A 123,950-nucleotide genomic window follows, 5' to 3' on the forward strand; every position below is an offset into this window, starting at 1 on the left:
ACATATCTATCAGCATGCTTTAAGTTGTCTGTTCTCAAGAGTCAAAACTACCAGTATTCGTCACACAGAAATGAAAAGAAATGGTTTGAGTGGAGAATATGGAGAGTCCACAGCGGTATTACATCAGAGACAGAAACTCAGAGATGGGTCTGAGATTTGAGAGCTTTATTCCACAGGGGAATTAACGGCACTCACAAGCATATCTGATTAACAGTGACAGCAAGCAGATGAATAAGACTGGGGCAATTTCTCATGCATCACTGGAGAGAGCTCTTCTGTTACTGAAGCACATTGACTTGCATGCATATATTTTGTCAAAGATGGCTGATAAAAATAAAAAAAACAGTTCAAAAGAATGTGCTCTCATATGCAAAGCATTTCACATACAGCAAAATGTCTCATGGCTCAAAGACTTTGTTGTGTTGTTTTCTTCTTGAGCTTTCTTCTTGAGTCCCGTTGACAAGGACACTCAGAATTGGTCAAGCTGATCAACCATTACCCCAAAATATGTTGGATCATCGGGCTTGAATTGCAGAGGTAAAGTAGACCCAGCAAAGGGAAGGAAGGATGTTGGTCTTTCTGGGACCCCTCTCCCCTAATTAGTACCTTCTACCAGGCTGGGAGAGGTTGCAATAGTTGTTTGCATCAATAGTGTCCCAAGATTCAGAAATGGAGCTGGACTGTATCTGTGAGGCCATAAAATTTATATATATCCTTACCTTTCAAATAGGCTCCTCTTGAAGAATGATTTGCTTTCACCAAAATAAAAACAACTGCTTTTTGAGTCTGGCCTACTTCATACCTCAAGTCAGCAGAAACCTGCTTTTTGGGTCTAGCACACTTCGTAGTTCCTCAAGCCTGCAGAAGCTGGCTGCCCTGCAGGGAGGAAGGGGGCTGTGGTCGAAGGGGATGTTCCTCACTCTCTGGGTGCTTGCAGACATGTGCTTGACTTTGCGTTGCCAGGTTCTGGCGCCAGGTTTTGGCAGAAGGTTTTAGCTTATACCAACGTACAATTAAAAACAAGTTCCCAGTGAACTTGACGTCCCCCACCCATGATGCATGTGCTCCAAATACAGGTGTTGAATGTGTAAGTGGAGTGGTCTTTTCTAAGCATTTATTTGAAAATAAGTAGTGAATTAAAATAGTTAATATGAAAACAACAATCAATGTAAAAAAACAAACATTGAAAACAGGCATGCAACAAAATGGTATGATTATCTACTGTTCATTTGGTCTGCCTCCCTCTGCTGTCCGTATAGTGTTACTGCGCCATCGTGGATCTACTCAAAGGATTCTACAAGGTCTAAGCCATGATACATGGGCAACTTTTCGGGGCAATATTGCCAGCAATATTGCTGACAACTATTTTCTACTATTTTCTATTGAAAAGTGGCAACTTTTCATTATCTGAGAAATTAGATCAGTGGGGCAATGCAGTCAGCAACTTTTTGGGATCCTCCAATCATAATACAGATTTTTTTAGTCATGTGACTACTTCTCTCTGAGAAATAAAATTGACAAAGATGGCTGCCAATCCTGCCCGTAGTGAAGAAATGGAGAGGCAACTGTTTTCATTCTTTTAAGCCAGGGGTCATCAACTACATTTGTCCAAGGGTCAGATTTTTTCTCAGCAGACACTGTGGGGGGCAGACTTAAAATCATATTTTTAAAAACATACTACTGTTTAATATTTTCCCTTTCTTGTTAAAGTAACTGTAACTACAAATGTTCAGTAACTTGGGGGACGGGGGGGGGGGGGGGGGGGGGCGGTGAGAGAGGGGGGGGGTGTAATGTCTCCCATTAACCAAATGTGAGTAGGCTATTTCAGCCTCAGATTTTTATTCATGAGGTTAATTGTTAAATGGCATGGTCTGATTAGAAGCCGCTGTGAACCCGTTCCATTCTATGGACTCTTAAAAGTAATATTCAGCCTCCAATGTCAAATAATAAAAGCATATAAATAAAACAAAATGTTAAATAAGAGTTATGAGTGTCCATATTCTTGCATGAAGATGGCTACTGGACAAGTCATTCTACTGCTATTCACAACCAGCGAAGCAAGCAGAGCTTTGCGAGTGAGCCTGGCTTAATTTTCTGCATCGGGTTGCGTAGTCTAGGCTACTGGCTAATAAAAAGATGACAGATTCTTTAGAACCCACTGTCAAAAGCATATATTTGGGGTCGGTAATTCATTCCTAATACAATTTCCATCTCAACTGTTTTGGTGTTGCTTCAATATTGGAAGATTATATATATATATATATATATATATATATATATATATATATATATATATATATATTTAAAATACTGCTGAGGGCCAGACAGATGGGAAACTTTGGGGGGCCGGATTTGGCCCACTGGCCACCAGTTGATGATCGAAGTTCTAAGCTAAATTGCTACCTAAAAACGTGTAGTTCTCATATATTATGAATATACCTATATAATGTTATATGTATAATATACATGTATTGTTAATAGTTTATTGTTTTTCAACAACTGTCATTAACGGTATTCTCAGCTATCTTTATTTATTGGCTTAAGTTACTGCGAAAGGTTTAGTATGTTTCCATGGTTACCATGGGCTCCGTCAGTCAGAAATGCATCATTTAGATTAAATTTAATATTTGATGTGTTAACCTAAAAAAAAAAAAAAAAAAATAGAAGCTTGTCAAGATGCCTGCTAACTAGGGACCCAGCACTTTTTTATAGATTCTGTTATGCAAATGCTTCATAATTCATGGGTGTGTCATATGTGCATTAAAATGAGATTGCCTTATGGTACAGTAGCCTACGCTGTCCGTGGACTGGAGGCACACAGACTGGTCTTTGTGATCTCAACCCCCCCCCCCCCTCCTTTAGCTGTGGGTTCTTAGAACGAGGGTCTTATAAACACCACTAGGGGCGATCAAGTCAATCAATGTACTGGTCTATGTTTGACAGCTGAATTGACAACTGATGGTTGCACTGACAACCGCGTTTGCTCTTGGCATATGACGTTATATTTTTCTACTCCATTTCATTTATATTTATCCTTTTTTCTTTATTTTATTGCAAGAAAGTAGGACTGGCGCCTGAATATTATTCAACCCATCAGTTAAACCTTTGTTTATTCACTCCCGCTTTATTGAGAGTGAGCTGGCCTCTGGCAACATTCAGTTCAACATGAACACTGAACAAAATTGTACAAATGTCTCTTAATGAATGTCACTTAATAAAAATGTCAATATCAGTCTGTTAGGACATATTATGTTTATTCATTTAATAAAAAGGGGTAAACTGACTCCTGACTGATTTTGAATTCATCAAGTTTCACAAGAGTTGCTCAAAGCCTAGAGCTGTATATACGGTACAGAAAGCTCAGCTCTCCCACTGATCAAACTTTACAGGTGAGGTAGCCAATGTCAACCTAAGCCACATCCACTCATTGCTACTTTTTGCTAAATGATGAATGGAGACTAGTAGCCAGTGCAGCCGTGCTGCTTCGCTAATCGGGCTAGCTACAAGCTGGAGGACCAGGACCGGTAATGACACTTCTGATGACCAGATTTCATTTATCATTGGTGGAGTCCAGCAGGGAAGCTTGACCTTCTCTCTCCTCAATGACTGAGGAAACGACAGGGATACAGCAAGTCAGGGTCTTCCAGACCTTTGAGAGAAAAGCAGCGACTCCTTTCTTCTTCTTTTTCTTTTTGCCCTCTAGCTTGGAAGAAGTTGCTGTTACGAGATCAACACAAGGTAGAGTTAGACCTGTAGTAACCTTACAATAGCCTATAGTAACTTTTAACATTGATATTTTGAGGTACAAGGTATGCCATTAAAATGAAGTATTATAATGGTTCTCACTAACTTTAACAACTTGAAAGCAATACTTTGGCCTCTCCTACTATGTTAGTTATAGCAGAACAGGCTAGAACACTCACCCTTGTCTTCCTCCTTCTTGTGGTTGCTGACAGAGCTGCTCCCCAAATGTCTGGAGGGGTCACTGCTGCCTCTAGCTGAAAACTCATGGGAGCGTTGGTGGTCCTGCAGCTTGTCCATCTGCAGTTCCATCTTGCCTGAGGTAAGGCTGAAGGCGGTCTTCAGGATGTTCTGACGAGCTGGAGCCACACCCTGCGCGACCGCCAGCTCCCGAGAGAGACTGGTCCGATCCCCGGTTCCTGACCGTAGTGGCGTGGCTGGAGGCGGAGGGGTCTGGGTGCTCTGGAGGCCAGCGCCCTCGGAGGTCGGACGCTGCCTCTCTGTGGGGTTCATAGGTGCAGCGGGAGCACCAGGCTCCAGGTGGCAGCAGAGCGCAGCTCCGGCGGGGACTACGCCGGCATAGCCGCCTCCCTCCGTGACCCAGTGTGGCGGGGTCGGGGTGCGGGGTACGGGGCGCTGGATCGTAACGCGTCGCGCTCGAGGCCTCTGTCGCTGGCTCCTCCCACTCCCGCTCTTTCTCGCCTTCGGGACGACCGAGCCCACAGCCGTGAAGGTCACCATGAGATGCTGACCCGAGTAGCAGCAGCACAGGCTCACGCGCCCGCCGTCCGGGATCGGCTGGCCCGATGCCAGAGCCCTGACAACAGCTATGGCGCTGCTGATAGGGCCGTCCCCAGCCCCAGTGGCGGCGTCCCTCAATGCCCTGTTGGAGCACCTGAAGTCCTTCATGAGCTTCTTGAGGAAGCCCAGAGCGGCCCGGTAGTGGGCAGAGAAATAGAGAGGGACCAGCAGCTGGGTCACCTCCCATCCCTCCAGGACTCTGACACCCCCAACGATGGCCCGTAGCCCAGCTCGGAACAGCAGCTGTCCCACTGCGCTCAGAGGCAGCCTGGAGACACGCAGCAGGGAGACGTGGGTAAGGCTCAGATATTCATATTAGACATGATTAGAGCTTTACTGTAGGTATTTAAATAAAAAAACGTACGCATCAGGGAGATGTTGCTGGATCAGGCTATCCCCACAGCTTCTCCAGGGGAGGACGGACCGTACCACCAGGGTCTGTCTGACGGGGGTGTCCAGCAGATGAAGGGACGTAACTCCCAGTGTGTTGGACCTCAGAGAACTCACAAAGAGTACACTCACAAGTGAGTTCACATCAAGAGCCTGTGGGGGGGCATTCAGAAAATGTGTCACACTTCAGAATCCATCAATGATCAGTCATTTTCAGTACTCATATGCATGTACTGTAGATATTCTCCACCATTGATAGATAGAGTTGCTAACAGTCTTGTCTAAAGCCGCTGTCCTATACGTCTCTCTTACCATCTTGGCTGCATATCGATCCCTGAACTCAGATGTATTCCTCTGAAATCTCCACACACAGAACAACACTAATCACTCTCTGCGTCTCTATCAATCTCTGGCTAGATCAGCTGAAGTGAAATGTCAGTCCTCTTACCTGCCAGAGGGAGTCACCAGATGGGAGACAGGCCACGCCTCCACGGCATGTCTTCTCTTCCTGGTCACTTGGTCCAGGAAGTCCTCCTGTACCACAGGACCCAGGACAAGACTGGTCCGATCCCCGGTTCCTGACCGTAGTGGCGTGGCTGGAGGCGGAGGGGTCTGGGTGCTCTGAAGGCCGGCGCCCTCGGAGGTCGGACGCTGCCGCTCTGTGGGGTTCCTAGGTGCAGCGGGAGCACCGGGCTTCAGGTGGCAGCAGAGCGGAGCTCCGGCGGGGACTACGCCGGCGTAGTCGCCTCCCTCCGTGACCCAGTGTGGCGGGGTCGGGGTGCGGGGTACGGGGCGCTGGATCGTAACGCGTCGCGCTCGAGGCCTCTGTCGCTGGCTCCTCCCACTCCCGCTCTTTCTCGCCTTCGGGATGACCGAGCCCACAGCCGTGAAGGTCACCATGAGATGCTGACCCGAGTAGCAGCAGCACAGGCTCACGCGCCCGCCGTCCGGGATCGGCCGGCCCGATGCCAGAGCCCTGACAACAGCTATGGCGCTGCTGATAGGGCCGTCCCCAGCCCCGGTGGCGGCGTCCCTCAACGCCCTGTTGGAGCACCTGAAGTCCTTCATGAGCTTCTTGAGGAAGCCCAGAGCGGCCCGGTAGTGGGCAGAGAAATAGAGAGGGACCAGCAGCTGGGTCACCTCCCATCCCTCCAGGACTCTGACACCCCCAACGATGGCCCGTAGCCCAGCTCGGAACAGCAGCTGTCCCACTGCGCTCAGAGGCAGCCTGGAGACACGCAGCAGGGAGACGTGGGTAAGGCTCAGATATTCATATTAGACATGATTAGAGCTTTACTGTAGGTATTTAAATAAAAAAACGTACGCATCAGGGAGATGTTGCTGGATCAGGCTATCCCCACAGCTTCTCCAGGGGAGGACGGACCGTACCACCAGGGTCTGTCTGACGGGGGTGTCCAGCAGATGAAGGGACGTCACTCCCAGTGTGTTGGACCTCAGAGAACTCACAAAGAGTACACTCACAAGTGAGTTCACATCAAGAGCCTGTGGGGGGGCATTCAGAAAATGTGTCACACTTCAGAATCCATCAATGATCAGTCATTTCATCATCATCAGAATCCATCAATGATCAGTCACAGCTGAATTGACAACTGATGGTTGCACTGACAACCGCGTTTGCTCTTGGCATATGACGTTATATTTTTCTGCTCCATTTCATTTATATTTATCCTTTTTTCTTTATTTTATTGCAAGATAGTAGGACTGGCGCCTAAATATTTTTCAACCCATCAGTTAAACCTTTGTTTATTCACTCCCGCTTTATTGAGAGTGAGCTGGCCTCTGGCAACATTCAGTTCAACATGAACACTGAACAAAATTGTACAAATGTCTCTTAATGAATGTCACTTAATAAAAATGTCAATATCAGTCTGTTAGGCTATATTATGTTTATTAATTTAATAAAAAGGGGTAAACTGACTCCTGACTGATTTTGAATTCATCAAGTTTCACAAGAGTTGCTCAAAGCCTAGAGCTGTATATACGGTACAGAAAGCTCAGCTCTCCCACTGATCAAACTTTACAGGTGAGGTAGCCAATGTCAACCTAAGCCACATCCACTCATTGCTACTTTTTGCTAAATGATGAATGGAGACTAGTAGCCAGTGCAGCCGTGCTGCTTCGCTAATCGGGCTAGCTACAAGCTGGAGGACCAGGACCGGTAAGGACACTTCTGATGACCAGATTTCATTTTACCTTGGTGGAGTCCAGCAGGGAAGCTTGACCTTCTCTCTCCTCAATGACTGAGGAAACGACAGGGATACAGCAAGTCAGGGTCTTCCAGTCCTTTGAGAGAAAAGCAGCGACTCCTTTCTTCTTCTTTTTCTTTTTGCCCTCTAGCTTGGAAGAAGTTGCTGTTACGAGATCAACACAAGGTAGAGTTAGACCTGTAGTAACCTTACAATAGCCTATACTAACTTTTAACTTTGATATTTTGAGGTACAAGGTATGCCACTAAAATGAAGTATTATAATGGTTCTCACTAACTTTAACAACTTGAAAGCAATACTTTGGCCTCTCCTACTATGTTAGTTATAGCAGAACAGGCTAGAACACTCACCCTTGTCTTCCTCCTTCTTGTGGTTGCTGACAGAGCTGCTCCCCAAATGTCTGGAGGGGTCACTGCTGCCTCTAGCTGAAAACTCATGGGAGCGTTGGTGGTCCTGCAGCTTGTCCATCTGCAGTTCCATCTTGCCTGAGGTCAGGCTGAAGGCGGTCTTCAGGATGTTCTGACGAGCTGGAGCCACACCCTGCGCGACCGCCAGCTCCCGAGAGAGATTGGTCCGATCCCCGGTTCCTGACCGTAGTGGCGTGGCTGGAGGCGGAGGGGTCTGGGTGCTCTGGAGGCCGGCGCCCTCGGAGGTCGGACGCTGCCGCTCTGTGGGGTTACTAGGTGCAGCGGGAGCACCGGGCTTCAGGTGGCAGCAGAGCGGAGCTCCGGCGGGGACTACGCCGGCGTAGTCGCCTCCCTCCGTGACCCAGTGTGGCGGGGTCGGGGTGCGGGGTACGGGGCGCTGGATCGTAACGCGTCGCGCTCGAGGCCTCTGTCGCTGGCTCCTCCCACTCCTGCTCTTTCTCGCCTTCGGGATGACCGAGCCCACAGCCGTGAAGGTCACCATGAGATGCTGACCCGAGTAGCAGCAGCACAGGCTCACGCGCCCGCCGTCCGGGATCGGCCGGCCCGATGCCAGAGCCCTGACAACAGCTATGGCGCTGCTGATAGGGCCGTCCCCAGCCCCGGTGGCGGCGTCCCTCAACGCCCTGTTGGAGCACCTGAAGTCCTTCATGAGCTTCTTGAGGAAGCCCAGAGCGGCCCGGTAGTGGGCAGAGAAATAGAGAGGGACCAGCAGTTGGGTCACCTCCCATCCCTCCAGGACTCTGACACCCCCAACGATGGCCCGTAGCCCAGCTCGGAACAGCAGCTGTCCCACTGTGCTCAGAGGCAGCCTGGAGACACGCAGCAGGGAGACGTGGGTAAGGCTCAGATATTCAAATTAGACATGATTAGAGCTTTACTGTAGGTATTTAAATAAAAAAACGTACGCATCAGGGAGATGTTGCTGGATCAGGCTATCCCCACAGCTTCTCCAGGGGAGGACGGACCGTACCACCAGGGTCTGTCTGACGGGGGTGTCCAGCAGATGAAGGGACGTCACTCCCAGTGTGTTGGACCTCAGAGAACTCACAAAGAGTACACTCACAAGTGAGTTCACATCAAGAGCCTGTGGGGGGGCATTCAGAAAATGTGTCACACTTCAGAATCCATCAATGATCAGTCATTTTCAGTACTCATATGCATGTACTGTAGATATTCTCCACCATTGATAGATAGAGTTGCTAACAGTCTTGTCTAAAGCCGCTGTCCTATACGTCTCTCTTACCATCTTGGCTGCATATCGATCCCTGAACTCAGATGTATTCCTCTGAAATCTCCACACACAGAACAACACTAATCACTCTCTGCGTCTCTATCAATCTCTGGCTAGATCAGCTGAAGTGAAATGTCAGTCCTCTTACCTGCCAGAGGGAGTCACCAGATGGGAGACAGGCCACGCCTCCACGGCATGTCTTCTCTTCCTGGTCACTTGGTCCAGGAAGTCCTCCTGTACCACAGGACCCAGGACAAGACTGGTCCGATCCCCGGTTCCTGACCGTAGTGGCGTGGCTGGAGGCGGAGGGGTCTGGGTGCTCTGGAGGCCGGCGCCCTCGGAGGTCGGACGCTGCCGCTCTGTGGGGTTCCTAGGTGCAGCGGGAGCACCGGGCTTCAGGTGGCAGCAGAGCGGAGCTCCGGCGGGGACTACGCCGGCGTAGTCGCCTCCCTCCGTGACCCAGTGTGGCGGGGTCGGGGTGCGGGGTACGGGGCGCTGGATCGTAACGCGTCGCGCTCGAGGCCTCTGTCGCTGGCTCCTCCCACTCCCGCTCTTTCTCGCCTTCGGGATGACCGAGCCCACAGCCGTGAAGGTCACCATGAGATGCTGACCCGAGTAGCAGCAGCACAGGCTCACGCGCCCGCCGTCCGGGATCGGCCGGCCCGATGCCAGAGCCCTGACAACAGCTATGGCGCTGCTGATAGGGCCGTCCCCAGCCCCGGTGGCGGCGTCCCTCAACGCCCTGTTGGAGCACCTGAAGTCCTTCATGAGCTTCTTGAGGAAGCCCAGAGCGGCCCGGTAGTGGGCAGAGAAATAGAGAGGGACCAGCAGCTGGGTCACCTCCCATCCCTCCAGGACTCTGACACCCCCAACGATGGCCCGTAGCCCAGCTCGGAACAGCAGCTGTCCCACTGCGCTCAGAGGCAGCCTGGAGACACGCAGCAGGGAGACGTGGGTAAGGCTCAGATATTCATATTAGACATGATTAGAGCTTTACTGTAGGTATTTAAATAAAAAAACGTACGCATCAGGGAGATGTTGCTGGATCAGGCTATCCCCACAGCTTCTCCAGGGGAGGACGGACCGTACCACCAGGGTCTGTCTGACGGGGGTGTCCAGCAGATGAAGGGACGTCACTCCCAGTGTGTTGGACCTCAGAGAACTCACAAAGAGTACACTCACAAGTGAGTTCACATCAAGAGCCTGTGGGGGGGCATTCAGAAAATGTGTCACACTTCAGAATCCATCAATGATCAGTCATTTTCAGTACTCATATGCATGTACTGTAGATATTCTCCACCATTGATAGATAGAGTTGCTAACAGTCTTGTCTAAAGCCGCTGTCCTATACGTCTCTCTTACCATCTTGGCTGCATATCGATCCCTGAACTCAGATGTATTCCTCTGAAATCTCCACACACAGAACAACACTAATCACTCTCTGCGTCTCTATCAATCTCTGGCTAGATCAGCTGAAGTGAAATGTCAGTCCTCTTACCTGCCAGAGGGCGTCACCAGATGGGAGACAGGCCACGCCTCCACGGCATGTCTTCTCTTCCTGGTCACTTGGTCCAGGAAGTCGTCCTGTACCACAGGACCGAGGACAAACACCAGGGGCCTTCGCTAGAAAGGATCAAACTCAACATGAACTCAATGTCCAGTGATTAGAGGAGTCAATCTATATAATCAAATTGACCATTACGATTTACCATTCACCATCTATGTGACAGGTTTTGCTGGAACATTCTGACAGTCTTACCTGGTGTTTCCATGAGAGAACTAGACTTTTAATGAGTTCATCAGTAGTGGGTCCATTAGAGCAGATCATCTGAAATGATAGATGCATGAAAAACAATACATGTGTTATCAATAAGACATAATTTGAAGTTTGGAGTATAATTGAATACAGGCCTACACATAGATTGCTTTCAAATATAATTTTACCATAATGTTATCAGTCTGGAGATTCATTTCTTCATAGATTAATCCAATACAAATCAGAGAGTGTAGACGGGTGTGAAATATGCACAGAATGAAACTGATCTTTATTCTGAACTTTTACTGTAGTAGTGTGTTTATTACCTCACTTCATTGTGACATATGCACAAATATTTAGAATTGGAATGGAAAGTTATTGTTCTTCAATGTCCTTTGTCTACACTAGTAGAAATGCTGTAATATGAAAATGATTTTCTTACCGTATACTGGTCCATGCTCTTAATTTGATCCACAATGGCCATGTTGACTTCAACACAGGGTACTCCAATATTGGAGAGCACATTAGATAAAAAGAAAGTTTACACTGGTGTTGGCTTTTGGCGTTTTTCTTCTTTGTTGCTCTGCGTTGTGTAATTTTGTATAAGCCTTAATAAAGTTGCAGCACCATCTAATTATGAACCACGATGTTGATAGCCTTCTTTGTTGTGATAGTATTGATAAAATCACCCAACACGGGATTGGAAGCGGCGACAGATGATAGATTTATTGTACAAAGATACAATCACATGGAACACTGGGATGTTTCCCTAGTCTCTCTCTCTCCCTGCTTCTCTGCTGGCTGCGGCTGTGGCGCGAAGTCAAGGCCTTAGACTTCCCTCCCCGCATGGTGTTATCAGCGGGCCTGCCTGCTGGGAGTAGCGAATCTGTCCATCCGAGTTGCCTACCGTTTCCAAATCAAAGTCTCAAGGTTTGGTTGAGACGTTAAATAGTGCTCTCTCGGCCCACCCCCCACGCCTAAGCCTGCCCGTTTAGGTGAAGCTAGATTGGTGGAGGAGTGACCATACAGATGTGTCGCCTGTCACCCTAACATGATATCTTAATCACCATTGGTTGTCAGTCTAGGTTGTGTCTGTTTATAGTGTCCCATAGAGATGTGTCATCAATACCCCAGAGGAGAGGCCCCCCCTGTGGCCTAAGTGTGACCTCTTGACACCCACTACCCTGAACGGCCACAGCAGCATCCACTGTCTCCTTCTATCCCTTCCACTGCACATTCCAGACTGTTTACATGAGCACAAAAACACACAAACAAGCATTACATTGACTTTAAGACTCTGTGGACTTTTACCTATATTCTTCACTGGTAAGAGAGGGCCCTCGTCCTCTTACCAGTATACAGTATGTGGCTAACATGCCAGAGTTCTCAAGAGCATCTTCCAAATCTTAGAAACACAATTATTTACTAAACTGCATCCAACTGCATTGGTCTCCTTTTAATCATAATCTGAATTTGCAGGAAATATAGGTCATTTGGGACATTTTAGAAGGCCTTCATTTTGAAAAAACACATTGGAACGTCCTGAAAGTCTCTGGGTGACACTCTGAGCTGGTGTGCTACCACGGTGAAGTGGAATTGATGTGCCATTATGGGCGGTTTCCTTTTAATCATAATCTGAATTTTCAGGAAATATAGGTAATTTGGGACATTTTAGAAGTCCTTTATCAGAATCAGAATTAATTTATTGCCATTGTACTTTACAGTACATACATATGATTTTTTCCTGACACCGTGATGCTTACAACAATACAACAATAGACAAGTGCAAGGACAGGACAGGACAGTGCATGACAAGACTCGTAAAGTGCAGTGACACAAACAGAGTGCAATAATAGCAGTGTAATTGGACTACACAAGAGTCAGTGCAGTAGTCAGTTTAGCGCAAAAATTGCAGGGGGTGGGGTAAAGAGTCAGAGGGGAGCCATGTTGATTAGGCTGGTGGCCGTGTTCCTGTGTCTAACAGTTTTAGTCTTTAACGAGCGCAGCCTCCTGCCAGAGGGGAGCGGTGTGAAGAGGCCATGATCTTTCTGGCCCACTTCAGTGCCCTGGAGTCGTGCAGGTCCTGGAGGGAGGGCAGGGGGCAGCCGATCACCCTCTCCGCCGAGCGTATCACCCGCCGCAAATTAGTCTGGTCCTTGACTGAAGCGACGGGGAACCAGGTGGTGATGGAGAAGGTGAGGATGGACTCAGTGCTGGAGGTGTAGGATTGTACCATCATGGGCCGTGGCAGGTTGAATTTCTTCAGCTGCCGCAGACAGTACATCCCCTGCTGAGTCTTCTTGATCAGGGTGCTGACGTTTAATTCCCATTTGAGGTCCCGGGACATGACAGTACTCAGGAAGAGGAAGGAGGCCACAGTGGTGACCAGGGAGTCATGCAGGGTGATGGGGGCGGGGGGGGGGTTGGCGGGGGGGGGCTGAGTTCTTCCTAAAGTCAACCACCATTTCCATTGTCTTTAGAGCATAAGCTCCATGTTGTTCGGGCCGCACCAGGTCAGCAGCTGTTCAATCTCCCACCTGTAGGCGAACTCTTCCCCCTTGGAGATGAGTCCTATGAGGGTGGTGTCTTCCCCAAGAGCTTTATTTTGAAATGCCACATCAGAATGTCCTGAACGTCTCTTGGTGACACTCTGGCATTGTATGCTTTCACTTTGAAATGGAATTGGTGTGGCATTATGGGCGGTCTCCTTTTAATCCTTATATGAAATTGGAAGAAAATAGCTTGTTTAGGACATTTAAGGGCCTTTATTTTGAAATGCCACATCAGAATGTCCTGCATGTCTCTGGGTGACACTCTGAGGTGGTGTGCTTTCACTCTGAAGTGGAATTGGTCTGGCTATATGGGCGGTCTCCTTTTAATTATAATCTGAAAATTGAAGAAATATAGTTTATATGACATTTTAAAGGGCCTTTATTTTGGAATGTCACATCCGAATGTCCTTTCACTTCCTGAATCAAACCATAGTTAGGTGTGACAAGGAGATCAGCCCTGACCCAGTAACAGCAATTTTTGGTGTGGACCCTGAGCAGGTAGTGGTGTCTAATGCCCAATCATATGTTATAGCTTATTCCTCTTTATTGGCTCGACGCCTTATCTTATTTGAATGGAAGTCAGCCACCCCTCCTACACACAGACATTGGGTTGGGGATGTGTTGGCACATTTGAAGCTTGAGAAATTGAAATACTCAACCAGAGGATCCGTCCAAAGATTCTACAAGGTCTGGCAGCCATTTTTAGACTAGGCCTAGATACTTCACCACAAAATTCCCTACTAGAGATACTGAATTGTAAATATGACATTCCTTTGAATCTGTAAGTAATGCTATTTCTTTTTGTCATTGGAGATTTTGGATGTATAATGTTTTTCAGTTGTGCGTTTTTTTGTTGTTTATTTTTATTTTTTTGTGTTTGTACGTATGGATATTTGTGGATGTATTTGTCTTTACATTTGAAAATTCAATAAAAATATTAGAATAATAACAAACCATAGTTCCAAGGGGAGAAACGCTTCACTGTAATAACGCTAGTGTTTGCGCAAAAGGCCCACTTGACTTGCATTTCTGAATTGGCAGCTGGCTTGACAAGAACCTTAATTTACATGTGCATTACATGCCTCTCTTTATTCCAAAGATGGTCACAACCACTGGTCAGTCCTGAGAGCATGTGCAAAATTACAACATATTTCTACTTTCACTATGTGTGTCTGTATCTTTAATAAAGAATATAGAAAAAGTTTGATCCATGATGTTGTTTAAGAACAAAATGCTCTGAAGTAGCCCCATATGTAACTCAAGATATACAGTAGTTATTTTTCTTCATGCAATTTTGTCAGTTTATCAGTGGGCCTATAAACTGTGCATGCAGTTATGGTTTTCCACCAATAGAGGGCACCAGACTCTGATAGCTCAGTTCCTCCTTTTCTAATAGTAATTCCATCTGCAAGGAATGAAGCTTGGTAGCCGGGAAGCCAGACTTCTTGGCAAAAAGGTTTTTTATTTATTTATTTTACTTTTTTTGCGAAGAGGTCTGGCTTCCAGACTAGAAGCTTGGGTTCAACTTGATTGTGGACAGGTTTAAATGGGGACAGACATGAGCATGAGGCAAATTCACCTCATATCTCTCATGTTTTTACAGCTCTATGTATTTCCTCCTGCTCTCTGTCTTTTACAGCTCTATCTCCTTCGACCATTACTATCTCTGATCTTCTGACAGACTCCAAGAGAGTTCAAGTTCATGTAAAAATATGACCTTTGTTTTGTTTGTTTTTTTACAAAAAGCACAATAGCCTACTGTGTGACTGAGAATGCATAATGACAGAAGTATAAGAATTTTTCAAAGTTGGGTGTCAATTTGTTTCGCCTCCCCTTCACTCTCCCATCCTCTGAGACTGTATTGAATGAATGAGTTGTCTCTACGGAGGTCCCCGTGGACGCAAGGTCTTGTATTTGTCGTCCTTCTACATCCCTGTGGTTGTGTCTGTCTAGAGCAGAGCAGCACAGCCACGGTGACTGATGAGGCTGACAGGCCAGTCTGTCACTAATGAGGAACCCCAGGAGCGGGAAGCCATTTGAGTCCCGTGTACCACAGCAACACTGTAAACAGGGGCAGGAACCTCTAGTGCCAGTGTTATGTATGTATGTATGTTACAGTATGTATGTAAGTATGACTACTGTCCTCTCCTCATGGAACCTCTTTCTTTCTTTTTTTCTTTCTTTCTTTCTTTTTTTCTTTCTTTCTTTCTTTCTTTCTTTCTTTCTTTCTTTCTTTCTTTCTTTCTTTCTTTCTTTCTTTCCAGCGGCCATCAGACTCTATAACAGTGCCTGTACACAGTCAGCAGCACTCCTGAGTGTTGTGGTATGTATGTATGTATGTATGTATGTATGTATGTATGTATGTATGTATGTATGTATGTATGTATGTACACTATGAGTATTATTAGACATATCTATACAGTCTGGATGTATGTATGTACATATTCTATAATTAACACATGCTGTATGTATGGATGTATATAGCCTAGTCTTTGTTCTTTTTATGCTTATTGCTGCTATGTATATTCTGTATCTGCATTTCAAACCTTTTGCTATAATGTACATATACACTCTCATTGTAGATAGTAGGTAGAATTGCCTGCGATTTTGGTAATCTCGCGATAACACTCGTCACTTCACGCGACTTGTTTCACCGATGTAAGAAATCTTCGAACTGCTGAGCGTGGACTTTACTAAACATCGAAGCAAGGTTTGCGCTGGTCTGATCTTTTTAGATAGCCTATATAATTAGATTAGCGGCTTTTGGCTTTTGCACCAAATAAATGCAGTATCTTTGGACGTCTCAGTAGCTCTACGGCAGCTCACTTGCCGTTAAACTCCCTGCAGACAATGATTGTCAGATTAGGCCACCTTCGTTCACAAACGTCAGTCCGTTTTATGCACTAAAGCTGCCTTGAAGAAATTGTGGTTTGACACTTTGTAGTAAAGCGCTTAATTATAATTTAATTACACTGCTATTGTCGATGTATTCAACGTTATTTAGAAAGCTAGAAAACTGGAGTAAAATAATCACACCATTCGTCAATTGACGCGTCAGGTTGGTCATGTGACTTGATGATGTCCAGTACAAAGTTCTCTCTCTTAGTTAAACCTTCAAAGTTGTCACCACCCCTCCAATAAATGTGAAAGATAAACTCACTCTGCGAAAACGTGCTGTGTTTGTTCTTTATCAGTTAGCTTCAGCGCTGAACCACCCCTGTTAAAAATTCTACTGCCTGTCTTTAGGCTATCCCCAGGACCTCAACCCAATTAAGGAACCTAGAACATGTCAGCACTGAGTGGGAAGGTCCAGACGGTTCTGGGTCCAGTGGATCCAGACCAACTGGGCCGCACCATGACCCACGAGCATCTGACCATGACCTTCGAGTGCTGCTATTTTCCGCCGGCGCCGGGCGATGAGGCGGTGTCTCAGGCTCCCCTGGAGATGAAGAACCTGTTCTGGCTGAAGCAGAACCCGTACAGCAGTCACGAGAACCTGCTGCTGCAGCAGGAAACCAGCGCCGTGCAGGAAGAGCTGCTCAGCTACCGGCTGGCGGGAGGGGGCACCATCGTGGAGAACACCACCACGGGCATCGACCGAGACCTGCCCACCCTCCGGCAGCTGGCCAAGGACACGGGCGTCAACATTATCGGAGGGGCGGGATACTACGTCGACTGCACCCACTCTGAGGCCACCAGGAAGATGTCGGTGGAGAAGGTGGAGGGTCCTCTAACCCCTTACCCTTAACTAATCAAATCAAATCAAACTTTATTTATATAGCGCATTTCATACACAGAGGCATCACAATGCGCTTTACAGAGAGCAATGGGGTGTGGTCATAGGTCCCACCCCTACATAATCCAGTGGGAAGCAAACCCTAACCCTTAACTATAGGACTACTATTCCCATACAAATGTTTCCGGTGACAAAATCAAGGATGAATATTGAGTGTGCGATCTGCTGGATATACAGTTGTCTCCATGTGAGGCTCCATTGAGCACTCTTCCCCCCTGACTCAACCTTGCTGCCCCCCCCCCCAGCTCACTGAGATCATCATCGGCGAGGTGCTGAACGGCGCCGACGGGACGGACATCCGCTGCGGCGTGATCGGTGAGATCGGCACCAGCTGGCCTATCACGGAGAGCGAGCGGAAGGTGCTGCAGGCCACGGCTCACGCCCAGACCCAGCTGGGCTGCCCCGTCATCATCCACCCGGGGCGCGACCCCGCCGCCCCCGCCGCGGCGCTCCGTATCCTCCGGGAGGCCGGGGGTGACATCAGCAAAACGGTCATGTCCCACCTGGACAGGTGAGAGCTCCCTGTGTCTGAGTCTGGGAGTGCAGGGGTGGCAGCGGCTCTGGGGCCCGAATTATAATGATGCTAATTTAACCGTCTTTATCTTTCAGAGCTATGTTTTATTAATATACAGTGAAGAGGGTTTTTTTCTTCTTCAGAATTCATGGATATTGATGGGTAGCCCCTGAGGCTCAGGTCGAGGCCAAAAGTTCAGAAAATAATTTCAAGATTTGAGATATTTATCTCCTGTGCCTACTTTTTTGAAATTGCTGAATTTACTGTATCGATAGACAGTTTAGACATTTACAGTTTATGATTTGTACTTCCATGCCCATACAGTAGTGTATGTTCTTTCATGGCTCCGTTTTTTTTTTGCCTTTTGCTTGCGCAGGACCATATTTGATGAAGGAGAGCTTCTGGAGTTTGCCAAGATGGGCAGTTACTTGGAGTATGACCTGTTTGGAACAGAGATACTCAATTACCCCTACAACCTAGAGGTGGACATGCCGAGTGACAGCCAGAGAGTCAAAACGTACGTGTGTTCCATCACAGCTCAGGGGGTTGGCTAATCTTACTGTAGATTATACTCCACAATACATTATGAGCTCCATAAAACTTGTTGTTGTTCCTGTTCTGTGTGGATGTATATGTGGCTGCTTGTGTGTGCGTGTGCGCTTGTGTGTTTGTAGCTTGGCATTCTTGGTGGCGGAGGGCTACGAGGACAGGATCGTGGTTGCACATGACATCCACACCAAGAACCGTTTGACCAAGTATGGCGGCCATGGCTACTCCCACATCCTGAAAAACATTGTGCCCAAGATGCTGACCAGAGGGATCAGCCAGAACCAGGTGGACAAGATCCTGATTGAGAACCCCAAACACTGTCTGACCTTCAAATGAAGGATGGCTCCATGGATAGCTCTTCAGTAGAAGGTTCTACCAGCAAAATGTAACGCAAATACACTGTGACTTTGTAAACTTTTAATTAATCACAATTAAAATGTTTATGCAGGGCCATGGGCTGTAAATTTCTATCTTCTGCTTATTGTCAGAAATTGCGCCCTTGAGAAATCCATCAGATACAGTATTGTTGAATCAACTCTGTCAACTGAATGGAGACTAATTTGAAGAAGTTAATCACTGATGTTTATTCCTGATAATTGGAGCCACAAAATTATAGAAAGTTTTAATTTGTGTGATTCATTCTGTTACAATATCAACAAAACAGTCCTGGGAGCATGACTGTGTTTGTCAATCGCAGCCTTGGTTTTGATGTCTGATGAATGGGAATGTTTCCACCTCAAAAGCTCAGTTTCAAAAGAGAACAGATGGATGATGAATGTAAATGCGAATTTGGCTCATTCAGAAATGTATTCTAGGGAAACAACATTTTTGTCTGCGATAATGGCAGTAATAACAGTCAACTCTGTGGGAAAAGTGCATACCTAGCACACCTTCATCAGCGTGCTTTGCACTGTCACCCGATCTAGCTATGGTAGATGGTTTGTCCTGATTCCACTCAGCAGGTGTTAGTTAAAGAGGCTGGCTGGCTGGCGGGTTGTACTGAAGGACATGGTCTCCTCGCCTGGGAACAGGTGGCATCACAGAGTGGCTTCACCACATGATCAATGGCATCATCACAGCAGAATATGCATATCCATTATGTAACTTTGAGAGTTTGTGAAAGGATTAAAAGTTCTGAGGTAGGAAGATCTTTCAGTTTCTGATGAGTTTAGTCTGTTTTTGAGGAAAGAATGTGATGTAAAAATGGGATATTCATTGTGTGTTTTCTGATAAGAGACCTAATAGTTGGTGATATATTGTTGATAGAAATGAATACTGCTCCGAAATGATGTGATTTCTAGAGCTCGGTGAAAATACTGTTTAAAATATAAGTTGGCCTGGAATGTTAGGTGGGTGGGGCTTGCATTTTTTGGAACAGCCCATTGGTTCCATTGTGTCAGACAAGAACCATAGATAATAGACCATATTTCAAAAAGTAATTTGACCCATGTTTGGTGATTATTGTGTGTATTTTCACATTTCAATTAAATAAAAGCACAAAACAAATGTAGATGAGAGCTTGTTTAATTTGAACTATAATGTCACCTACTACAGGATTATTCTTACTAGTTCTGATAGCCGTTGGAGCACACAATCACTAATTGGCCGTTTAGTCAGCCCTGATTACCTAATTAAACAATCTGTCCCTGTCGCCATCTGCTCGACCCCTGCCGGTACCCGTGTCAAATATGAATGCTGTCAGGCCGACAGTGTCCAAGGAAAATGGAAACACAGATATACTGTACTTTGTTCATTTATGTGTTCGATAGATGTACCTATTCTGAATAGTTAGACAAGCACGTCATTAACCCTTTACCCACATGGTAACATTACAACGTCATCACGCTGTTGATTGAAACATCAAACAGATAATTGTCTTAAAACGTTTCAGTAATGTGTCATCTAGCTTATGTGTGTCATATAGCATAAAATTTCCATCACAAATATGTTACAAAGCCAAATTGTCTAATGACAAATGCAACGATGAATATAGACATGAACATTATAAACCCATCCTGTCCCTTTTTAAAATAGGCATGCTCACAATTCCTAAACTGTTCCACTGTTTCATCCAGTCGCTCTATCTTGTCTTCAATGGATCTCAACTGTACCAAAATCATCAGAGAGAACGGGAAACGAAAGGAAACGTACAGCGTTCAGAGACTTGGTGTTGTCGCCGGTGCCGGGCGTTTAATCTGCGTACACTATGAAGCCAGAGAAGGTGCTGTATTTGTTGTTGTTACCGCCGTGCGCTTTACCGCCGTCCAACTTGATGTAGATCTCGTCGCCGGGCTCGAGGTGCAGGACCGCGCTGTTGCTGGCATAGTCGTAGTTCTGGTCGGCATCCTGGGCGATGGCACTGGCACGGACCTGCATGGCAAAGTTAAATACCTTAAACATTAAACATAATAATAACTAATTAAAACATAATTCAACATAATATCTCGTTGCTGTCCAGTCGACATATTTCAAAACCAAAATGTGTATTTTAGATTCACATTTTGACGGGTTTTGTGGAACGAAGTAGGGTTTTAGCACCACGGACAGCTCCGCGCCCTGAGGACTCATTCTACAACCCTTCTCCAAACACATTCATTCGTTCATATGATGTTATTTACTATGTATGTGTTTTTACTCCTTTTGATGTTTCTGACCTACTTCGTTTTTTGTAATTAAACCAGCTTGTTGTTTTTTGTTTATTTGTTTGTTATACCAACCTGTGCCTATACTCATGCGTAAAGTCGAGGCTCTGTGCGTAAAAGTTCTGTCGACTAGGTATGAAACATTTACTACGACATAGGGGGTGTTACAGTTTCAGCCTCATTTAGCTTAATGAATTGATACGTCTCTCACCTGGTTGTTTTTACAAAGATCAGCCCACATACTGGTGCCGTCACCTCCCCGCATTAGCACATGGTAAACGAAGAAGTATATCCCCGGTATTGAGCAGGTGAATTTCCCCGTTGTAGGGTCATAGTGATTGCCAAGATTGGTGACCACGTCGTCAAATTTAAGAACTTCATAACCCTCGTGTTGTTTTTTCAGCCCGGCGTAGAAAGCTATCTTTGGAACGGTGTTGTATGTTGCTGCGCTTATAGCACCGGTCGGCCCATTTGGTCCAGGCGGTCCGGGTAGTCCTGGGGGGCCGGGCTCTCCAGGTGGACCGACAGGTCCAGGCGGTCCTGGCTGGCCCAAAGGGCCCCTAGGACCCACTCTACCTGTGCGCCCGGAATCCCCTTTTGTACCTTGGATAAATGTGGGTAGAGATTGGACTAAACGGTTTTCCCGTATTGTGTTTCCCTTGTCCGTTGCCGTGGATTTAGTTCCATGGGGATCACACACCATCTGACAAGATCCGACCATCTCGTAGCGCGATGATGTCCCGGCGGAGTTGACAACGACCGGGATCAGTATCACCAACACCAGCACCATGATGACTCCACAGGCACCGGCCGCGATCATCCGCACTCTGCCGATCGGTCTTCTCCGAGGTGAACGGTTTTCCAGTCTGCTTTTGGACGGGATTTCGCTGAGGGATAAAACAGATCCTAGTCTTTGCTTCACTCGTTAAAGAAAAAAGTCAATTTGTGTCCATTAATATGTTGTAGCCTATCAAACACTTTCCTAGCCTTGCAAGAGTAAAATTTACGCACCTTAACTGTCGTGTCCTTTTGTCATGTCGACATGTGCACGCGTCCTTAAATTCGTATAGCTTTAATTTATCTTTGGATAAATCATAAAAGTTCTCTCCTTGATACTGGATGCATGGGTGCAGTGCTTCTGGATCAAAGCAAGAGCAAGTTTACCCGCCACGGTGCCACTGCGCGCGAGAGAATGAGCTGGATTTGAATACCTGAACTTGAATGTTTAGAGCGAGAAAGAGAGAGAGGGCGGTGCGTGTCTATACCCACACTTATTTGCCACGCTTCAGAGGCTTCGACATAATTGAATTCACATTGGCTCTACGCTGCAATATCTGAAATCTCTGAGCTATAACTATTGATATCACTCTACCAAGGGAATGTCATCCAATACCCCATTCAATCCCATGTGTGGAGACGTGTAAGAATTCCTTAGGGAGTTATGGGACTCATGGAAAGAAGGTGCAACCTAGAACTATTAGGCTCTCTGCTTACAGGGTAATTGAGGAATGTCCACAAACAACCACCATAGTGCCCCCTCCGTCATCATGACCACATAGTGAGGGGTGCCTGTCTGGGTGGTGTGATGGGAGATGGCCGTTCCAAAATCTCACCAAGGGCATAAAAATGGCCAGAATCTGAACTGTCCGAGGGCTGCACTCCCTTGGCAGGCTACCTGGTCCAATTAATCATTCTGGAGGGAAATCTATAGAGCTAGAGAGGGGAGAGGAGGAGAGTGGAAGGTGTTGAGGGAACCTTCACACACAAACTGAATGAATAACGGAATATCTCTGTAGAGTTTATTACTTCATGAGATATTCTTATTACAGATGTTATTACTTTATGAGATGTTCTCATTACAGATGTTATTACTTCATGAGATGTTCTCATTACAGATGTTATTACTTTATGAGATGTTCTTATTCCAGGTGTTATTACTTCATGAGATGTTCTCATTACAGATGTTATTACTTCATGATATGTTATCATTACAGATGTTATTACTTCATGGGATGTTATAATTACAGATGTTATTACTTCATGAGATATTCTTATTACAGATGTTATTACTTCACAAGATGTTCTTAGTACAGATGTCATTACTTCATTGGATGTTCTCATTACAGATGTTATTACTTCATGGGATGTTCTAACTACAGATGTTATTACTTCATGAGATGATCTCATTACAGATGCTATTATGATGTTCTCATTACAGATGTTATTACTTCATGGGATGTTCTTATTACAGATGTTATTACTTCATGGGATGTTCTCATTACAGATGTTATTACTTTATGAGATGTTCTCATTACAGATGTTATTACTTCATGGGATGTTCTAACTACAGATGTTATTACTTCATGAGATGTTCTCATTACAGATGTTATTACTTCATGAGATGATCTCATTACAGATGCTATTATGATGTTCTCATTACAGATGTCATTACTTCATGAGATGTTCTCATTACAGATGTTATTACTTCATGGGATGTTCTAACTACAGATGTTATTACTTCAGGGGATGTTATCACTACAGATGTTATTACTTCATGGGATGCTGTCATCACTGATGTTATTACTTCATTGGGTTCTCACACTACATAATGTATGTTATTACTATGTTTTTACTTACTTCATGTGATGTTCTTCTCACTACAAGTTATACTTACTTCATGGGATGTTCTCATTACATATGTTATTACTTCATGGGATGTTCTCATTACATATGTTATTACTTCATGGGATGTTCTCATTACATATGTTATTACTTAATGGGATGTTCTCACTACATATGTTATTACTTCATAGAATGTTCTCACTATGTTATTACTTCATGGGATGTTCTCACTACATACAGTATGTTATGTTATTACTTCATGGGATGTTCTCATTACATATGTTATTACTTCATGGGATGTTCTCATTACATATGTTATTACTTCATGGGATGTTCTTACTTTATTACTTCATGGGATGTTCTCACTGCAGATCATTCACAATGGCCCTCTGCTTGTCACACTACAAGTATGTGAACATGCAGCACCTTGTGTGATATTGTTCATTTCAGTTTGTCAAGAGAAGACCCGGAATGTGAATGGAACCCAAAGCTCCAGAGGGTTCTGTTATGCGGGACCAGAGGAGGCGAAACCCCACCCGCCACTCGTCAAACAGCAGGACGCGAGAAAAAGTCGTACCCTGATACAGAGATTGATGCAGGGGACCTCTGGAGCCACAGAGGATGCAGGGAGGTTTGAGTGATGAGGGGGTAATTGTCGCAGTCAAGGACAGATGATGATAGGCCCGTGCATGCAGAGCATGCCCCCAGTGGTCGATGGTGCTCTGCTGCCAGGGAGGATCTGATGAGAGAGACGCAGACCCAGTAGTAGCCTGGCTGATTGTTTGGGGAAACAGAAGGAACATCGTTCCATGGATATTTTTCAAGAAAGGCACTCCAGTACAAAATTGAAGTGAAGACTTCGAAGGCATTTTATTTCTGCATTGTGTATCAACACCATTTTTGTTCATATGTCACATGTTTGTATGTCTTTTATGTCCATTTTTTTTATCAAAGCAAAGAAAGTGGATGAAGCCCAAACAGACACATACAAACAGACACATACACACACTCACACCCCATGCTTGACCTCCTCCATGTCTCCTGTCTGATCAGCTACAAAATCCTGGTCCTCACCTACAAAGCCACCCATACCTCACAAACCTCCTCTCCCCCTACTAACCCTCCAGGTCCCTCAGATCTACCTCCGCCTTCCTCCTCTCCATCCCCAGGACTAAGTGTCGCAGTTTGGGGGACAGGGCCTTCCCCAGGGTAGCGCCCGAGCCCTGGAGCTCCCTCCCCCAGGTCACCAGAGACTCATAGTCCGGCTCAATTTTCCAATACCGCCAAGACCCTTATCTTCTCCACTGTCTTCTCCTAGAACTCCGCCATCCATGCTTGTGTGTTTGCGTCGTGTTATGCTGTGTTTGTGCTAAGATTGTCTGTTGTTCATCTCACTGCGCCCCCTGCACACACACACACACACACACACACACACATGCTCACACTCCATGCTTGCACATGCACGTGGCATTCAGACACTGCTGCACACTGGCTATGAGTCAGGGAACACTTGTTCCTTTTGGCCTCTTCCCCACCAGCTGGCGTTGGCCATCAGTGAATTAGTGATGCGAAGACTGGGTGTCAAAGTTAAGACGACTGTACACAATAGCACTTCAGCGCTGAAAACATTACATTCATTGATTAAAGAGAGAGAGAGAGACAACTTTGATTCAGCGCCATAAGACTTAACAGAGTTACTGTTAAAATGTTAGCTTTGTTGTCCAAATTGGCTCTCTCAAAGTATCCGTTGTCGTGATTCAGATGTGATATCGAACCACATCTTGGGTCAGAGAGAAAACAAGCCTTGATGGTAGGCTTTGACAGTTTGTTTTGAGTTTTGACTTGTGGAGTTAATTTACAATCAGACAGAGATAGAACATATGGCCAATTGGCCACAGTCTAGGTGTCTCTCAATATACTGATGAGATATGAGGTGCTATGTCAATTCTCCTTCTCAGTTCTACTTATTATTTGAAATGTATAGCAGAGAAGTCCAACTGGGATAGTCAAATGGATTCAGTGCTGACTGTCAATCAAAACAATCACAAGTCTCTCAAAACATTAGCTACACTATGGCATGGCAACTGCAGAAACTTGTCAGTGACGGTGCACAAATGTTCAATTACACTCTGTTAAGAGCCCATTATTACTGATATCCAGGGCCGGACTGGGTGAATATTTCATGATGGGAAATGTAGCCCCAGTCAGGCCACGAGCCGAGCCGACGCGGTGAGATGAGGGGGGGGCGCGATTTGTTGATGGGGGGGGGGGCGCGATTTGTTGATGGGGGGGGGGGCAGGCCATTCACCGCGGGCCAGGCCAGTTGGCGTGCCAGGCCACCGGGAAAATTCCCGGTGCTCCCGATGGCCAGTCCACCCCTGCTGATATCTTATATATATTTAGTGTCTATTGAACACACATCTATGTTTTAAAAACATGAGACGTTTTATCAATTGATGATCTGCCATGTGTCACAGAAACTGGCCATGCGCTGCGTTCTTTTTCTCACATTCACTTATTTCTGCAGACTTGATATGACTTGTTTTTGTCCTTTGTTTTCCTCATCCTTAAGCTGATGACTGCCACAGAGAAGACGCAGCTCACAGCTGAACTCAGCAGTGAGCTTCACCACGCCACCGCCACCCCCTCAACGTGTGTCCTGTATTAAGATAACACGGATTGCATCACCTCTAGAATCTGGTTTGAGTATATCAGAATAAGGGATACGTTGTGTATTTTTGTGCGTTGGCTGTAAGCCAGCGCAGCATGGAGAGCAAATGTCCAATTGTCCGTATGTCCTGGCGTTGTTGACCTGCAGTTCTATGTTGCTACCACAAGAGGCAGTGGTCCCAGAACATCAAAACAAAAGACTCCACAGATTTCCCAGGTCAGCGGTGGCCGAGTGGATAGTGCTCTGCCTAGCAGTGAAAGGCACGAAAATCGACTTTCAGACTGTTTTTGGACTTAAATGCGTCTTGTATTCTGCCATATTGCTTCATTTTCATCCGCGTTTAGCATTTTGGTAGTGCTCCGTCGCTCCCTACAGTCCTCATGAAAATACAGTCCACGTTATGGTCCGTTGACACCGGTCTTACTAGCGTGTTATTCACTTAACATTGTAGGCCAGGTAAAATTATTCTAGCTTACGGAAGTCAAGACCAAATCAGTGGTGGCTAATACGCCTAGTAGCCTAGTAGGCTAGTAGCCTAAACACTGATTAATGAAGTAGGGTAGGCTATTGAGTGCTGTGCCCTAAGGGGTGTATTTTATCGTCCTGTCATTCCCTTTGTGGTGCTTGGCCATTGCTGTCATATAATGGCTCTGTAGTTTATTTAGTGTGTCCCTAAAAGCTTGGTTGTTTCGGCCTAAATATTGCCCTCTTATTCTCTCGCTCTCAAATTATTGGCCTTTGTTTATGTTGTAAAAAAAAAAAAAACATCAGTAGCCTAGGCTTCTATAGTTTTCCTGTATGTTTTTACTGTATAAATGCCAATGCTGAGCACCCTTCTGGTGCTGTGAAAACCATCAGGGCAAAGCGAACCCCCCCAAAAAATGTGCCCACCAGACGCCACTGACCCCTACATGCGTAGTTTCTCTCCCTATATGCAAGTGTGTGTATGGGGGGGCGGTTGGGGGGCATTGGGAGTAATAACAATGTCGGAGAAGACCCTGTGCAAGACCTCACGGTACGCTACTGCATTATAGACAGACATTCCTCATTAAAATAGGAGTAGGGCACTTCAAATCCTATAGTTCATTTTTGTATGGGATGTGATGCACCAGTCACTCTACGCCTACATGTGGTTTATTTTCGGTGATTAGACTGACTGTTGACTGGCACAGCTTTAGGTGGAGGAATGAGCTTAATGTATTGATGCTTTTTTGGGCATGGCTGTAAGCCAGTGCACCTAGTATAGCTTTCGTCCGGTTATCACTCCCTCCCTCCCTCCCTCCGTTACTGCGGACAATGTTGGCGTGCATTTCTTTGTTGGCACCACAAGAGGCAGTAGTGCCAGCACAGCAAAATCAAGAAGGACACCAAAATCGACCCGCCGATCTCCACTGCACAAGTAGAGTAGTGGTGAGAGCATTGGACTCCCACCCTGGAGACTGGGGTTGAAGACCCGGTGGGGATGACTTTATAGGACTATACCCCAAACCTCCACATGTTCATCCTTTCACTCCAACCTTTACCCCTTGCCTTATAGATCAGATCCTGTCCCAACCCCAAGCCTTATTCTAACCCCAACCCACACTAGGGACTGGAAGAAGGACACCAAAACCCACCCGCCGATCTCCACTGCACAAGTAGAGTAGTGGTGAGAGCATTGGACTCCCACCCAGGAGACCGGGGTTCCCGGTGGGGATGACTTTATGTTATCATCAGTGTAACTGCTTTAGCCACTGACCGCTACCATTAATGTTATGGAAGCTGCTGTTAGTTGTTGTGAGCCCATGAGCTAACTGGCTATCCCGCTCTAATTGTGCTGGATTAGCATTGGAAGCATTGGAACTGATGTGTTCAGGTGACAAGACCCATCTTTATTTATCAGACATTACCATCCTACCAGTCCCGCACAGAAACAAGCCAGCCAACGCACATAAGCCAGGCTTGACCTGGCCTGGTTGTTTTATATTGGTGTTTATTTTATGTCTCCTATTGTTGTATACTGTATTGTTTTATTGTTGTTGCTATTTTTGTTGTTGTTGCTCACAAGGAGTCTTGTGAAAGAGACCTAGGGCTCAATTAGTCTACCTTATATTTAATACCAGAACCTGAGAGTGATACACTGATACACAATGTACGCTAACTACATTACTGCATACTGCAGATCGCTCTATGGGTCTGTCTTACGCAAGCATTGCACCTATGGCAGCTGAGAAGATACTGCGGGGTTTATATATCAGTCTGCTGACCTCTGACACACCCACCAAACTAAAGAAAACCTCAAGGAAACATGTCGTTCAACCCAGAAACCATAGCGAAATGGTGCACACCGTTTTCAGATTGAACTCACCCTAGGTCTCAATAGGCCACCTGCTAAATAGAGGAAAAAGGGAAATCTTTCCACTCACAAAACAATGATGTGTTCATGGATCAGTGTGGACAGTCACATGGATAAGCCCATTAGCTGTAGGCCCAAACATGATGCAGCAGAGTAAACAAGTAACCTATATGTGTCCCACTTATCAATCAAATTGGACAGAGCTTTTCAGTGCACCTCTCATATTCAGGCTGTGATGTGACCAGAGATAATAACAAGTAATAACAATGAAGGTAGGTTGAAATGAAACAAAAACAAATTCCCTGAATCAAAATAAGCAGATTGATTTTCAGAAAGACGCCAATCGATGCTCCGCCTGCTGATAGCATAAGTGGGCGGGGTGTCACACCTGCCAATGAGATTGAGCGGTAGAAAGGAGCTTAGTGGCAAATGAAATGGAGGAGGGTAAACACACTGAGGGCAACGGAGAACGATCAATGACTCCAGTCTGGGATTGATTAATTACCCTGTGCGATGGTTCTGAGGCATGGCTACAACAAAGAAACCAAATCAGAACAAGATTTATCACCTTATAGCATTCTCTGCTCCACCACTCAATCCCACTATCCAAGTCATACGCGTCATATGGAAGTGAACAGCCTGTTGTGTTAAGCTTAGCATGAGCATCATTAATGCTCTGATGAGCTAGAGTAGTCATCCTCTGACAGTTTCACAACAGGCCCGTTGACTTTGTATCGTTACTCACATTGAGACATCAGACATTTACAGCTAGGCTAATCACAGTGAGAGGGACGTTGCATTTCCTATTAGTCCATATATCTGCAATTACCTTCAAACCAAGTTAGTCTGAGCTGAATGGGTTCTGTGATTGCAACTTAAGAGAGCTCCGGCACTCTTAAAAGAATCGGTAACACTTTACAATAAGGGTACATTAATAAACATTAGTTAATGCATTATTAAGCATTAAGTAACAGTTAACTAATGTCTCTATTAACCATTTACTAATGTTATGTTAACTAAGGTTAACTCACCTAACCCTAACCCTAACCCTAACCTTAACTAAGGTATTAATTAGAGAGCTCCGGCACTGGTTTGGGCCCAAATCGAAAGAAAGAATCTCCACTTATCATCACACACTACCTTTAGAAGAACAATGGAGTTGCTGATTGGAGACGATCATTCAGAATGCAGATCGAAGTTCCCAACATGCAGCTTCCACGTCTGCTGGCATACCTTAATTGCTCTGTAATGACAACACCCAGACTACGATAATCACAGACTGACGTCAAGACACTATTGACGCCTCAGCCATAGACAGTTGCTGGGTACGTACGTGTTCCCACACACTCAAGAATCCGCAATGTTGAGAGTTCTGTGTGTTAAATATGGTATTAGAATCCTTTATAAACCTGTATAAACCATGTCTAGATGATTATCTTACTATTAACAAGCTATAGATGACCTGGTACACCTTTCCGCTACACTGCCAAAACAACTTGCCAATAATCTGTTTGAACCCCTCCAGTTCTTGCCACCTCCAGAAGTTCTCGGACGACTCCTCTATTGTGGGCTGCATCAGAGCAGATGAGGAGGAGGAGTACAGGGATGTGATCAGGAGATTCGTTGAATGGTCTGAGGAGAACGAGCTCCAACTCAACATCAGTAAGACCAAGGAACTGGTGGTGGACTTCAGAAGGAACAGGAGGCCTCCAGCCCCCATCACCATCAAGGGGGAGGAAGTTGAGATGGTGGACTCATACAACCTGGGAGTGCACCTGAACAACAAACTGGACTAACAACACTGAGGCCTTCTACAGCAAAGGACAGAGCCTGTTCGGTTCTAGACTGTTCTTCCTCAGGAGGCTCAGGTTCTTAGATGTGTGTAGCAAGCTACTGAGGATGCTCTATCAGTCTGTAATTCTAGAGTAGGCAGCTGGAACGCTGGGGGCGGGGTTCTATTCGGAGCAGTATTTCTATTGGCTGGCGGCTCGGATCAGTATTTTATGTTAAAATTTGCCAAAACATAAATTAATTAAAGACACGGCCCTGTCACGGTCTGTTGGGGACCTCTGCGGATTCCTGTGCCAAATATGAATGTTTCCAGGCTAACGAAAGTCCAGACAGAGGGACAGCAGACAGGCGGTCAGGTTGACAGGCCTAGAGTAGTTCATTTATATGGGGGTGGCTGTAGCTCAGTTGGTAGAGCGGGTCGTTCAATGATCGAAGGGTCGGTGGTTCGAATCCCAGCTCCGATGGTCCACATGTCGAAGTGTCCTTGAGCAAGACACCTAACCCCAAAACTGCTCCCAATGAGCAGGTTAGCACCTTGCATGGCAGCTGCCGCCATTGGTGTGTGAATGCGTAAAGCGCTTTGAGTGCCGCTAAGGTGGAAAAGCGCTATATATGTGTAGTCCATTTACCACGTGTTAGATGTGGGAGTGTGTGAATGGTGGGGCAAAAATAAGTCATATCTGGACACAGAATGGTACATCTTGAGAATTGTACAGTATTGTAGCCTACTAAAAGGCGTTTTATTGTCATTACTCCAACGGCTGTTTGAGAATCTATCACGACACTCGAGTGACCACATTCTTGCACTTATGAGCTAAATGGCATCCAATATTAGGACATCTGATAGGGGAATGCTCTTTCGCCAACAGATGGTCTTTCTCCATTTTTTCTCTCCTGACGTCATGTGAAGCATTTGGAATAGGCCAAAGATCTTTTCTCTGCGAGGGCCATGGAGGCATGAAAGCTTGGCATTAGCTGTTATCACTGACCCAGTTCTCTGCCTGAGTAACCATAACCTTTGAACTCAACCACAGACCTCAGAGGGAGGTCAGATCAAACGAGAGGACGGTGACCGTGGAAACAAGCGCAACCAATTAAACGGGAGTGTGGCTTGCTGTGGGAGTGAAGGGGGGGGGGGGGGGGAGATCTGCAGGAAAGACAACGCCCTGCTTAATTAGTGATTGGAGTTTCGTCAAGGATAATTAAAGGTGGCAGCCGCTGCAGACAGTGGAGAAGCAGAACCATTTCAGACAACAAAGGCTATTTCAGTTTAATTGATTCTCTCAATAGCTCTGTCAATCTCTTTCTCCCTCTCTCTCTCCCTCTACTTCAATTTTTCTTTCTCTCTGGAGGTTATGGTGCTTTGAAATGGTGAATGGTGAAACTAGTAGTCTCCCCTCTTCCACACACATAGACACTGTGGTGAGGAAAGCTCATCAGAGACTGAACCACCTCAGACAACTGAGGAAATTCAGAGCGTCCCACCAGATCCACGGAGCTTCTCTTTATCCACGATCGAGAGCATCCTGACTGGGAATATCACCACCTGGTATGAGAACTGCAGCTCTCAGGATCGCAAGGCCCTACAGAGAGTGGTACGGTCAGCTGAACGTACCCTAGGGGGGCCACTCCCCCACCTCGAAGACATCTACTCCAAAAGATGCAAGACCAAAGCCAACAGGATCCTGAGAGACCCCAGACACCCAGGCAACAGGCTGTTCTCTCTGCTACGCTCAGGGAAAAGATACCGCACACACAGGGCGAGCACGGAGAGACTCAGGAAGAGCTTCTTTCTGCAAGCCATCCGGCTCCTGAATGACTCTATCTAATGTATAATACCACTATACCCAGAAGAGCAGGATATCTAGTGTACATAACACAACCACTTACAATGCGATATCATAAACCCCCCGGGATTATTTATTATAGCTATAGCATGTACATAACTCACCAATGCCCCACCCCCAATAGCATGTATAGAAAGGGTACTTATTGTGTAATTAATGTTAATTTGTAAACTTTGTAATTTTCATAAACTTGTAAATTTGGAATAGAGTATTAGAGTTTATCTGTATCAAGCATAATCTTGGAGCCGGCCGCAACATTTCACTTTGACTGTACACCGTGTACACACAGATAAATTAATCGGTAACACTTTACAATAAGGGTACATTAATAAACATTAGTTAATGCATTATTAAGCATTAAGTAACAGTTAACTAATGTCTCTATTAACCATTTACTAATGTTATGTTAACTAAGGTTAACTCACCTAACCCTAACCCTAACCCTAACCTTAACTAAGGTATTAATTAACATTAGTAACCTAACCTAACCCTAAATAAGCATTAGTTAACAGTTAACTAATGTTTTTTGTGACCCTTATTGTAAAGTGTGGCCAAAGAATCTTGTATCTTGAATCAGTATAAGATATAATACAGAAATATATTTTTAAAGGCCTCCTGGGGACCTCATCATCCTCTGCATCGGCAGACAGTGGGCCATCTCCCTGGGGGGGGGGGGTGTGTGTATGTGTGTGTGTGAGTAGACTGTGTCCCATGTGAATGAAGTAGGGTCATCACTCTCTCTCTCACCATGGGGATTGCCGGATGCGCTGTTGTCTTCATTATTCTGCTGATCTCCAACAGCTTTGCTTTTATTGCACTTTAATGACCTTGATTTTTTTGTATTTCCCTTTATTAAGATAATATGGTTGCCCTTGCCCATATCAGCCTCAGTAGATTTCACAAAATAAGCATTACAGCTTTAAACTGACTGATACGTCATGGAGACCCACAGATGTTGATACAAGGTTATTTGGCTCTCTTGGTATCAGATGTACTGTATTCCTGTCAAACAAGGTGGCGTCAATTCAGAATTGTGGTATCAGTTCCAATTCAATTCATTGAATTCTCCAGGATTTGGAATTGGAATTATCGGAAGTAGAATTTAACTAGAAATGGTGCTCAGAGAGCACAGACCTCTGCCCGTGAATGCATTTATATGGCTCTGTGTGTGAGCAGGACATGTTTGGTATTGTTGTACTCATTAGGTTGAGAGCTTCATGCCAGACCGAGTCCCATGTTTCTGTGACCTTCCCATGTTGAGATATGGGTGTTTCAATTCCCCATATTGACAATGAATGGGGGGATTTTTCCAAAAATGAATGGAGGTGAATGGCCGGCCAATTCGGACTAAGGAAATCACATAGCCTACTGTATATGACCGCACAGCCATGGCCTAAGTGTAGCTATACATGACAATGATAAAGTTAATTTGATTCAAGTTCATTTTTGTTTGGTTGGTAATTCGCTCAACAGTTAGCAGTGGGTAATTTAACGTTAGCCCTGTAGGCTAGCTACGCCTGGAGCTAATGACAGACGAGGAGGTGTCTACGGTGTCCACCTGAGAACTGAGAGAAGCTGGAAAACGGACAAGCTGCATGTCTGGTTTGGTATTTTACGGGACTACCTATGGAGTAAGCTGTTAAAGCAAACTGAGTATTTTTGCCCTCTTCTGTTGCCCCAGACCCTTCTGCTTCTCCTATGTGCCCAGCTGTTTTTGACCAGTTTGAGCCTGTATCCATGTCTTCTCTATCGGATGTAGTTCACCACTTGCGACCCACAAACTGCCCTTCAGATAGTATTCCCTCTCGTCTTCTCCAAGACGTTTTTGCTACAGTTGGTTCATGTATTCTTGTTATATCAGGATGTGTTCCAGCCGTTTTCAAACATGTTGTAGCCTAGTCCAGCCTTTCATCAAGAAGCAAACCTAGATCCCTGTGTTCTCTCTAATTTTAGGCTTATGTGCAAATGGCCTTTTTTGTCTAAAGTACTGGAGAAAGTTGTTCTTATTCAGTGGGAATCATTTTTAGATAAAAATTGTATTTGTGTCCACCCTCCTCCCTTACCTTCCTGCCACGCACCGCAAGCTCAGGTGTCCCTGATCTGTCCCTAACATTTCCCTACTGATTGAGTATTTAGAACAGAATAGTACCGTTGTGTTTGGTAGGAAAATCACCAAGTATCAGAAAAGCACTTAACTACATAAACAGCAAAGAACACCAGAGCCAGAGCTTCTTGTAGATTGAGTGCACAAAGTGTGCCCCCAAGTGGAAGTCCACACCGTGACAACACTGACGCTCACTAGCTGGGCCAGAGAAAGACATTTCTGTGGCTTATAGATTCATCTCTTTATTGATTGCAATATAATCAGCACACAATTATCATTTACAAGAGGACATTACTTAATTAAAATATTCAACTGCATGGTACTGTAGGCTACACACCAGGGACACTGATTCTATTCCACCATTGGTACAGAATCTCTAAGGCTTCAGTTCATTCTCTACAGTACCATGCTCATCTTATCGATCGGCTTGTTCCCTCGAGTATGCTCTGGTTGAAACTTGGAAACTCTGCCTTTTCGTTTGCTGCTCCATACTCCTGGAATGATCTCCAAAGCACCTTAAGGATTGATTCTCTCCCATCCTATGGCTAGTTCAAGGCCTTGACCAAAGACCATTGCGTCTCTACCTGTAATAACTTTGGTCGTTTTTATTTTCTGATTGTCGTTGTGTTGTCTACTTCTTATGATTGTACTCTATTTTGATGGGATATATTTAATGTATGCATTTTATGTATGATCGGCATCTTTGAAAATGAGGGTCTCCCTCAATTAATTTTCAAAGCTTTTGAAATAAAGTTTCAAATGAACTTGCCTTGACCTCCTCCCATGGCACATAAAGAAACACAAACATTCTCTAACACTCTCATAGTGACTGTACACACTTGCATACTCACACATACCAAATGTCTGAAATGACAATTATGGAATTCTATCAAGTCTGATAGACATACCTAATATTACAAGTACCTATATAAAAATACTCTTGATTTTCAATAACTATTATACATATCCCTGTCTACATGTTTCCAGTCTTGCAGCGTTGACACAAATTACACTTTAAGATCTACAGCCTGTGTCCAAGGCCTGACATCTTGTAAGGGCTAAAGTGCATTATGACTGTGAACATCAGAGGCACTGTGGGGAAGGCACTCGGTGACAGATTCATTCTGATAGGTTGACTGTGTGTATAATAGTGATCAGGACTACTATACTGTAATAACAGGTGAACTATTCTCTGATGGGCTTTGGGGGACATGGATGGTTAGGAATACTGCTCGGTGAACTTCTGGTGGAACTCCTTCACTTTGTCCAGCAGGATCTCCAGTTTGTCAGCCGGAGGCAAAATGGTCATTCTGGAGCAGGAGAGGGGGTGGGGATGGGGGGGGGGGTGGCGGGGGTTAAGGAAAGAAGATCAGGAACATGAAATAAATCATAAACTATGTGAAGGCACACCTTGGTAAACAGCTAACTTGGGACTTTGAACTGAGATGACTGCACGGTGCTTTATTGTCACGTAAGCCTCACCTGAAGTGGTAGGTTCCGTCTCTCTGGCCGAAGCCGCTCCCAGGAACCAGGCAGATACCCGTTTCCTCCAGCATCCTCATGCAGTAGAACATGTCTGGAGCCTGGCCCTTCTCCTGGAGACCGGCCGAGAGAACGCACAAGGAACGTTACTACATATACAATACAGATTTCAAATATTTGTCATTTTGGAATCCATGAACGGCTGTCTCGGCCGATGCCGCTGGCTGCGGGTCTGACCGTAGCCTTCCGGATGGCTCTCTCAGGCAGGGTGATGCGGGGGAAGGAGTACATGGCCCCCTGCACCGGGTTACAGCTGATCCCGGGAACCGTGTTCAGGATCCGCTCCGTCAGCCGCGCCTTCTCCGCCAGGGCGCTGAGGGTGGCGGTGCGCTCCTGAGAGAGGGAGGGAGAGAGAGAGAGAGAGAGGGAGGGAGGGAGGGAGGGAGGGAGAGAGAGAGAGAAAGGGAGGGAGAGAGAGGGAGGGAGGGAGAGAGAGGGAGGGAGGGAGAGATAGAGAGGGAGGGAGGAAGAGAGAGGGAGGGAGAGAGGGAGGGAGAGAGAGAGGGAGAGAGAGAGAGAGGGAGGGAGGGAGGGAGAGAGGGAGAGAGGGAGAGAGGGAGAGAGAGGGAGGGAGGGGGAGAGAGAGGGAGAGAGAGGGAGAGAGAGGGAGGGAGGGGGAGAGAGAGGGAGGGAGAGAGAGAGAGAGAGGGAGGGAGACAAAGAAAAGAGAACAGGATAGAAAGGAATAAACAAAGGTCAACTGAAAATCTTCTCCGTACCGTGCTGTACAAGGAACTTGTCAAGGACTCGGAAATGTCTTACCAATCAAAAGCAGCCGTCACATTTCGCTATGCCTTTAATTACAGTGTATATTATGTACAGTCTGACATAGGAAATTATGCTAATTATGGTCATCCCTACGCAGATGAATGTATGTGATACATATAACACAACATATTATAAGTAAAACGTGTGGTCAGTGGATTAGGATGCGTGTCTCCAAACCTTGATGAAGGTGTTGTAGGATGGCTCTCCAGGCTGGGGAGAGTTTACCACCAGGTCCATCAGGGCCTGACCAGGGACAGGAGGACACAGACGGACAGACACCAGCTTGGTGAGCTGGGCCTTCACCTCCGGGTCCATGTTGATCACCTCCATGTAACCCCCACGGAAACCACACCTGGGAGAAAGGCAGACAGACATGTAGGCAAGCAGACAGACAGACAGACAGACAGGCAGACAAGGCACACAGACACAGACAAACACACACACAGGCAGATAGACAGAGACAAACAGAGAGACAGGCAGACAGACAGAGAGACAGACAGGCAGAGGTACACCAGTTACAAAGTTCCAGGTAACACCACAAAGCTCAACATCCTATCTGACAGATGATACGGCGACTCCGGCAGAATGAATATGAAAGATCTCGAGGGTTGGCTTACTCTCCCATGTAGCACTTGGAGGTGGAGTGGAAGGAGGCCAGCTCCACGGTGCTGGAGTACTCGGGTCCCATCTCGTACAGCACCTTCTTAAAGGAATGGAACTGGCAACCCTCTGCGTACACATTATCTTGATAAACCTGAGGTCAGGAACAGATGGGTGAGCGTCAGCACTTAGAAGACATATCTCTACAGCAAACGACCAATAAACAATGATCATTATGTTTGTGTTTATGTGGTAGGTCCCTCATCGGTGAAGAAACCTCATTCACACATCTTTTCTTTTTTTTACCTCATCGGCCATCAGGAACAGGTGCTCCTTTGCGGCGAATCGGATCACATCCTCGATGCACTGCCTGCTTTGGACCTGACCTACGGAGAGGACCGCAGGTTAGATCTGGATCTGAAGTCCAGTGATTATAGGATAGGTAATTATAAGCCTACGGCTTCAGCCTATTCCTTTTTCGGTCAATTTTGTTTAGTGTATGGTGTGATTTGGATTGATGTAGTTAAGTATGAAAATGTTTATTTCTGACACTCACACATAATAAGAGCTAAGCCCTAAATGTGTTACCAAAATAAACTATTCATTCATTCATTCATGTCCTGCGGTGACATCTAACGACAGTCCTGGCGTGCACGACGAGTGTACGTCCACCTCCCCACCCAAACAAAGTATGACGATCTATACACCGGTGAACGGACTTGTCTGTGGATTTTTTTTTTAGTCCGCTGATTACCATTAATACTGCCATCCCGGGGGGAAGAGGAGGTAGAAACGGTGTAAACTTCTAAACGTGTCTATACACATCTCATACACGTCTCGTGGCGGCCGCGCGCAGCGGCGGTGGCAGCAAGGGAGCGACGGTGGCTCCGCTGACCTGTGGGGTTGCCGGGGTTGATGACGCAGAGCGCGCGGGGGTTGCAGTGGCGCCGGGCCTCCTCCAGGGCGCGCTGGAGCTCGCTGATGTCCATGCTCCAGCACGTCTCCTCGTTCAGGTAGTAGTTGACCTGCACGGCGCCCAGCTCGGCCAGGGCGGCGGAGTACAGCGGGTACTGGGGGATGGAGATCATCACCCCCGTCCGCGTCGCGCCCTCGCCGCACACCAACAGCTTCAGCATGGTCTGACGGGACACGGGGGGGGGGGGGGGGAACGTACCGTCATCTAAAAACAGCCCCTTCCATTCTTCTCATCGCATTCCCTTCATTTACTGTACCTTCATGCATTTAGAAATTATCTATTATCTCAATAAAAAATAACATCAAAATTCAAAATGCATACCACGATGCCGTCACTGGCCCCAGTTGTGAGGAAGATGTCGTCTGGATCACAGGGCACGCCGCCATCCCTGCGTTCGATGTAGCGAGCCACATCCTGCCGCACGCAGTCGATGCCCTGACTGGCACTGTATGCACCTGGGGGGAGAGAGGGAGAACAGCGAAGGAGAGAACACGATCGATAATAAGGATTTCCCGTCAAGATACAATACAACCACCTTATAAGAGGCTCGTGAGATAACAGGATTCACCCCTAATTCTTTTCTGACACAGTATATCCAGGACGCTACATCAGGTCATCACATGATGAACTACCTACCCATACTGCTCCCTCCACATGACTGCAAAATGCGCCGCGCCCTACTTTTGGCATCCTCAGGAAACCTGCTGTCACTCAGGAGTTCTGGGTACGAGCAGAGTGCCAAGACCTTGAGAGAGAGACGGGGGACAGGGAACGAGTTGAGGGACAGGCAGGGAACTGAGCATCGCGCAGGGCACACGTTTGCATGAGACAGAAAATCTACCACACCTCCACACTTCTTACAGAACGAGTTAAGAATGTCAAGAGGTATTTTGATGAAGGAGGAGCCTAAAAAAGCAACAAACCTGACGGAAGAAGGTGATTGGTTGCTGGCCCATAGCATGGGCATCACCAATATTGGCCTTGATGACCTCAGAAAAGGGCTTCTTGACTCCCTGCAGTACAGAAACAAGTAGAGAAACTTAGATGAAAGGAAAGAGCAAAATATATCTATTCTTTCCGGCAGACATGACTTTGACATATTGCGCTCCCATGAATGTCACATAATGCCAGCACTGCTTCCTAGTAAACAAAAAAGAAAAAAAAAAGAGATATGAGATGATTGTGGTGGTGATACCTCCAAGTTGGAAGTCCACCGTGGAAACATGCAATATGTGTCAATATGAGGGCATGGTTTCAAGCATGTAGGCCTGCTCGTCATCTTATCTTGACAGAGATAAGACACACAGAAGGATACACAGACATAGGAAGACATTGCACAGGGGAAGTTATTAGCTACGGTAGCTTCACTTTAATAGCTTCCGATTGTGAAAGCAGGGGACATATTAAACCAGTGCAAACTAAACTAGTGTAAGAAAAACAAAAAACAAAACAGAACATTTTACTTGGGAGTTTCTATCCAAAATTGTGGCATGAATGTTCCTTCAGAGACCAATAAAAAAGACCAATAAAAAAATAAAAAGGCCCCTCCTTCCGATTCAGGTTGTATCTGAGAACAAACATTTGAAACGCCTGAAGCCACCTTGAAGTCACCCTCTACGCAGAGCTGAGGACAGAATGTGAAGCTGAAGTAGTAGAACATGGTGCCCTCAGAAAGCCTCAATGTTTTTGGGTATTTCACATCCAATAACAACATGGACTGCAGTGAGCGGCCACAACTGGAATACACAAGCAGCCTCTCATCCAATCCAACTACACCGGCTAGACTGGTGAGTTCAGAAAAAAAAAGGCCTACACAGCCATTGGTCACACAACAGAGGTGTATCTCAATCCAGACCAATCAAATGATGTAGGGGAAGTGACACCCCCTGAGTTCAGAGGACCTGCTGTTCATGCCGAGGGGATCTTTTATTACAAACAGATGTCCAGCTCTTGTCTCTGAGAATGTCCTCAAAATCCTGCTTCTGAGATGGCCTTTTATCACATACTGAAGACTGACAAACAGGTCTCTGTTTATATATGGTCTCAAATGCGATTGTACTGTGCCGTAAAAGACAAGTACAGTGTGTTCTGTACAGTATCGTAGGTTTCATGTGACTGCGGTTACCTTAAATTGGCTCTCATTAGTGCTCTGCGAATGCATAGGATCTCTACCCCTTTTACCCCACAGGATAGCACAACACCCAGATGACTTGGCAAGCTCTGGCAACCTAATGGCAACCTAAAAGCACATTTGTAAAAGATTGAGGGTAAAGAGTCGTTTGTGATCGACTCAGATTGTGTGGAAGGAATGTGGTAATGTACGGTCCCCTCTCTCGCCATGGAGATTCTTCAGGCTCTGGTGGCCTCGTGAGGGCCTCCTGTTCATGATCAACCAGCCATTAGCAGAGAACAAAGGACTGACTATACTGGACTCTGATATGGGGAGCTGTTGACTAGGGGGACATGTTGTTTTGGGGACTTACTTTTACTTCTCGGAGTTAGTATTTTCATTTCCAGTTTGACATTAGAAATAGGGGAATTGGTGAAAATGTACAGCAAGCCTTTTCAGGTAGAGTATAAGGAAACTGAACAAGTTCCTAAACAAACAAAACAGAGCAGGTCAGTAGAAGGAGAGAGTCAGGGGACGAAATGCAGTGTTTGGATGTCTTTGGAAATTATGGACGTGTGTGTGTGTGTGTATTATTTTATACAAAAGCAGGCATGTAAATGAAATCTTTGTTCACCGTTTTCCCATAGAAACCTAACACCCACTAGGACTTACTTTTAGGAAGCAGATTCTATAGAGACAGAGAGGGTTGGCTTCACTTGATACTGCATGAACAAAACAAGCAAGACAATGTGGATTGCAGATTAAACCTTGAATACCTGCTACCAAATACACACTATTTAATACACACCAGATATGTTGGGAAAGTCTAAATCTAAATCTGATAAAACAAATACCATCCTGGGTGGCTGAGCCTCGAGGATGAGTCAAAACAAATAGAAGAAACCAAAGGCCATCTGATAAATGTCACTGTTTTCAACCACCCCAAAACCTGCGAGTTCACCTTTCACCCAGGCAGAGGTCCGGGCTGCTCACTCATGTAACTCCTGGAAACGCTCAACACACCAGACTGAGCTCGGTAAACCACCCGCTCTTTTCCATAGCAACCCCTTTAAATGAAGCGAGAGAGGTCAGGGGGAGAGAGAACGAGACCCAGCCGGACAGTGTGCACTTAAGCACATCTCCCCAAATAACAGTATTGCATTAATTGTGTGAACATTGACAACATTTTTATGTGTAATGTCAACCGTCTCAATATGCTCTCAAGTGGGCCATTACATCTTAGAAGATAAAGCTGTATTTTTTATTGACAATTTAATCACTAAGGAAGAGGGGGAGAGAGAGAGAGAGAGAGAGAGAGATAGAGAGAGAGAGAGAGAGAGAGAGAGATGGTCACCACCATCTCCCAGGACCTCAAGTGGGAGCTGTACAACGGACAAGAAGGATTGTGGCTGACCCCTCCCAACCCGGTCACGGTCTCTTCAACCCTCTCCCCTCTGGCAGGAGACTGCAGTCCATCAGGACCGGGTCCACATGCCAAAAAAACGGTTTCTTTTCCTTTGCCATCAGATTCATTAACAAGGCTTGTGCCCCCCCCCCAAAACACACACTGACTCTATACCCCCTGCACCACACCCCCTTGCACACAACCTCTGATTGTTCCACATATCTCAACGGCACACATATTGCACACACTGTATACATCACACTAAAATCTGCACACACACTGTACACACACTCCATTTTGTACATATTACATGAATTGCATTTGTGCCCCCCTTTTTTAATAGTATATCGTATTTCTATATATTGCATTTTGTTTGAACTGTTTTTTGTATTGCGTTTGCACTGTCCTGTACCCTGTCCTATGTTGTTTGCAACAACGTATGCCATTACCTTAGACAAATTAATGTGTGTACCATATACATGGCCAATAAAAACAGATCTTGAATCAGATTTTGAGATAGAGGGAGAGGGAGAGAGAGGGAGGGAGAGAGAGAGGGAGAGGGAGAGAGAGAGAGAGAGAGGAACTAAACTGATCTGAAATGAACTTCTGATTAACTACTAGACTGACGTGGGTGTATAAAAAGAGGCAGTGACCGGTCACAGTCTCCTCATTGGAGAACATTTAGTGGGGTGGAGCACAGGACAAGCTGAAAACAATTTGTACGAGAATTAGAGGGGGACGTGCTGATCTTAAAGACAAAAACTGCAAATGTAAAACATCCAAAGATTTTTATTTTTTTAATTGTTGGTTTCTTGAATGGCAAGCATCTGGTGTCAGAGTAAGCAAGTACTTTCCCACCACCTAGGTTTATAATAAAGAAATATGTATTCTAACGGCATGCATCCTCTCTCGTGTTTCGTTCAGTTCACTCGCCCACAGTTCAGTCTTTCGTCTCTCGAGAGTAGAAGGCTATTAGCCTACATAATAATTAGTGATGATGGAAATAGAGAACCCTTCAAAGGAAATACTTTGATTATGCAATCTAGTACGTGTCACTATGTCAGATCAAGAGCATGGGTGAGTGCGGCCAAGGCACTCTGATCTGGGGTGCGGAGTTTGGAGAATGTGACTTGCTCTCTCAAAAGACGATTGATTGCCTTATGCATACAGGACTAATATTAGGCTCTAGTGCATGACATACACAGTCACATGCGATTGACATTGCTTACCTCTTTTAGCTCCTTCTCGATCTGCATTGCGCGCTGCACGATGGGTCCGCGCACGGCGTATTCAACCTTCTTGACGGCGGGGTTCATGGTGTCGACAGTCAACACTTTGCCCCGGGAGGCCACTCCGTTCTCGGACATCTTCTCTTGGACACGACCCCACCGCGCTGCGCTGATTCCTGAAAAAGCTCTAGCGGGGGAAGACGGGGAGAACATCGGAGAGGGGATCATCATTGATGGGACACCGGACGCGGGGTGCCCGGCGGAGTCGTGCGCCCTACTGCTGAATATAAAGTCATTTCGTCCCCTGGCCAGAATCCGCGCACTCCTAGAAGGCAACATTTGTATCCGCGAAGTAGACTTCTACAAAATTTCTTTACAACACTTCGTCAACTAAGTTATGAAGCGCTGTGACTCCAGTGACCACCCTCAGACTCGACGAATGCACATGTGGCGTTGCACAAAAGGTAACATGCTGAAACAAGCCGGAGACCTTTGAACCTTACAAAGATAGGACGTTTAAAAAAAGATAGGACGTTTAAAAATAAAATAAAAAAGAGGGAGGGAAAAAGTCAGGGAAAGTGAGACACCTGAGATGCTGACTGCCCAAGTCCAGACTGAATATTTTTTAACCTGAATTGAATGTAGGCTATTGCGCGCACGTGGGAACATTCCGCTGTACCCTTTGTGTTCATCCCACCCCCCTATTACGCACCGGGTGGTTGTCAGTCAAGGTCGGTTCTCCGGTTACCGAGACGATAGACAGAACCGATGAACGTATGCCAGAGGACCAGGTGGCTTCAAACGTTCTCTGCAGCTTCGTGGAACGCCCTCTCTTTCTTCAGTGGACAGTTAAGTGACATTTGGGAGGAGACTGTGGAGAATGCCATTCTGCAGAAAATGAGCACAACTCCTCCTATTTGGACATGAGCCGAGTCGACTTTGAGCATCAGTGTGCAGCACAGCAGCATATGCAATGTAGCCTACAGCCGGCCATGTTGTATCATATCTTAAACGTATGCAGTCTGTGCATTGTTTCAATTATCTTTTTTGTGATTTAAGAACGCACGTACGCACGTAGGCTATTGTGTGTTGCATGAACAGTGTTGACATAGAAAGACAACCCCTAATCTTACACTGGCATTGTGGGAATGTGGATGAACAAGGTCAGGCCAAGCTGACCTCAAGCCCTGTGAGTGGAGGAGGGTCACATATCAGCTGTCAAACTGTGAGGCCCTGCTGAGGAAACACAACATCTGTCCTCTTCCTCCCTCACAGAGAGAGAGAGAGAGGGGGAGAGAAAATGCAATCTGTACAAAGTATCACTACAGTTTACTTGGAGTCGGCTTCTCTTTCAGCGAGTTGTAGTTCCATGTTACTGAGTGCCCATTGACCAATGCGTGTGGCACGGTGAGTCAAAAAATACAAGCTAAAAGTCGCTTGATGCTGATAAAGTCCGATTAGATTACATGCTTTGAACAAGCAACTGAAGAACGTCAACAGAAGTGACCCGCCTCACCACCTGAAGGGCCTGAGCTGACATTACTTTCTGAAGGCTATAAGCCTGCAACATGTTGCAACAAGTTGCTTCACATGTTCTATCAGTCTGTTGTTGCGAGCAGCATCTTCTGTGGTGTGCTGGGGCGAAGGCATCAAAGCAAAGGATGCCAACAGACTGAATAAACTCATGAAGAAAGTTGAGTCTGTCATTGGATCCTGGTCACAATGGAGGAGGTGGTGGAGGACAGAATGCTGGCAAAACCGCTAGTGATCTTGGATAATGCACTCATTCAACACCAGTGTGTAAAAGGGCTGATATAGGAGGTCATTCCTGTCGGTTACTATTAGACTCTACAATTCATCTGCCTTTGCTAGGCCTGCTTACATCGAACTGTTTGTGGACTAAACCTACTGTATGCGATCATTTGTTTTTAACATTTTGCCCTTTGCACATCTTTGCACATTAGACAGAGCACTTGCATGTGCCCAAACATTGAGTATATTTCAACTGCTATTGAGTATTTTAATGTGTTTATAATTTGTTGTCATGTGTTTCTTAATGTATCTGCTACTATGACAATTCAATTTCCCTTAGATATAGATAGATAAGGGATAAATAAAGTAATCTATCTATCTATATGGCGTCCTCTTTCTGTCTGTCTTTCTTCATGCTAACCAACCATAGGCTTACATCTGCCTATAATGGATGATCACCAACATCACTCAGTAACAGCTGTACATACAGTGAAGCTCATACTCTACTCTTCTAGCCAGCAGACACACACCAGCAGGACTGTCAGTTTAAGTGGAAAAGCAATCCCACAGGCATAATCAACAATAGAATAAATAGCCATTGACAATATAAGACATTTTAAAAAAAATATATATATTGCAACAGTCGGTTAAATGATTGCAGGTCTCCTTGTGTTCTCTCTCTCCGTCTTGAATTGTTATCATGTTTGACGAATGTGATGAGTTATTAATCTACCTGCTGCCATAACCATTACTGTACTTGTTTTGCCAAACACATCTATTCACCACACACTGTGATAAAGTCCAAGATCACTACAATATAATATTATAATGCGCCATGCACCAGATCCCCTTCCTGTCTGTTACTTATTACATATAAATATGTAACTTAACTGATAAATTCGCCTCAATAAAACCTTACGAAGTCAATGAAATGCAGGTGGTTTTTGCAAGTAGTCTGGTGAGCTTAATCTAACCTGGAAGCCAGACTTCCTTGCAAAAAGAAGCAGCTTATTCTACACTAGTTTCTGAAGATGTGGCATACCTAAATATCTAATAGTCTATTTGAAATCATTTCTAATACTTTCCTGTGCATGATTGATCTTGCCTGATAGAATGGATCCAATGGGCTGTTTCCAAAAATTCAAACCCCACCCACCTGACACCTCAGACTTGAACAAACTAGTATTTCAAATACTATTTAACCCAGGTCTTTGTGGAGCTATTGTTTCAAAGTAGTACTATAAAACCAAACCTCATTCTAAAGATTACTGTTTTAGCGTAGAATACGCTTTTTTTTTTTTTTTGCAAGGAAGTCTGGCTTCCAGGCTAGATTAAGCTCACCAGAACCTGTGTTAACAGCAAACTTCACCATAAGTGCTTATTTAGTAAAAGCACAAAAAGGCTTACTCACATATTCATTAAAGTTATCTAAATAATCTAACACTTTATTACATAATTTCAAAATAGAATTCAGATTTAATAATCACACAGATCTTCACAGTAAAAATATTCTACAACAAAAAAATCATTTCAACTTGTTTCTGTGAAAGAGACCACTTGACATTGGATTTAGCTGTCAAATGATATCAGTAGAAGACAATTGAAAGAACACAGTGGTTCAGCACGTTCTTCAAATAACAGGATGCAACAGTTATGAACTTATGTGGGTTTAACAGGTGCCCTTGGTTCTGCAACAGTAGTTTAAAGTCTAGTGTCAGAGTTGTTAACGATGTAACAATTTGTGGGATATGCAAGAACCAGACATGGTTCTTCACAGAGGCACATGATACAGTAGATAAAAGCTTTAGCCATCATCAGTAATGTACGCATGACTTTCTAACACAAAGTAATACACAGCCCATTGTCAAGCTAAAAGCCTGTGGCTGTTGTGATGGCAGAGAGGGTCTGCGTGGCCACAGAGCGGAGGGCGAAGGTGGGCACGGAGAGCGCCGTCAGCAGGCAGAGCTGGCGCTGGGGAGTCTGCAGGCCAAAGCACTTACACTCCTCCGTCACCAGGTAGCACTGCAGAGGCTGGTGGGTGAATCCCAGGGCAAAGTCCTCGTGTAGGGCGTCCCCTCGCTGGGCCCTCTCTGCTGGGGACAGGGCCTCCTCCAGGCTGAAGTAGCGAGTGGCGGTGAAGGTGTAGAAGAGCCTGAGCAGCTCCCAGCACCGAGACTTGGAGGGTGGTGGGGGGTCGCCGGGAGGAGCACCGGCGACCGTCCTCACGCAGGAGATGGAGCGCCGGGACTCCCTGTTGATGAGCAGAAGCGCCAGCACGTCGGGACGGAGGGCGACGGCGCCCGGCAGGCATCGCTCGCCGACGGACAGGCAGCCTCTCAGGGCCTCCGCCAGGGGAGACCAGTAGCGTCCCACAAGCTCGCTCTCAGCCCTGTGCAGGGAGGGGCTGGGGCCACACAGCACGCACACATCCGCCCCCGGGAGCAGCTGCAGGCGGAGCAGACGGTGGGCCACCGTCGGGCTGCCCTGGGGCAGGAAGACGGGGTAGTCGCAGGAGGCTGAGCCAGAGAGGGACAGAGAGCGCGCCAGAGCAGAGAGGAGCACCACCTCCTGTGGAGCCAGGCGCCACCACTTCCCTGTGGCGGCAGCTATCCGTCCGTGGACCATCAGGCAGCCAAACTCGCTGTCCGCAGCCTGGGTGAAGCCCTCCAGGGCCTCCTGGAGAAGGGCGGCGTTGGGGGGCACCAGGCAGTCGGCACAGTGGGTCAGGTCCCCCATGGTGCCCTCCTGTCCTCCCTCCAACAGTTGGTCTATAAGGCGGTAGCAGGAGCGCAGGTCCCTCTTAAGGCGCTCCACGTTCCTCACGTTGGCCAGCTCGTCCTGCCCCAGCACGAGGACCATGCAGTTCCATACATTCTCCAGCAGACGACGTAGGTGGAGGTCCTCGCTGGAACTACCTCCGGCGCCACACTGCTGCCCACCGCTCACGGCAATGAGCATCACGCTGTCCTGGAACACCCTCCACACCACCTTACTGCCGCGGTCGGTCTCGCAGCTGGACAGCACCACTTCCTGGCCTCCTCCGAACATATGCACCCCATTCAGTGAGCCAATGACAGAGAACGGGAGTTGTTTTGATGCACCCCGTGTGAACAGGGGCACCCCGCTGTTGGCTGTGAGACACAGGAGCTGGATCGACCCATCCTGGAGCATCATCATGTGGTCGCTGGCTTTGCACCGCTGACGTGACCGGTCCTCACTTGTTTATGGATTATTGTTATTCTGGAGCATATAGCTATCCCGCTAGCTTAACGTTACCATGTTGCTCATGACGATTCACTGCAGCAAGCAAAGAAATTGGAATGCATTTCATTTGTAATAGCTCACTAGTTAGCAAAGTGAAAGTAACTTTGAAGTGCATGCAAGAAGTAATGAGTAGTAGTAGTAGTAGTAGTAAGTACGGAGCTGAATCTGTTCCTAGCTAAGGACCAGTGCTGCTAGCTTAGCTAGGCTAGCTACACACGAAACTACTATGATCAAGTTACCACGGCAACTGGCTAAACTCATTCGCCCAATCGCAGATATCCCACAAGCTGATCCAAGACCAGTTGGGAAATAAACCGCTCAATGGAAAGAGAGAGACAAGAGGGGGGAACCGATCTCAGTTCAGTGTTTACAACAAGTCGGCTTTACCTCTTCCGATTTCCGCCCTCGTGATTAGGAATTTAGGAACACGATTTTAGACGCCGATGTAGCATGATAGACGTCTGCCTGGGCGGAGTTTTGTCTTCGGGACAAAAAGGTACGAATGACAAAAAGGGAAATCCCTATTGTGTTTGTGACGATATTTAATTACTTATTTTCATACCCACCAATATTGATACCCATCATTATTCTACAGCATGGAATGAAATACCTATGGTCTCACTTGCTGAATTACAAGATCTTAGATTGAGTCGAGACACCACCAGTACCTAGACACCGTGGTAGATAGTCAACTGTGATTATTTGCAAATTTTACTCATGACCTTACACTCATTTGGACTGTAGCTAATGGTGACATCCCAAGATAAAACAATCTAATGTTCAACTTATAAAGTTACTCTTTTCCATGTTAACCCCCTTCAAATGTGAGAATTTAACAGAGAATTGGACACAGTATAAAAAAGGTGAAATGTGAAAGGATCAGGCTTCTCAGAACAGTGAAGGGATGTGAATGAGCGATCTCTTTGTAATGGAACACAATCTAGCCAAAACATTAGAATGGCTTACAGTGTCTAATGAGAATGGAGGATTGTTCCACCATCATTGCACCATAATTTAACCTCAAGTATAGAAAAATACATCCCAAACTTGCATGTAGTAGAGAAAGAATGTTTTATTTACTAAATACAAAAAGTCTAGATCAATGATGAATAAAATAGAATAGAAAAGGCACAATAATTTACTTGAAAACCACACTGTGCCATGAAATATAACCTAGTCGTCTTCCCTCTAATGTGGCTGAAAATAGGTGGCAATCTTCCTGACGTGCGTCTGAAATGTTAATACACTTTAAAAGATCTTGTGGCAGTGGAATGCCTTGGCATGGAGATCAGTGTCGAGGTCAACGTTTTCCCTGTTGCAGCGAAATGAAGGCCTATGGGTAAGGAAGAAATGAGAAAAGTTCAAGACTCCAGAACAGGAAAATCATTCCAGTCTACAACAACAAACACGTAGTTTAGGGCATTGTAATATTTTAAGTAAATTAAATAAAGGCTGAATCTCAGAAGTCTTCCCTTAACCCTTGCTCCTTCTCACCATGCCCCTTTCTCAAAACACACTGGAGGAAAGGACCCCGGCATCCGCTAAACACATTTATATAGGAGACCAGGAAAAGGGTAAATACCTCTGAGATTAAACCAGTGTTTCTTGATTAACTGGAACTCACCAAAGAACATAGTAGTTGGTTAAGTCTCACAAGAAGGAGCACACTCCCTTTGGTCTGAAGGGGTTGGTGCTGGTTGAGACCCCTGTAAGGAGGGGGTCCTGGAGAGCATTCTGCATGCAGAACTGCTGGAGGTCTGCAGCTGCCTGAGAGACCTGAGAGGTTACAACAAAAGAGGAACAGTGTCATGTGCTATTCACCTAGCACTGGTTGCCTACAAAGCATTGTGTGCTGCTAGTTAAATAGCTACAGTCTGAGTATGAAGCTAGCAACTGTTGCATGGGGAGTGGCCAATTAACTAGCTCGCCGGGCTCTATGATTAGCTAGACAGATCCCACGGTCCTGCACAACAAGAATAATCGGATCATTTTAAGCTCCTTCTTCGACAATATGGAAAGAAGCTTATCAGGTCGGCTAGAGTAGCGTTACCTCTGCCGAGTAATTTGTTAGTTAGCCAGCTGTTGGCATGCCCGCTTCCCTAGCTAAGCTGCTGGCTTGCTAGCTAGTCTTGCTACCATCACAGTGAGCTTTGCCTTCCACGCCCTTAGCTTGCTGCTAGCTAACGTTAGCTACTGATGCTACTAGCTAGTAAGCTGGCGGATTTAACAGTGATTTACTTAGAAAATGAAATCAATCATTACCTTCACTCTGTTTATGCTCGCTTCAAAGCGCAGCTGCTGAACAACTTTCTTCATGGCGATAAGATTGGATGAACCAGACATATTTGCAGACAGACGCTGTGGCGTTAGCTCGATGTGAAAACAAAGCAAGGAGCAAAGGCGATCACACATCCGGTTGATTCTTCCTTTTGACGTAGCTGGCTTGGGGGCTGTGCCTGTCAACATCCAACAGCATCCAGTAGGGGTCAGAAAAACACTACAGAAGGGACTGACGTTAGGGAAATAGATTTAAAAACAACTTTATTGCACTGAAAGAGCAGCTTAACACCTTAAATCCTAATCTATATCACCTTAAATGTAAATCTATAGCGATCACCTTAAATCTTAAGTTTCATACAAATTACAAACTCCAAATCTAGCTACCCATGTTTTGTGGAAAAAACTATGTAAACGTTCACATGACCACAACCTAGCAGACTAGCTATCTTATTCAGCATGACACTAAAACATTTTTGAACAAATCTATAGTGACAATTAACCCAAATCACACAAAATTAGGGTTTGCTTGCTGCCATAGTATTAGGTCTGACAGTCTTTCCAGACTTGACAATAGCTTCATAACTACTGACTTATTTTGCATAAAAATTGTGACATTGGCAAGTTCACTAAAGTGCTCACAAAATCAAGTCTGGTTAAGGATCTTTCACTGGTCCGAGTACATTGTCCATTATAAAACAACATCTATAGAATGTCTGTGGCATCCAGCGGCAGTGTTGACAACAATGACACATTGACTAATTCAGGTCGTTTGTTGAGTTGTTCCCAATGCGACAGCACTGGATTGTCTAGGTGAGACTGTTTTCATCTCCGCCCCCAAGTCGGTGCCTCGACCTGACTGGACTATCTCCACCCTGTATATCGAACTCGTGCCAGCTCCCTCGCTTTGAATGGGGTCTGGAGGAACTGTGGAAAAGAGCCCAAACATGTTTTTAATTAGCTTTGCTATGATCAGTTCTCAAACTACACCCTTGTTTTACAGCATTGCGTGTTATCAAATGTACAAACTGGAGAACTGGGATTAATTGATCGAAAACTATGCCTACTATACATCAAGGTCTAAACTCCAAGGGCTCTTTACAGTAACACCACTTGTGATGGAGCAAGGCCATGGGTGACCCGTACCTGCTGTCTGGGATGAGGCGGAGTGTGCGGTACAGATCAGCTGTGGATGGCATGCCATTGCCAAGAGAGCCCGTCCTTGGGGTTGAAAACACAGCGTACGTCTGTGATTTGGTCTGCTGGGCTGGACTGGAGGGGACCCTCCTCATCTCTGGCTCACTACCTGTGACAGAACAGAGACTTGTAATCCAGCCACACAGTAGTGGTGGTGGTGGTGGTGGTAGTAGTGGTGGTAGTGGTAGTGGTGGTGGTGGTGGTGGTGGTAGTAGTAGTGGTGGTGGTGGTGGTGGTGGTGGTAGTAGTGGTAGTAGAGTAGTGGTGGTAGTAGTAGTAGTAGTGATGTATTTTAGGTTGACATTAATGACAGCTGTCATTAATGACGCCAATCACATTGACGTGACTTGCCAAACTAGTACAAACTGGGTTCAATGTCTGAAGTGAAAGAATTTTATTGTACATGGTACCTATATCTTGTATGACAAATAAACATCATTGAATCATTGAGTCCCTGAATCTGCGATGTGTAATGTTGAACAGATACATCTCAATAGGATACTGTACTGTTGCATTATATTTCCAAAGAACTACAGTAGCCTGCAGTGCATTCATTAGGCATAAAGCAATCATGTGTATCAATGTCATTGTGACTTACTGATCGATAAGGCACTGTGGGTCTCAGACAAAGGTCTTGTACGGTCCACAAATGGAGTCAGGTTCAAAAACTGATTCTTGAGCCAAGAGGCACGGTCCTCCTCGAAAGCCTTTTTCTGTGGAACACCGTGATGAAGCAGTCAGTTCTCTACACAATTCCTACTCCACTTGAAAAATTGGATGAATGGAAAATGTGTACTTGCGTCTTATACACGGGGAAATTAAATAATGATAAACCAGTTGATACCTCATGGCCCAAGCGGATAGCAGCATCTGTGAAGTTCTTTCTCTCCCTCTCAAAGTTTCTCTTCTGCTCTTCGAAGAGCCTCCACTCCTCCTTGAGTCGTTCTTTCTCCTCCAGTGTGTAGCCATCGTTCAGCAGAGCGGCGGTCTCATCGTCGTACGGCGAGTTGAGCTGTTGCTGATGAGGAGAGGGGAGAAGACTCAAGTGACCCGAGAAACTCTTTCAAAGTAAATGTTATGGACAAACAGAACACGCGTATTTCTTGCGAGGAGCCTCACCAGTAAGAGTTGTTGCTGAGTCTGGATGAAGTCTCTGCACTGCTGCACCTCCTGCCTCATCTTCTCCATCTCCTCCTCGTGGAGCTCTCTGGGGACCACCTCTCTCCCAGAGCGCTGCTGAGCATGCGCCAGGGACGCTGGAGAAATGGTAAATGGTAAATGGACTGCACTTATATAGCACTTTTCCACCTCAGCGGCACTCAAAGCGCTTTACAATGGCCTCTCATTCACCCATTCACACACACATTCACATACCAATGGCGGCAGCTGCCATGCAAGGTGCCAACCTGCTCATTGGGAGCAGTTTTGGGGTTAGGTGTCTTGCTCAAGGACACTTCGACATGTGGACAGTCGGAGCTGGGATTCGAACCACTGACCCTTCGATCATTGAACGACCCGCTCTACCAACTGAGCTACAGCCACCCCATCAGAGAAGACGCAGCATTTTGATGAACGGCAACCGACAGAACATTTGCGTCACAATAAATTCCATCAAAGGCAACTGAAAAGGTTTTACACCAGCGGTCATGATCAAAACCGCAGTATAATCGTTGCTATGAAAATGTGCCGGTCGTGTCGACTTCCCTCCGTTTGATCTCTCTGCAGCCGGGGGGGGACGGGGTGCCGTACCTTGGCTGTCCAGTCTCTCCATGTGGCTCTTCAGTTTTCTCCACTGCTGACGGATGCTGTTGGTGAGCTGCTCTCGAGCGTGCTCACACGACTGGTCCAGGGCCTCCCTACTGGACTCGCACACCTCCTCCTCCCTGTCCGAGCAGGCCTGAGAACAGTCCCAGCGACAGCAATGAGAAAGTATCTCTAATATAAATCACCGAGATGAGTTACCTCAGTGTTAAGAGTGTCTCGGGTAGGGATGTACTTACTTGCTCCAGACTGTCATCAGCATGGGCCCCTCTGCAGGGTTTCTTGGGGCTCAAGATGGACACCATCTCTTTCTTCATCTGCTGAAGCACTTTCCTCAGCTCTGAGTTCTCCAGCGTCAGAGCCCTGTGACGATCCTCATACGTGTTCAGCAGGGACTTGTACATCGTCTCCTCCTGTCTGCCGTAACTACTGTTCCATAACAAGACATGTTGAGTGTACCACAAAACATATGATACAAACATTTCAAGTATATTTTGTAATGTTTGTAATGTTTAACAAGATGAAGCATTTCTTCGAACCTGCCATCCATCTTTCTGGGCATCTTCCACTGACCTCTCTTCCCATCCGACCGCCCCAAGTAATTTAATACATCAATTGCTAGATGAAACATGAAATAAAATTAATAACATGCGTTTGTCTCAAAGAGGAAATTAGTTGGGTGTAATATTTGTTTTTATAAAATGGGTAGCTAAAATCAAGCAACTTGGTTCATAGCTATGATACATTTACCATATACCACGGCTATGACGCTAATTCCTTTGCACAATTAACTATCACTCCACATCCAAGAAAAAAAAAACATTATCCTAAAGCTGGGTTCAAATATTGTAGTCTACTGTACTACAACAAGACAACTTCAAGCAGTTTTAGAATGTTAATAGTTCAAGAATAAGAATATCACTCTGTTGTATATCATACACATTAGTGTAAATAAATAAACAAATAATGAAATCAGTATAATGCTAACCTGTGATGGAAAAAAGAAATACACTAGCTGCTATGTCCAGGCAGCCAGGAGGGCCTATTTTATTTTGAGTTTTATTATGTATTAATAAAAAATATTTAAATTTGAGTGTGTCTATTGCTTTCATATTGCCACACTTGGTGGCTTCGCGTCGGGCCAAACAGCACCCCTTAGCTGTGATATAATAACCACACACCATGTACATTATCATTTTGCATACCAGCACCCTACTACCTAGTTTCTTATCCCTTTTGTCCACCAGTAGCTGGTTGAGGCGTTCTCTGAGCTTGGTGCACTCCCTCTCCTTCCTCTTGGCATCATGGTTGTACTGAGAGGCACGGCTGGCGGTTATGTTCTGGAGCTTCTGCACCTGGTTATGGTGGGCAGACATGGTTACATCACACTAGGCAGCGTCTCCTATGTACACTGGTGACATGATCACTCCACATGATCACTCCACATGATGGAAATAATAAATCATCAGAAATTTGACCTCATCTTTTTCCGTTTTCAGGCAATTCTGCAAAGTCTGGATTTTGAGCTGAAGCTGCCTCTCTGCCTCGTGCAGTCCAGATTTCTCCCTTTTGGAGAGCTCGAACTGATCCTGGAAGCAAATACAGATTTGCCTAAAACCCTGATACAGTAGAGACAGCTCTGCAGTATGCAAACACAGTACGTGACAGGCTCACTTGACTAATGTGAGAGAACAACAAAATAATATACTGTGTTAAGATCCTATAAGGGTATCAAATGACACAGGTCATGGGAGACAGATACAACGTGAGATAAGAGACAGTGAAATGGCTGGTGATGCAGAAAGTGTAAAGAGAGAGAGAGAGACAGAGAGAGAGAGAGAGAAAGAGAGAGAGACAGACAGAGAGACAGAGAGAGACAGACACAGAGAGACAGAGAGAGAGAGACAGAGAGAGAGAGAGAGAGACAGAGACAGAGAGACAGAGAGACAGAGAGAGAGAGAGAGAGAGAGAGAGAGAGAGACAGACACACAGAGAGAGAGAGAGAGAGAGAGAGAGAGAGATGACCTTGAGTCTGGAGTTGCTGATCTGAAGGTGATCCAGGACGCCGGAGCTCCTGATCTGCTCCGTCTCCAGCTGCTGCAGGGAGCGCTGGCTGAGACGCTGCTTCTGCAGCAGCTCGTACATCCCGTTCAGCACCACCACGGTGTTCAGCTCAGTCACCTCTCCCGTCGGGCTGGCCTCAACACACATGGGGGGAAGGCCCAGCGAGCCCATCTCCTGTGGAATCCAGTAAAGGGTCAGTTTTATCACTGTTAACACAAAGCATAAAAAGTGTATAGAAACTACATAAAGTGTTAAAGGGGTGTAATAGTTAGCAGCAAATAAGCGAGTGAGATGAGCGTTGAGCAATTTGATATGCACATACTGATATGTACACTTACTCTGTACAATGCCATCTCAACCAAGCAAGCAAGCAAGCAAATCAAATTAAATCAAACTTTATTTGTATAGCGCATCAAGCAGTACCTGATTGATGTATGAGATGCACTGCGCAACATTCTCCTCTGTGCAGAAGGCATTTAGGATGTTGTAGGAACTCTTGGACAGCGGCATGGAAGAGTGCACTGAAGGAAGGTCGTTGTGCCTCGAGGGGGACAAAGTCCCCCGTGATATGCTGGAGATCTCATGGTTTTCTTGAAACAGGAAAAGAGATCAATGATTTTAGAGCCTCTCCTCTTGACAGAAGGGCTTGCCTGATTGCCCCGAAAAACTAGGACACAAAAATGGGCTACTGCCCCAGAAAGGAAAATAATTTAATAAATAAAAATTAGCAACTTAAAGACCCAGTGCATTCATTAGGCCTACCCATAGACAGCTCTATAGCTGTTGTCCTCCACCGGTCCCCCATATCCACCAACCGTCAGGACTGAGGCGAGGTCATCAGGGAGAAATGGATACAGGTTACAGCAGATCTGAGGCTTCCACTGGGACCAGATCCTGAAATAGAGCAGCAAGCCATGACATCAGAGGGAATTGCTGGATAATCTGGGTCGATTCTTCACTATTGCTGGATTAAACGTCATCTGTAGGCCAGTGGGAGACAGATTACGGGTGGGTAGGACTTTATGTTGTTGCCCGTGAGAATGAAGCAATGGCATTAATGCTAGGGAAAAGAGGGTCTTCACGCTTGACAACAACAATAAACAATCATTTTCAAGAACTGATGATCGTCCTAGTACATGTTTTTATGACTTTCTGGCTAAACATGCCAAACCACATTTCACTTTGCCACTCCCATGTAAACACTCTACTGTACCCAGTACACTACCTACACAGAGCACCAGTCCTTCACACGTGAGGCCTGTTTTGACAATGTACATGTGCAGGGCTGAGTAGTTTATAGACAAGAAAGACTTGCCTGTGGCAAACCTGTAATACAACCAGTGCAGCAGGGAAGGATAGCCTAGCTGCACTGCACATAGTTGCTTATCCACGTGTCCAGACAGCACTTGGTTCTTATCAGAACATACATGCAATTTGTCCCTTGGTAGCTGGCTGTCACCCTGCACACTGCCACATTTAGCTGGCTAGCTAACTGTTTGGCATCCAAAGGGCAAGGACGCTGCTGGAAACAACACCTAGCCTATTACTTGAATCAGAGTACACAGTAGCATTAACGTTACCCATCATCATCCATCAAACTGCAAGTTAACTTAATAATTAACGTTAGCTAAACGCGTAGAGCAAATTAGGCTAGCTGTAACACAGTGTAGTGCTAGCTAAAAAGGACACTCCCTGCAACATTGCTGCATGGCTGAACCCCAATAGCAATCATTCATTTTGCAGCTTCTGTAGCAAGCGTACGTTAACTCACAGTGCACTAGTAGTCACAGGTGAGTGGCTCTCCAGTTCGATAACGAAACTCGACAGTTAACTTGCTAGCCAGTTGACTAGTGAGACGGCGTCATTTATCCAGTCGATCGCGGACCAGTAACTGGCACAGGTTAATTTGCCTGATGTTTTGAAGTCTACCTCTTTCTGGCTTCAGAATGAGCCTCACCGTCATTGGTGACTGCGTCGCCAAGCAACCAGTATCTGCCCGCTGCATTGGGTAATGCGCTCTTACCTTCGGGTGCTTATGCAAATCACCTGCCAAGTGCTGGTGAATTAGGTGTCAGCACGCATAGGCCTGGTAGAATGAATGTGGGCTCCAAACTCCATAGATTTAGTAAATAGGCATAAATGACTTTCAAACAAATTGGATTTCTTCAAACAAACGGGACAAGGACATAGTCGGCATCAAAGGAAATCTACAATAATTTATATATTTTATGTAATGTCAATTTTATGAGAACCACTAAGAAGCATTCATTAATACATTACATAAAATGCTGTGTACACCTTCTTTAAATCTGCATTCAATTATCATGTTGACAAAAGACCACCACTGCCTAACATGCACACACGAACAGACTAGGCTACTTCATCACCCATCTGAACACTATTTATGTTTCTGAACACTATTTATGATTCAGCCCAGACAGCTGCAGCAGGAAGGAGGCCCTGTGTCAACCCTGTACTGCCCAGAATCAGGATGGTCTCTGCACTCTGCCATGAAGGTCTGGAGCTCGGATACTGGCATCTTGTCCTGCTGGTGTTGCTGGAAAACAAGCAGTATGAAAGTTATACTGGCCTGCCCAAGATTTCAAAAGACTCATTGATGATGATCGCTTGGAGCGGACCAACCTTGATGGTCTCATACGTGTCTGTGATGACTGCAATGAACAGACTGAGGACCATGTAGATGAACAGGGAGATGAAGGAGTAGAGGTAGAGCCGGCTGAACAGCCACACCATGTGGCTCTTGTCCTTCATCATCAGAAAGGTGGTGTACATGTCGTCCCCGTTGATGAGAGAAAACAGGCATTCGGTCACCTTGCCCAAGGTTCGGAACTAGAATTTTATTTTATTTTTTCAAGGGAGAAAAAGTGAGTGAAAGATAGAGAGAGAGAGAGAGAGAGAGAGAGAGAGATAATGGCATAATAGATCCCATTATTCCAATTAATGACTGTAAAATGTGATGAACACAAGTAATGCATGCAGGACTTTCATCCGCCACTCACTTTCTCATGGTAAGGTCCCAGCACGATCCACCCGCAGAAGCAGTAGCCCAAGTAGATCATGGCAGCGCAACAGGAGAAGCGAATCACATTTGGGAATGCTGCCCTTAGGGTCAGGATCAAGATCTAGAGAGAGGAGGATCTGAATATGAATCTGGTTTGAACCTGAATCTGGTTTGAATCTCAATCTGAATCTGAACAAGGAACTTTCCAACCATATTTTTGTTTTTGAATATGCACCAATTGTCCCTCCCCACACTTAACTAGGAGATGTTTATTATTTTGCTATTATTTAGACTTTTCCTAATGTGAAACAAAGTAGCAATTTGACATGGTTAGACTAGCTATAAATATAGCTATGAATTCCCATTGTAAGGAACTAATACATCCTTACATTGTATTTCTTGAAGAAACCCAGGTAGCGGATGACTCCAATCCAAACCAGCATTGTTGCCGTTCCCAGCACAATACTGCAGACATCATAGTCGGTTAAATTCTGAAAATGACAACAAGAAAAAAGTACACTAAAATTATAGCATCTGGGAACAAGGATGATATACCATATACCAAGCTCTGTAGAATGTAAAGTTCAACCTTAGTCTGTATGCCTATCTTGAGAGCAGAGCCACTAATGGTCAGTGTATCACTGATGATGATCAGGATGTACCAGCCATTCACAAACTCCATTCGATCTGACCAGGACACTGTTTCACTGTAATAGGTGTGGAAAAATGAAGTGTAGTCCTGAAAAGGAGAAATGCTATTAATACCAAGTGGGAGAAAAACACGTACGGTACTGTAAAGTGATATACCTTGATTTGTTCTGTGTACTGTATGTAATGCATTGGCTGTGTTTATTTAAAGATGTAGTGAATGTATTGTAGAACCTGGACAGCACGCCTTCATAACTTACAAACTGAAGCAGAATTCCATTGATCACTGAGCGCGTGCACAATATGAGAGAGGTGAGGCAGGCAAGGATGACCAGGGAGTCGAATAGCAGCAGGAGGTGGTTGTTCTTCTCAGCTGCACATACCAGTCAAGCAGTACATTTGTTTGGTCAACATCAAATATCATTAAAGATACAGTTCGACGTATGTCAGATTGTGAAGAGCCAGCATGGAGACACACAGAATTGACCTATGTGTGCTCTAGTTCTGCCACTGAGGTGCACATACTGTACTGTATCAAATAGGTGATGAATGACTGAAAAAAATAGGAACCAACTATTGTGGAAATACCAATCAGGCTAATTGAGCTAATGTAATTTTGAGGCAATGCTGTGTTGTGCAGTATATGGTTTGTGATTTCCTGTTAGACTTTAGACTTTTTGTCGTTGTTGAAAGATTATAAGTAATGCAACTGACAAAATCCCCATCCCTCCCTTCAGGCCTCCCTCCAAAGCCACTCCTCCAAACTGGGGGAGAATAATGAAACTCATCACTAGGCAGGCAGGTGGGTTGACAGGCAGGTAGGCCATCCAATCATTTCGAGTTCACAACTCAAAATGATTGGACACACTTATTACAGTCGGGTGACTTCCACAGATTATTTGTTTGTGTTTATTACAATCGCTTTTAGCCCAAACGAGCTAATCGAGAGTCCTTAAGATTACAGATTTATACAAATTTTGTGTCAGAGCACTTTATTTATTGATTGCTGCCGGGATGAATTGAGAATTGCAAAAAAATATAACATAAGTGATTCTGAGCCAAACAGCATACTGCACCTTTAATAGTGAAGGATGCTACTTACTACTACTGCCAGCAACTGTCCAGTCTTTACATGGCTTGATTCCAACATCATTTTCTAAGTGGATTTTTATTCTTCCACTATGTGCACGGTTGTCAAACATTATCTGTGGGGGGAAATAACAGAAAAGAACATTGTCCAGTCAGGAGTGTGTGGTTTAGATCACTTTTTAACTCACACAATTTATTTTTCTAAAAATAAACATAAAAAGTTAATAATTTAACGTTGGGTTCTACTGGATTTTTTTCTTCTTCACTCTTTGACCTCACTTTCAAATTCCCAAAGGGAATAGGTTTCTGCATCGTGCCACCCACCATTATATTGAAATCATAGCAGTCTGGGAGCTCATGGTGGCGCACTGTCTGCAGGTTGATGGCTTTCAGAGTGAGGTAGATGTTCACGGAGAACAACCTATGAGAACGACAACATGCATCATCTAATAAGCAGTGACTTGACAGTTGAGGTAACATTATGAGTCAATAGTAGGATGGTAGGATGAGTCTAGAGTAGGTTTCACCTTTTAAAATCCAGAGAAAAGTTCATGTCATGCTCAAATGGCTGAAGAGGGTATATAGAAAAGCATTCTGTGGAGATACAAGAAAAAGACAGACATCTGTCGAGTTGGTGGTGGAAAGTTACTGGTGGATCTTGGCTTAAACAAACAAACTGCCAAAGTCTCCCAGACTTCCTGTTTCAGCAGTAGGAGTAAACCACCAACAATATAATTTTCCATGAGCAGCAGCATGAATTAAATTCCCTACACGCACCACAACATCAAACAGTCTGGCTACTAACAGCTGTGTCGGTGCTCAGCAAGATCTCTGTTTTTAGGGTAAACAGTCATCTATACTCTAGGACATCCATCCCTTCAGATATGTAACATCTGTTCTGGATTACAGTATGTCTAGTATTGTGTAGGCTACACAAGGGAAAGTACATGTTATTGCTTTTTCAAAATGTGCTCATAATGTTAATGCATTGAATAATGCAGTATGGTTAGGGTTGCATTGCAATGACTTAATGGTGATTAACTCTTGTACCTTTCTCAATATGTGGATCAATGTTGAATGTGTCCATGCCAGGAGAGATGCTTCCATTCCTGTAGAACTCCTTACAGAGGGACAGAGGGGTGTACACCCCATCATTCTTCTCATAAGCATGGTTTCCAATAGTCAGGTTTTGTAGATTTGTGTACTGGAAAAGCAAAGGAATGAAACATGAGAAATGTGTGTTTTAAAGAAAAAACAAACCACCAGATCCTTCTGACATCCATGTGTGAATGAAAGGAGGAAACACATCATTTTTAAACATCAACAATGATTACTGCAGCATTATGAAACTGCCCCAACATTCTCTACCCAACAATCTTATGAATCATAGCAGCTCAGTTATCTTCATTATACTATCCGCAACTGTCCACTTACAAATGGAGTATATTAACCCTATGTTTATAACTGGGGCTATCGTTATATCAACTGATATTCAAGGCAACCAATCTACTTTACCCTGTCGATGATGTAATAGATGTGGTCGTAAACATCTGCTTTTGTATACACTGCATACTTGTCCATTCTTTGGTCCTTGTAGCCTTTTAGGAAGATATGCTTGAATGCCATCAGGTTCTCCTCTTTAAAGGTGACCATCATCTCGTTGCTCAATCCAAAAGAGACCAACTGTAAATATATATATGAAATGAGCATTGAAAGCTTGACTTGACATAAAGCTTATAGTAGCCTGCTGTAGTTATTAGAGCAAATCGCCATGGACTCAAGCTCACTTGGACTTCCTGACTGTACCCTACCTGAACTGTGATGATTGCAATTTTCATAATCTGCAACATCAGTTTCCATGGTTTCCGTCCCCTGGCTCTGTATTTCTCACAAGGGTTCATAAAAAAGTACTTCAGCCTCCTCCTGAAGTCAACCACCACTCTGGAGTCAGGGCTCTGCTGCTTAGTGGTGTTGTTCCATCTGCAGTGGCCATTTGGGCTCTGCTTCTCAGGCCCCGGAGTCACAAGGGGTTCCACTTCTCCCATATCTGTGCTCAGCGAATCCTTGCAGTGGTATTATGGGCTGCCCCCTCTGGATCACATAAAGCATGTTAATCACACTGCACATAGATTTCCATGAATACCAAGAACAAGGGAGGTGGATGAGTCAGATCTCGAGATCTGTCATGTCATCATGGAATCTGTTGACATTTGAGAGCTGGAGTAGCAAAGAAAATAAGCCCGTTGTTTGGGCGGAATTATTTCCCCTTCTTTACAAAATCAAAGATACAAAATTATTTTAAAAGACCATAATGATGTGAAAAGATTCAACATGAGTGAGGTGGAGAAGGCAAATGTTTAATCATGGAGGACAAGGAGGCAAAAGTTGAACCATACCATTCATTCTGATCTTCATCCAACAGGTTAAACTGCATTTATTGACATGTGACACTCTACTCCTTCTCTACTCCTCAAAATGTTTAGGCCTACTTACATACGAGAAATTACACTACACTTAGGTTGAATTAAGTCATTTTCAATTTAGTTACAACTGCAGCGCCTGTTCAGATCACTCTTTTGTAAATCCTTTCAACCCAGCTGGAACTGTACAGTTTAGCAGACACTGAAACAAACCAAAAACATATCCTATTAAAAAATATAGTGAAAAAAATTACAAGTTTCAAGTAAATGCTTCCAGCTTGGAAAGTTAGGGTGTTCCTAGACCTGTAAGAGTGCCTCGGTACTTCTAAATTTGTTTTCTTCACTATCACCTTGAATTTGAATTGCTGGTCATACGCCTGTCACTTACCTGTGCTGACTACTTCACACCTCACAGCAGCTCGTGCAATGCTTGAGGAGCTTGATAGTTGTCTGTTCACATCAGGAACAGCAGTCACGAAAGCGCCTTCACCACCGTGACTGTCATTCTTGTGCTTCCAGTTTTTCCAAAGCAAAAATAGAATTCCCAGTCTATAGATACACAACAACAAAAATCCTCATCATATGCCTTTTGTGATCTGTGAATGATTCAATCTTGGGAGTAGTGTTGTTAATACTAAGCATTTTAGAATCCTAAAATTACAATGAATATCTGCTGATAAGCAGATGAAAAAGCTGCAAGGACAATGTGACAGGAACCATTTGAGAACAAAACTCGTATCCCTCAGAAGTACAAAATGAATTCCTTATGTGGTCTTACATTCCTTTGATTGAGGTAAGGTTGACAATAATTTAGATATAGAATGAAAATGAGTTACACTGATACATGAGACAGAATGAGAGAGAAATGTGAATTTCACTGTTGCACCACAATATATTCAAGCCCTCGGCTTTCCCACAGTGGTCTCGACAACAATCAATTTTAGGATTAAAAACTGTAGACATGTACTCAAAATGCTGAACTACAGCTAATGCCCTTTTATTTGCATCTCACTGCAATTCTCTGTGATGTCAGAGCTCCGTAGTGGTCATATACGATGATGAGGCTATGCATTTAGTTTCCCCTGTGTGGAGGAAGCATGGTACATGCAGTACATAAAAGGATGCGGTGTGATGAGCCACTGAACCACAGATATTGAGTGAAACATTGTCAACAAACAATGGGTGACAAAAATTAGAATTTGGCTGTGTGTGTGTGTGTGTGTGTGTGTGTGTGTGTGTGTGTGTGTGTGTGTGTGTGTGTGTGTGTGTGTGTGTGTGTATGCGTGAAAGAGAGGGACAGAAAGATCCAGAGAGAGAGAGAGAGAGAGAGAGAGAGGTGGTGGTGTGGTGGACCAGGTGGGTCTCAGTGAGCTGTATATGACGGACATGGGAAGATGTCTCTGTGTGACGTCGGAGTGATGGAGCGCGAGCGCAGCGGCTGAAAGATGGCGTCCCCGCCGCTGCTCGTGCTCTGGGCCCCGGCGTCCATGCTGGCGGAGGCCTCGGCCAACAGCTCCTCCGGCAGGGCAGGGGCCCCCGGATCCCCGGGCTTGGGCAGGGTGGACGAAGCCATGGATGAGGACACAGTCATGCAACCCCCTCCTGTGGACGACACCTCCTTGGACATGGCAGGCAGATTGAGTGCCCCCAGGCAGTCTGATGCCGAGGGGCTCCCTTCACCGTCTGGGTGGACCAAGATGGTGGATGGCAAGTTTGACTCGTTTGAAAATGTCCTGGAGAGGTCGTTTGTTGTCCCCCTTATTGGCTTGCAGCCGACTGAGGAACTGGAAGCACCTGCTGTACAGGAGAGGAAGTTGGAAATGATCATGAGGACGGTCAGAGGGTTTAAAAACATGATCAAAAGGTGATACAGCCTGATTTGTAACCTGAGACATCTTCGGGCGTTTTGGCTTACCTCTGAGGGCATCGAGCCTCTCGTTCTTCACCCGCTGCACCTCGTCCGTTATCTTGGAGATGATAAAGTTCAGGGAGCGACACAGCTGGATGGACTCGATGAGGGTGTCCAAACCCCGAGGATTCTCCGCCAGGATGTCCAGCAGCATGCTCGTCTTCTTCCTCTGCGTACTCCGACAGCTGATCTCTTCCGTATCGTCCCGGGTCAGGATCCGGCGTGAGCGTAGGTAGTCAAAGTGGCGGTCAGCGATTATCTTGTCGCAGAGGTAATGCCGCAACCTGGTCAGCACCTGGAAAGGGAGAAGGCCATAAATATTCTTGTTGCAGGCTGGATATTCTGTGATACATCTGTCTGGATCATGTTTGGAAATGTGGTCAAGGTATTCATGAACAAGCACAGCTGTTCTATGAGAGTGTAGCTTAGTGTTAAAGTAGCTTCTTTGAATAACCTAAAAGGATTATAGAACATGTTGCAATTACCATTATATTCATCCATGCATCATTGGTATTATTGATTGAATAACAATAAGATAAAAATATACTTTATTTAACAAAGACACTCATGCAGATCAGTTAAAAGTCAAGGCCAGGGTGGACATGATTTACAGGATAGGTTAAAGGCCTATGTGGAAGGATGTGGTGAGCTACTTTCATTTCTTTATATATTTTTCTAACTTTTTTTTACTTTGTCACAAAGTCAGCATAATAATACTAAAACTGTGTTTCAGGAATTTGGCATTCATTAAAAAATACTTACTTCCTTTTTAATGTCGGACATTTCGTCCTCTGTCAGGTGAGGCATATCCATTCTACCCACCCTGCCTCGTAGATCTGAAATCTTGACACCGCCTACCTCGAGAGTAGATAAACTTATCTTAAAATTATAAATAAATGTAGCCTACAACACGAAACTACGAGCTTTTCTCGTAGTATCTCTGTATCCCCTGATTCTGTTGTATAGTCGACGAAATGCGGATGTGCCAATACATAAGTTCTGTCTTTGGTTTTGCTCATCAAGTACGGAACCACAGAAAACTACTTCCTGATTCCATAGATTACGTAAATGGTTGACCCGTTTGTAGCGTAGCCGAACGGTTCATTCACAAAATCTCCGCTGAAAGCCACATCAAAGTTTAACTTGTATCTAATTTGTTGACCACGGTTGCAAATTGGCACGTCGTTCTTCAATTGTTTTAAGATCAGGAAATTAGAAATGATATAGCCTATAGGCCTACCTAATTTACCATTATCATGTCCATGGATGCACCCGTTACACTGGGTCCCCAAAGCCAACCTCAAAAATTACGACACAATAAACCACCAGTAGATGGGGCACAGCTGAATTGAGGTCAAATAAAGAAAACTGAAACAGAGGAGACTGTGCTTCATCTGATTACAAGGTGAACATGACAGAGAAAAAGGTAGGCTCACATTCCACAGAGCATAAAAGAAACTCCAAAATGACACAATTTGTACTTTGACGATTTTCAGTTCTCTTTAATTATGATTACATAAAGTCTTTGAGGATTTGCACTGCCTCGGGCAATTGTTTTCAGGCCTGTAGTGTCATGTTTTGAAATGTAATGTTCTGACTTGGAGTACACTCCTCATATTTGCCCACATTTAATAAGTTGTATGTTCTATCAATGTTCTCTCAATGTTCTCTCAATTGATGTTTCCACAAGTGAGTCACTGATGTTCTCGTTAGGTTCACCAAGTGTGTTTCAGAATCAGAATTTGTTTTATTGCCATTGTAGTTTTTCAACATACTATGCATGTTGCATAACATGGAGGTAACATTGGACAGGGTGCATGGATGAGACAGGACAATACAAGGAGCAGTACAAATACTAGCGTAAAATAAGATAAGATGAAGAAAATATATGTATATATATACACAACGTGTAGTGCGGTCAGTGTATATACAGTGAGTGTGTGAAGTGTAATGTGTATGTGAGTGTGTGTATATGGTGTGTATGGTGTGTCCTATGTACAGTACATTCAGTGGTCATGTGCAAGTGACTCTCAGCGGTGGTGGGACTGGGGGGTGGGGGCTGGAGTCAGAGGGGGACAGTATAGGGACAGTATAGGGACAGTATAGAGACAGTATAGGGACAGTATAGGGACAGTATAGGGACAGTGTATAGGGACAGTATAGGGACAGTATAGGGATAGTGTATAGGGACAGTATAGGGACAGTATAGGGACAGTATAGGGATAGTATAGGGATAGTGTATAGGGACAGTATAGGGATAGTATAGGGATAGTGTATAGGGATAGTGTAGGGACAGTATAGGGATAGTATAGGGACAGTATAGGGACAGTATAGGGATAGTGTATAGGGACAGTATAGGGACAGTATAGGGATAGTGTATAGGGACAGTATAGGGACAGTATAGGGATAGTGTAGGGACAGTATAGGGACAGTATAGGGACAGTATAGGGATAGTGTATAGGGATAGTGTAGGGACAGTATAGGGATAGTGTAGGGATAGTGTATAGGGACAGTATAGGGACAGTATAGGGATAGTATAGGGACAGTATAGGGATAGTGTATAGGGACAGTATAGGGACAGTATAGGGATAGTGTATAGGGACAGTATAGGGACAGTATAGGGACAGTATAGGGATAGTGTATAGGGACAGTATAGGGACAGTATAGGGATAGTGTATAGGGACAGTATAGGGACAGTATAGGGACAGTATAGGGATAGTGTATAGGGACAGTATAGGGACAGTATAGGGACAGTATAGGGATAGTGTATAGGGACAGTATAGGGACAGTATAGGGATAGTATAGGGACAGTATAGGGATAGTGTATAGGGACAGTATAGGGACAGTATAGGGACAGTATAGGGATAGTGTATAGGGACAGTATAGGGACAGTATAGGGATAGTATAGGGACAGTATAGGGATAGTGTATAGGGACAGTATAGGGACAGTATAGGGACAGTATAGGGATAGTGTATAGGGAAAGTATAGGGACAGTATAGGGACAGTATAGGGATAGTGTATAGGGACAGTATAGGGACAGTATAGGGACAGTATAGGGATAGTGTATAGGGATAGTGTATAGGGACAGTATAGGGACAGTATAGGGATAGTGTATAGGGACAGTATAGGGACAGTATAGGGATAGTGTATAGGGACAGTATAGGGACAGTATAGGGACAGTATAGGGATAGTGTATAGGGATAGTGTATAGGGACAGTATAGGGACAGTATAGGGACAGTATAGGGATAGTGTATAGGGACAGTATAGGGATAGTGTATAGGGACAGTATAGGGACAGTATAGGGACAGTATAGGGATAGTGTATAGGGACAGTATAGGGACAGTATAGGGATAGTCTATAGGGACAGTATAGGGATAGTGTATAGGGATAGTGTAGGGACAGTATAGGGACAGTATAGGGACAGTATAGGGACAGTATAGGAATAGTGTATAGGGACAGTATAGGGATAGTCTATAGGGACAGTATAGGGATAGTGTATAGGGATAGTGTAGGGACAGTATAGGGACAGTATAGGGACAGTATAGGGACAGTATAGGGATAGTCTATAGGGACAGTATAGGGATAGTCTATAGGGACAGTATAGGGATAGTCTATAGGGACAGGGATAGTCTATAGGGACAGTATAGGGACAGTATAGGGACAGTATAGGGACAGTATAGGGATAGTTCCATTAAATGGCAGCAGTAGAAATGACACACTACATTCACCAGTACATTCACACTACATTCACCAGTACATTCACACTACATTCACCAGTCCTCACCTGGACCACAGACTAGATAGAGCCCAGGATATATCTAGGATTATTTGATAGGATTTTGGCATGTTGGAAACCCTATAATGTCAACAGAGGAGAAAATGTCAGATGAAGGGTATATTCCTACATCACAGTATTCCTGAGGGAAACAAGATGAGGAAAACTCATATGAAGAAATATTTGAACTGGATTTAAAATCACATCTGGAAACTCTCCACCACAGTCAATCCTGTCTCATAAAACATTTCTGACTGATACAGATGGACAGGATGTGCACCCTCACACAATACTTTGCACTTTGAGTAAAACCCAAAACAAATTTGTAGACTATTAGGTGTAAATGTGTGTATTTTGATTGATTATAATGGAACTATAAAAGGTCAAATCTTATAGAACTAGCAATCATTGGTACAAGTGAGAGGGAGAGAGAGCAGAGGAGAGTGTAACCAGAGAAATAATAGGAGAGCTTCTCTCTTCCCCCTGTCTCACTGATTGAATAATACCAGGATAAAACTACGGGTAATGACATGTTACATAACAGCCTCTGTGAATCCCCCATTGAAGGCTAGACTGACCCAACAATGTGGCTTGGGCGCCACAGAAACATGAGAAGGGAGTATCCTTTCTGTCTGCACAGTGTTTAACATGGGAGCAGACATCAAAACTGCTGGGGGTAGTCTGTACATACTGGCACTATGGCTGAGATTTGTGTCCCAACTATGTGTGGCTTAGTCAGCTTGATCTGTAAGTCTAGTGTCATAACCTGGAGTTCTTGACCAGTTTAGAATGACACACAGATTACACATGATTATAGACACTAATGGTTGATTAGTGAATAATTTAAAGTACTCAATTGTAAAATGTCCTGGCTTTGAAGCAACCAGGTTGTGTCAGTCCTGTAAGACCGTGTAGTTAAATCATTAGGAGGTAATAGCGTTCCCTTTTGTGTTGCTGTGATGCGAGTCTTCATTGCCTCGGCCTTTGCCAATCCAGCCACCTGTTTCATATGCTTACCTAACATTGCTCTGCAAATTCTTCCCTTTTGCGGGTTTAAGGGAAAACGCTCCACTGAGCCACTCCAAACTACAGTTCAAACAGTCAGCAATTTCTAGGTAGAGAAGATTCTGAGTAATACATTGAGCATATTAAATAGTCTGCTATACAGCTGTATGGGCTGGCATTGATTTGACTGACCCTTATGACCCAAGTTAAATCGGATCCAAAAGAGAATAAAAAATGTCTTTCTTTGCCAACTTACCTAAACAAAGGATAGAAATAACGTGTGAAAAGCATTTTGGGCAACACATTTGGTTCTTCCAAGTGGTTAAGAGACAGAATGCTTCTCCACAAGACACCCACCTTGTTCATCCTGAATGAGGCATTCCCCACCATGCATCTGGACTGGTCTGTCTGACTGAACAAAGACTTGGCAGATGAGAAGCCCTATATTATACTCATTTAGTTCCTAATTGCTTGTTTTAGTGTTTAAATGAATTCGTTTTAAATGTTATATTAATGATTTTGTATATATTGTTTTAGACTTCTGTGTTAAGTACCTTGAGATTTCATTGTATTTTAAACTGTGCTACATAAATAAAATCCATTATTATTATATATCCAGATTATTAGTATATAAACCAAATGTATTACTATTATTATTGGTTGTAGTAGTAGTAGTAGTAGTATTACTACTACTACTATTATTATTATTATTATTATTATTATTATTAATAATAATAATAATAATAATACATAATTTCAAGGCAGCATTCCAACGTATCTTCTTCCTAGTCTGTTACTCATCTTGTTTAAAGATATAGGCCTACACCCTAATGGTTGACTGATGGGCATTTCACAAATGATCATGAGCTTGCAGCAACAAGGAGATCTGTAAACAAACCACATGCTATGAGCAACAAGTTTACACTCGGTTCCAGAGCTCCTCCAATTCAGTTAGGTTACCCACTGAACTATGGAGGCTACCTCATCTTTTATCTTGCTAATACTGCATCTAACTTACTGTTGAAGTTCCAATCTCATGCAAGGCATTAACTGGCTAGGCATCACCAAGTTGAAATTTGCACCTGCTTTGATTGCATCCTGTCACTGAAAATGGTGTCTTCCAGAAAAAAGGGTTTCTACAGTATACGTTCAATAGACTAGAACAGAATTGAATGTTCAAAGCTTCACCTGCCTGCGGGGATGGATAGCCTAGGGTACCAAACATTCCTATAGTGAATACATAACGAAATTCTTGAAAGAAGTTTAGTAAGACAGGATGATAGCTTACTTGGCTTGAATAATGGGCTGAGGCATTGCTCGAATACTTTTGGAACAACCGTCAGCTGAACAGACATACGTCACATATTTGCCTGCTGTATAAAACAGGAGAGAGGGAGATCTTTGAATAGACTGACACACACCCTGCAGAAGAAGGTGATACGAATATTTTGACACTACCATGATTTTTCGCTGTCAGACTGAAGTAAGCAACGGCTACATGAAGATGTTTGCGGTCTTGTTTACCCTGTGTGCGAGTTCTATCTTGGTGAGATAGCCATTGCGCTTTAGGTTTAATTACTGTAGGCCTACTGACAAAATTATATTTGTCAAAATCTGTGTTTTTTCTAGTCCTCCAGCTTTAGCACTCATATTTGCATGTTATTCTTTTTTCAGGTTTCGTCCTGTCCTACAAAATGCTCGTGTCCTCGTGAGGTGCCCAGGTGTGCACTAGGAGTCAGCCTCGTGCGAGACGGCTGCGGCTGCTGCAAAGTTTGCGCACGGCAGCTAAATGAAGACTGTAGCAAGACAGAGCCATGCGACTATAACAAAGGACTGGAGTGCAACTATGGGGCTGGCCATGGCAGAACTAAAGGCATATGTCGAGGTATTAAAGGTTATTAATGTATTGCACGAATACTATAACTTCTAACATTTATTCTGTTTAGAATTCAGGGCTGATTCTATAGGCCTACTATCCCTGTTTACATTGTGTTGGTGGTTTTGTAAATTATCCCAGTGTTTACAATTAAAACATGATGGGTAACATGTAGGCTAATATTGGGTGATCAATATAGGCTACCCAATCCTGGACACCCCCTAGAACTGGCAATGGTTTTATATGTCATTGAAATATTTAACTCATGCTTTCTCGTTTTCTTACAGCCAAATCAGATGGAAGACCCTGTGAGTACAACAATAAAATGTACCAGAATGGGGAGAGCTTCCGTCCAAACTGCAAGCATCAGTGTACTTGTATGGACGGCGCTGTCGGGTGTGTTCCCCTTTGCCCTCAGGAACTGTCCTTGCCCAAACTGGGCTGTGTCAAACCCAGGCTGGTCAAGGTGGCCGGCCACTGCTGTGAAAAGCTGGTCTGCCCAGCGGAGGTCAAGGCAGAGGCCAAGAAGCTCAGCAATGAGCGCAGCAGAGGTAAACATTCTGAAGATGACCTCATCGTCAGGAATGAGCTGGTGTCTGGAGTCCCAGGAGGAGGACTCAAGTCCTTGCCTGGTGAGTGGAGCTCTACGGCTCATTCAGTGAATCAGTAAGCTCCCACATATATTCATCTACACTACTGACAGGTAGTTAAAACATAACTAATCAAAACTTGTGCACGGATATTGATTGTCAGACAGAGATGATATTCAACTTGATTCAAAGTTTTTTTTATGAGAGCAAAGCTGTATCTGTTTTGAAACCTCTCCTACCCTTACAGCTTTCAGGAGTCAGCCCAAGAGTCGCATGTTGTCTAACGGAAGGAAGTGTGTGCCTCAAACCACAGCCTGGTCCCCGTGCTCAAAGTTCTGTGGCCCCGGGTTGTCCTCCAGGGTCACCAACAGAAACAACCAATGCAAGCTTTTGAAAGAAACTCGTCTCTGCGAAGTCCGCCCATGCTTCCAGACAGCCTTCTCCGGCTTGAAGGTGGGCTGTGCCTCAGAGATATAGGTTACCAAATCATTTGATAATGTTGGAATCCTTGGTTGGGTTTTTGCTCTCCTAGGAACATTTGTACGTACATTACATACTGTATTTAGTGGTGTATACGGAGGTATACAGAGTATATTCTTTCACATTGTCTCACGTTCTCGCTCTCTCCAAATCATCAGAGAGGTAAGGTGTGTCACGTGGAGAAAGCCAGCCAGCCCGTGACGTTCACCTACGCAGGCTGCCACAGCCTGAAGAGGTTCTGGCCGAGGTACTGTGGGCCGTCCTGCCCAGATGGGCAGCGCTGCTGTAGCCCCCAGCGGAGCCAGACGATGCCGGTCCACTTCCGCTGTCACGACGGAAACACCTTTGTCAAGGACGTGATGAGGATTCAGTCGTGCCGTTGTGACTTAAGCTGCTCCCACAACGGCGACAAACTCTCAGCTGTCTACACACTGTTCAACGACATCCACAAGTTTAAAGACTAAAGTCGTTAGGTAGAGAAGCCCTCTGCCGCTGTGTGTGGGCGGCTGCATGAGTCACAGCAGAGGAGGATGAGAATGCAGTGCACTGTTAAGCAGGAAATATGTGATGATATTTATGCTGTTCATCCCAGATGTTATTGCTTCATAGAATTGGAGCTTTATTACTTACTTACTTACTTACTTGCTTCATTATGGAGCAATCTGTTATGGGATATTTCAATATTTAAAAGACCACATATGTTTCATTCATGCAAACAGGTTATTCCGTATTTTTGTATGCATGCCCCTGGTTTTATGTACATAAAAGGGTATTTTTATAATCCTGTTATATATTGATATTTTAGGTCCTTTGATTTTGGAAAGTTTCTGTGTGTGTTTATATCTAATAAATGTATTTATTTACTAATTATTGCGAAATTTACTGCACCAAAATGTTTAGATGGACAAAGGTTTAAAAATAGAGACCTAGGCTACATTTATTTTCCTTACTGGGCCTACATCATAGCAAGGTTTGCCCACTAGTCGGGGCCAGATGACCATTTTTCTAACGTAATGATTAGATTATCGTTATATATTTAGAACATATTGCCCTCATAATACTTCCCAGTAGCCTACATAGGCCTATTCAGTGTCGGCAAAAAGTCGAGTCTTTGCCTGCCTCTATTTTCTAATAGCTCCTAATTAAGGTTGCCTATTATGAAACTAGCCTAGATGATCCGCTGCACCAGCGAGCGAGGCAGCGCCGCACACAGCAGAGGCTACTAGTGTGCGTGAGAGCGGGTCCTCGCGGTGGAACACGCGGACGACCCGGGTAACGGGAAACAACGTTAGAAAATCGTTAATGTGTGAAGAAAATCAAAGCCTCGCGAATGGTTTAGCGATTCTATTTGCAAACCGCATTCTTCGCCCTCCGTGTTTATTAGGCATGTAGCCTAGCGTTCTGGAAGATTTCGCTGGTCCACGCATTGAGATGATCTATTTTGTTATGGCGAGGGTTCTGTTTTCACGGGCCTGGATGAAGAAGTCTTTCTATTTACAGGTAATATTACGGTTTCCCCTTTTGTACATTTGTTGTCGTCGACCAAGGATCGAGTGACATAGCTGATCCGCAGTTTTGAATGGGTCCGCAACTCACTTGCGGTCACTGTCAGCTGTAGCACCTTTTGAGAGTGATGTATTCTGTCGCACCGCTAGACAACACTGCGTTGTTGTGCGGTTTAAGAAGTTGGCCTATTGGAGTTAATGTCTGTCTGTGTTGTTTCCTATACCTGTGTAGAATACTTGACACGAGGGCAATGTTGTTGTTTTTAGCGTGTGAACAGCAGGAATAATCCTCTGGGCTGTATATAGGAGGACCCGGGTTACACTGGAGGCCACAACTCCCTAGTCTAGGCTGCCCCCCTTAGTGGGAAAGAATAAATCACCGCGGAGAAAAGAAATGTTCCCCTAATTCACAAGCCGTGTACACAAAGGTTATTTTCCAACTGCCTAGGTGATGACATAACCCAACGAATGAGGATCAGAAAGACACGACTTTGGGGGGGCTGAAGAGAATATACTACAGTGTAGTGAAATTGACTGTTGTCCCCAAGATACTAGGCTATTTTCCTCTGTCCTCATAATGTCTGCACTCTGCAGTTTGATAAGATAAACTTTCCAGCACGTCTTGAAGATACGACTAGTTTTTATTATGTGCCGTTTCAAGGTGTGCCTTAATAAGTCCCTTACATGTGCCTTGTCAATAGGCTACCTAGTGTAAGAATTGAAGCTGCTGCAGTAGCAAGGTAGCCTATATAAAGCGTGTATATGAGGTGTATTCCCATTGCAGAGCTTTGACCAGGTCAACGGCTTATTACCAGTGCTGTTGAAAAACATTGTTTTCAGTGAAGGACTTTACACATTACTGTATTTGCTCTCCTGGCAAGGGTGGTGCAGCGGACTAGGCTCTACGACGATTCGCAGTGTGGTCATACATTCTAACAGCCTTGACCGAAGTAGTGTCACGACACAGGAAACGTAAACGTGGCTGCAAAGAAGTATTGTGTTTCTATAGTTGCTATAGAAGCTGTTGCTGCTGTTGTGTGCCAAGATGTTCCTATCTCCTTCATGGCCCCTTTATCACCTACTCAGTTGATATGAACTGCGAGGGTTATTAGCCTACACACAGGTTTCAGTGGTAGTTGAACGTGTGTCCATGTACTGACCCCTAAAACTCTTTCTTCCTACACAGTGATGCAACTATGTCAGCATGCTATTGGGTTACTTCACTGGAAAACGTCTCTGGCATCATGTTACGTCTGGCACGTAGAGTCAACCTGGTTGTGGTTGATTGAGGCGAGAGAAGCTCACCCACTCGGACTCCCTGACCTCGGTTCCAAGAGCAACAGAGATAACCGCACCTTACTGACTCTGACTCCTTAGTCAACCGCTTGCAAGGCCAGGCCATTGCTAGACTACCCTACTGACTGTCCCTACTGTAGACTACCCTACTGACTGTCCCTACTGTAGTTCAACAGAACAAACGGTTGATCAGCATTACAGGATGTTGACCTAGATTCAAGATTCCTTTTATTTGTCACATGTAATGTACAGTGTACAGCCACAGTGAAATGTTGATGCCGGCTTCAAGATTATGCTCGATACAGATAGACTCTAATACTCCATTTCCAAGTAACATATTTACAAGTTACAAATTTATGAATTCTGAAAATCTCCGAATTTATAAGATCCTTGTATCCTTTCTATACAGTATAAGATTAAGATAGGATGGGCTAGATAAAGGTCTGGATGAATTATGTACATGCTATGTATGGATATGAATAAATAATAAATAACACGGGGGGGGGGTATGGTATTGCGTTGTAAGTGGTTGTTATGTACACTAGATATCCTGCTCTTCAGGGTATAGTGGTATTATACATTAGATAGAGTCATTCAGGAGCCAGATGGCTTGCAGAAAGAAGCTCTTCCTGAGTCTCTCTGTGCTCGCCCTGTGTGTGCAGTATCTTTTCCATGACCGTAGCAGAGAGAACAGCCTGTTGCCTGAGTGTCTGGGGTCTCTCAGGATCCTGTTGGCCTTGGTCTTGCATCTTCTTCAGCAGCTTCCTCAATACAACACCATTACAGTTAAACACATTAACTGCATACATCTAGCCTGTCAGAGCCACATGCAAGGAAGGAAGTTGGTAATTCTCAAATGTGGTAGAACTTCCAAATTAGAATAGCCTATTATGTCATCTTGTACCAGAATTTGCATTTTGCCTCAGCTGTAAGTGAGTTGTAGCCTACTTGTCAGATAGAGTGTGGTTAACTAACTACACCAGTTTCACGGGACCTGGATTAATGGTTCCTTTGTTGAATACAAAACCAAACAGACAGCATTACAGACAGTCAACAGCTCTCCTCCACAAAGAGAAAGTCTCGACATTTCTGAGACTCAGAAGTGTAACACCTGCTCTAACTTACAGCAGTATGTACACATACAGACACAGGCACAGTAGCTCCATTTCTATTTACAAAATACAACACACACACACATACAGTAAACGCTACAATGGTCACACCCTATAGCAGTGTTTGAACTTCTGTTCTCCTCTGATGTTGACAGCTAGCTAGACTTCAGGGAGGGGACTGAGGGACTTCAGGGAGGGGACCGATCCTCTGTCTGGCTGCTGTCATCCCACTGAGGACAATACTGACGAGCCCAGGCTGGGCGGCAGGGGAAGCAACAACACTGTTCACACAGCTCCGCTACTTTGCCCTCAACCACTGGCTTTTAAGTTCCTACTGAAGACCTACTGAAGTTATAGTCAGAGACAATTAGTCTTGTACCTTTTCTTCGCTCTTCAGCTACAGCTGACTTGACTGCTCAGACACACTAGGTCGGCGCACAGGCCGTCGTCGTCATGTGATGTAAGGCATTTGGGGGCCCGTGACTTAAGAGAAGGCCTACTGTAGGCTGCAGTGTAATTGATTTTCTAGCATGACTCCAGTCTTGAATTACATTAGCATGGAACTAACACTTCACTTCAAGACGAGTGTTTCGGAGCTCAAAAGGGCACTGTGGGAAACATTGGGTAGACGATCAATACTTAATTATTCACTTTGTCGCTGTGTTAACTCAACTGGCTGTCATCTGGTCAGTCACATGGTGAACGTTTGATTAGGAAGGACTAATTATTGACCATGACTGAGCAGCTTTAACTAGGTTTCCCTGACTACAGGGTTTGGTTCATTTAGACGGTCCATTTGATACAAATACAATGCAAAACAGGGTTGGGGTTGATTCCTTTTCCGTTCCGTCAATGTAGGAAGTGAAACTGAAACGCAAAATTAAAAAATGCAAAATCAATCTTCATCATTGTGAAAAACACGGTATTTGAAACATGTGTTGGATCATAGGGAATGGCAACGAGAGTTTGACAAAAAGCTGCTTCCTGTCACAGGCTCGCATCTCCTTCGTGAAAGTGAAGTACCTGTTCCTCACCTGGCTGATGGTGTTTGTGGGGAGCTGGGTGATCTACGTCCAGTACTCCACCTACAAAGAGCTGTGCAGAGGGCATGAATGCAAGAACGCCATTGTGAGTTCATGTCATTTATCCTTTATTTTAAACAGGCTTTAGCCCATTGAGACCGGGGTCTGTTTTACAAAATATGCATACTGTGTGTTAACTAACCCACTGGTCATTGGTGGCAGAAGAAGTCACACCATATAAAGAACCCTTTCAGACCTCGTATTAAAATGTGTACTGATTCACATTTATGTGCACATATTACATTCTCTGTACATTCGAGCATGTAGAATGTGAAAATCCATGACCTTTGCCAAAGCACGAAGATATGCTCTTTGACCTTCGGACGTTAAGGCCAGTAAGGCAACAACACCTCCACTTATGACTAAATATTGCCTCCTTGTGGTCATGTTGTCATGTGGCATCATGTAAAGAGTAGAGTAAGTAAATTAAAGTAAAATATCTCGTTAGATGCTGCCCAGCTTCTCGTTTGAGTGTGCATGTGCTGAAACTGCAGCATTTGTTTAAAAAAAAAAAAAAAATTTAAAGTAGAAATTGTACTACATTGAATAAAACAACTTCAAACAAAGAGAGGCCTCCTCCAACCTATTTCTACCTTTTCCTCAGTGTGACAAATACAAAAGGGGCATCATCGATGGCTCGGCCTGCAGCAGTCTATGCGACAAAGACACCCTCTACCTGGGCAGGTGTCTCTCCACCACTCCCAACAACCAGGTGAGACTCTTCCCTGCCTTAGAACTACGGGGGGGGGGGGGGGGGGGGGTGCTCAGAATAAGTGTGCGAATGTCATTTCACTACCCCGGAGGTGTTGTGAAGCCTGTCTGTGCCCGTCGCCCCCGCCGTTCGGCAGGTGTACACAGGCGGCTGGGGGGAGCTGGACGGCGTGGTCCGCTGCCAGCTGGGGGAGGTGGTGCCCTACGAGCTGGGGGAGGAGCTGGAGCCCAGGAGGGAGGCGCCGGTCTTTAACACGCCCACCCGCGGCACGTCCGTGGAGAAGTTCCGAGAGATGGTCTTCAATCACCTGAAGGTGCGTGGATGCGTTACTGCACTGTGAGTTCAAATTACATTTTTATACTCGGCGAGTACTTAATGGAGGGTAAATATTTTAGATTTGTTAAATTGATTTAGAAAACAATTGTCTTTATAGGGTCTATCTCCCTTCCTGTTTTCCTCATATGCCTGTTTCTGACTCTCTCTCTCTACCTCCCTCTCTATCTCTCTTTCTCCCTCTCTATCTCTCTCTCCCTCCCTCTCTATCTCTCTTTCTCCCTCCCTCTCTCTCTCCCTCCCTCTATATCTCTCTTTCTCCCTCTCTATCTCTCTTTCTCTCTCTCTCAGTCAAAACTGGGCGAACAGGCCAATCTCGCCAACCTGGTGAGCCACCTCCTCCTGGTCGCCGACGGCAACAAGGACGGGCGCGTCTCCCTCCCGGAGGCGCGCTCGGCGTGGGCCCTCCTCCAGATGGACGAGGTGCTGCTGGGCCTGCTGCTCCAGGAGCGCGGACACACCCCCCGGCTCCTGGGCTTCTGCGGGGACCTGTACGTGACGGAGACGGTCCCCTACGGCCCCCTGTACGGCCTGTCCCTCCCCTGGCCCCTGGAGGTGTGGGTGCCCGGCGGGCCCCGGCGCAGCATGGACCAGTGGTTCACCCCCTCCTGGCCTCGCAAGGCCAAGATCTCCATGGGCCTGCTGGAGCTGGTGGAGGACGTGTTCCACGGCACGTACGGCAGCTTCGTCATGTGCGACGTCGCCGCCGCCCGCTTCGGCTACACCGACCGCTACGAGCTCCGCCTCACCGACCCGAGGGCCGTCGTCCCCGAGGACGCGTTCCGGCGGTCCATGCGCGCCCTGCGCTGCGAGGCGGACGCCGACTGCGTGTTCGGCGCCGACTGCCGGACGGCGTGCGACGTGGCAAAGCGGCGATGCGGAGAGGAGCCCCTCCAGCCCAACCTGGCCAAGGCCTGCGGCGTGCTGAAGGACTACCTCCTGCGGGGGGCGCCAGCGGGCCTCAGGGAGGAGCTGGAGAGGCAGCTGTACGCCTGCATGGCTCTCAGAGGCTCGGCTGGCCAGATGAACATGGAGCACTCGCTGATACTCAACAACCTCAAGGCCCTGCTGTGGAAACAGATCTCCCACACCAAGGACTCCTGATGATGACGACGACGACAACGGGGGGGGCGGGGCCTGACAAGGGTGTGTGTGGCCGAAGAAGAGCAGCCACTAACCTCACTTTGATAAAAGTTACCCATCAACTAGTCTCGCGGCCCAGACGAGTCGACTTCCTGTCCGGATTGTCTACTACGTCAGGTATTCAGGCGCTGAAATTTTGTTGAAGGAAGTTGGGGGGGAAAAACGGGCGGATATCCTGTCAATTCCGTAGAGTAGTACAGTCCGGACCGGAAGTGATGCGTTTTTTAAGAACTTCCTTTTACAAATTCTAAGCGGCTGAAGTCCAGGCTCCGAGACTAGTCATCAACTAACCACTGTGGGATTTTTCATAGAACTGAACCATTTTATTTAATTCACCAGCTGTTTTCCACCCGTCATTGAGATCACATGTAGATGCTGGAAAAAGAGATCCGTATATATTGAATGTTTTGAAGGGGCTCTTGGGAGCGGTGTGTATTTGTAATTGAATGAACCACCCTGAAGTGCACATAAGTGTTCGATATTGGACAATGTGTCCAATGACTTCTCAGTATTATGAGTACTATTCTGAATGCTGGACATCTCACAACCCTTTCTACTCGTCTCTAGTGACACACTGTGCTGCATCAAAAATTACACGAGAAATTCAAATTCAATAATTCACTTTGAACTTCACAAAGGATATGTTTAATTGTCGACTAACCCTTTGTAGCATTTCTCATCCTGAGCTGTGCCATACACTGATCGTGCTGAAATTAAACACGTGTGAGAATGTTTACCACTTATGAAGGAGGTACTGTGTGCAGCATTTTGGAATGACTTCACCATTACCATGTCCTCTCAAGCTCAAACGTCTGAAGTATCTAAAGTAATGAAGTATCTTCATTTTGGATCTTACACACCGGAACCCGCCTCCGGTTTGATTCTGTTAGGGGCTGAACGTCACTGCTGCTGTTGAGGCTTGAATTGCAATCTTGTGATGTTGTTTACCTAGGAAGTTTGAACCAGCATGATTTTGCACAATAAAAACAAAATACCGCTCACTGATCTCCCGTTTATGTTTGTGGATATGGATACAAACCAACGCTGGGCAGTCAGTGGACCCACGCTGTTCTCTATCCTCGAAGCCACTGGAAACCGATGACCAAGCCCATCAGGTCCCATCAAATATGTTGTACCCACTCATTTCAAGTGGCATGTTTGTTTCCAAATGAATAATTACAAAGACGCACGGTTAAATATAATTGCAGTTTATTTAGACCAATGTTGTGCAGAGGCCTGGGACCGCCCCTCTAGCCGTCTGCAGCCTCTTGTTCCTGCGCTCGTAAATAGCTGGCCTTCTTCTGGGCGACGCGGTCCTTCCTCTGCGCCAGCGATAGTTTGGCGCGGTTCCACCTGCGAGGGCGACGACAAAGATGCCATTAACATCCCTTCACAACCGAGACGATTCAGGACCGTCCCACTCACTGTTTGGGGATGCTAGTGTAGATACACGTCGCCCTTAACATTTACTTTCCGCCCACGAGTAGAACTTCCCCTCATAAGAAGCGGTGGCACATTAGTTTGGTTTCATGTTCAATTTGAAATGGAAAGATCCCTTCCTGGTGCTTGTAGTGGGAAGCAGACAGACAGGATCATAGAAAACAGGTTCCAGGAAGTACAGCACAGGCTGCGGTGTAGCTATATCTACAACTAGGGATGAAATCAGATGCGCTACCATCTTACATAGAGCCATGTAGCAAACCAAACATGGGGGGGGGGGGGATAGGAACCCACCTCTTCTTTTTGACGTCTTTTTTGGGTTTCTTTTCGTGTACGGGGTTCTCCCTGATCGCGGCGTGTGCTTTTTTGTACATCTCCTCCACCTGAGGGGAACAGCACAGTGATTGGACAAGGTACAGAATCTACTGTGACATCACTGCGAGGCGCGCTGCAACACTTCCACCTCGTCACTCGTCTCGCTTCTCTCAGACCCGTCTTGAAAGAACAATAGCATCAGCCGTCGCAAATGAAGGACCAACTACATTTTGCTCAGCATCTTTTGTAACATCATCGAGAAGCGGCGAATTCAGGAGTTTCCAAACCGATACAGGCCGGCACGAGCGCCGCAGCTCGATGTCACACGGAAACTACATTGCGTACGGATGTTCTTACCGACTCTGGCGTGACTCCGTTCTTTATGAAGCGCGAGAACTGTTTCTTGTAGGCGTCCTCGTCCTCCTCCATCAGGTAGCTCATGTATTCGGACACGTTCATGCCCATGATGTGTTTGCGATGCAGCTCTGCGTTGAACTCTTTGCTCTCCGCGTCATAACCGGGGAACCGCTTTAGACTGCGAGACGAGAGGAGACCACGGTTAAGTCTGGCGCATAGATAAAGTGTACATTCAAAGTGTGTAAGGCATGCAACTATATTTGCGACTCAGGTGTTGAAAATGTGAGGTATAATTAAGTGAATGCAGATACTTTAAGACTACTTTGTTTTACTGAGGCTTTGCAGAGGCTCTAACACTAAAGCAGTGATCCATCTACAGGCCATTCAGCTGCAGCTCTGACCTGTGGGGAATGGACACTCCACCGTCGACCGCGCCCTTCAGTGCTCCGAACACCTTGTTTCCCGTTGACGTTCTGGCGAGGCCTGCGTCAAGGTAGCAGGTGAAGGCACCTGGCTGGCCGTCTAGACTCTCCACGTTAAACTCATCTCCCGTCACCTCCACCTGGCCCTCGTACACCTGGTCCAGGCCAAACTTGTTCAGCAACTGAGGAGGAGGAGCGAGACGTTACAGAAACGATCACAACTGCCAGATAATATTGAGTTACGTTTGTCAAATGCAGATGGCACTTGGTGACCAATCATTACAAACCAGACAAAAAAACGAGACGGCGCAAACATTTTTACAATCAATTATCGGAGCATTATACAGACGCACGGCCAATAAACAAATGCCAACTCAGTCCGGCTTAGTCAGCATAAACATTAAACAGGGCGTGCAACAGCAGGTCTGTCGAAGGCAGCAAAAGCGCTGATATCAGCTAGTCTTAAATGTACCGGAGCAGATTACCAACTGCAGGTCTCATACCCGTACCCTAGACAACAATTCCACTACAAGTGTGCAAATGAATACCGCTCCAGGCATGACTTACTACTGTGTGCGCCCACTAAGAACACCTACCCTCCGAGCCAGCAGTAGCCCAGTGCAGTAGGCTGCAGCGTAGTTCGTCAGGCCCACAGCAATGCCATATTTGGGGAGCTCGTGCGAGTAGGCCGCGCACACAATCTGGTCTCCCTCGATCTTTGCATAGGCAATCTGAAACAGAGGTATAGGTCATGAGGAAAGGGCCCAGGTCACTACTCCCCAGATAGGTACTCGGTACCCAGTCCTTTCAAATCAACATTTCACAACTTTAGACCCATTTCTAACAGCCAGTATTACATCATGGCTCACCTGGCAGCAGATGTCTCTGTTGGAGAACCTCACAATCATTCTGTACTTGGGCGTGTTGTACTTGTTCTTATCCTGGATAACCAGACGCTTACGTGCAAAGTAGTCCGTCTTCCCCTCTGCCAAAAACACACCACCACAGAGATTAGTTATGTTGGTCTATGTCTATAAGTGCACATAAGTGATTGCATCTATAGCTACCTGTATTTGTTCAAACTGACAGCTTATAGGCCTATATCTTTTGGAATGAGAATTTCAGTTGAAGCAAATCTAGCTAACGTTATCTTAAGTAAATCAGCGTTGATTACCTCTCCTCCTCCTGAATTTCACTTGGTATCTCCTGAAGTAGGACTTGTTCTTAACGACTTTGACGAAGCCCTGTGAAAGCAAAGTAATATAAGAGATTTGTTTCACAATCAAGTGCCACAATCAAGCGCTTTATAAATAAAATGAATTATTATTTATTAGTTAACATATTGTGTGCCAGCTTTTTTTTTTATTAGGGGCATGGGACTTCTCCAGGGGCTGTAAAGTTAGAGGTTTGCTACCGTGTTTGGAATGCTGGACAACTCCGAACTTGACAAACAATATGGAGCTAACGTTAACGTTACTAGCTAGCAATGTGCCAATTAAATCCCAAGTTGTGACATCGTGATTTGTTAGGTAAAGTTAGCTAGCAAGCACAGCTAATTCCAGGAGGCCATGGCGCCACGCTGGAACCCTTCCTTCTGGACGAAATGGTGTTAACCAATCCATCATCATCTAGCTACCAAACGAACAAAATCCTACACAACAATAAGCATATACATGTCATATCAAGTCATGAATCGCCCCGTTATCATATGGTGATAATTTACTTACCATTTTTGAAGTTTTTTCGGTATCCCTCTCAGTTAAGCAGCAACACTACACTAGTTACACCGGAACAGTGCTGACTTGGCAGAAAACGGCGGTAACTTGAATATCTTACTTTCTTTCGCCCCCTACTGCATTGGAGGGTAAATGTGGTACAGCAAGATTGTTGCCGTCCTCTGCTGGTTTGTGGCCCACATATAGTACCACATTTACCCTCCAATACTCAATAATGAAATTTCATTTCGGTGTGTAGATTCAACACTAATGAGGTTAATCACAATGCTTAGGACATTGAATGGCCATTGCCTTTCATGATACACCATTTCATCTTCAATGTGTGGTATAAGGTAACAGGAAAGTAGGCCTACTACTTGAAGGCTAATGTCAAAACCTTTGAATGACCACGGGACAGGAGGCAAGTAGCCTACAAAATGACAGTCTAGGCTATGAATTATCCTAGTAGGCTACAATTCATAAAATGATCACCATGCTTCATCGCTTGGTCATGAAAAATGACAAGAGGCTGTGGGCCCACAGCCTACCATGACAGGTTAACCCAAGTTCCCACAGCGTAATTTGTGATGACAAAAAACGGGCAACACAAGCCAACTGGACCACACCCCAACAGGGCACACAGAACCATCAAACAAGAGTCACTACAACAAAGCAATTGGGTTACACAACACATCCACTACAATAAACCAATTAGGTGACACAGCACACCCACACGTGGTTTAAATGGACTTGGATGTCCCTCTGGTCGACGACGCACCCTCCCCGACCCTCCCGCATAGCTCATTTCTTTAATTCCCAATGATAAAAGAGACATACGGGGGAGAACGGTCTGACTACTTGCCACTTGACACAAATAATTAACAGATAATAAGGAGCAAAAGAACTAGCCTGGCTTCACCAAGATAAACATAACCAAGCTCACAAGTGACCAGGCTGCAAAAGAACAGGGCCAGAATATAAAGACAGGCTAGCAAGGGAAGGAAGGGAGAGGGTTGGAGTCATGAGGGCCTGGAGGAAATAATCAGGGCAGCGTAGACAATCACACAAACACAGAGAAACCACCAGGGGGCGCTGAGGGAGAGGGAAACACAGAGATACCAGGGCAGGGAGCAAAGTCACTAGGGAACAGGGAGGGGTGTCAGCTACTGCATTGTCAATATCATCACTCACTTGTAAACTCCATTGTGAAATAATGGCTATGGGAATGTTGTATTGTGTTGAAATTGTTCCGCCTACTGGTATAAAGAACTGACTAAATCTGTGACCTCTGTGTGTCCTGTGAGCCCCATTATGAGGAAAAACCACCACTGTGTGTGAATCTGTTTTAACTGGCCACTCATTCTGAATGTTCTCACACATGGGTATGAATCAGGGTCTGAATCTGATCATCACACGTAAATGTGAGTCACAGTGAAAATAAAAATCACTTCCTTTGCAATTTACAACAACAAAAAACAATGTATATCAAGGACTATTCAATAGGGTAAACCATTGTAAACCCATCTGCCATATGACTACCATCAGTATCAAATCAAACCAAATCAAACTTTATTTATATAGCGCATTTCATACACACAGGCAATCAGTAGGTCTATGTTCTATTCTCAGTCACTATCCTGCAGTCATGTCTCAAAACATCCTCCTCGTCTGAAGTCACAGATTCGAGATCACACCCAATGAGGCACAGGCGGTCACTCCCCTAGTCCAGCGTACAGCATATGGACCAACTCCTCGGCCCGCCCAATGAGCACTGAGCTGTGGTTAATCAGTGCAGTATAATGAAGTCACTTCAGGTGGTTTTACTCTTCAGGTCACAGGGTCAACTCTGAGACAGCTGGGGACGTATCTATAGGGTGTATTCCTGGATCCTAGTCGGCAATGACGTCAGGCTGTATGTTCTGAAAAGTTTGATATCCGCTATGAGAGGTTGAAAACCTTTTCCTGATTGTGACCTGATGAGTTGTTTGAAACAGGCCCGTCGGTGGATCATTTAACGCCTAAAAAGGAACAATGGTCTTCTGCTTTTCTGGCTGAATGTGTGAGATAACATGTTTCTCAGTGCAGTTGCTCATTCTACAGCTGGTATCAAAAGTCATAAGTCACAAGTCAAAAGTCTTGTGGAGTGGTTGCTACTGTTCCTAAACTATCCTCTGCAGAATTGATTTGAAGACACCATACATATGTTCATGAATGCATAATGACTTGTTGAATGAAAGTGTGAAGGATTTAATAGCATTTCACAATCAGCATATCATGTTATGTCCAGGAGTGTAGTGGTAAATACAGAGGTGGGTAAACTGTTGAGTGCAGATTTTACCCACCTTGTTTCCCCTCATTGATTAATACAGTTGATCAGAAAATAAAGAGGTCTACACTCCTGGTTATGTCTTTCTATGTATAATAAATGCTTTCCTTAGTCCACTCAAGGTCATGCTGTGTATATATTACATGACAATTGATTCTGTTGAATCTTGACCTGTCATGCTGCTATTTCTTTGAGTTTAAAGAATTCACTTCTAACTTCTTCTAGAATCTTCTAACTCAGACCACAGTACAGCTAGTACAACACACATCACTGGTCAAACCACACCCACCGCAACACATTGATACTTTTTTTTTCTCTACACACTGCAGACAAAACTTTAGTATGTTGTTATAGTAACCCTTTATAGCAGAACTGTATTTTGAAAACTGATGATGACAAATCCTTGCCTGCAACACGACTAACTTCAGTAGACAACTTCATAGACAGACCACCCCTGGCCAGACATGGCAGAGATAGTGTGGAGATTTTGAGCAGAGAGTGTATTCTTCTCGCTCAGCTGTGTCACACATCTAATGCCTTCTCAAGAGAGAGAAAAGGGGGAGGGTTTGTTCACATAGGAAATCTCCCCACCACAGTCTTGACCGCGTCAGTCATGACGTTGCTATTTGCGTGTGCACTGCACACGTACACATGTCTATGTGAGCAGGAAATTAAGTGGGTATCATCAGTGTCCAAGCAATACCAGCGATGGGCAAAAACTCCCATAATACGACTTGGTGCAAGGGGAATCGAAGCTCTCTGAATGGACTGCATGAGAACCAGGAAACCTCAGAGAGAGTGGGGCCAGTGGTTGAACCCTAACCTAAGGCCAAAAACTGCTGGAGAACAGGGGTACAATAGCCAGGAAACCTGTGGAGGTTTCCACACGTCCGCTTCCACGAGAGTCCTAGCATTCCGTCACTTGGGTAATTTACAGCCAGAAGTTGGCTGGTTGACCAACAAGGGGACGTGGTGATCACAATGATTGACGAGGGTCTCATGTCTAGAGGGTGGTGATTTGTAATCTGTTTATGCCATCCAGCAGGTCAGATGACATGTGAAGCAAGAGAACATTGTCTAGAATGCTTTATCTAAATGAAATGAGAAAAATGAAAAAATGTAACATACTCAAGTAGTTGAATATGAATATGAAACTGATTTCAACACTCCCAATGTCTTACTTTTTTCATAGTTCTGGATTAAAGAACGAACGATAGACAAGAGTAATCAAGAAACTATCTGACCACATGGACAAAGACAGAGAAGCAAGCCGTTTGACCAGAGCAGATAGATAAAGTGAGAAACAGGACCCCAATACTTCCTCGTTATACCGCGTGATTTATTAGTTAGAATGACAAGAGAGAAAACAAGATGTTATAGCCCCCCAAAACGAGGAGCTGTCCTGTGGTTTGGACTGTTCAATAAATCATGCATTGTGTTCTCACTCTGCACCCTATCTGGAGGGAGCAGTTGGGCAGCTGAGGGTTCGATCAGATTTGTGTGTGCACGCGCGCGTGTGTTTTGCGTGTGCATGTGTGTGCGGGTGCGCGCATGCGTGCATGTGTGTGTGTGCATGGGTGTGTGTGTGCATTTGTGAGTGTGTGTGTGTGTGCATGCGTGCGTGTGTGTGTGTCTGGCCCATATGTGGCCCAGATCGGCTTGCTATCTGGGGAGCAACCTTTGAGGAGGATAAGTGGTTTTCATAAAGATGTTTCAACAACAACCTCCATCGGTATGAACATATATGGCAATGAATATGTGGTTTTCTCATATGGAATATATACTGTGCTGTTTGACAGACAGATGGGGTGTTCGGTTTTCACACTCCACTGAGACTTTGATCAGATCTGAGGACAGTTCATTTTCAAGTTATCCTTTTTTAATGGGTATAGTAGTAACCCCATATGTTGATGGTAGTAACCTGTCACTTTCATTTGTATTACTGTCAGAGAATAAAAACACACATGCTTAAAAAAGAGGGTACTTGAGGCTGCATCTTTTACTACTTTGTAGTAGTTTCACAAGAGCCGCTATATTCTCCTCTGGAAGATTCATTCATGTGGTTGGTAACACAGTACTTGGCTTTTGCAGGTATAAACTACGAACAGGAGTCCCTTACTTAGAAATTTTTCACATGAAAAATGTAAAATCTGACTACTGTTTGTGAATCGTGTGATTTGTTAGGTTGTGTAACACAACGATGTTAGTTCTTGCACAACATGTAGCCTACATGTAACTGTCTTACTGACCGTAAAACATTCATGAGACATGAAATTGTGACAATGCTACTGTAGTTGTCAAAATATAGACTGTTGAAACTTCTGAAAATCTGACGTTGAGGAAGTTGTCTAAAAGCCACGGCCACTTGGAGCTTTCATGTGAAGAGGACTGGGCTGATCAGCATGCTGACACTGTGCCCAGCAGGTGCCTGTCTAGTCTAGGAGGCTGTTCTGATCATGAACCTGGTTTGGCTGGTAAAGTGATTTTCTCTGCTGATTCTTGTAACTTGGGGGGACCTCTTCAAAATACAGGAGGGTGCCCCGTGATATCCCTTGAACATTTTCAGATATTAACTCATTTATGCTGAAGCACCAAAATCCCAGAAATATAGGGATTGAGTGCATGCAAAATATTGAAATCAAATGCATCAAATTTGTTTTGTCATGCTTATTCATAAAGTAAATCATATACATTGTAATTGATTCCAAACTAATTAATATTAACCCTTTTAGGCCATGCCAGCAAAACACACTTTTAATGACAATACAGATACGGTCCACCCATTGAGCCATCATTAGCATGTAGACATTTATGTAGAAATTCATGATATATGTACATACATACATACATACATACATACATACATACATACATACATACATACATACATACATACATACATACATACATACATACATACACACATGAATATGAGTCACGGCTGAATATGAGTAGAACCACACACAAAAAACGTGATTAGTTTCAGAATCTTGGTCACCATTCATCTTTACAAATAAAAAAGTGCAGTGGACTCTGTGCTTAAACACCATCAGGAGGTGGATAATGTCACATTGAACTGAGCATGGTGCACTGAATGGTGCAGCAACTGTCCTGATGTAGGCTACTTCTTGCAAGCTGTGGTTTTCCATCTAGAGTTCTCAGTGATGGGGGTGAGAACCAGGGTGGGTCTCAATCAGGATGTGGGCAGGACAGAAATCACACATTTCTGTGACATGTGCGCATCACCAAATATATTTACTCAAAAAGAGTGATGCCTCCATCGAGATGTACTGTAAGACATATGTTTCGGCAGGGGGCGTGAGCCAACAATCTGCTTCCTACTCTGGACTCACAAGGGGGGGCGCCAACGTTCGCAGGGGGTGCACCAGGCCTCAGATAGATTGAGGCCTTCATATCATATTTAGCTAGACAAATATATGTTAAAGAATCATGTCATTGACATGTCACACAGCAGTTATAACAAAATACATGATTATGTCTGATAGGGCCAAAAGCTTACTACACTACAACTCTACGTATATAAATTAATCTGAGACTCCGAATTGTGTGAACATTGACGCTAAATTGTCGAATCGCTTCATTGTACCCTGATGGAATTGAATGTCAAATCCTACACACCCTTACACGCACACGCATGTACGCATGCACGCTCCCACACAAACACACACACACACACACACACACAAACACACACACAAACACACATGCACATTTCACACTGAGCCCGCTGAGTCAAGCAAAGGATGAGGGCAAGAGACCAAATGTTTAATGTTTGGATATCCAATAAACCATTCACTTAAACAAACAGCACAACTGTTTTTGTAGGGAAATAATGCTATAAGCCAATTCAATGCAACTGCCCCTCCTAAAATACATAAGAGGTGTACATGTACAATGCAAGACCTCTCCTCTTCTTTCCCTTTCTCATCTCCCCTCTCTTTGTCCTCTCCTTCATTCATTCATTCATTCATTCATTCATTCTTAGCTTGCCCGTGTCTTATAACAAACACTACAATATAAACACTTGTCAACAGTGCAAGACATCGCTTTCTCCACAAAGTACACCAACATGCGATGGTTTAGAAAGTCAGCGGGGACAAGAGGACAGGAGAAGACAGGTGAGAAGACTTTCCTCTCTTCTTTCCTAGCTTGCATCTCCTCTTCTTTCTCACCCCTCTCTCGTCTCCTCTCTCCAGTTTCTCTCCTCTTTCTTAGCTCGCCCCTCTCTCTTTTAACAACACAATATAAACAAAACAAACAAACAACAAAATAAAAGTTAAATATAGAGAATCCTGAGGTGGGCTTAACTGACACCTTGCGGAATAGATTGTCTTAAATAAATAAGGTTATATTCCTGCTAGTCTTTTTGAACATTGACACTGATACCAGTCATACACGGCCATGTTATCTTCTCTGATGACTTCAAGGCTGTCTGAGCTTTTTCAGTACAGCTGACAGAGCATCATAGCTGTACTATTGTAAACATTGTACTGTTTTAGTACAGCTAAAGGTGTTTTAGTACAGTCTTAATTACATACACCATACTGTTTATGCTTGAAGAATAAGACTGCAGTACTATCTAAAGTCAACAATAACAATTAAATCCCATTTCCACTTTGAGTATTGATAACTGTCTGCACAATAATGAACTTTAACAAACCTATTCCTGGTCTTCTCAAATAAAATTAAACTTTCTAATTAAATGTATCACTATTCACACACAAAACATCCACACTAGTTGTAAAATGCAGCAAATCAGGAGCTGGATGCAAGTTTACAATTACATATATGAGCGGTGACACATCACACAATACACACATGCAATCAGGGGTCACCGGTGGAAAGTGTATCCCATCCAATGACGTCCTCCTTAATATTCATTCATTTGGAATCAAATACATTGTATATGACTTCATTTATGAATAAACATTGGAGAAAGTAAATTTGATGCATTAGTATTTTCCATGACATCTCATAAATCCATATTTTTTCTAGGATTTGGGTGCTTCCGGACTGAAAATGTTCAAGGGATGTCATCTTTGAAGAGGTACTCCTAAACTACTTTACCCAACAAAACCAGGTTCAACACCATGGCTCCAGGACTAGTCATATCAGACTGATGATATTTTCACGCAAAACCTGTTGACTGTTTCTATAATGTATGTTGAAGTGTTCCACCACTGGCACAAGATTCAGTTTTGAAAGCACGGGCAACCACTTTGGCTTACAGAGCATGCCTCAACTTTGCTTTGGCTATCTTGTAGCCAACCGGCAGGTGAAATCAACATGTCTTTTTCTCACATAGAACAGAAATCGATATCACTTTTCTTTCACGCTCAACAAGACAAGCCTCGCAATGATTTTCCTTTGAATCTTTCTGATTTTTTGAAGGAAAAATTAGGCAAACGCTGTTTTGGAGAGGTATAGTAATGTGAGGCAATGTTATTAGATCTATCCTATCCAGGTGTATTCCTGCATAAACCCTCTGTAAGAGACACCGCAGATCCCCATTTACAGGCTGTTGCGCCGACTGTCACCGCGCCGTGCGCGCGTGCATGCGTAAAGGATATCATCAACCGCGTGCGATAGACAGGCTACAGGTATCGCTTACACTGATAGGGGTTATTAAAGGGGGAGCAAGAGACGACAAAACGGGACTTTAATCGAGCTTTGAACGGTTTTGTTCCAAAAATGATTAATAATGTTGGTCTAATCTGTTTGGATTGGTTTAGTAGAATGATTTCTTATTAATTAGGCTACAGTAATGATTTTGGCTATGGCTTATTATAGATCACCTTGAATGACAGATACATTTATTAATAATCAAATTACGTTTTTATCACACTTAGCCTACTCATCCGCGCGCATCATGGGCGTGCTGAAGTTGAACCAACCCTCATGTCATTTCATTCCATATTACTACAATTGACACAAGTGACCTTTGGACAAAGGATAACACGAGTGTATTTCATTTGCATTGTCCGGACACGCCGGCGGACAGTCTTTTTGGCCACCGTCCCGATGACACCTGGTAAACGACCGTGAGGTTTTGCGCATGCTTAATCGCCTGCCAAAAATCCCTATGCTGGATCACCTGTCAACCAATGGTGTTCAAATCTCTCCAGAGATAAACCCAGGGCCGTGTATGCCGAGAGGATTTTCACAAAACTGACCCTGGACATTGGAAGCAACCGCCGCGAGTGTAACCATGCCGAGGTCGTTTTTAGTGAAGAGCAAACGGGCTCACAGTTACCACCAACCCAGATACTTGGATGACGACTTCATCAAACTTGATACTATTTTAGCTCAAGTATGCGCAGGTATGTATAGCCTGATGCTCAGTTTGCTCTCATTAAATATCGTGCGTAATAGCTATATGGTACGAGATCATAAGTGTTCCTTTATAACTTTTGGAGTGTTGAAAATAACTTTCTCCCCGACCATTAGAGACCAAAGCTCAGGTCGAGTTTACGGAGAACTTTGACTCAAAGGATGCCCAGAACCAGGACAGGCTTTCCCCCGAGTCCAGGGTGGTGCGCACGGCTGACCTCTTCTCCTCCTCCCCGTTGAGCTGCGAGGGCAGCGTCTGTGACCGCCCCGTGAGCTACAACTACTGGTGTCCCCCGTCTCCCTCCTCGTCACCAGGTCAGTTTTATGCTATAACTTTGATTTCTATGACCTCTAGCCTATTGTGTTCAACAAGTCCATTACGCGCCAGCTGTCCATCAGCTTTCCATATTTTGGAAACTAAATTGGTGAATATCAAATTTCTAGGATATGCTGTAGCCTAGGCTACATGAGCTGATGATGATATTTCAGGATCGAAATTATATCTTCAGATTCGGAGGAATGTTTCACTCCGGCAGCAGACGATGCTCATCACTTCAATATCCCCTACCGCCCTTACGCATGGACCGGTTATTCAAGCTCCGAGCTCAGGCACCTTGTCCAGCGAACATATCAACAACAACTATCAACGAACGTCGAACCTGCACCCATGGGCATCTTTGGACCAGAGGACAGAACTGACTCCACGGTGTACACCCAGCGGGCTCCCACTACAGACTTATACCGAGATTATTCCTCAACGGGACTCCCGCTATATATGAGGGACACTGACCAGTTGTACTCGGACCTAAAACAGGGCGCTAAGGCCACAGAAATCAAGTCTGAGTCAGATCTAATCTGTTCCAGTCTGGAGCCAAGCAGATCATATACGTGTATTAAGTGTTGCAAGGTAAGCCCATTAACTTACCATAATACTTCAAACTATGGTTAATTAGTCGAAACGTGTAGGCCTATTAGCCTACTTATCTTCATTTCTTCCCACAAGGTGTTCTCCACGCCGCACGGTTTGGAGGTTCATGTTCGTCGGTCTCATAGTGGAACGCGCCCCTTCGCGTGTGGGATTTGTGGGAAAACCTTTGGGCACGCGGTGAGCCTGGAGCAACATAAAGCTGTGCACTCACAGGTAAACGAACAGTAGGAGTCACGTGGCATTTTAGGACCTCCACTCATAATTTAAGATTGTAGCCTATAGGCGGCCTATACAACAGGCCAACTGTTATGAAACGTGACTAATGCATACATAATTGTAAATGAAACTAAACAAATATTGTTCTTAAATGATTGTTATACTCGCAATTTATATCCACAGGAAAGATGTTTCAACTGTAAAATCTGTGGCAAAAGCTTCAAGCGGTCGTCAACGTTGTCAACGCACCTGCTCATCCACTCGGACACGCGCCCTTACCCATGCCAGTACTGTGGAAAAAGATTCCACCAGAAGTCGGACATGAAGAAACATACTTTCATTCATACAGGTACCGCACCACTCATGCTGTAATGATGAATCACAAAATCGTTTGTATCCTAAACAAGGTCTTGAATGTGTGCGTAAATGTTTCCAATAGTAACTAGACCGACGCCTAAATTAGCTACACAGAAGTGCGTCGCACTTAAATGTCATGTGTACTCGTTGAAACTTTACAAACGTTTTCATTTATGCATTGATGTAGGTGAGAAGCCGCACAAGTGCCAGGTATGCGGAAAGGCCTTCAGTCAAAGCTCCAACCTCATCACGCACAGCCGCAAGCACACAGGCTTCAAACCATTTGGCTGCGATTTATGCGGCAAAGGTTTCCAACGCAAAGTGGACCTGAGACGACATAAGGAAACACAACATGGACTGAAATGATTTTTTTTTTTTTACTTTCCAAAACACTGTTTATGTACTAGCCTATAACTTAGTTCATGCTATTGCTTAAAAATGTAAATGTAGGCCTATTTTTTGTTTAGCCTATGAATTTGAATACTGCGCTATTTCCGATGCATTGTATGAAATTACAATTCGTTGATTTTGTTTAACAAATATAAGTATGATTTTCATTGATATAGGCTACATTCTTTGAATCATATGATGCAAGTTGGATACCATAAGCTCATTCCGATGTGCACCAATCGAATTGTAAGGTTTAACTCAACTTGAAAATGACAAATGTAATTGTATTAATACAATAAATATTAATTTCACCTTTAAACCAGCACGATCACATCATACAGTTCAATACATTTTTATACTGCCAGTCATATGCTTCCTCTCCAATGTCAAAAATCTGAACGAATACTTAAATCCTGATCTGAATTATAGTAAAGATTAGGTCAATATATTTTCACCGGATTGATGCACTACGGTCGCAATTATGTTTCACTCGAATTAGTTTTTAAAATTAACATAAGTCTGAAATTAACAAATTAAAATGGGATACACAAATAAGAATGAAAGTAATTTTTCAAATTGGTTAGCCTACAGTTTTGGAAATGATGGATTTCATATGTCCGTGACGTGTCAGTGTTAATCAAAACAGGCCTACAAACACGGAGACACTCAACCACATCTCCAATCTTAATGGCACCAGGCACAGCCTAACCACTAAAGTTCTCTTCTCTGCGCGCGCCACCTGGTCCAAACCAAACATTTTCTGACACTAGCTTTGTTAACACACTTTGGAGAAATGAAATTATGACACCATAAAGTTCATGTGAAGGAAGTTGGGGGGGAAATAGCGTCACTTTTATTATCCAGTAAGGCAATAGATGGGACACCCGACGTTTATACAGAGTGGAAGAGCAGAGGGTGATTTATTAGGTTGTACATAGGCACTGTAGAGTTAGTGTCTTTAAACTTTTCTGATTTAGATATCTATTCACTGATTGTGTACTTTGGGATTGAGTTAACTCATAAAAACATAGGTAGGGCAAAGACTCAACCTGCTAAACTTAATGTATTGCACCTGTGTCAAATCTGAGTAATCCACACCAATTCAATAATGTGCATGTTCATATTGGCAAAACATGTATTAAAGTAGGCTATCCTGAGACCAAAGCCAACACATAAATCGTTACCACTACCGCCCCCCCCCCACCACACCGCCGTCAAAGGTTTGTGATGCTTCTCTCCGTCCGTCCGTCCGTCCGTCCGCCTATCAGCAGGCAGGGGTCTTGAGCAGCTGTACTAGACCCTGTAGATCCTGGTTGTGGAGTGAGAGCTCATGCATGAGTGTGGAGAGGTACTCTACTGTTGCCGGGCTCTCAAGGGCCTCCTGTACCACCGGGGACACCTCCGATAACCTACAACACACAAACACACCCGGTTAAAGACACCAACCACCAGCATGCAACAGCTTCTGAAACAATAACACAAACATCACAACCTTACATCAATACTGCTTAGTGCCAACACCATTCTGAGACACACTCCTTTTTCCAAGGCTGAGTGGGTCATTCACCTGGTCAACCATCACGGCTCTGTGGCTCCGCCCTCCCTGCCTCTACCTGAGTACGGGCGCGTGTTGGCTGAGCTCCGATTCAACTCTGGTCTAGTGTTGCAGGAGGTCCATCCATTATTCAGCTAGTCAGCACAATAGACTGCAGACTAACTTTACAGCTGCCACACAGCGCACAGATAAGACGACCCAAATTATTCATGAGTGATGGAGAGAGGAGGAGGGGAGGAACCATGGAGCCCAGCGTGGACTGAGGCCCCAGGGATCGGCTGATAACCAACTAGTTAAGCTCTTGGTAAAAAGGATTTACCGTCAACAAAACGCACACACATAAGGTCGCTGGCAACAAAGATATTAATTTGGACCAATCACTCGACACGTCAGCGTGCGTCAAGCAAAACATAATGAAGTAACAAAAAAAAAAAATATATATATATAATACTATATATATATACACACACATATATACTATATGTGTGTGTGTGTATATATATATATAAATATATATATATATATATATATATGTAAAACCGCAACTACACTTCATCAGTTAAATAAATCACACTGCCATGAAGTGTGCAGACTGGGTGAGACAGTTCATTTCTGTTTCAAAGTGTTTTATCTTCTGTTTGTCGCCATTTGACAATGCACAAAAAAATGCTTGTTTGAATAAAGAACAACTTGAGTAGATAAGGAACAATATTGGCTAAAAGAGCACCTCCATTTTGACAGCTATAAATCAGAGCTTGTTATGGCCCTGCGTGTCTCTCTGGGGGTGTATAGATCAGTTAGGAATCAGGTGGAATGTTTCCCATGGGTCCTGTGTGTGTGTGTGTGTGTGTGTGTGTGTGTGTGTGTTGTCCCTTCATTACGGATCTAGAGGGGCAATCAGGTGGAGATAAGACTGTGAGGCGTCTGTGTGTACACAGACGGGAGCAGCACGGAACTGTCCGCACAGCGCCTGCTGGGCTCACGCCCTGCACTCTCTCTCACACACACACACACGCGCACACACACACACACACACACACACACACACGCACGCGTACACACACACAAACACACACGCATACACGCACACACAAACACACGCACACAAACACACACAGACACACACACTCACACACACACACGCGCATGCACGCACACACACACACACATCCCATCTGGCCCAGGATAAACAGTGCCATACTAAACACTCTGGGCTCAAGCCAGTGTGGTTCTGTACCGTAGTCTACAGTCAAGTACAGTACTTCACATGTGCTAAACACAGTACAGTCCAATAAGGAAACAGTTTGGGCTAGCGTTAAATATGTAACTGGAGTAATTGGATAGCGGATACCTTTTCTAATTCTCTCAGAGCCAGACCACAGGTTGAATACATTTCCCATTGCTGAGGCCAAAAGGATGACTGAAGATTAAGAAGTAAACTGAGTACTATCCTAGTACTGCTCTAAGTTAGATTTTCACTTTCTCTATGAAATAACCAAAAAGTAGATTCATGTACATGAATTATGAACTATTACGTGCTAATACACATATACAACCACACTGATACATGAACACACACCATGGGTAGAGCAGAGGGATAGAGATATACGGTCGTTAATCTGTCAGGTTGGAGTTTGCTGGGAGGGTGTTCCATGAGAAAACAATGATCCCTGATTTCCTCTGTACTGCGCTTTGACTGGTTCAACTGAAGCTCGGGCTCTCCAGCTGTTCCAGGAACAGCACACACACACACACGCACACACACACTCATACAAACACACACACGCATACATGCACACACAAACACATACAGACACACACTCTCTCTCTCACACACACACACGCGCGCGCACGCACACACACAAACAGAGGGGACTTATTATAAGTTGCACGGAGGCTCACTTACACATGGAGTAGCACCACGGCAATCAGGGTCCACTCCGAGGTTTTGTGAATGATGTTGGTGTTTGTGAATCTGCCAAAACAAAACAAAAAGACGGGGTGAACACATTTGTGTTTGAGAAGTTGAAAAAAAGTCCTGTGACCTTCTTGGGTTTGGTACTGCATTTATGCCATACAAATGAAAATGACTTCCTAATAGCAGTAAAGGACTATGGTATCCTGTAAGGGTCAAATTAGAGGGTGCCATTGTAGCAAGGCCTCTATAGACCCCCGGAGAATTCCTGGAAACAAGCCTCTCAGAGAAGGTGTGACTCAAGTGGCTCCCCATTAAATCAGAACTGCAGGAAATCAGTCAATAACACTCTGTCAATCACTACTTCCTGTTGAAGGAAATACACCTTGGCAGAATAAGTGACAACAAGGATGACAAGTAGCTCGGGAGGTAGAGCGGCCGGCTGGGGATCTCAAGGTCCCCAGTTCGATCCCAGCTCCTGGCGTGTGGGACCTTGAGCGAGACCCTGAACCCCAAAATCACTCACGTGCGGCACAGTGGCGTAGTACCTAATACTGTCACCTCACAGGAGGTCTCTGAAACACGCAGGACTACGATAAACAAGGCAGAAGAACAGATGCTCTTCAGTCCGGTCCCTGACCAAACCTGGGCCATGAACGATGGCTGCCCGCTGCCCCTGCAGGAGGGAGGGCCAGGAGGACGGCTTGCAGGGAACAATTTCCACCGGCGACACCTGAAGTTGCATGTGTGTGTTGCGTGCCATGTCGCCGTCACTCTATGCAATGCGTGTCACTGCGTGGCCAAAATAAACACACCCACCGGGCCCTGAGAGTTTTTTTAACCTACTCTACTAAGTACATGAGAATGATCAGGTAATGATCAGGTAACTATCCTACGTCATGGGCAGTGTGTCACGTCAGAGGTCATGCTGGTGCTGACCTGAAGGTCCTGAGCAGGCGGTTGAGGTCACTGGAGATGTCCCCCATGGTGAGACGCAGCGGCCCCATGATGTCTCTCAGACTGAGATCCATGCAGACGGGACGAACGGGGGGGACACGCAACAAAGAACATGACAAATTCACACCTTCAATATTCACAAGTGTTCATGGACGGAACTCACACATGCACGCACGCACGTGGACGCGCACGCGCGCGCGCACACACACACACACACACACACCTTCTAGCGAGCTTCTCAAGTGCTATACGTTTCTGGATGTAATGCTGGGCATGGGAGTCAACCAATGGGAGAGTAGGGTCCTTTCCACCCTGTAGTGTCCACACAGGAGGAGAGAAGCAGAAGAGGAAAGGGTTATTAAAAATAAAAAAAAGCAGGATATTCTAATAAGAAAAGCCCCCTCATCAAGCAGGCACAGCAAACCAATGTTTATTCAGAGCTCCCCCTCATGGACGCAGGCACTTATTACAAGCACTTTCAATCACTCACCTCTGAGTCTCCAGTGTGCTTGACGTCCTCAGGCAGAGCACCCGGGCCTTTGTAGAACTCTTTCACCCTCAGTTCTATCTCCTCTGTCTGCCTACGCAGGGTCTGGTAGTCTGGCGCCGGAGCCAAGGGCCTCCCGCGTCCCCCTGGGGGCCCCGTGTTCCCGCCCTGGCTCTCGGCCTCCCCGGCGTCCTCCAGATCATCTTCATCCAGCTCCTCCTTCTCCTTCTCCTCTGGTCTCACTGGCGGTGGGGGGCCAGAGGAGCAGTCTGCGCCGTGGAAGAACCTCAGGGTCTCCTCCGTCCTCCACTCCTTTAGGGTCCTTCTCAAGCCTTCTAGAAGGTTCCGCTGGACGGAGTCAGCCTTGAGTAGACCACGGAGCCCAGCGGCCCCTGTCCTGCTCATGCCCACCTGGGAGATGTCCAGGCCAGGCGGTGGGGGGAGGTTCTCTTGTGGAATAGGCGTAAGTGCCGGGTGTCCTTCCTGTCCGCTACATTGTGCTGGGATGGGGTCGCTGTGTTGATTGGCTGTGTCGACTTCCCCGTCCTGTAGAGAGCAGTGGATCAGCAGATCTGCAGCCTCCTCCACAGACCGCCCCTCAGGGGTGCCTCTCTCCCCCAGGAGAGGTGACCGTTCACTGGGGAGGTCAGTACCTGCTGTGGGGTGTCGTGGTCCAACTGTGTCACCTTCTCTATCTGTCTGGGTTTCCTCTGACTCCCCCTCAGTCTCTCCTCTCTCCCTTTCCCTTCCTATCACCCTCTCCCCCCTCCCACTGCCGTCGTCGTCACTTTCAACCGACTCATCGCCCGTGCGTTTGGGCAGCTCGCCCCAGTGCACCCTGGGTCCAGTTCGCTGGGAAACCACGCTGGACACGAAGTCCTGCTCTCCGTCGCTGCTGTCGCTGTGGCTGAGACCAGCAGGGGAGCGTCTGGGGCCGCCGGGGGCCTCGGGGGCCGAGAGGTCAGCCGGCAGCACTGGGTTTTCAATGTCCTCCTCTCTGAGACACCTCTCAGCCAGCCTCACCTCCTCCCCAGAGCTACCGCTGCAGGCAGAGAGAAGAGGTCCCATCCATCCATCCATCCATCACTACATCATATAACTTATAAATATTTCACTGAAACAAGCAAACATGCAGTACATACCCATCCCCTCTCTTCAACAAAGTCACATCTGGGAGACTGCCAATGAAAGGAGGTGCCCATTTAGTTAATTTAGTAAGGACTGATGAACATACATGTGTTGCTTTGCTAAACACTGATATCAACTCACTACATTCTGTCTCACTGTAGAATCAAAGGCGGCACAATTACCTCTCATCCTGCCTCAGCCACAGAGGGGACTTTGATATTTGCAGCTCAAACGCTTTGGAGGCATTATAGCAGAAGTTGCTGCAGAAGCACTAAATTAGGGAAATACAGTACCGGCAAATTAGCCATACACCTTCAGGTTTCACATACAGTTTAACACTGTTTTAATTTAATTTCTGTTTCGAAGTGCTCACCTTGCGTTCTGTAATGTCATAGACTTTATTGGTCTTGGTGGAAATCTTGTACTGTTGAGTGGAGACCTACAAAAAGAGAGGGGGTTAGGAATTCTGGAAACATTATAGTATCAAGTAAAAAAACTGTCTAATTTGCATGGTTCTCTGTCTACCGTATGAAGACATGGTGGGTACCTTGCTTAGTTTACTAGAGCAGATAGGATAGCCACACAGTTTGGCTATGGATCTTTCCTCGATTGTGTCTTTGTAATTGGTAGTGGTGATCAATCTTGCCTGCAGACAAAGAACCAGAAGTACAGAAAGAGTCGTTTCATTTAGAGTCATAAACAAAAGTACTAGTGTTACACTTGTGAAACACATGACACTAACTTTGACACTGTACCTGGGGATAAGAAATAGAAGAACGAAACACTTATCGGGAGTTATCTCCATCGTACTCACACAGTCGACCAGGAAGTCCTCTGCCACGCTGTCCTCCAGTAGACGGTGAACCACCTGCAGGGCACGGCTCTCCAGATCCAGCGTCTCTCTCAGGGACTCCCTCACCGCCTCTCTCCTAAGTGTGGACACGAGGACACGTTTAAATCCCCAAATTAAAAGTCACAGCATGGACATTTCCTTAATGATTCCATCTTACTGTCAGTGTCACACACATACACATGAGTGTACAAATATATCTGGGACTAATTATATCTAGCTAATGTAAGGTAAAGGTACTAGACCACAGACTGCTCGTTCACTACTTCAACATTGTACAACTGCTGTAACAATTAGTATGAAAATACCTTCTTGCTTCTTGTGCAGCACTCTGTGCTTTGAGAGGCTTCCTATCTGTAAAAAGAAAGAAAATTAAGATTGTATTAATAGACAGTTAGAAATTAAGGCAGTGAGCTTGCTTTACTACTAAAACCAGGGCAAAGTCAGGCAGAGAAGTGTCAGTCAACCTCAATGGGTTAGCAGGCTATCTAGCATAGCTTTGATCACTTTCAGAGGACCTAGCTACATGCTGAATACTCCCAAACACAATGTCTTATTTATGTGGAACCATATCCTACAGTATCAGACCTGTTCCCCCAGATTTTACGGCGCGATCGCCCCGTTTTCTTTGCTCATTCTCCATGCTTCCTCTGTTGTGCTAAAGATTCAACTTTGACCTACGACGTTTCTACGGCACGGCGCTAGCGTCATTTCAGACTTCAGACAGAACACTTCCGAAACCCACGCGACTCTCTCTCTATCTCTGCCACGCCTGTAAGTTAAAATTCTAAATTGATAACGTGTAACACTATAATGTCAATTATACATTATTTAGATAGGATTTATATCGCATGGATACAATTGGTGCCTAGCATAATTTGTCTTAGCTAACGTTACTGGCTAGCTAGACAGTTGCGCACTAACAAAGCAGATTTGGATTCTCATTCAAAATCACCCGGGGTTCCAACTCACTTTTTCTTTTACAGTTTCAGGCAAGCTAGATAACTTGCGATTTTCACACGTGGGCCATATAAATCAGTTAATAGATAGTTAATAGAATCAGATAATTGTAATGTAATATTCATCATGCCAAGACACTATTGTTAATACAATGTCATGGTCTCATCTGAGATGAGCTCTGTTTGAGCTATATCAATTATCATCTGAATGCACATTGATCTTCCTGTTTTCCCTCGCAGGACTGCTATGTGAAGTGGCAGCAAGCTGCAGCAAGGATGGCTCTAGAGCAACTCAGTGATATCGTCCAGAGATGTGTAAGTCATAGAGAAGCCTCCTTAGATAACTGAGTTCACCAGAGCATTGGCAAATGCCAGACCAATACATCCCCATTATCTCATATCTCTCTCTCTCTCTCTCTCTCTCTCTCTCTCTACCCCCTCCCTTCCATTCAGCAAACTATCCACGACGACAACTACTCATCCGAAGATTATGATGTCTTCCAGATAGCAGGGCGGACCTGCATTGAGGAGGGAAACAGTGCTCAGGTCCTGAGTATCGTTGTAGATGAGAAAAATAAGGTGAGGAGGTGATTGAAAACAGTACAAGGCTACGACTCCCACTAGTACTCGAGATCAACTGTGTGGATGTGAGTGGATACTGTGTGCTGTATCAGGTCAAATTGCTACTCATTGTATTGGTACCTGGTCTTCTCTTCCCCTCTGTTTTAAGGACATAGTGAGATGTATGGGCTGGAACCTAATAGGTCCTTTGGTTCCGATTTTGTTGAAGAAGGAAGACAAGAACCTTCCTCAATGCCTCGCTATATTAACTCACCTTGTGGAGGTGTGTTCAACAATCACTTTTCACTAGTTACTGTTCAAGTTTTGATATTATTGTTAATTATGAGATGCATACACAGATACACACTGTTTATCCCTTCATATAACATACTGTACAGATATATACATGTACATAATTTATAGCATATTGTTGTAAAAATCACAATATGATGATGCATGCTGATACAGAGACACAAAAGCAAAAAGCCATCGATGGAGTGTGTTCATCTCAGTCACCCTGTGATTGGTTAGGTTTGCAGTCCAAAAGAGCTGCTGGTTGGCTTGTTGGAGCAGGTGGAGGAGGCCCACCCCGACGCCATCCCTGAGACTGTCATCCTCCTGCTGCCGCCCCTACAGAAAGGTAAGGGACACACACACACACTATCCCAGGCTCTGCTGAAAAGTAAGCCACATTAACCTCAACAAACAACTCATCTTGACCTATAACATAAACCTGGTCCCGCCCCCCCACCAGTGCTGCTGCGCCTGGGCAGCAGGAAGGCCTCGTCAGTGGGCATGTCTCTCTCCACTCTGCTGGGCCAGGTGGCCAGGCTGCCCACGCCCCTGACCAGGGAGCAGGAGGAGGACGACGTGTTCGGCCTGTGCCGCTGCTGCTCCGCCCTGCTGTCCTTCGTCGGGCCCTTCGTGGAGGAGGCGGCGCGGGACCTGCGGGCCCAGAACGGCGCGGCCGCACCCCGGGCCGGGGACGGCGAGCTGAGGGCCGAGCTGCTGAAGTTGTGAGCTGCCGTGTCGTTTCTTCGTCGGGTCGTGTTCAGCGAGACCACTTTGCATGCGTTCGTTGTAGCACTCCGTTCACTTTATCCGTTATAGATGAATGAAAGACAAAACATGCGCTCTGTCTGTGCAGTTGTATGAAAAGCCTCTGTGAGCCTCTCCTGGAGGTGCAGCTGAAGGACCCTGACACTCTAGCAGAATCCCCCCTCAGGGACTTCGCCACAGAGATTCTGGTAAGAGACCTGCTAAGAAACAGTTCATGGTTTTCTTCACCTCCCCTCTCTCCCAATGATAGAAAAGGGATTACCTACTGTGTTGCAAAACCAAGCAATACTTATTTCATTATTACTTAATAATAAGTAATACTTATTCATGACTTCTGGTGATGATTCTTGCCTTGTGTGTGGGTTTGCAGGGTATTCTATCAAGCATAGGGGAGTCCCTTCCCAAGCTGCTGTGCCACTCTCTGCTGAGTCGGAAGGAGGTGCCAGGCTTTCTGGAGGAGGAGGTCCGGTACCCCAAGGAGTCCCTGGCCAGTCTGGCCTACCTGATGTTTGTCCAGCACCTAGCCATGGAAACCTTCCCCTCGGTCTTCAGGTGAGGGACACAAGCAGATAGTTGTAACACAATCAAATAATTTTTTCTTGCACTTTGACTTTTACTGTACTAGGTTAGGCTCTTAGCTTGTTTAAAAAGAGATGCACTTATGAGTTCTGGTGAGTACACTTGACTAACTATGTTGAGTGCACTTATTGTAAGTTGCTTTGGATAAAAGCGTCTGCTAAATGACTAATGTAATGTAATAGTGTAACTTGTGTATATCCCAGATATAGAGAGCATGAGTAGCGTCTCTTTTTGTGTAGGACTGAACCGTTGTGAGTCTGTCGCTAACAGACCGTTGTTCTATTTCAGCCCTGTCTTTGTTCTTCAGTGTAATATGGAATACATCAACCTCCTCTTGAGCAGGTACAAGTTAGTTTATCTTGGTTATTTTCACTCCACATTTTACACCACCCAATGTTATAGAATGTACCTAAGGTATTGTTTGAACAAGGTAATATTGGGTATGTTTTGCAAACCTAACATGTTGTCATTCCTTGCTAGAACTGAAGAATCTCGGCTGCAGAAAGGACTGGTAAGCTTACTGCCTGACTCCTGCTGTACAGTTGTCATCTCACTGCAACATTTAACAGCTCAAAGAACACCTTATCAAGGTTATTTGTCAACATCCACATTTTAGCTCCTTGGGGTATTTGTTGGTTTGTATATTGTAGCAAGCGGTGGGGAGATATAACATATGGTTGATAGAGGCTACTTGAATCCAATAATGAAAGTGGCTTTAATTAGCAACACACCACGATACCCAACACAAGAATGAATGAACAACAGCTAGCTAGACAAGAGCGCCAACATTCCACTTCCAGGTCCGTCACCCCACAGCCTCCCTCCATCACCCTGGGGCATACTGGGAAATGCAGTTCCCACTTCCACCCGGGATGTATTTTACTGTGTTTCTCTGAGTACAAGCTGCTCATAACTAATTGCTTCTAGTTGTTTTATATTAGAATTTTTCAACTTATCGTGGAGCTGGTGAGTGAATCTCTCCTTCCTCTTTGCTTCCCCGTCATCAGGACTTGTATGAGAAGAGCCTGGTGAGGGTTGAGGATAGCAGTCTCTCTGTGCAGCTGCTGGAGCTGAAATCCTTCATCAGTGTTCCACAGGTAAAACAGTAGCCCACTGTAATCCAATCAAATCAAACTTTATTTGTATAGCGCATTTCATACACAGAGGCAACACAATGCGCTTTACAGAGAGCAATGGGAGGGTGGGTGTAAGCATCTGTATTGACTGCATCACGCCTTTGGTGAATCCATCTCGTTCATGTCTATTTTTTTTTATCCCAGAGCCTGGTGAAAGTCATGACGCTCTGCCCAATACAGCATTTGGTAAGTGCTTTGTATCGACTGATACAGTACGTCGTTCATTTTTACCCCACCCAGACAATATGTCCTGTGATAAGATCTGTGTCCAAATTCAACAGGCTCTGCGGTTTCATCCTAGCCAATGATGTGATCAAATATAATATTGACATGATGACGCTAATGTTCACTTGCACATACTGGTGCTGCCGTTGACTTGAGATGCTCTCCTTTGTTCACAGAGAACTAAAGGGCTCAAAGTGTTGCAGTTGAGCATCGATAAGTTTGACAACGAAGCCAAATACAAGTTTTTCCTGTGAGCTCCTCAGAGATCTTCTATAAAGATGCACGACCTGTACTGATACCCTCTTCCCTGAACACGCTGCTCATTAGCTTGCCCTCTCCTCCCATGTCAGGTGTATGCTGAAGATCAGTCACCATTCAGGGGTAGAGGGATACATCATCAGAAACATCAGGAATCGCATCGACCTTTCACTAAAGGTGAGGTCTGCATGGGGAACGTTTAGGAAACCTCTGTCGGATCACAATTCCACTGGTTCTACCCTGAGAATTCTACCTGCAGTCCAAAGTTACACTTTTAAAATGCACAGATGAATTCTGCCGATTCTACCTCAGAGTTCTACCATTAAAATACAGGTGTCTGACCCTGTTTAGACTTGGTTTTAAAATGCATTTTGGATAATCAGATCACAAGTGGACAGCTAAAAAAAAAAGTGTAAACGACCACCAAAACGCATTGTGAAACGTTTACTCAAACCACTTGCTGAGGTGGTCTTGGACGCATTTCACTACATATCTTTAGTCTTCTAAATACTAATGCGTCCTGATGCGTCCCCAACAAAGGTGTACTGTAACAGGAAAACACGTCATCAATGCAGGATAATTTTTCTCCTTTTTCACCTTATCCTGCGCTCTTTTGCAAGTCGCAAATGACTTCTCATATTAGTCGAAATAGTTGGAATAGTTCTTCTTTGTACATTAGTTCTTCAAACATCTTCGTTGCTTTCATGCACACACACTGCGCACAACAAAAAGAAATCTGCAAAAAGTCAAACCGACTGATTATTGATTTGTTTACACTCCTACCTGCGTGTGACTCACATGCAGGTAGGATTGAGTGAGTTACTATGGTTACTATATACGAACACAAGTGGTCAGCTGGACACTTTTGGAGATGCATGATAGACACAGGTGTAAACGATGTGTCTCGCTGTCCACTTGTGATCTGATCGTCTAAAACACATTTTAAAACCCAAGTCTAAACAGGGTCTCTGCTTGTCTCAGCCAGGACAGTGGAATGAGTGGTTCCTGGGCGTCCACCTCATACCTCTGCTGCGCCAGGCGCTGTGTCTTCCTCAGGGCCCGGAGACAGACCTCCTACAGAACCTGGACAGGTGGGACACTCTGAAACCCACTCAGCCTCTGCTCACTAACTACTCTGAGGACTCATAATGGCCGGGTTTCCCGAACGAGTTAAGAAGCACTTAACTCCAAAGTACTTCTTAACTCCCATGCAAAGGGTTGCTTAAGAAGGGTTCCTTAAGAAGGTTCTTTATCGGGAAACCCGGCCAATGTCATTTCAGTATGCAGTCTGTTTGAAATGTTATCAAGTTGAAGATGAAACATTAAAGCCTGCTGTTCAGGAATCTTGAGAGATAGCTTCATGTTTTCCTAAGAAATTCATTGAGGAGACGTTGTCAGGAGACATTGTCAAAACTATTGATTCAGCCTGTTGATCATTGGGTGGAACCTGAACACATGAGTCTGTGCTCCACAGGGTGATGGAGTCTCTGAACCTGCTGAGGTATCTGCTGATCAGAGACAAGGACTCTGAGAATCAGGTACGTCACCTCCAACCCACAGACGACAGTCGCTCATATCTGTTTCAATGGAACATAGAGCTCATCATCTCCTGGGCTTTCAGACAGGGATCTGGACAGAGCTGTGTAGAATAGAGGATACCTTTATGAAGCCACTGCGTGTGGGACTCAACATGTCCAAAGCCCACTATGAGGCCGAGCTCAAGAGCACCAAAGAAAACAAGAGGACCAGTGCTAGAGGTGAGACGGAGGACAACTGGTCTAGAGGCCATAGATACTGTATGCTTTACTCAGCCAGGACCAGATTAACCTGTGTATTTTTATTTGTTCGTACAGCACATTTTATGAAAAGGGCTAAATAAGTCTATAATAACAAATGTCCTTGGTTCTTTTCTTAATGGAAGTGTAACTTCTCTTTCGCAGGATCTCAAACACAGGACTCTGTTTGCTCTGTTACTGTGGGGAACGAGAAGTTGCCAAATATGACGCCGGAGATGCAGCTACAGGTGCAATTGGTTTGATGTACTCAGTCACATTGTGTACGTATGTATTTCACTTGATTGTGTTTATTAACTCGTGACTGTACTTCTCGTCATCCGATAGGTTCTTCATTCAGCCCTGCACACGTTCGACATGATCGAGAGTGTCCTTGCTCGAATCGAGGAGATCATCGAGGTGAAAGACAAACCATGAGCTGCAGTGGCCTCAGGACCAGGGTCAGGGTCAGGGTCAGGGTCACCATCTCAGTTTAGCCTACTGACATCGTACACCAGCATTCTAGCCTAGCTTCTCTGGGCCTATTTCACTTCAACTGTAACTGGACATTAAACTTTGTGGGGTCTACAAAAATGCAAAGAAGCTACAGTATGTGATTAAGGAGGTCATGAAGTATCTTTGTCTTGGTTATTTAATTCAGTGTTACAGTAAGCTTTTATTTCAAGAGTACTGACTTCTGAATATCTTTAGGTGTTATCTCACCAAGCTACGATAAGGCAGAATTGTACCCCAGTGCTGTCTGGTGTATCAATGTTCATAAAAAGTACACTGAGTAGTGTTAATTCATTTCCAAATCCACTTGGTGTGCCATTATCTTTACATCACCAACATCACTCATAAATGATACTGTACATTGGAACAAAACCTTTATTTAGAAAACTTTTTTTCCAAAGAGGAGGGTGTACAAACAACACTAACAAAAATATTTCAGTAGCATAAATTAATAGAACAGAAGTCAAACAGTCACACACATGCATACAAGACATTCAAACACACCATCAAGTTGTGATACATTTCATAGCTTGGCACCGGAAGTGGGACAATGTCAGTGTAACTGCTTTCTGGATTTAGAAAAAAAAGAAAAATAGTCCAGATCATTGAACTGGCAGTGGATGCCGAGGTCACTACTCAGCCTTGTGTCTGACTTCAGATCTGCTCACATTCACACATCCTTTCAAATTGTAATATGTCTGATAGCTTGGACTTTGGCAGTGTTATGACAAGTGTAATTCTGGCAAACAACCTACTGGAACAAAACAACATTTAACACTAGTCCCAAACCCAGCAGGGCAGTGTCAAATGTCAGTGAACAGGGGATGCTGCAGTGCCTGCTGGGCTGTGACGCGCGTAGCTGGGTTCAGGTCCATCAGTCTGTCCAGGAGGTCATAGGCCTCATCGGGCACCCGGTCCCAGCCCCCCTCATCTTGAGGCTCTGGATTCATCGTCGCGCTGCTCTCGTTTTCCCGCTGCTGTCCGGAGGGCTCTTCCGTGCGATGAGTGGGGGTTTCCTGGACGACGGCGGCGGCGTCGGGGCGGCGGGTAACGGCAGCCTCTCGGCCGGGCTGGGGGACGGGCGTGGCGTCGTCTTCGGGGGACGGCCTCCTCCCTCTTAGCGTCTCGCATAGAGTCCTCAGGTCCTGGCGGGGGAGCTCGCGGCTACACACCACCGCTTTACCTGCGGGTGAGAGAGACGGCATCAAGACATCCCCGTCTTCACAGAGGACATGCTAGTTTCAATGGAGCCGTTTCGATGAAGCAACTTTAGAGACATTTAAGTTACTGGAACCTCCCCAAAAAACACTCAATGGGCTTGTTTAAAGCCACATCAGTCCAAATCAAACTTTATTTTTTATAGCGCATTTCATACACAGAGGCAACACAATGCGCTTTACACATCACTCTCACGAGTGGAATTCTGAGATGCAAGCGAGTAGATGGAACGTTAAATCAGCCATACCGAACGTCTTCGCAGCCTGGATCGTCTCTCTGGACCCTCGTATGGTCATGATCTGAGTGAGGGCTATGAGGTCGTCACCGGCTTTGAAGAAGGGGTAACGTCCACACAGCAGAGAGAGCATGATCACTCCGGCCGACCAGATGTCTATGGCTACAGGACGAGAGAGGTAGTAATAAAGTACAGTAAGAGAGTTGTAAGATTGTTAGAGTGAGGGTAGAGTGATGCTGGCTGGGATGTGAGTGTGTCAGGTGTCTTTCTCACCTGTTCCCTGATTGGGGCACTTTGTCAGGACCTCTGGAGCTCTGAACCCCGGGGTACCGGCCCTGGGAGCAACCTGCTGTTTCCTGTGGGACGAAACATAGGAATTCCATAAAGTCGATGTGAAAAATCAAGGAAGGTGTCGCCTCCTAAGCCATGATGACCAGTGGTGGCATCCAAAGTCTGTAACCCGTGGTTGTTTGCAATGGGTGTGTAGATTACATCGGCAAGCACGCTGGTTTATGTCACCTGGACATGCAGATGTTGCAGACACGGTCAGTCATGTAGCAGTTGCAGGTAAGCCCCAAGTTAACGGCAGAGGCCCTAGGTTGTTTCTGGCTGCTGGCTGGGGTCCTTGCAGGTAGGGGGCGCCGGTTGGCAGAGACAAACTTGCGTGCGGCAGGGTCCTCGGCTTTAATGGGCTTCACCAGCTGACCAAACACACATAAAAGATTCAGACGTTTCAGAATAGTCCTTACAAGTAGGCATGAGTTTCCATTAAGTATATTAATTCAGACTGTTCAATACATGCGGTGGATAAGACTTTTAAACTGACGCCGTTATTCTTACGAGTAGTGTTGGGATTACAACAGACAGGCCGGCTGAGAATCAATCAAAGCTTTATTTGTATAGCGCATTTCATACCCAGAGGCAACACAATGCGCTTTAAAGAAACTCAATTCTCACCTCTATCTTCGGGTCAGTTGGCTTGACGGGAGCCGGAGTGCAGCTATTGAGGTTCCTCTCCCCGAACACGGGCCGCGGGGCTCTGCAAAGACCCGACAGCTCCTGGACAAACACAGAACGGTCAGAATTCAGCCACAAACAAAAACACAGTACAGACAGCACAGACCCATTATTCACTGTAACAGTACAGCAAACACCACTGTAGCCCAATACAGACATTTCCACCCAGTGTAGACACCTTGGTGTGCTTAGTGCAGGCGGTGGAGGTGAGTGTGGACGTTCTCTTAGCCAGTGGCTTCACAGAGGGAGAGGAAGAGGTGGAGGAGGAAGAGGGGTGAGGTGCGGGGGCGGTGCTGGGGTGGTGGGGTAGTTTTGGTGGAAGCGGTAGGGTGGTGGTCCTTGGAGGGGGCTGTGGTGGTGGTAGTGGTGGTGCCTTCTTCCCCGTGGAGCCCCCGCCCTTCTGGGTGATCCTCTGCTTCACCACCTTCAGCAGGTCGATCTGGGTGTCAGCGGTGCCCTGGGCCAGGCCGAAGTCTACGAGGGAAAACCTGCGAACACAATGCCAGCAGCATGACGCACTTGATCTTGATGGTATCCAGTATTCCAGTGGCATCGCTAAGAGCACTACTCTTACTTGTTCTCCTGGCGGTTGTACAGGAAGTTGGTGGGCTTGATGTCTCTGTGAATGATCCCCAACTGGTGGATGTGTCTGAGGGCTCTGAGCAAGTGATAGATGTACTGACGCACCTCCTCGAAACTAAGGGAGCCGATGATCTCCTAATAAATAAAGTAGAGGCACATTTTTTATAACTGTCATTTAGCGTTTCAGGCCGAGTATAATTTAGTTTTATGATAAGCAAACAAATTGCCTACATTGTGGTGCTAGTTTACATGGCCACTCACCACAAAGGGTAGGTGCTCCATGTAAGGCATTACAATCACCGCATGGTCGTCTTTTCTGAAGCAGTAGGTCGCGCCCATGACATTTTCTCTCCCACTGAAGAATCGGTCGATGCAAAACAGAGAATAAAATAAGGTTGACTTTGAAATACTTTGCGGATGTGAAAACAATGGTGATGGTGAGATTTTATCAGGTGTTTGTTGGTTAGTGTGTTTATTACTGTTAACTACAGAGATTGTGACAGTGAGGGCGGGGAGACTCACCCAGCCACGGTCAGACACTGCAGCTCGGCTGCGATCCTCACAGGGTGGCTGGTGGGAATGAGGTGCTTCAGGGCAAACTTCTCCCTACTTCCATTGGCCATCTGAGCCTCACCCAGATACACTGAGCTAAAAGTTCCTAAAACACACACACACACACAAACACACACACACACACACACACAAAAGTTCCTTAAAACACACACTTCATAAGTAGGTTATGACTGTGATGTCACCAGCAACCACAACCCTTGGATGTTCACTGTTTGTTTGATTGTTAGGCTATGAGGAAAGATTCAGCATCTTGATATGAAGCTGTGTTTAAAGTTCATACCTTCACCAATTTTGTCTATAATGCGGAACACTTTGGAGATCTGTGGGACGGCTTCATAAAGGTACTCAATATCCATCTCAACATCCCCTGGAGAGAAAAAAAAGAGCGTATTACTTGCACAAGCCTTCCAAGTACATAGCCTAACACAGAAGCCAAAGATGATTCGGACCCCACTCACTTGATATTTTCCTTTCTCCCTTGGTTTTGGCTGCTTTGACGCGGCCATCGGTGCTGTAGCTGTCATTGTAAATTGAAGGGGATTCGTCCATCTGACCAGACACAGTTGTAACGTTATATAATGAGACTGAGAGGAACATTCCACCAAGTGACTAAAAAGTTGCCATTGAGTTGGCGTGTTTATCAAAATAAAGAGAAATGGGTGACAGACAGTAATCAGCTAGCAGGTAGATATGTGGTTTCCTCTTGCTAGCCAGCCGGCTAACTTAACTTTGCTATCCTTCCGCCAAGTTAGCTAGCTAGCAAGGCAGAACAAAAACAAACTTACCTCGTATAATCAATAAACGCTTAAACGTCTCGCAGAGGGAAATGCTTCATAAAAGACACTCTAATCAAATAGCAAAGACGGAACTGTGTTACAGTAGGAAAGACAACTGAATTTGAAACATATTTCTAGCTCAACTCTTCCTTCCTTGTGTGCGTTCTCGGCAAACAACAAACTCCGCGCTAAAACTGACGTGGTTGAAGTGACGTCGTCTGTAATGCACCTTCCAGTGCGGTAGGTGGCGGTGGCGCTACGCACCTTTTGTTGGTTTGCGATCCGCCATTAAACTGAGAGAAGAAGAAAAAAAAGTCGTCTGCGTCAGACTCACAACTCGGAAGTTTTGAACACGTTTTCAAAATGGCCACGACCACGAGAAACATGAGCAACGTAGAAGAAATTAGGAATAGAGTGATATTAGGAGAATTTGGTGTGACGAATGTTCATACGACTGATTACCCTGGCAATTACCCTGGCTACGATGACACATGGGATATGCAGAAATTCCAGAAGAATTTCAGAATCAACGTGGTGGAAATGGACGAGACATCGATGGAGTTTGACATGGTAGGAATAGATGCTGCCATTGCTAATGCCTTCCGGAGGATACTGTTGGCTGAGGTCCCCACCATGGCAGTTGAAAAGGTGTTCATCTACAACAACACATCCATTATTCAGGATGAGATTCTTGCCCACAGGCTGGGCTTGATCCCCATCAAAGCTGACCCTCGACTGTTTGAATACAGAAACAGTGGGGATGAGGAGGAAGGCACAGAAATAGACACAATTCAACTTCAGCTGAAAATCAAATGCACCAGGAACCCCAGGGCCACCAAAGACTCTGCAGACCCTCGTGAACTGTACCTGAACCATATGGTGTACTCCAAGGACATGAAGTGGGTCCCTATGGGGAATCAGGCAGATGTGTTTGCAGATGCCAACATTGGCCCGGTCCATGGGGACATCCTGCTGGCCCAGCTGCGGCCGGGACATGAGCTGGATATTGTCATGAGCTGTGTAAAAGGCATTGGTCAAGACCATGCAAAGTTCTCACCTGTAGCAACAGCAAGTTACAGGCTCCTCCCAGAGATCACACTACTGGAGCCCGTGGAGGGGGAGAAGGCAGAACGGCTAAAGCGCTGTTTCTCACCAGGCGTCATTGTTTTGGAGAAGCGTGACGGAAAGACCGTTGCAGTGGTTGCTAACAGTCGTTTGGATACGTGCAGCAGGGAAGTTCTCCAACATGACGACCTCAAGAATCTCGTGAAGCTGGGGAGAGTGCGGGACCATTTCATCTTTTCTATCGAGTCAACTGGTATCTTGCCACCGGATGTACTGGTCACTGAGGCCATCAAAGTTCTCATGACTAAGTGTCAGAGATTCCTCAGTGAACTTGACTCAACTGAGATGGAGTGAAAGCAAATTAAGTTGGGGCAAAATACACAACATATTTCCTGCAAGAGAATGGACTTTTGAGTTAACCCTGAATGTGTGTCATCTAATGTGATGGATAGTTGAAAAGGCACTGGCTGACATGGACACTACTATAGAATGCTAAAGATAATCTGGTGTGCTAAAGATAATCTGGTGTACTATGTTCAGTATAAAACTATTCATAAAAAGGACACTGAGTACATGTTAATTCATTTCCAAATTCACTTCATTCCAAGACTAAATGCTTGAGGTGACACATGGTCTTTCTTTTCGGTTAGTACAAGGCTTTGTCCTCACTTTTCCTATTCCTGATACTTGTTTGCCTGTTCAGTTAGATCATGTCAAAGTTATTAGTAAATAAACCTTTCTAACCCTGTGGTGTGCCATCATCTTCATACATCACTCAGAAATTATACACTGAAACAAAACTTTTATTTAGAAATCAAGGGGTAGTACATACAACACTTGAACAAGAATATTTCAGTAGCATAAATTAATAGAACAGAAGTGAAACAGTCACACACATGTATACAAGACATTCAAACACACTAAGGTGTGATACATTTCATAGCTTGGCACTGGAAGTGGGACAATGTCAGTGTAACCGCTTTCTAGCTAACAACATACTGGATAAATAAAGTCCAGATCTTTTAACAGGCAGTGGATGTTGAGGTCATTTATCTGCCTCATGTCTGACTTCTGATCTGCACACATTCACACATCCTTTGAAATTGTACTACATTTGATAGCTCGGAATGGGGACTATGGCAGTGTTATGTCATTCTGGCAAACAACCTACTGAACACAAACAACATTCAACACTAGTCCCAAACCCAGCAGGGCAGTATCAAAACTTCAAACATAACTAAAATATCCCATCAAATATTCCAAGGAATGCCTCCACTTCCCTGCTGTTGTCTTCCACTGTCCTGCAAAGTAAGTAAGACATTGACCAGTATTAATGCATCAATATTTCAAATAGAAGAACGTCTTAGAATTAAGGTTACTAACACGTTTTGTCCATTTCTCCCTATTTGTCTACCTGTTGTTGCGACTGCTAGTCACATTAATTTCATTTGGGGCAACGTTAATGTTTGTGTTCGTTGAGAAGAAATCAAATCTTCCTCTTGGGGCTGCCAAGCTTGTGTCATTCGGTTTGGAGAATGACAATGCAGGTGCTTTAACTGTGATTTCACTGAATGTTTTCTGTAGATGGAGGAAGAAATTGTTTGTTTCGATTATTTTCTTGTACTATATACTATGAATAATAACCAGAAAGCCAGTGATGTGCGAACTCACTGTTGTCTTGATGTTATGGTGACTGCAGGGTGCAGTCGTCTGGATGTGTGGTCTGACTGTCAGATGAGAGGTTCCTAAAACCTTTATCTCAGGATTAACAGCTGACCTGAAACACACAAGACATAACACTACACTTCATATCCTGAGTCGTGTTTACACCTATTTGAGCCTGTGTCCCTGTGTGACCTTGACATCTGCCTGTAGTAAGGTCTCACCTGAGCGTGGTACTCATCTTAGTGTAGCATAGTTTGTCCTGTGCTTGAATTGGAGGTTGTATTGTTGGGTAGCCTGTAGAAATAAAGTTGGTAAGATAGTTATGTAACGGAGCAACAGGACTGACATCTTTTAGCAGTCTTTGATATGATAAATCATTTAAATCATTCTATAACGCAGTATTTACCGCCCGGCTTGTTGCAGTCCTCTGGCAGATTAGTGTCGTCGAAATCATCCCAGTCGTCCCATTCATCTCCAAGGTCAAAGGTCACATTGGAGGTGTGTGATGAGGAGAAGAAGCCGCTGTCATTGTTAGAATAAGTGCTAGGACTCTCAGTCGCAGAGTAACCCTTATTCTGGTTTTGGGGAGCTTTTTCGCTCAGCCTATGGATGTTTGGCTTCTTCCACACGGGGATGCCTGAAAACAGACATTCATCATCAAGCCCAGTTAATTCAATTTCATCACACAGCAAAGCTCTTATAGCGAATAAGAACTGTGTAAACAGTTAACATTATATATAACTAGTAAATAATCTGCACAATACTTCATCAAATGATCATGGGATAGGATTAGAGAATTTAGCCGGTATCCATACTTTGAGACAGAGACGGGGTTTGATCAAGCAGAGCTGCGTCCTCTTGCAGGTAGTCATCATACTCTGCAGTATCAGAGCAGAACATTCATCCTCATCGGGATCATTTAACACTTTATCCATTTACTTACAGTATATTACACATCAAATTAAAAACGAATCAAGGATTTTGTTTGGTTGCATTGTTTGTGGATTTGCCTAACATCATATAGCTTATATCACAAATAAATATATAACTGAAAATGCTTCGAGTTAAAGCAGTCATTCGATCATTACCATTGTCGAAGCAGTCAAGATGAACAATTTCCTGCGGTGTTGCGAACTCCACTGTTGATTCTACACTCTGGTTTCTTGATGAACCGTATGAATTCCCTTCATACCTTCGAAACAAATACAGCAGGGGATGTCATTTTGACTGCAAATATGAATCACTTGTCTAATCCAACTATAAACACAGAGACATTTGTAGTCAGAGGTTGTGAGGAGAGTTTACCTGGAGACACTAGGTAGGATCTGCTTGGGTTGATATGAAAACCTCTGCATGTTCATGGTCTCATTCTCACCTTTAATTCTCATCTGAATATCAGAGATAGGGAAGGATAAACAGTTTGACATCTGTTAAGAAATAAAAATAATTACTGATGTCTATGAATTATTAAAAGGCATGCCTTTTTAACAGACAGTTTTTGTTAAGTCCTAGTTAGTATTTCCTTGACCTTGAGGCGTTTGACAGGAGTTTCCATCAGTGTGTCGCTCCTGCTCTTCAAGTCTTGGAGGTGGGAGGAGAAACCCGACTCCCGGTTCATGGGTCTCTTCAGAACCATCGGCACTCCGACTTTGCCTGGCAAAACACAACATCATCCATAGTATTAGAGAAAAGATATCAATAATCATTCAACATGTCTACAATCTCTGTCAAACCAGAGTACTGTATGTAGTGATAAATTGATTGATTGATTGGTTGATTGATGAGTGAATGCACACACAGCAGTCATGGCCACACAGCTCCTTGTTTTTGCAGAAGTGATTGCACCGCCTTTTCCCAGGATCCGCTTGTGAAAGGCCTGTAATGAAGCATCATAAAAGCACATTTACAGGAGGACTACAGCCTGGATGGGTTCTTCTACATTTATCTTGTTTATTTATTTTTATCTTGTTTCAAGACAGGACCCAGAGCTCTCTTGTATATCATCTGATGTTGTAACAGTAACTGCAATTTTCCCCCAGGGATCAATAAAGTTACAATAAAGTACCCACTACCTCCTCCTACTACTACTACTACTACTACTATTACTACTACTACCACTACTGCTACTACTACTACTACCACTACTACCACTACTACTACTACTATTACTACTACTACTACTACTACTATTACTACTACTACTACTACTACTACTACTACTACTACTACTACTATTACTACTATTACTACTACTACTACTACTACTACTACTACTATTACTACTACTACTACTACTACTACTACTACTACTACTACTACTACTACTACTATTACTATTACTACTACTACCACTACTACTATTACTACTACTACTACTACTACTACTACTACTACTACTACTACTACTACTACTACTACTATTACTACTACTATTACTATTACTACTGACTACCATTACTACTACTACTACTACTACTACTACTTCTACTACTACTACTACTACTACTACTACTGACTACTACTATTACTACTACTAAATTATACTCATGTAGTGAAATAGATTAGAGCAGCAACTTACCCATGTCTGTTGCATGTGTGGATGTGATATTGGTACTCTGTGGTGTGGCCTGTGCCTCTGGGGCTGAAGGCTGGGCTCTCTGTCCTGCGCTGTGTGCTCTCTTATGGTTGCCCAGTGCTCTCTGCATCCCGTGCTGCGGGAGCTCCACAGGTTCGACCTCAAACCTCTTTGCTCCAGAGTAGAAAGCTCTGAACCTCTGCTGAATGTCCAGTCCCACTACAAGACAAGGGCACGGCACGGCAGTTCAGTTAGCTGAAATACTGTAGGCCTACAATAGACATATGAAATAACATCCTCTCAGAAGAAGCAGCATGGATAATATGTGTAAGTAAGTAACTTATACGGTATTGATATACTGCATAAGCTTCAACTAGTAATTCTATCTGCCTGACCGTATTCTGAGCTGATCAGATTCACGCTGATCTCCTCTCCTTCTGAGGCCTTTGCCACCTCAATCTTCTTTGACCAGCTGCCTGACCTCAACAGCACCGAGTCTCTGAAAGAACACACAATGTCTCGGCCCTCTGCCACTCTCTCATGCTCCCTTTTTGTCTTTCTGGGTGTCTGACAGTGTTCAAATGTGTGTGTGTGTGTGTGTGTGTGTGTGTGTGTGTGTGTGTGTATGTGTGTGTGTATCAAGCCATGTGTGGAAAAAATAACAATGTCTGGTTCTTACGTGAGTTTCTGCAGGAAGACGACATTGTTGTCACAGTCTCCCATCACCAGGGTAACGTAGTGGTAGTCGGGAGCAGTCCTCTTAGACAGCAGGAGCTCATGGTTCTTCAGGTTCACGGTCACTACTATCTCTGCAGTGGCAACACTGTACCTCGGAAGCTAGGACAGAAACAAACATCCATCTTAGGACAGGCAGACCAAACTAAAAGCCTATCAAATAGTGTTGCTAATGAATAATATTATTTTTTTTTACATGTTGTGCGATGTTTTCTTTTGATTGTTATATAATGCATGGAACCTACATAAGTGAATGTGAGATAGTATCCTAAAAAGCCTTATACCTGCTCCAAACTAACTTCATACTTGGGTAGACTGATGACAGACCCCCTGATTTGGTTGCCAAAAGGAGGATGTCGGTTGACAATCTACAAAATGTAAAATAACATGTACTGTTTTAGAGGTGTTGATTCAGATTTGATAATAAACAATTTGACCTTGGGTCTCTATCATGATGTATGGTGTGAGCTCACCAGCTCCAGTTCCCTGGCGTTGGTTTGCTCAATCTTGTTGAAGGTGGTGAGCCCAGCGTTCACCATGGCAGTCGACAGAGTCAACCCTGGAACAAGGATGTTTATGTGTTGTTACAGAAACTCTGAACCAATGAATCTCTTAGATCTCCTTACCTATTTTCTCCAGTTGCTTTGAGACATAGGGTGAGTTCTCCCACAGCTTGGCCCTGAAGCACTTGGCAACGATCAGGGAGTTCAGAAGAGCAGAAAAGCCTGTCTTGGAGCGCTGGTTCAGAAACTCAGCCAAGCCTGGTGAAAGACAAACACCAGTAACAATTCCACTGCACTGTTTATCAAACAGTCCCACTGCTGTACCCTCATCAGCCTCTACAAAAAAATACTGTCACGTACATTTGCTGACCCTGACTCCGTTTCTGAAGATCTTTGCCGTATCCTGAGTCAGTCCAAACTCTTGGATAGGGATGGAGCCCAGTTGAGCCTGAATCAAGCTGGAGAGGAAAGAAAATACACATCTCCGACGTCAACCTCCACCATTTTCTCTATGTACTCCAACTTCCCTTTTGCTTTCTACAATAGTCTCTACTTGACATACCAGTTCACTTTCATCTCATTGTTTTTGATCTTTCCTTCCATTGGATACCTGGTGAAAGACATTGCATTTACTTAAGTTGTTTGCATATGTATGATTGATGTTGAGGAACCCAATAAAAACAGCACACATCACAAAAAAACATTTACTTCTACTGTATCCTCTTATGTGATCTGTATTCTTTTTAGATTAATTTGACTCTGACCTGATGGTTATCCTGTTCTTATCCTTATTCAGCGTGTTCAGTGTTCTCTTCTCGTTGACTCTCAGCTGCACATCAGTGAATTCCTTGCACTTCGCCATCAGTTCAATCTGAGTAAAGGAGCTTTTTATGGTATTCCTTTCAATCTCATACTGTGTATATAGTGTTGAAAGTCTGCATGGCTATAAAGCCATAGCCCTAAGTAACAACAAAAAGAATGCACACCTACCAGTTCAGGCAAGGTCTCAATGCCAGATACTTTGCTGAGCTGTGTCATGGTGTCAAAGGCCACACAGTACCTGGCCATAAGCCTGCCTGCCTCTATGGCAAAGAAACAATAGAAAAGACGTCATCTGAGGCATCTGGTATCCATTATGATAAACAAGACCACATCAGCTCTTAATAAGGGACATTTAGATGGTTAACCTGTAGCTTTGATGTTGACGTCCTCATCCATGGTAACCAGGTCGATGGAGGCCAGGGAGTTCAGGTTCTTCAGGCAGAGCTCTGAGGGTGGGTGGCAGGAGAGAGAAACTGCTGTCACTCACTGGCTCAAACACTGTCACTCACTCAGGTATATTGGACATTTAATAAGATTTTAGGAAGTGAAGTCCATATACTGTATCATAGAAAGCATGGAGATGGCCAACCTTGTAATTTGGCTTCAATTCCACGCCTGTCCAGGTCAGTGGAAAAACCTGCAATGATGCACTTTGTCTAGTGTGTGACATTTTGCTGTTGTGTTACAAAAATAATTAAATGTTTGAAAGAGAGAGGCGGTGCTCTGGTGACTCTCCTGACCGTAGTGTTTGGGGTTCTTCAGGGCACGGATGTAGAGGAAGGTGGAGCGGATCCAGTCCAGGGCCATGTTGACGTCACAGATGGTGTGGAGGACAATCTCAGCATTCAGATGTTCCACCAAGTGGCTGTGCAAGCTAGCGAGGACACCAAAGGTCGTTGAACACGGTAGGGAATTTACAAATCTGTATATTCAAAGAGCAGGAAGTCACAGGTCCTGCTGTGCCGTACCTGCTCTCTATGATCTCGGCCCCGTTCAGGATCCGCATGTACTTGTCTTTGGTTTGAGACTTGGTCATGATCACTGCAGTCGCCGATGTATCGAACTAGAAACCAAGGTAAAAATCGAAAGCATTGATCATCGGTGCAGCTCAGCTGCAATGTAGGCCACCTGGAAAACCCCTCCTTTTTGTACCTGCGGTCGGCCCGCGCGACCAATCATCTGCAGCATGTCGGACTCACTGTACTCCTCACAGGATCCCCCGATGTAGTGCATGGTGGACTTGATCACCACCAAGTGGGCAGGCAAGTTCACCCCCATTGCGAGCGTGCTGGTTGTGACTGAAACACAACAATCATTTCCCACTATTTCGAGCCATTAGTGGATATTTCCGTCTTTTAACTGCCCCGTAGAAATGAATTGATACATGGGTCAGGATTTAGTCATTTTTGTCATCTATTCTGATTACAGTCCAATGAAAGTTGATGTTCGAAACTGTTTTTCCACGTATTGTCTATGTACATTGGTGTATTTCTGCATGATTGCGTCTCTCTTTGCCCATTAGCCTGAACGCTAGTGTGTAATGCAGCAGGTAGCAGAGCGGGTGAATCTTACACAGCACAGGCAGGTCTCCCGTGGTAAAGGCTCCCTCAATCACCTTCCTGTCTGACAGGTCAACTCCAGCGTGGTGGAAACCAACACCCAGCATCACCAGATCTAGACAGGTTAAATATCAAAAGTCTTAAAAAGCCCAAACTCTTCGCCTCCTTCTGAAGAGGGACAATGTATGGTGAACCTCCTTTCACACTCGTCGAGAAAAAACGATCAAGAATTCTCAACCCACCTCTGAGTTTTGAATCTAGGAGGGAATTTGCAAACTTCGTCAACCTGTAACAAAATTACCAATAAACTGATTTAACATAACCCAACTGACTGACAAGATAAAGGAACAATCATTTCCAGTTTTTATGATGCATGTCATGTATGTCAGTGAGATAGGAATCAACTTAATTGAAATGGCTCAAACCTTTGCTTGTGCTCAATACTCATGATGAACCTGGAATCCTTGGCAAGGACACTGGCTGACTGCTGAACTCCTTTTCTGGTGGAGCAAAACTGTAGAAATAGTGTGCAAAATGTCAACAACAGCAATAAATGCCTTACCATGACAGAGTAAGACAGCAGGGACAAACAGAGTTTCCCCACCACAAGTGTAGGCTTCCGGTCTGAGTAGGTTTGGACGATGTTGGCCATTTTGTAGTTGAGCGACAGGTCGAACTTGAACTCGTTCTGGTTGCTGCTACAGGGAAAGCCCAGCACCACCTTCCTCAGTTTCACTGGCCGGTGGCTCTCATCCATCTCCAGACAGGTGGCAGGGCCTCCTTCATCACACAGCCAGTCAGCGATCTGCAGAGACAAACCATTACACGCCACGAAAGAAAGCGAAATGCAAAAAAGAAAACAGCATTATCTTTAGATATCTCACTTGCTCTAGGGCATTTACTTACGTCTGACATGTTGGGGATGGTGGCAGAGACAGCCAAAAACCTCATGGAGTCTGCCTGGGGGTTCTCAGCTGCCCTGTAGGCATGAACCGTCTTCATCCTGCTCACCACCACCTCCAGCGTGGCCCCGCGGGTCGTGTCCTTCACCACGTGAACCTGAGGGCAGGGTGGACAGGATGATAAAGAATTCAAGATTCAACAATCCACATCCGTTTATTCGCCATGTACATGGTTTACACACACTAGGAATTTCACTAGGGTAATGGCATACGCTGATGAAGATGACAAAGGACAGGGTGCAGGACAGGACCGGACAGTGCAAAGACATGACAGTGCAAACGCAATACAAAGAACAGTGCAAATACAAAATAAAATACAAAACAGTGCGGACCAAAACACCGGGGCTGCCATCATGGCACCTGGCGAAACGTGTACGAACATGAAACATATCTACCTCCATTTCTACTTTCACATTATACTGCACCAAGTGAAAAATCAAATCACAGTTAGCCAAAACTTTTCCAAAAAGCATACATCGAGCAAGAACTTTCCCACTTGACATAAGCTGATTCAGTGTTGTATTGAGTGTGATGGTTGACATTCCTTTGGGAATATTGAACAGGGTTAGGGATAGGGTTACAGTAGTCTGACTCAACGGATGTAGGTTTTGGCAATAAACCTTGTCATTCGTTGTCACACTGCCCAATCAGTGGCGAGACTGGCGACGCAAATTAATCTGATTCAGGCCGAGAGATTCTCTCGGCACCAATCAGATTCGATCCAGACTATTTTGCAAGAGCACCGTCGCTGCGTCCTGGGCTGGCTCCGCCCAAGACGACTGTGATTGGTTTAAAAAATACTGCGTTTTTCCCCCCCTTATTGCAGAATGGTAATATGTCCAGCCAGACCTGTCTCCGGTGTTGGCACAGCGTAAACGAAGTATGGAGATAGGTCTGGCTATGCGAGACTAGGGTTACAGTATCTACTGACCTCATCGATCAGGAAGAGCCGGACCAACTGCAGCAGGCCGTTATCCCTCCACTTCCTAGTCATGCTGTCCCATTTTTCCTTGGAAAAATGTTTCATTTAAAATGGTATTTTATGAAATGATATGCAACTTATACACAGTACATCACCACAACATTGTGTCACTTACTGGTGTGGTTGTGATGATGTGGGCGTCCTGAATCTCAAAGAAGTCGTCAATCTCTGTGTCTCCAGTCAGCTCCTTGCAGCTAAGCCCCAGAGGCCCAAACTTCTGTTTCCAATCCTCAAAGCGTTGGCTGCATAAAGCTTTGATGGGGGCCACTGATAAGTACATACAGAGTAAGCATGCGTTAGAAGGCTCTTGCTGTCTGTTATTCATTGTTGATCAATGTTTTTCCGGGGAGAGCGAGTGCTTACTATACACAGCTTTGACGTTAAGCCAGGGCTCTGCGGTCTCCATCAGTAAGCGGATGATGGCTAACTCAAACAGCACTGTTTTACCAGAGCCAGTTGGAGCACAAGCCACAAAGTTCTTACTTGTGTAAAGGACCTGGGGGGAAAAAAATCCAAGAAAATATATATGGCAGATGTTGTTTTAAATTATGAAATTCCTGATTGGGTAAATTGTCAATGTCATGTCGTTTATGTATGCTTACATCATCCAGGGCTTTAGACTGAACGTAGTTGAAAAAAGGGAACTCTTTGAAAACAGATCTGAATTTTGAAGCTGTATCAGTTGTGTTAAAGATTACAAACATATTTCAAATAGAACTGCACTGCACTGGGTAAATCAGATGTTTGTGCTTTCATTGCTAGTGAGATTATGTGCAACACAAGAAAAAGGATACGGATCTCAGAGACTGGACGGAGAACTCCAGGCCCAGACGTGCCTAATTAAAGACGATAATTAGCAGAGCCTCTCAGCAAGGCATATTCTCCAATCAAGTGTGCTATGTGAAGTGCTCACTTCAGTTTACACACCCTACCAACGACAGCTGCTGCTGTGATGCACATTCTTTAGC

General features: G+C 45.0%; 16 protein-coding genes across 18 annotated transcripts; 6 read left to right on the forward strand and 10 right to left on the reverse strand.

Moving 5' to 3' along the window:
- The first annotated feature begins 15,756 nt into the window (after positions 1 to 15,756).
- Positions 15,757 to 19,426, forward strand: pter (phosphotriesterase related). Its single transcript, XM_084458075.1, has 5 exons — positions 15,757 to 15,837; positions 16,374 to 16,845; positions 17,169 to 17,434; positions 17,814 to 17,954; positions 18,112 to 19,426. The coding sequence occupies exons 2-5, from the start codon at positions 16,414 to 16,416 to the stop codon at positions 18,320 to 18,322; spliced, it is 1,050 nt and encodes a 349-aa protein (XP_084314201.1). The 5' UTR covers positions 15,757 to 15,837; positions 16,374 to 16,413; the 3' UTR covers positions 18,323 to 19,426.
- Positions 19,427 to 20,176: 750 nt separating this feature from the next.
- On the reverse strand, positions 20,177 to 21,448 carry c1ql3b (complement component 1, q subcomponent-like 3b; the record flags this gene model as incomplete). Its single annotated transcript, XM_084458083.1, has 2 exons — positions 20,177 to 20,356; positions 20,840 to 21,448. 2 exons carry the CDS (start codon positions 21,446 to 21,448, stop codon positions 20,177 to 20,179), a joined length of 789 nt encoding a protein of 262 aa, XP_084314209.1.
- A 13,134-nt stretch (positions 21,449 to 34,582) lies between these two features.
- On the reverse strand, positions 34,583 to 43,473 carry gpt (glutamic--pyruvic transaminase). Of its 2 annotated transcripts, XM_084458061.1 has the most exons (12): positions 43,341 to 43,473; positions 42,629 to 42,815; positions 38,808 to 38,897; positions 38,521 to 38,629; positions 38,206 to 38,339; positions 37,804 to 38,047; positions 37,215 to 37,294; positions 36,926 to 37,062; positions 36,486 to 36,660; positions 35,718 to 35,873; positions 35,481 to 35,593; positions 34,583 to 35,308 (listed from the first exon to the last, which is right to left on the reverse strand). In XM_084458061.1, the coding sequence occupies exons 2-12, from the start codon at positions 42,764 to 42,766 to the stop codon at positions 35,218 to 35,220; spliced, it is 1,467 nt and encodes a 488-aa protein (XP_084314187.1). In that variant the 5' UTR covers positions 42,767 to 42,815; positions 43,341 to 43,473; the 3' UTR covers positions 34,583 to 35,217. The 2 variants fall into 2 exon arrangements, with proteins under 2 accessions (XP_084314187.1, XP_084314186.1); XM_084458060.1 differs by lacking the exon at positions 43,341 to 43,473 and having other exon boundaries at positions 42,629 to 43,332.
- Positions 43,474 to 46,249: 2,776 nt separating this feature from the next.
- On the reverse strand, positions 46,250 to 47,557 carry fuz (fuzzy planar cell polarity protein; the record flags this gene model as incomplete). The annotated part of the gene is made up of 1 exon (XM_084458064.1): positions 46,250 to 47,557. One exon carries the CDS (start codon positions 47,555 to 47,557, stop codon positions 46,250 to 46,252), a length of 1,308 nt encoding a protein of 435 aa, XP_084314190.1.
- Positions 47,558 to 48,711: 1,154 nt separating this feature from the next.
- gng5 (guanine nucleotide binding protein (G protein), gamma 5) lies at positions 48,712 to 50,041 on the reverse strand. The gene is made up of 3 exons (XM_084458095.1): positions 49,907 to 50,041; positions 49,269 to 49,420; positions 48,712 to 48,977 (listed from the first exon to the last, which is right to left on the reverse strand). The coding sequence occupies exons 1-2, from the start codon at positions 49,985 to 49,987 to the stop codon at positions 49,295 to 49,297; spliced, it is 207 nt and encodes a 68-aa protein (XP_084314221.1). The 5' UTR covers positions 49,988 to 50,041; the 3' UTR covers positions 48,712 to 48,977; positions 49,269 to 49,294.
- A 219-nt stretch (positions 50,042 to 50,260) lies between these two features.
- On the reverse strand, positions 50,261 to 56,814 carry ssx2ipa (synovial sarcoma, X breakpoint 2 interacting protein a). Of its 2 annotated transcripts, none has more exons than XM_084458057.1 (14): positions 56,715 to 56,814; positions 55,706 to 55,837; positions 55,367 to 55,533; positions 54,905 to 55,117; positions 54,358 to 54,468; positions 54,099 to 54,234; positions 53,419 to 53,497; positions 53,119 to 53,305; positions 52,868 to 53,015; positions 52,238 to 52,374; positions 51,963 to 52,136; positions 51,717 to 51,831; positions 51,068 to 51,227; positions 50,261 to 50,848 (listed from the first exon to the last, which is right to left on the reverse strand). In XM_084458057.1, the coding sequence occupies exons 2-14, from the start codon at positions 55,746 to 55,748 to the stop codon at positions 50,731 to 50,733; spliced, it is 1,788 nt and encodes a 595-aa protein (XP_084314183.1). In that variant the 5' UTR covers positions 55,749 to 55,837; positions 56,715 to 56,814; the 3' UTR covers positions 50,261 to 50,730. The 2 variants fall into 2 exon arrangements, with proteins under 2 accessions (XP_084314183.1, XP_084314182.1); XM_084458056.1 differs by having other exon boundaries at positions 53,119 to 53,308.
- A 557-nt stretch (positions 56,815 to 57,371) lies between these two features.
- Positions 57,372 to 61,747, reverse strand: LOC311325530 (mucolipin-3-like; the record flags this gene model as incomplete). The annotated part of the gene is made up of 12 exons (XM_084458247.1): positions 57,372 to 57,500; positions 57,587 to 57,793; positions 57,964 to 58,086; positions 58,355 to 58,456; positions 58,555 to 58,704; positions 58,874 to 58,986; positions 59,719 to 59,818; positions 60,027 to 60,123; positions 60,230 to 60,296; positions 60,753 to 60,906; positions 61,218 to 61,385; positions 61,514 to 61,747. The coding sequence occupies 12 exons, from the start codon at positions 61,745 to 61,747 to the stop codon at positions 57,372 to 57,374; spliced, it is 1,644 nt and encodes a 547-aa protein (XP_084314373.1).
- Positions 61,748 to 63,485: 1,738 nt separating this feature from the next.
- On the reverse strand, positions 63,486 to 64,887 carry bcl10 (BCL10 immune signaling adaptor; the record flags this gene model as incomplete). The annotated part of the gene is made up of 3 exons (XM_084458248.1): positions 64,794 to 64,887; positions 64,038 to 64,326; positions 63,486 to 63,919 (listed from the first exon to the last, which is right to left on the reverse strand). Exons 1-3 carry the CDS (start codon positions 64,842 to 64,844, stop codon positions 63,486 to 63,488), a joined length of 774 nt encoding a protein of 257 aa, XP_084314374.1. The 5' UTR covers positions 64,845 to 64,887.
- Positions 64,888 to 65,823: 936 nt separating this feature from the next.
- Positions 65,824 to 72,223, forward strand: LOC311325532 (CCN family member 1-like; the record flags this gene model as incomplete). The annotated part of the gene is made up of 5 exons (XM_084458249.1): positions 65,824 to 65,829; positions 70,488 to 70,698; positions 70,977 to 71,321; positions 71,527 to 71,732; positions 71,918 to 72,223. The coding sequence occupies 5 exons, from the start codon at positions 65,824 to 65,826 to the stop codon at positions 72,221 to 72,223; spliced, it is 1,074 nt and encodes a 357-aa protein (XP_084314375.1).
- Positions 72,224 to 72,944: 721 nt separating this feature from the next.
- On the forward strand, positions 72,945 to 79,934 carry LOC311325375 (divergent protein kinase domain 1A-like). Its single transcript, XM_084458065.1, has 5 exons — positions 72,945 to 73,259; positions 76,666 to 76,800; positions 77,359 to 77,466; positions 77,603 to 77,779; positions 78,091 to 79,934. The coding sequence occupies exons 1-5, from the start codon at positions 73,191 to 73,193 to the stop codon at positions 78,901 to 78,903; spliced, it is 1,302 nt and encodes a 433-aa protein (XP_084314191.1). The 5' UTR covers positions 72,945 to 73,190; the 3' UTR covers positions 78,904 to 79,934.
- A 210-nt stretch (positions 79,935 to 80,144) lies between these two features.
- On the reverse strand, positions 80,145 to 83,283 carry rpl5a (ribosomal protein L5a). The gene is made up of 8 exons (XM_084458080.1): positions 83,204 to 83,283; positions 82,651 to 82,720; positions 82,346 to 82,461; positions 82,073 to 82,207; positions 81,456 to 81,658; positions 81,055 to 81,232; positions 80,677 to 80,765; positions 80,145 to 80,295 (listed from the first exon to the last, which is right to left on the reverse strand). The coding sequence occupies exons 1-8, from the start codon at positions 83,204 to 83,206 to the stop codon at positions 80,193 to 80,195; spliced, it is 897 nt and encodes a 298-aa protein (XP_084314206.1). The 5' UTR covers positions 83,207 to 83,283; the 3' UTR covers positions 80,145 to 80,192.
- Positions 83,284 to 91,746: 8,463 nt separating this feature from the next.
- Positions 91,747 to 93,735, forward strand: LOC311325378 (zinc finger protein Gfi-1-like; the record flags this gene model as incomplete). The annotated part of the gene is made up of 6 exons (XM_084458068.1): positions 91,747 to 91,858; positions 91,986 to 92,183; positions 92,378 to 92,775; positions 92,872 to 93,009; positions 93,196 to 93,361; positions 93,557 to 93,735. 6 exons carry the CDS (start codon positions 91,747 to 91,749, stop codon positions 93,733 to 93,735), a joined length of 1,191 nt encoding a protein of 396 aa, XP_084314194.1.
- Positions 93,736 to 94,642: 907 nt separating this feature from the next.
- On the reverse strand, positions 94,643 to 101,294 carry rpap2 (RNA polymerase II associated protein 2; the record flags this gene model as incomplete). The annotated part of the gene is made up of 12 exons (XM_084458250.1): positions 94,643 to 95,168; positions 97,221 to 97,289; positions 98,169 to 98,249; positions 98,410 to 98,498; positions 98,677 to 99,715; positions 99,816 to 99,851; positions 99,984 to 100,072; positions 100,175 to 100,240; positions 100,349 to 100,447; positions 100,616 to 100,730; positions 100,960 to 101,005; positions 101,240 to 101,294. The coding sequence occupies 12 exons, from the start codon at positions 101,292 to 101,294 to the stop codon at positions 95,024 to 95,026; spliced, it is 1,929 nt and encodes a 642-aa protein (XP_084314376.1). The 3' UTR covers positions 94,643 to 95,023.
- Positions 101,295 to 101,383: 89 nt separating this feature from the next.
- glmna (glomulin, FKBP associated protein a) lies at positions 101,384 to 107,753 on the forward strand. Its single transcript, XM_084458055.1, has 19 exons — positions 101,384 to 101,425; positions 101,851 to 101,925; positions 102,064 to 102,189; positions 102,341 to 102,454; positions 102,703 to 102,811; positions 102,926 to 103,187; positions 103,319 to 103,418; positions 103,601 to 103,782; positions 104,098 to 104,151; positions 104,290 to 104,320; positions 104,817 to 104,906; positions 105,090 to 105,131; positions 105,347 to 105,420; positions 105,521 to 105,605; positions 106,410 to 106,519; positions 106,903 to 106,966; positions 107,050 to 107,185; positions 107,369 to 107,451; positions 107,549 to 107,753. Exons 2-19 carry the CDS (start codon positions 101,887 to 101,889, stop codon positions 107,636 to 107,638), a joined length of 1,791 nt encoding a protein of 596 aa, XP_084314181.1. The 5' UTR covers positions 101,384 to 101,425; positions 101,851 to 101,886; the 3' UTR covers positions 107,639 to 107,753.
- Positions 107,754 to 108,341: 588 nt separating this feature from the next.
- cdc7 (cell division cycle 7 homolog) lies at positions 108,342 to 112,242 on the reverse strand. Its single transcript, XM_084458059.1, has 12 exons — positions 112,124 to 112,242; positions 111,797 to 111,887; positions 111,619 to 111,705; positions 111,288 to 111,423; positions 111,027 to 111,120; positions 110,758 to 110,900; positions 110,362 to 110,671; positions 110,124 to 110,225; positions 109,686 to 109,867; positions 109,440 to 109,522; positions 109,179 to 109,328; positions 108,342 to 108,896 (listed from the first exon to the last, which is right to left on the reverse strand). The coding sequence occupies exons 2-12, from the start codon at positions 111,885 to 111,887 to the stop codon at positions 108,517 to 108,519; spliced, it is 1,758 nt and encodes a 585-aa protein (XP_084314185.1). The 5' UTR covers positions 112,124 to 112,242; the 3' UTR covers positions 108,342 to 108,516.
- Positions 112,243 to 112,490: 248 nt separating this feature from the next.
- Positions 112,491 to 113,842, forward strand: polr1c (RNA polymerase I and III subunit C). The gene has a single exon (XM_084458076.1). It carries the CDS (start codon positions 112,499 to 112,501, stop codon positions 113,531 to 113,533), a length of 1,035 nt encoding a protein of 344 aa, XP_084314202.1. The 5' UTR covers positions 112,491 to 112,498; the 3' UTR covers positions 113,534 to 113,842.
- The last annotated feature ends 10,108 nt before the right edge of the window (positions 113,843 to 123,950 follow it).

This window comes from Borostomias antarcticus (assembly GCF_949987555.1).
Source record: "Borostomias antarcticus genome assembly, chromosome: 24".
Taxonomy (NCBI): domain Eukaryota; kingdom Metazoa; phylum Chordata; class Actinopteri; order Stomiiformes; family Stomiidae; genus Borostomias; species Borostomias antarcticus.

Coding starts and splice junctions, on each gene's coding strand:
- pter (XM_084458075.1), top strand. CDS start 16,414: ATGTCAGCACTGAGTGGGAAGGTCCAGACGGTTCTGGGTCCAGTGGAT. Junction 16,846..17,168: donor GGAAGATGTCGGTGGAGAAG/GTGGAGGGTCCT, acceptor CCCCCCCCCCAG/CTCACTGAGATCATCATCGG. Junction 17,955..18,111: donor GACAGCCAGAGAGTCAAAAC/GTACGTGTGTTC, acceptor GTGTGTTTGTAG/CTTGGCATTCTTGGTGGCGG.
- gpt (XM_084458060.1), bottom strand. CDS start 42,967: ATGTTGCCTTCTAGGAGTGCGCGGATTCTGGCCAGGGGACGAAATGAC. Junction 36,661..36,925: donor TCCAAGTGCTACATGGGAGA/GTAAGCCAACCC, acceptor CCTTTCTCCCAG/GTGTGGTTTCCGTGGGGGTT. Junction 35,309..35,480: donor GACGGAACCTACCACTTCAG/GTGAGGCTTACG, acceptor CTCCTGCTCCAG/AATGACCATTTTGCCTCCGG.
- gng5 (XM_084458095.1), bottom strand. CDS start 49,987: ATGTCTGGTTCATCCAATCTTATCGCCATGAAGAAAGTTGTTCAGCAG. Junction 49,421..49,906: donor CGAGCATAAACAGAGTGAAG/GTAATGATTGAT, acceptor GTAACCTCTCAG/GTCTCTCAGGCAGCTGCAGA.
- ssx2ipa (XM_084458056.1), bottom strand. CDS start 55,748: ATGGGGGACCGGTGGAGGACAACAGCTATAGAGCTGTCTATGG. Junction 54,235..54,357: donor TGAAAACGGAAAAAGATGAG/GTCAAATTTCTG, acceptor CACCATAACCAG/GTGCAGAAGCTCCAGAACAT. Junction 51,832..51,962: donor CTATCCGCTTGGGCCATGAG/GTATCAACTGGT, acceptor GGTGTTCCACAG/AAAAAGGCTTTCGAGGAGGA.
- LOC311325375 (XM_084458065.1), top strand. CDS start 73,191: ATGATCTATTTTGTTATGGCGAGGGTTCTGTTTTCACGGGCCTGGATG. Junction 76,801..77,358: donor ATGAATGCAAGAACGCCATT/GTGAGTTCATGT, acceptor CCTTTTCCTCAG/TGTGACAAATACAAAAGGGG. Junction 77,780..78,090: donor TGGTCTTCAATCACCTGAAG/GTGCGTGGATGC, acceptor TCTCTCTCTCAG/TCAAAACTGGGCGAACAGGC.
- rpl5a (XM_084458080.1), bottom strand. Junction 80,766..81,054: donor ACGGAGTCACGCCAGAGTCG/GTAAGAACATCC, acceptor TGTTCCCCTCAG/GTGGAGGAGATGTACAAAAA. Junction 80,296..80,676: donor AAAGACGTCAAAAAGAAGAG/GTGGGTTCCTAT, acceptor TCGCCCTCGCAG/GTGGAACCGCGCCAAACTAT.
- glmna (XM_084458055.1), top strand. CDS start 101,887: ATGGCTCTAGAGCAACTCAGTGATATCGTCCAGAGATGT. Junction 101,926..102,063: donor GTGATATCGTCCAGAGATGT/GTAAGTCATAGA, acceptor CCTTCCATTCAG/CAAACTATCCACGACGACAA. Junction 104,907..105,089: donor CCTTCATCAGTGTTCCACAG/GTAAAACAGTAG, acceptor TTTTTATCCCAG/AGCCTGGTGAAAGTCATGAC.
- cdc7 (XM_084458059.1), bottom strand. CDS start 111,887: ATGGACGAATCCCCTTCAATTTACAATGACAGCTACAGCACCGATGGC. Junction 111,706..111,796: donor GGGAGAAAGGAAAATATCAA/GTGAGTGGGGTC, acceptor TTTTCTCTCCAG/GGGATGTTGAGATGGATATT. Junction 111,424..111,618: donor TATAGACAAAATTGGTGAAG/GTATGAACTTTA, acceptor TGTGTGTTTTAG/GAACTTTTAGCTCAGTGTAT.
- polr1c (XM_084458076.1), top strand. CDS start 112,499: ATGAGCAACGTAGAAGAAATTAGGAATAGAGTGATATTAGGAGAATTT.